At 45.7% G+C, this 143,109-nt stretch overlaps 2 protein-coding genes across 4 annotated transcripts; both read left to right on the top strand.

Moving 5' to 3' along the window:
• The first annotated feature begins 54,462 nt into the window (after window positions 1–54,462).
• On the top strand, window positions 54,463–135,843 carry SCMH1 (Scm polycomb group protein homolog 1). Of its 3 annotated transcripts, XM_062594082.1 has the most exons (15): window positions 54,463–54,543; window positions 76,414–76,498; window positions 79,839–79,907; window positions 86,003–86,073; window positions 86,858–87,092; window positions 90,737–90,825; window positions 91,812–92,055; window positions 111,891–112,123; window positions 112,680–112,806; window positions 113,893–114,093; window positions 114,795–114,980; window positions 121,329–121,460; window positions 129,749–129,952; window positions 131,187–131,329; window positions 133,433–135,843. In XM_062594082.1, exons 2-15 carry the CDS (start codon window positions 76,474–76,476, stop codon window positions 133,556–133,558), a joined length of 2,085 nt encoding a protein of 694 aa, XP_062450066.1. In that variant the 5' UTR covers window positions 54,463–54,543; window positions 76,414–76,473; the 3' UTR covers window positions 133,559–135,843. The 3 variants fall into 3 exon arrangements, 2 of the variants coding, with proteins under 2 accessions (XP_062450066.1, XP_062450067.1); XR_009960618.1 differs by lacking the exon at window positions 133,433–135,843 and having other exon boundaries at window positions 129,749–130,074; window positions 131,187–131,273; XM_062594083.1 differs by lacking the exon at window positions 121,329–121,460.
• A 2,669-nt stretch (window positions 135,844–138,512) lies between these two features.
• SLFNL1 (schlafen like 1) lies at window positions 138,513–142,185 on the top strand. Its single transcript, XM_062594351.1, has 3 exons — window positions 138,513–138,905; window positions 139,962–140,450; window positions 142,054–142,185. Exons 1-3 carry the CDS (start codon window positions 138,513–138,515, stop codon window positions 142,183–142,185), a joined length of 1,014 nt encoding a protein of 337 aa, XP_062450335.1.
• Window positions 142,186–143,109: the final 924 nt, after the last annotated feature.

Raw genomic sequence — 143,109 nt, 5'->3', positions numbered from 1 at the left:
ATGTTTGTGCCCACATGTTCAGTTGATCAAGTTAACTGGCTCATTTGCCTAGGAGTAGGATGCCAAGCGTTAATGGCTTTAGACAAGCAGCCTGCACAATGCTTTGCTCTCCAGCCCTTCCAGGAGTTGCCGCAGGTGCTACAGTGCCGGACCAGCCCAAAGCGGAGGAATCAGGGGCACTGCTGGTTGCCAATAAACACGCCAGTAAAAGTGACAGCAGGCAACAGCTTTTGTAGCCATTGACACAAGTGTGGTGAGGTCTCCACAGTGCAGTGAGATTAGCCTTGTTACACTGCCCAAAGGAACATGGGATGCACCTGGGCCACTGAGTCTTGTTCCCAACTGTGTCAAGGAACTAGAGAATAGAGGCTAGGTCCAGGACACTCACTCCCTTCCCACATAGCCATCATTGCCCTGAGGCATTCTCTAGAGCTCACCTCCTATATCTAGGGAATGTCTTGAGATTGCAGCATGCCCCAGGGCACAGATACCACATCATAGAATCACAGAATCATAGAATCATAGAATCAGTAAGGTTGGAAGGGACCTCTGGAGATCATCTAGTCCAACCCCTGCTCAAGTGGGGTCACCTAGAGCATGTTAGAGAGGGTTGTATCCAGGCAGGCTTTGAATATCTCCAGAGAAGGAGACTCCACAGCCTCTCTGGACAACCTGTTCCAGTGCTCTGTCACTCTCACAGTGAAGAAATTCCCCCTTCATCACCATGGACAAAGTTCTTGACGTTTAGAGGAAGGTGAAGTCCAGATATCTGTCCATTCACACCATCAGCACACCAGCATCTAGTATCCCCATAACTGATCTCAGGAGAAAATTTTCCTTCCAGGTGCCTTTTGGTGATCACAAAAATCTCTGAACTGGCTCAGAAGCCTGGCTACTCCTACACAATTTCATTTCAGGGCAGTGCATTTCCTACACTGGTTGGAATCCAAGGGGAAGGACTGAACACAGATTCAGAGTTTGAACAGGCAGCGTGACAGCTCAGCCTGAGTTTCTTGCTTGCCCGGAGAAACCACAGATCTCTTGCCTCTAGTTTTTCCTTACAAAGGAAAGTGTTTTCATCTACCTTTGACCATTACTATTTGCGTTCCACCTTTCCTGGCCTCAGCTCTCTGTCCTCTCCCATTCTTTCCATTTCCTGCAGGATCTCTGGTTGTGTCCCCGTTTAAGGCACACTCATCAGGGGAAACCTGGAGCACTTCTCTCCAGCTCTTTCCTGTTGCGGGGATGTAGACTCCAGACATGACTGGCCATTTGTCTGTATTCACTCCTTGAGCCTCACTAGTCAAGCAGTCTCATTATCTGATTTGTTTCTCAAAGCCTGCATGCCAACATCCAAACCTTGGATAGAGAACAATTCATACTCCCCCCAACCCATTTGAAAGATACCAAATCAGCTCATAGTAGTTCAATCTGAGGTTATTATCAGGACCAAATTCTCCCCTTGCTCATTAGCAAAATAAGTTCTAAACTATTCTCCCCTCTTTCTGGTAGGGCAATTGGTAGAGCAATTTGACTGATCAAGGAGATCTGTAGCAGTTGTTCTCTCATCTATGTCCTGGAAGATAAGTTCTCCCATATTCTCACAGTTCCCAGGATTACTCATTCCTCCTGGATGAGGCGTTCTAATTCTTCCATTTTATTGCTCATGTTCTTGGCATTAGTACAGAAATACTTGAACTGTTTCTGCCTGGCCTTATCTGAGTTCTCAGCCAAGGAGGTGCCGTCCGTTTGCTGGCTGGAAGGCCTGTCTGATGTCATCTTTTGGCAAGGTAAATGCTCTCCCATTCCTTGCTGCTCTCTGCTCTTCCTTTCTTGGTTGCCCTGTTTCTACTGACATGGTCATCCCTCCATTTATATATATTCCATGCATGGTACAACCAAGACCAAGGATGGAAACTCTCACTAAGACAGTCCCAAGAATGTTCCATGGGGAGTATCGCTAGTGATCTGTTTTTGTCTTGATAATCCCCTTTTAACATTATTCACTGCAGGCTCACCCTTAGCAAGTTATTTATCCACTTTAATTCTGTGATTCTGTCTTCTCTAGGTTAACTAATAATTTCCCACTAGTGATGTATCTGATTGTTACTTAAATTGAAACCAATGCAAAGCAATACATTTCCTTTGTGCAGAAAAAGCCATGGCTTGGTTAGTTTCTGCTCAGTTACCTTTGGAGAACATGTCTTACATTTTATTCCATTTTCCGTACATCTCAGTAACATTAACTGTTCTCCCATTTAGCATAACACCTTATAGATGACAAAGGCCAAATTATCTACTCTGCAACACTTTTTCTGCCATTTTTAGGTCAAGATATACTTACAATCTTCAGTAAGGCAGCAGTGCCTTGGATTGAATCCTTGCTACAAGCCCTCCTCTGTCATGTACCAGTTCTTTCAGGACTGTGGGACACAGGTGAGATGGTTCCCCAAATTTTGAGGGCATTAAACTTGGAGATTTCTTACCGCAAAGGCAGCAGCTGCTTGCATTTCCATATCGTTATTTCCATATTCAACGTCAACATCGTTACCAATGACAGTGTAGAGTGTTCATATGGTGTAAAGGCATGGCAGCAGCATCTTCCATTCCATTCTTATCCCAAACTTCTCTTGTCATAAGGCCCATTTAACAGCTGTGCTACCTTTAGTCCTAAAAGATTATTTCCCAAAGTCCCCAGGAAAAAGCCCATATTTAATAACAACCTTTTCTTTCAGAGAATTACAGAATAGTTGGGGCTAGAAGAGACCTCTGGAGATCATATGGCCAACCTTAAGCATGTTCAGAGCAGGCTTCCTGACCACAACCACGTCCAGTACAGTTTTGAATCTCCAAGGTCAGAGACTCCACAATCTCTCTGGGTAACCTGTTCCAGTGCTCTGTTACTCACAGTAAAGAAGTATTTTCTTGTTTTCAGATGGAATTTCTTGTGTTTCAGTTTGTGCCTACTGCCTCTCACCTTGTCTATTGAGTACCACTGAAAAGAATCTGGTTCCATTTGCTTTACACTCTCCCATCAGATATTTACAAACATTGATAGGATTTCCCCTGGGCCTTCTCTTCTCGAGGCTGAACAGTCCCAGCTCTTGCAGCCTTTCCTCATATGAGGGATATTCCAGACCCTTAATCATCTTTGTGGCCCTTTACTGGACTCACTCCAGTAGCTCCAAGTCTTTCTTGTACTGGAGAGCCCTGAATTAGACACAGGACTCCAGGTCCTGTGGTCACCAAGGCTGAGGAGAGGGCAAGTATCACCTCCCTCCACCTGCTGGTAACCCTCTTCCTAATATAGCCCAGGATACCATTGGCCTTCTTGGTCATAAGGGCACATTTGTGGCTCACAGTTAACATCTTGTCCACCAGGACTCTCATATCCTTTTATGCAAAGTTACTTTCCCACTGGTCAGCTCCTAGCCTGTACTGGTGCATGGGGTTATTTCTCTCCAGCTGCAGGACTTTGTATTCTGCTTTAATGAACTTTGTGAGGTTCGTCTCTACCAGTATCTCCAGCCTGTTGAAGTCCCTCTGAATGGCAGCATAGCCCTTAAGTGTATCAGCCACTCCTCCCAGTTTTGTATAAAATGCAAACTTGCTGAGGGTGTATTCAGTCCCACTTTTCCAGTGGGACTTTCCAATGGCCTAGTCTTTTTCAAGCTCAGATCACTTACTGATCTTCACTGTGTTCATCTCTTGCCATCCTCCAAAAGGGAACAACAGGACTCCTCAGAAGATCATCCAATTTTTCTTCTCTTTGCACATCTTCCCCACCTTGACCTAGATATCCTTGGCCTGTGAGAACAGAAACCTAGCAATCACCCTGCTGGAAGAGTCCACAACTCCTCCTCCACTCTGTCATCTCTCAGTTTTCTCTGTATGCCCTCATTCACCTGAAGCTCTGTTTCTTGCCTAACACTGTTATTCCCAGCTTCCTCCTTTTAGGAGCAGCTGTCTTCTTCTGTTTTGATGCGCTACCTTCTGTTTCTCTTCCACAACTTCTGATGCAACAAACCTAGTTCTCTGCTCCATTTTCTCCTTTACTACGTGCCTCCTTCTTCTACCTTGGGCTTCTAATCCTGTTTCTGAGGGTGTCAATCCTTATTCACACTGCCCCTCAGATCTTTTCACACAGCAGGCATCTGCAACTCTTCAGGTTTTTTTATGACTCTTCCTTTCTCTTCTATGTTTTAAAATTCTCATTTTGTTCCACCATAGTGTCCAGCTGTTTCTGTATCTCTAGGTCTTTCATGATGCATCATCTTATGCCTACTTAACTACCTATCTGAATGCAGCTCTGTTTCATTTGTAAGCACCAAGAGGACAAGGTGGTGGGAAGCACTGAGACCAGAATAAAAATATTCTCTTTCAGCTTATATCAGCCTCAGCCCTATAACTCACTTAAGTTCTTCCTTTTCTGCATGGCTGCAAGAGGAGAATCAGGCCATGTAATGTAACAGAGGCTATATCACTCTTATCCTTCACAATGAGCAGCCCACTTATAAAAGAAAGAGATTCTGCAGGACACATTCAGCTACAAAACAGCCAGGGTACCTAAGCATCAGGTCTCTAACACATTCAGACAGAAAGATAAAATTTCTCCTCTAGCAGCATTGTTGTTTTCAGGAACACCTTAAATAAACTTTGTTTTTTTCATTTCTTCTGCCCTTCTTATACAAAAGCAAAAGAACAGCTCTCTACATGAGCAGCATTAGCTCTTTACTACATTAGGGTCAGAAGGAATAAAAACAGTTTTTATTAAAAAGACAATCAAACATTAGGTTGGGACACTTGGGATGTGGTAATTTATGTATGTTACTTGGGCCCAGCATACCCAGCAACAGAGCGATATACTAAAATCCAAATGAATACCACTGTTGTAACCATTTTCACAGAAAGGACCATTGTGAGATGATCTTATCCATCATGTCTATCATGATCACTTCTGGATTTCATCCTTCTCTTGAGTGAAACAAATCACATGAAGAGCAAACTGAGCTCATTATAGTGATAGCTCAGCAAAGCTGTTCTCTTAAACCATCCAGACAAACAGCAGTGTAATTTGCGTTCTAGTATCGAAGATAATGAGAAGGAACCACATCCACAAGCCAGATTCCATCAAATGAAGAATTCGTTCACTTGAGCTCCTATAGACAAGCCAGTCAGACTCAGGACTAGCCATATCCAGATATCAGACACAAAAACAGAGTGCAAGCCGTTCACTGTTTCCCAGTAGTCATTCATGTTGCTGTTTCTCTGCTACTTGCCTCCTGGCCCCTGGGCTGCTTGGTGTAAAAGTTCCACAGTGAAACCAAACAAAGTCAAGAAATTCTAAGACACTTGAAAACAGCAGAATGCAAATTTTGTGAAGGCTTGAAATTTCAAGTGATTTACCAGTGTTGAACCCATAAAATCAATTTGGCAGGTGTTCACTGGTAAAAATTAGTTTTAACTGAAAGCTGGAGGCATTATTGTGGGTGTCTTTGAGCTTTATTTTGGATGCACAACACGTAAGCATGTCTGTGTGCATACAGCGCATATATGTACGTTGTAAAGTGTAATCCTTCTTGTGTGCATGTAAGGCTTTTTGTGGCTGCTTGGAGATCTCTGTGGACTCAAGCTGTGTGGTAGGTTACTGCAAAATAGTATTTGTAGAGATTCTCTGGCATTTAAATTCCCTTCTCCTTGATTTTGGCTATGTAAAACAGTCTGGGAGTGGTTAGTGTATGGCCAGCAGGGTGATGAGGAAAAGTCAATGGTGCAGAATCAGTGCCTGCAAGTGAGATTCCAGGATACAGCTGGAGTACATAGACAAACTGAGCCAGGAAGACTGCTGGGGGCAGGAGGCGAGTGACAGAGGACTGATGAACTCATGATATATAAAGGAAAATGGGTTTTGCTTGCCCTGCCCAAGGCAGCATCTCTCTATGCTGCTTCCTCCAGGCCATGGCAGAGCAGCCCTTCCAGCAGATAAGACTCACTGTGGAGTGCAGGGTGGAATTACAGCAGCTCTGTATTCCTGTTCCCCCAGGCACCCTTAGCTTCCCTTCTTGCTCCTGGCTTTCCCAGGCACTTTGGTTACTAAGTAATCTCCATTGAGCATCTGGGCTTCTCTGGAAAGATAGAAGAACACCATGAGAGGACAGAGAGCCATGCTCTGTGGATACAGCCACCTGTTGCACTCCCAACTCTTTGGAAAGGTTAAGTTCCATCCCAGACCTGGGCAGTCCAGGTCTAGCCCTTTCCAGTCTGGTGTTAGTGCCTTCCCCACAGAGCAGCTCCTAGAGTCCCTCTGGGGCCCACAGCAGGCCAGTAAATGTGTGGATCTGACTGGGACAGTGCAGGTTCTGGGATTTCCTCCAGATACCTAGGTGTGCAGGCAGACAGGGCCCAGCTCAGAGGGCCAGAACAGAGTTGCCCCAAGTGATAGTAGGTCTACCTGATTCAGCCTGGGCTCGGGACATGGGATTTCCTCTGCACAGCCCCACATGGACAATGGGACTAGGCTATGGGGCAGGCAGATGCCTGTAGGGACCAACACAAGTCTTTCCTGCCTCATCTCCTGATGTACATACAGCATTTGGAGGACAGCAAGCGCTGGGAGGGCTATGCCCAGTTCATCTCCATTAGCAATGGGAATAGACAGCTAATTCTGGTTCCTCCAGCTTCTCCTCCCCTACCCACATGGGAGCAGGGCTTTGCCTTCTCCTGATTCCTTACTCCTTGGCCCAGGGAGCCTGAGAGATACAGGAGTGAGATTGGCAACAGCTCCAGATGGAAGGTGGCTCTATCTTGCAGTGATGGAAGTAGGTGACTGCACAAAAAGGGTGGCTGCAGAGTGAGTCCTGAGCAGAGATGAGCAGGGGCCTGAGCGCACACCCCACACTCCATGGAGGGTGAGGCTGTGGGAAAAAGAGAGATAGAGAGACTCCCTCCCTTACCCAGACTGTTCAGGTAACATTGCTCCTCCTACTCCCCTAGTAGCTCAGCCCCTGGTACCCAGTAGCCTCCTCCCAGACACCCTTGGCCCTGAAAGTCCAGCAGTCCCCTCCCAAGACATGGTCCTGTATTTCCACAGCACTGAGATGGGAAGCCTAGAGCCAGCTCTGGTAGGACTTTGCTGGAGGAATGAGCATCCTGTAAAACTGGGCAAGAGGACCTCACTGTGTTCTTGCACAGCAAGCCCGGAAGGTGCCATTTCCCGGATCAAACCTACATGAACAGGAAACAGTCAAGTCTCGGCTGCCTGCCCTGCCCTTTCCTGAAGAGGAGATGGTATCACTGTTAGCAGTGAGTGGCTGCACACTGCTGCCTGCTCATCCTGCTGTCACTTGGAAAACCAAATGTCCCAATGTCTCCAATGTATCTCGCCTACCCACACAGTCTTACTGTGTCCCTTCTGAAATCATGGTGCTCTCCACCCCAAGGAGGAATTTCCTTGCCAGTTCCTACTCTCCAGGAGACTTCTCTCCATGAAGCCACAGAGTTCAGTGTACAGCTCCATGCACGCCAGTATCATAGTAAGTCCCACCAGTGACATGGTGGGAACCCAGTATACACAAAGCACCATGTTACAGTGAAGGACCCCACTAGGATTCCCTACACTTTAGGATTCCAGTCCTCCTCCCACACAGGATGTCACTATACCACTGTGCTGTGACATCCGATATGTACTTATGTCAGCAGATTCCTCTTCTTCCCTCTGCATTGTGGATTTGCATTTCTCACACCTAACTGGCTGTCCTGTTCCATCATTTTTTCATATCAGTGGGTCATCCAACAGGGATGTAGCCAGCTGCTGTCCATTTATAGAAATAAGCAGCCAGTGGCTGGAGTCCACGCCAGCAGAAAAGTATCTTTGAAGATGGTGCTGAGGACACAGGCAGCTCAGGTAGACTCCATCTGTTATTTTACAGTTGTAAAGGCCCTGATGTTGGGAGGAGCAGTCCTCAAAAGGCAGATGTTAACTCCTTCAGAACATTTATCTCCAGTTCTTGGCTAATCTCTGGCTACATCTCCATTGCTCTAGTGCCAACGAACTGCTGCCCAGGTTGATTGGGTCTTTCTTTGGTGCTCCAGCACTGGCTCTCCTGGCAGCCTTGCCCATTACTCCTGGAGAGGACAGCCTAGCTCAGTGTGCCCAGCAGAACCCCTCCCAGGCACCAGCTCCAGTGGCACCAGAACCCTTTGAGGGTGCAAATCCCTGGGACATCATCTAGCTCCCCAGCAGGATGTGTTCCCAAACTCTTCCTGGGGACTGGGAGCTGCTCTGGGGCCCCAGACCTATGGGAAGAAGCTAGCTGTGTGAAATCTGCCAAGGTCAAGGGGCTGTGGGCAAGTTCCTTCACTAATGGAAGTGGGGCTGGACCAGTACCATTCTTGACATTACTCCAAGGACAAGCAATGAGTGCAGAGGGCAAGAGAAGGAGCCCTTTATCTCCTCTTGTCAATTAAAAAAAATTGCAGAAAGGGTTTGGTTTTCATTAATATTTTTCTTCAAAAGTTTTCTGGCTCCCCTTCCCTTCCCTGTCTTCTGCCAATATTTCTTCGAGGGGGCGGGCAAGTGAGGAGCAGGGAACGTCTGGCAGGTTTTTGTTTTCAATTCGCACAAACTGATTTTTGTATGTGTTTTTTTTTCTTTCTGGAAATTCACTGCAGACAGGCACTTCCTGCAGAAATTGTCATTATCAGGGGAAAAATATCTTGGAACACTTTTTGTCCTTTTCGATCTGCCCTTAGTCTGTGAAACTCTGGCCCCCACTGCTTCATTTTCATAATCCTGCCTATGACCTCTTGCAACAAGGGTACTTCCACCAGCCAGCATCACTAGCCAGCCCTGCACTCCTATACTGGTCCTGCCTGTGCCATCTTCGCTCTCCCCTTTGCTGCCTGACACATGACCTCCCAACAGTGCTTCATTGCCCTCATGAGGCTCAGGCTGGGTTTGTCTGGTTCCTCATGAAGTCAAAGATACAGAGAGAAGATCTGAACCTTGGTAAATGGATGAGACTTTTGGGTTTGGTCAAGCGATGCAAGTGGGCTCCTGAGAGGGCTTGTGCTCAGAGAGCTCTCAGGCCCACCGCACCATGGCATCCTGTCCTGGTGGGACAGGGATGGCCCAGAGAGCCCTACCTTGGCAGGAAGGCATTTCCAGGTGTGTTTTTTCCCATCTGTTCACCTCTGATTTTCTCCCTCCTTGCAGTGGAAGATGCTGCCTTCCTGGGCACTGCTAGCCACCACGGTGCTCTCAAGAATGGGCAGGCTGTGCCTGCAGTGAGTAGAGCAGCCAGAGACAATTGGGAGGAGCAGAGACATCTGCCGCTCACAGATCCAGTGTCTGCTTTGGCCTCTTCCCACCTGGATCCCAAACAAGCTCCATGAAATGTGCCAAGCAGCACCGGAGGGACATTGCCCATCTGGACCTGAGCTTTCTTTCATGAAGTTCTCTGGTCCTGGAGGGTGTGCTGGCAGGCAGGCACGGGTGTAGTCAGGAGTGTGAGGTTAAATAATTCATTCCTCATAAATCTTTCCTAGAAACAATTTTTTCTTCCCAGGGAGACACATTACCACCTTGCACACGCAAACCTGACCAGGAATTATAAGAGCTGGTTTCTGCAACAGTGAATGGGGCAGGGAGAAGGGAGAGGAGGAAAGAATAAAATATAGATTCTTGAACTCAGACCTGGGAAGCAGCAAAGCATCAATCTTGTTAAAGAACTAGTGTGGACTCTCCAGCCAGCCCACTTCATTCTGACTCCTGACAGGCCCCAGTGATTTGTGCCTGCTCAGCAGAGGAGAAGTCCCATAACTCACATGCGGAGACGGCGTGGGATGGAAGCAGGGCCCGGCAAGTGGGGAATGACTCATCACATACCGCTTCCTGCAGCCGGCACAGGGGCTCTCTGCATGCTGCCAGGCCCCGCCAGCTGCAAATGCCCCAGCTTTCAGGACTAGGCATGTGTTTTGTCCTTACACTAGCCCCCCAGGGTGGGAAAAAAAGCTCCGTGGAGCACAACAGGCCTGGCTCAAATATTTACGGGCAGGGAGTAGAGGCATATTTAGCCATTGCATGGTCTGGGATAAGAGGAAACTGGAACTCCTGGGTTCTCCTGATTTATTGTGCAGTCAAATCCTGTATGACTGTAAAATGGATTCAGTGACAATCCCATCTTGCAGGTTAGGAGGATTTTTCTTTATATTCAGCCCTTGCTAAACCAGAGGAATTCTGCCATTGCTTCTGATGGTAGTGCGTTGGGCCCGCAGGGCTTTGCGGATATGAGCTGAGCATGGTTATCATGTCTTAGATGGACACTACCTCTGCTCTGAGCACTGCCCGCAGGCCCCAGGACTGAATTGTTTATTAGTACAGAATCCTGAGCAAGGAGAGGAAATTCTCCCTGGAGCCCTGCCAGGCCAAGTCTGCATCCAAAAATACATCCTGCTGTCCTGCTTGGAGCCCAAAGGTTTGGAAGTGAGATTGCAGCTGCTTCGCATGCGAAAAATAATAGTAGCCCTGAGATTTCCACATCCTTGTGAACAACGCTGGAGTCACTTTCAAATCATAGCATTTATTCCAAAAGAGAAATGAGGAGAAGAAAAAGAAAGACACGCATATACTACCACAGTTCTGGCAGGCAAGCACAGCTCCAGGGCTTCTGTTTGCCCATCACAGGAAGATTTACTAGGGGAAAAATATAGGCTGATTAATTATGCAGCTGGTTTGGTCCGTTATATCATAAAACTCAGCTGTGTAGGACAACCTTGGAGATGCTACCTCTCTAGCATTATCTCAGCCCGGAACCAGGCGCCTGGAGCCAGAAGAAGCCGTCTCGGCACTGAAGCCTCATCACCTTGCAGAGTGATAGGATCTTCTGAAACCCACCTTTTCCATTTGAGATTAGGAGTGCAGTGAACTTTGATATTGTACCACTGCTAATTTCAATTGGCAGGCCCCTTGCTGGTGTCACCAGAGGCCTTGGGTTCATTCAGAGAGCTGCAGCAGCTCGCAAGAGGAGGAGGGAAAACAGCCAAAGACTCCCCTTGAATATTAATGAAGCATCAAAGCTTTTAGCTGCATGGCCGTGTCTGAGCGCGACTGCTCTCCAGGGCTCTGCTATGCTTGGCACAATAAAGCCTTGGTAATTATTTCCAATAACTAATTTAGATTATCATTAGCCCCACATTGGAGGCACAGAGAATGCTGCCCTTTCAAACACTTGAACCACTGAGCCTCAAAAATAAAACGTTCGCTCTCTGCAAAGAGATCTTTGCCAGCTCTAATAAATTAGAATATATTTGTGTGCGTTAGCGCCTGTGGTGGCTCAGGATAATGAGAGCAGGTTGTATCTGGGAAGAGAAGACAGCACCTCCTCTACCCTCCTGCTTCCCTCTGCTCCACACTACACGCACTCCTTCAGGCCCCAATTTGTCCCCATTATCCTCCCTCACCCTCCCAACCCCAAATCACCCTTTCTCCGTGCCCCAGGCCTCATAGCCAACACTGTCACAGCCAGTAATAAGCCATAAATCATTTTAAGCCTTAAAAGAAATTTTCTGTGCAGTGTTAACAGGCTCCCATGCCCTAACTCTTGGCTGCCAGCCCTATACTGAACCAGGCTCTCTACCCCATAGCCCCAGGGCTGACCTCCTGGCTGGAGCTCTGCCCTAGATCCTGCTCTCCTCCACAGCTGAAGAGGTTTCAATAGCTCTGCCAAGATGCCCTCACAGTCCCTGTGGAAAGCTCCCCCATCTCCTCGGAGACCTCCAGGCCATCTACACTGCCATAACACTCAGCCTAAGGCACATCCAGCAAGGTTGCAGCATGAGCTCTGCTCATGAGATCCCCAACACTTGCTAGGAATGACTGTTTGGCCCTGCTGTATGACTCCCCCACTCTTTCAGCCACTGCTGGCCTTGAGGAGCAGGCAGTGCTCCCTGCCTCCCCCACACATGGGCTCACCCATTGCCACCTGCACCATGGAGCAATCCCTGCCAGCAGCGATGTCAAGAGGAGGAGGTGGAAATGGGGCACACCCCCAACCCACAGCAAGCAAGCAAATCTCTGACTTCCCCAAGACAAAGGCAAAGCTGTCTCTATCCCCATGAGCCAAAGGCCCACACTGCACACACCCTCCTCTTGTGCCAAGGAAATCCGGAAGTAACTCCTGGCTCTGCCACAGCATGGGCCTTGGGACCTTGGGTGAATCACTTCAGCTTTCATGGCCTCCATTTCATCAACCATGTCATTAGGCTAATGATAATTAATGCTTGCAAAGGGCTTTGTGCTCTTCAGCTGGAAGGTGATAGTGAAGGGTAAATTACTGTTATTACCATAAACACAGGGTACCTACCACTTACTGTGGGTGGGACTGGCTTTATAACTTGTTTCAGCTCTTCTTGGATTAGGCCCAGGGTCAGGTGCAAGGTTTGCTTCCTCAGATATTTCAGAGCAAACCTGGCATTTGAGACAGGCATAGTCAAGGTTTGAGCTGTTCTCATACAGAGACTCAAAAATAAAGGTCAAGCTCATTTTCTGGGGGCAGGACTCTTTCACTACTATTGGGGTAGGCCATGAGTGTTTCCTCCATCCATCTCCATGCCCTTTCTCCAAGGAGAAGGTCACCTTCCTCCTATCAGCTTTTGGATCCTCCTCATTAGTGGTGACACTATCTGGGCTCTCCCCTTTCTTCAGCATGCAAACACATATATGTTCATAGATTTGTGTATGAACGGACTTGCATGTATACTGTGAATATACGTGTGTAGGAAATGCCTCCCTGCATGCACTTTTCTGGCAGAGATGTGTGCACATGTGGCTGGCAGCATCATGCAAATGTGCATACGATCTTCATGCTGCAGAGCAGCTGCTGCCCTCTCACACCACACCACTGACTCTGCCTGCGCTGAAATGGCTGGGACCAAACACAGCCACTGTCCCTGGAACAGTGATCACACAGCACTCTGCTGTCCCCATGCACCTCTAACTGCCAGATGTGACAGTAGTTAGCAATCGGATATTAGCAGCTCCTCAATCCTTGAGGATGAACATCCCACATTACACAGAGAGGAAATATGGCAATTCTATATTTCACAAATCCTGCTGATTGCCACCTGTCCACCTCTTTTTCTTCTTTTTCTGTAGATCGTGGCATCAGGTCTGTGTGTCTCAATGCTCTTTTCATCACTGTACCACAGTTTCCTTCGCCTTTCTTGTTAAACCTATTTGATTGGACAGTTGATTGACTTCACTATTTTTTTTAAGCTTCACTACTTTTTTTAAGCTTCTGTTTCCCATGAACAATTCAAACTTTCATTAAAAATCTTTTGTCTAAAAGATCCAAAATTGTCAAAGTCTAATTTTGTTTTTTGATTAAAAGTTGATACGTGCAGTGGAAAAAAATTTTAAATATTTCCCTCCATCTCTTCCCTTCTCTCCTCTCTGTCTTTATTGAAATCCTCCCTGCAAAAGAATAACATTCCTCATCTGCCTTCAGCACGAATTTGGACAGAGGTTCATTTCTCCCCAGCATGGAAACTGAGAAGCCTTGTCTAGCCCTGCCAGCTGCTTGCAGACCCCACGAGCACTGCTGACAGATAACAGCAAGTTCACTTCAATGCCATTTGGGGGTCTATTATCCAAAGGGCAGTTATGCAGTAGGAGCTGGGCAGCAATCCCCAGGAAGTGCTACTTGCTGCCATCCTCAGCATCTGCGACCAAATGGTGTCACTGACTAGACTGCAAGGCCAGCAGGCGGGTGTGCTGTTAGCATCAGGTCCCCAAGGGGTGGGCTGACCTTGCACAAAGGCTCTAGCCAGGGGCTTTGTCTGGCTTCATGGCTTATCTGCCCAGTCTTTCTACATTATTCCCAGTGACTGGAGAGTCCCATGGTGGCAGGGACATCTAGAGGTCTCTAGTCTATCCCTCCACTAGGAGCAAGACTGCCAGCAGAACTTCATCAGGCTTTGTCTAGCTGAGTCTAATCAAAGAGATACCTATGTCTCTGTGACCTGTTCTAGGACTGCACCACCCTACTGGGAAAAAAAAGCCCACTCTTTTTCTGGGGACAACTTTTACCTCCCAAACTGCCATTCATGGATCTTGGCCCTTGCCATTGTGTCTGCCAAGAACAGCTTAGCTAATCTTTGTAGCTACCTTAGAAGCAGCTGCAAGCTGTTATCAGGGCATTTCTCTTCATCTGACTAACCCTGTCCAGTTCCCTTAGCCCCTGATGACCTTGGTAGCCCTTCAATTGAGTTTTCCCACATCCCTTTTGACCAGCACTGGTCCAAACGCAGCCTCAGCAGTAATGAGTAGACGGGATAATACTTGACTGCAATCTGCCAGCTGTGGTTCTCCTAGCATAGTGCAGTACATTTTCCTTATTTGCAAAGAAAGTGCACTCTTGGCTAACATTCAGTCCAGAGTCCACCTAAACCTCCTTCTCAGCCAATCAGTCCACAGCCGGGACCAATGCATGGGGTTATTCTGCCCCAGGTGCAAAATTCCACACTTTGCCCTCAAGAGACATCAAGTAACTCTGGTTCAACTGCTTTTCGCCCAGGAGCTGGAACAATCAGTTGCTTTGCACCACAGAGCTCACATTTCCTAGTTTCTTTCCACACTTGACCTAAAGCTGGCCTCCAAATTAACCTCTAGCCACACATGCCTTTCCCACCTTGTGTCACCAACATACACATGGCTCTATGGCTAGGCAGGCAGGTCGGAGTTAGAGGTAGTGTCTGTACCCTGTGTTGTATTACTCTGCTCTAGAGACATCTGCCTTTGGCCAGGGGACTCCTTCCTCAGCTACTAGGAGAGATGGAATAAGGGCCTTTGACCCACTCACTATGTCCAGCTTTTACTTTTTGGTGATTTCTCTTACTGCAAAGGGAAGATTTCAAAGACTCTCAAAGCCTAATCAGTTGCAGGCGGATCAGGACAAACTCAACAGTATACTGCTTAGGAGGCTACATGACAGCTTGCTGTCCATACACCCTGCTGTGGTGTGGTGCATTACTATGCTCTACGGCCCACCATGACCACAACGCCAGGGTTCATGATTCCAGCTCCTTCCATCCCAATAGTTATCTATGAAATGTCATTACCTCTCCCGCTTCCTCCTCCCTCTCCAGTTCCTCTCTCTCAATCTCAAAGCGATTTCTTCCAGCCCATGCTAATGTTCTTGGAGGAAATGGGTTATCTTTCCTATCTTTCCATATGTGCAATATCGCAGCTCCTATCCCCCGGCTCAGCACTGCATACTAATAGGGAGGAGGCTGAAATTGAAATGTATCAAAATTCAAGAACTCAGCTTTGCTTTTGCATCCTCAAAAGCCTTATTTTGCTTTTTGGGCCAAACATATTGTGCATTTTCTGTAACAATGAACTTATCACACTTACTATGATAAACTGAGAAGGCACTTTCCACAGTAGACTAAAATCCTGCAGATTGACTTCAACTCTCAAATATTTTTGGATTCGTGTACATTTTTCCATGGTTTTTCTGACAAGGGGAGTATCCTGTCTGCATCTAGGTTTTGCCCGAGCAAAGCAACTAAGCTCCAAGTTGTGGAACCTCTCACATTTCCTCTGTGTGCTGGGAGATTCACAAAAAAAGTAGGTGGCTGATGCTGTGCCCTTGTTTCTTGGGCAGTGGCAGGGCATTAGTTACTCTACATAGGACTCATCTGGAATTAGTGTGCTAACTCCTGGTATGATTTGGAATATGCTTATTATTCCAATTGATAGCACCCTCATGACCAGACAAGTTTGGTGAATGACACCCTTCATTCCTCCTCCATTTATCTAGGAGAAGCCCAGCCCTGACTCCATGACCACCTAAGGCATAGGGAACTCTTCAGTCCCCCGCCTGTCAGGACTCATCCCACTCAGCTTATGAAGCACTCACTGAACTGCAGAACTGCATCTTGATCACTGCCCTTCAGGTTCCCAATTAGTCAAAGGCACAGAAGATCCTCTAGAAAGCTAAGCCTGGCAAATATAACTCCCTATAGCTTTGCTCTCTTGCTAAGCAAGATCATATTTGTCTTTTTCTCCCCATCACATCTCAATCCCAATCCCCATCACAGCTAAACCACCACTGCAAAATCCCAAGCTAATCAAACATCTGGCAATTGGTGTGGGAGCATTTCTCTATGTGGCAATCAGGGACAAGCACAACCTCTTGTACTCCAAGCCAACCAGTTATGTCCCAAGCCCTCTGTGACTGTACTCTCTCAGTGCTGCCTCGACCTCTCCAGTCACCACTGACAGGCTCTTGTTTCTATCTATCTCCAGAAACCAGAGATCCTCCCTCAACTGTGTTCATTTGTATTCCCACCAAACAGTGTCAAACTTCTGGTCTCCAGGGACTGTGGGCAGAGATATACTTAAAGACACACCAAATATAGCAAAAAAAAGTGCTTTCCTTCTTGCCACAGACTGGTTGGAGCTTTGAGGATGCTGCATGCGGCTAATCCTTAGGAGCTGGCACTTCTCCATGTGCGGCAATCCACAGTCAGCTTGTTAGCCAGTCCCTTTAAGCACATTTTGTGGCACAGGGAAATAACCACAGTGCAAAACTCTCTGGAGTTAATTCCTGGGAAACGAGAGTGCCACGCCGTGGTGAGTGCATGGCAAGCGCAGACAGCTCTTCCCCACAGATTGCCCCCAGGCAGCAACTTCAGCCCCAAGCCTCTATCAAAGGCAAGAGCTGGGGCAGGCAGAAACCTATGTTTGAGCACATCACCTTCATCCTTCACCTTCAAAAGTGAAGCACACAGACAATACAAGCAGAAATGCCTTCACTGACAGGTTTGAATTAAGAGATTCCAGCTTTTTATAAACACTCTACAGATTTCCTGAAAGTTATAGTGCTGGGCGTCATTTGTATGCAGGATGTATTCTAGCTCAAAGGTACCAGAACTAATGCTGTCCTGTTAATGAACTGAGTGAGTAATAGCCATGGGTATAGAAAGCTTATGTCTGAAACTAATCCTAGTTAATGAATCTATTGTTACAGGTATTAAATGGTGACAGGGGGTTTCATCCATCAGCCCTCCATTAATCACAGCTTCCCCGCCTATACTTATTATTTAGAAGCCAGCAAAGGGATCTTAATGATATTAGTAATAGACCAGTTGTGGTACGTGACCTAAGACAAGCTGGGGATTTAAGGTGATAAGTGTCTGATCACATAAGGCATTTTAGAGGTGATCCAAGTGGCTTTGCTCCCCATGGCATGTTATCTTGTCTCTGCCAGCTTCCTCTGCTCAGAGTGCTTCTCTGAGAGCATCTCTGCACAGAGCCATGGTGGCCACACTGGGAACGTCACCTCATCTGCTGCTGCGTGCGGTGAAATCCAGCAGCTGCACACGAATCTGCCTATATTCTTTAGCAGTCCCCTGCAGATGCATCAGGTGCCAATGAATGCAGAGATGCAACACAGGGCCTCAGTATGCCCACAGAGTGCACACATGTGCATAGGATCAATTTCATTGCACAAGTAGCCAGGTGTAAGCCCACATGCACAAACACAAATACCCACACAGCCTTGGAGCAAATGACTCAAAGGTTTTTCTGGAAAGACATGAGGAGCATTCAATATTCCATGCTAATTCTCCATCTGGACACTCTCAGCCTGTATGCTGAGACAGGATTCTTCTCACCTGATCATGGTGCCCTAAAATTGCATTTCCAGTCAGAGATGTTACAGCTCAGTAAAGGGAGGACCACCTTCAGGGCAGGATGTGCTATCTCAGTGGGCAGGACAGTGTCTGAGGTGAAATGAGTCCCAACTATTGCAGACAGTCTTTTGCTGTCTATGCAAGACATAGCCTGAATAGTTGGCTTCAGCTGAACTCTCCACTTTGGGCTGCTGACATTGAGGATGAACCTCTGTGCAATGCAGCTTGCTTCAGATCCAAGGGAGTGAGCCCGCACTTCCTGAAAGCTCTCAGTAGGGGTATGGATGTGTGAGTTTGGAAGGGGGGTTTCTCTGGTAGGTTAAACTGTTCCTGTCTGTTCTTCCCCTGGAAATGAGTAAGCCTTCACAGAACAAACCCATGTGTACCTTTCAGCAGCTCCTATCTGGCATTCAGCCCCATCAGTCAAGTCTGCATGATAAGCTAACCCAAGTCAGCTTGCTCAGGCCTAGTCCTGCCATCCTGTAGATAGTTAGCATGCTGCTGGCACAGTGCTGATCCATGCCAAAGAGCACAAACTCAGGCCATGCCTCAGCATGTTCTGACCAACAGCATGGTCAACAGGCCACTCCCAGAGGCAAAGCCTCAACCTTCAGCCATCGCAAGTTACAGATTGCAGCTCATGACCTGCTCGTAATTTCCAGACAAGAAAGAAAGTGTGATTAGGTAGACACAATATCTGCAGCAATCCTAATGATCTGCTCCAGCTGATGAAAGTAGAGGGATGTCCAGATGCTATGCAGTCAGTGGTAACATTGGAATAGTGATGGTCCCAAAGCTTAATGCTGGGGTATCCACTGCCCCCCAAAGCAACCACAGCACACAGAGAGCTTCTTCCTGCCAGGGAAAAGCTCTCAAGGGCAAGCTGTTCTGATCTGATGACCAAGAGAAACAATTTCAGAGGTAGCCACCAAGCTGCCTACACTGAAGAGCACTCTAATAGAGACCACCTCTGAAAGGGAGTGGAAAGCTGAGGGTGAACCTATTCCTCACTCCCAAACTCCTGTATGTAGAGAATGAAGTCGGGGACTTAATGCATAGCCACATGTCTGGCCCTAACAGCAGGAGTGAGGCTACAGGATGTGTTGTCATTGTGCAAATTAAACAAACTAGCAAACTGAAAAGAAGACGTGAAATTTCACCACTTGTCACCATGAGATGATCTTGGTGAGATGTGCTGTCAGGGCATCTTGGGGCCACTTAAGTGGGAGGTCAAAATATGTGATCCAGAAGCCCTTAAAATCAGTGACCCTCCTTTCTCCTGTGGGAATCCCAGAGTTCAGGAGGGACTCTGAGACTGTTTTCAGGAGAAGAGAGGATGTTGAGGATTAGGCTTGACCATGGCTCCTCCTGTCTGCAGCAAGACAGTTGGCAGCTGGAGTGTAAGACCAGCATGATACTCACCTCTGTTCTGCTCTGGTAAAAGAGCTAGGCTATGATTAATGATGCATGTCCAAACATGGACTGCACATCCTCTGGGTTTCCTCCTATTCTCCAGGATCATCCCTTGGTTCACTGGCATAGAGAGGCTGTGCATGGAACAGCTCTCCAAAGACCTGCAGGGTTTATCAGTCTCTTTCTATTCTCTGCAAGGATTCAGACCCCTGAATTTCCATGAAAACCTGAAACAGGTAATCTGCCACTTGATTTTATTTTTAGGTTAATGACAGATGTGTAAATATATATCTCTCTCCTCTTCACAAGTATTCAGAGCCAGGAGCTCACCATTTGCCAGTGTTTAAAACAAATGCAGATCTAACCTGATAAGCTGAGTGTAAACCCAGATCTAACCTGAAAACTTGCCTTGCCAGCCACAAAACCATCACCTTGTTGTGTTGCCACTTGCACAATACAGCCCTGCATGGCTGAAGTCCAGCAATGAGACTTCAGAGCCTGCTGCTCCATGAAAGCCAGTGCCAGGCCCAGTCCAAGCCCTGAAAGCTCTCTGCAGCTCCATTCTCTTTCTCAGCTGCCTGGGATGAGGATGGAGAACTTCCCCCCAACAGCAAACAGGGAAATCTGCCTGCAGGCTAAAGGAGTGACCCTGCCAGCAAGGCCATGAGCTGGCTGAGCACTCACGCCCCAGCCCTCCTACCACAAAGCGAAGAGAAGGTGTCTTCTCCAGGCAGAGGGTACAGCTGGCTGTGCAAGGCATCTTGAGCCTTTTTTGGAAAAGTATGTCAGGGGATTCTTGCAATGCTAAGAAACTATCCCCACCATTCTGTCTGCTCCAGAAGGAGAAATTGAATGGTGGCTCCAAGTGATGCCTCACCATGATCTGGATTCCCAAAATCAGGAGATTGCCAGGGAATCTTTCTGTACAAGTGTAAAAACTGTTGGTACATTTCCATAGGCTCTCTGCATTTGGAGCTTTACAACCTCTTTAAAGAGCAAGGAAACTGTCCTTATCCAGCAAGGAAAGCTGACATCCTCCTCTCATCACCTGCTTCCAAGAGCCAGGGGTTCAGCAAAATCCCCAGGATTGCAGGTCCTGTCAAGCAAGGCAAAGCCTTGGCTAAACCTCACCAGAAGAGTGGGTAGGCACAATCTGCCTATGCTGCACAAGAGCTGGCACATAGAATCATAGAATGGTAAGGTTGGAAGGGACCTCTGGAGATCACTTAATCCAACCCTCAACATAGCCCCATACGGGGATTGAACCCACACTCTTGGCATTAGCAGCACCACACTCTAACCAACTGAGCTAAACTTGCCCCCACAGCAGGTGAATACCCAGTCTCCAATAGTGCCACACTACACTAGGATAGCAGCCAGCAGAGGAGGAAAAAGGAAGAGGAGAGATAATTATTAGTGATTGAAACTGATTGCATGAAAGAAGGACAGATGTTTCTTGTTGTGCTTGTGTGCCTGAGGCTACAGAGCCATGCAAGGGACCGGGGAAAACTCCTTCTCAGTCGGGGAATGCTGGAGCGCTGAGCTGCATTCAAACGAGGACTGAAATCCACACACACTTTCCCTCCGACTCTTGCAAACTCACGCAGGACCTGGCTAAAAAGCAAATTTCCTCATTCTCCCTATACAAATAGATGGTGTCCATATAGGCACTTTCTGGCCATGGACCACATGGTGCCACAGAAATCTTACAGGTTTCTCAGCTTCCTCCATACCCCTGAGACACATACCCATCCCAGCAGGACAGAAGCATTAGGAGATGATAGGACTGGAGACAGTGCAGCCAGCCCTGGCAAAGCAGGAAGTTGAGGGGGGAGAGAAATTCTGAGCACAGCATTGCCCTATGTGGGCATAGGCCTAAACCAGTGAAAGCCTCTGGCTTTCCTGCCATTAAAGCAAAACGGGTCTCTACCTTGTAGCACCCAAGATGGGGGATCCTGATGACTTTTTCCTTCAGAAAGGATGGGTCACCCAGGGGGAGAGCCAGCTGGTGTCCTCACCAGGCAGAGGAGTCCCTGCTCAGAGGACAGAAAGCCCTGTGGTGTGGTGCATAGGATGTAGTACATGTTTAATGCTATAAAATATTTAAATGGAGGACTTAGCGATATTACTAATGCTGGTGAGGTGTATTTGGCATCCTTTCAGATTACTTTAGCACCAAGATGGAACCGGAAATGCATTAAGGGACCTGAGAATGGGTTTTGCCCCACTTTAACATGCCATGGATCTCTAGGGACAGTCAGAGCTCGCACCTCCCCCTTGGAGAACACAAGCCAGTCCAGTCAGAGCATTGCCCTGGGTGGGACCATCCGGACTCAGATCTGCACCTGTTTCACCTGAAATAACCATTCAAGCCCTTTAGTTTAAGGAAAGCCTGTGGGAGGCAGTCTGGGCTCAGGCTGATGTGGGTCTTGCTTCAGAAGGGGTCAGTGGGAGATTCAATGAACAAACAGGATGTCTGACATGGAGGAGAATGATCGCTCAGCCCTGGAGATGCCAACATTATTTGGGCTGAAATGTAGGAACCCCAAAGAGGAGAGCGCAGCCTCCGTTTCAGTGAGCCTATGTCTCTGCATCTGGCAGCAGGTGTACCCATTGTCACGAAGCAGGGTGGCACTGGGTGCCCCTGGGGACATAGGGAGGACAAGCAGGATGCAGGCACCAGGCCAGCAGTGCAACCTGTTGTCCAGAGGGGACAAGCAGCCAGCTCCCAGAGCTCCATCCCCACCACTGGCTGTGAAGGATTGGGAAAGGGCCCCTGGAGCGGGGAGGTGAGGGCTTGGAACCCCCAGCCCAGGTAGAAGCCCTGCAGCCCTGCACCCCAGGCCAGGCTGGCAGCGCTGCCGCAGCACGTGTATCCACGAGTGCCCAGTGCCCTCTGGCGGGGATGCCTCCCACCCAAACCCTCCGCTAACAGAGATTCAGTTGCCAAGGAAACGGGATGTTCTGCTCTTTATCGCATTACGAACATTTCTGTCAGACACAGAGCTCTTCCTGAGACTCGCTGTGCACCGGTGGCCCAGGAGCAGGATGGAGGGATGGAGGAGAGAGCTGGGAACAGCAGGGAGGCAACGGGACTGTCAGCTCCTGGCCCAGGAGTGCAGCGCCAGAGCAGAACCCATGGCACAGCACAGACACTGGTCTCAACAAGCACTGATGCCAGGGATGGCATGAGGCCCAACAAGGGTACAGTGGCCTTTCCACAGGGAAATGCCAGCCTTCCTGCTGTGAATGTCCAGCCCTCTGGTTCTAAACCTTCAAGGAGTACAGTATGGTCCCTTTCCAGCACAAATCCTCAGTTTTGAACCTTGCGTCACACTATTACTCTCCGCAAATTCCTGGTGCAGATGGTCACCTGGCCTGGCTGGGTGCAGAGGGAGGTGTAAGCACTGCCCTCTTCAGGCTTGGGGGAAAAAGACCTAATCTTCAGCACTCAGTTCTTGGCCAGTGTTTCCTAGCTTTTCGTCTCTCAGTGAACACCAAAAATCAAGCTCTTTACTTCCAGTGAAGAAATGGCACTGACAAAAGCTTTGTTAGCTACAATCTTCAGATCTCCTCCTCGGTATCCCATGTGTGCATGGAGATGCAAATCAGCAAAGTCCTCATGCTAGTCCACAGCTCTCCCTGGCCCACCAGCCCACATAGCAGCTTTCCTCAGTCCTGCATGATGGGCCTGCTCAGCTCTCCTTTCCATCCCCTGGAGTTGCTGGGCTCTTGGGGATCAGCACGAGGCTGGGCCAACCCTCCAGAAGCCCCATTGCCCTGAACTGTTCTGAGCAGCTGGATCCTGTGAGTGCTTGGAAAAACTCCTAGGAGAGCCCTGGAGTAATGCTAGAGACTTGGAGAAAGAGAAGTGTTGTGCCCGTGATGTTCCCCATATCTAACTGGGAAGACATGCTAGTCTACAGAAGGCAGTTGCATGGTTGCACCTGCAGTGTATTTGGCAGTCTATTTGGATGTCACTTGGACTCACACAAGAGAGAGGTACAAAAGGCAAGGAGAGAGGTAAGAGAAGGAGAAAGGGAAAAATTGCTAATCCTGTACAGCCTTTCTTTTCCACCTGACCCCTCTCAGTGCCCACCAGTGTCTGTGAGTCTGGATTGGGATTGACAGCAGCAGCAGGGAGAAGGGCACAACCATCCTCAGCCAAGAGAAGCAAAGCAGGGTCCAGGAATGCTGGAGGCTAACAAACCTTCCCGTGCCCAATTCTCTCCTGGGTGCTGACAGCCATGAGCCAATCTAATCCCAGCACCCTGATCTCCCAAACAGCCCCAGTTCTGGCTAGCAGCAGGGGTAACAGCTCGTCTTTTCACTCCAATGCTCTTCCCTTCTTCCAAATAAAATACCATGTAAAACATACTCAAAGTGGAGGAACTGGGTCCCAAAATCTCCTTTCCCCATTTGACACTCCATTGGGAAGGGGCCTATGGGGTCCTCAGTGCACACATGTCTGAGCATATGCACATTTCCTCTCTGCTCTTTCTGGCCATCATGGGCAGAGCCATGGCAGGGCTCTGTGCATGGACCCCTCCTTGACCCAATACCAGGAGCAGGTAGGTCGCTGCCTCCTGCAGTCCCAGGAGGTTACCCACCATACTTGCCCAGCACCTGGCTGAGTCCGGCATATTTTGTGTTACCCAGGCCTGCCTTAGCACCTACGATGTAGGGCTTCATCCCTTTAGCTTTGACTTCACTCCAGCCCAAGTCTGTTCCTACTATCTACACATCTCTCTTACCGCACGTTGCCTCCAGTGAGGTACAACCTGCTGGAAGTGATCCTGCAGCCAGATCTGGCAGCCTTCAGTTACTGCTCCACTGGCCAAGAATGGACCCAGAGCAATGGTGTGGATAGATTAGCCTTGTGGGCTGACCCTTAAGCTCTGGCAATGTCTCTCTGAGCAGTGCTGTATCTTCCACTGCTTGGAGATATGTGGAGTGTGTGGCAGTTCCATGTGCCACCCTGGCCAACGCTAGTTAAAACCTTGGTAAGGAGCCCTCAGCACAGCAGGACATGGCTCTTTGGCATCAGCTGTATCCTGCCAGCACATTGGCTCTGTCAGCGTACGGATCATGTTAGAACAGGTAACACTGTCCAGTTCAGTCTAACCACCCCTACCAGCTGCTCAGCAAGTGCCAAGCACATCCCCAAGGGTGCCTTCAGGCCTCACTGCTGGTGCAGGGTTGCTGGAAGGGAACAGCCAATAGTAGACTGGAGAAGGTGATTCCAGCAAAGTCTTCCCCCTGGACTGTGGAGCATCACTGGTGGATTCACCTCCTCTGCTCTCATCACTTTGCCTGGGGGATGACTTGGCAGCCCTGTAATCAGGCATGGCCACAAGGCATCAAAGACTCACTTACTTGCCTCTCTCCATATGAAAAAACATCTTTTTCATCACTGGGGGCTGTGTTATCAGAACAGTGCCTGCAGTAAAGTCTGTCTTGCCAGCACTGTATGCAGCATCTGGACTGAGCTGATCCATTCTCTGTATCCAATACGCAGAAACCCCATCTGATCATAGATTGCAGGTCCACCACAGCAGCTAAGCCAGAACAAACCATTATCCAAAGTTCTGCACACCAACGAAACTGAGTACATCATTTTATGAGGTGCTAAGGAAGGTTCAGTGCTGGTGCCTTGCATGCTGGGCAGAGACAAGAGGCATTGCAGTCCAACCACCCACCACTCTCACTCCCACCTTCCCCACCCTCATAGCCCTGCAGGACCACTGGATTTGCACTGCCTGTAAAGCTCTACACCAGGACTGGGGATGCTACCCAGGACAGTTTTGGGGACTTGATCTGTTCAGAAGGTCAGACTGTCACACCACATCTCCACGTGGCCTGATATGATTTAACGCAGAGCCTGCAGTGAGCAGCAATGAGGTAGCATGAAGGGGTGCTTATAAGCTCCCATGCTGCCCCTGCATGTGTGTGTGAGTGTGTGCTTGTGTGAGGGAGTAGGTGTGTTTGTGTAGTAGTAGTTGGTGTAGGTGTGTTTGTCAGTGTTGCTGATTTCCCATGAATTTGTTGCAAAGATATTAAGAAAAAAAAAACATTCACAGAATCACAGAACAGCTGAGGTTGGAAGGGACCTCCGGAGATCCTCTAGTCCAACCCCTGCCCTGTTCCAAGCATCTGTGTGGATATGTGTGTGTGTGTGTTATGTGTATGCGTGTATCACCAAGTGCATGTGAGTGCACGTGTGTCTAGCTGTGGTGGGTGTGCGTGTGCGTGTGTGTGTGTGTCCATGTGAGTGCCTCTTTCCCTGCAGCTCTCTGGCTTGGATTACAGCTCTCAGCACAACACAGGCAGTCAGAGAAGTTCTGTAATTTGAAAGAGCTGCTTCTCCAGACATCAGTGCTGCCTTTGAAAGCACATTAAAGGCAGGCAGCTCGTGAGCAACCAAAGCCTAGCTCAGGGAGACAAACGTCCTTCCACACACCCCCAGTCTTTTCCTGTAACGCGTGTGATCTTCCCCGCTCTCCTGGGCACAAGGGTTTGAAAGGCTGCTATTGTACTTGGGGCTGTGAGCGTTTGAGAGGATTAGCGTGCCGAGGAAGGGGCCTGCCTTGTATCAAGGAGCTGTTGGAGACACGTGCCGCACACCCTGCTCCTCAGGGAGAGCAGGCCACATGCCAGTGCAGGCCCAAGGACCTCATGTGTGGGGACAAGGGGAGGAACAGCACCAAGTTTCAGCCCTCCGGAGCACTGCTGCTATGCCTTCTCCCCTTGCTCAGACTGTATGTTTGTCCAGGCTGTTTGCAGGAACCAGTAATTATAGCCCCAGTTCCTGCTGCAGCAGTCAAGGGCAGAGTCGTGCACCCTCCCTGGCTAGGACGGCTTGCCGTGTCCATCCGTCATGCCCTGCTGGCATAGAGAGCAATCAAACTCTGAGACTGACCAGGAGTAGTGCCAGGCCCCATCCCCAAGGGCCAGACATGTTCACTGGACCCTACCTCCCTGCTTTGCGAACCTGCTTTGGTTCCTCTTTCCAGGATACCTGTAGCATGGTGTAACCTACCTTTTCTGCTCCCTATCACAGTGCCCAAGCACAGATTTCCTCCTTGAATTTACAGCGAATGTGGCCATACATTGCCCCATAGTGACTCTCAGCAAGTGTGTGTGGTCCTGTTCATGGGATCCCCTAGCCCCTGCAAACTACCAAAAATTAACTATCTCTTGCTCCAACCTTGGTTAAGGTCCTTTGCAGCCTCCCAAGACCAGAAATCACATCCTGCACCAGAGAAAACCTCCTGACAATGGTATAATCACATCTGAAACATTTTTGCAGGAAGTTTGGGCTTGGGGAAATTGCTGCTCAACTTTTGTCCTGGTGTAACTGGGTGTTCCTGAGTTGTCTCAAAAAGCCTCTTGTTCTTTCATCACTTCTCCCCTCATACTGGAGAATAATATTTTCACTCATACACTGAAATTAGATCCTGATGTTTCTGCCAACAAGACTTTTCAATAACTTGCTTATGTTTCTGGATGTAATTGCCTGGCAGACTTTCGGCCCCTGTGCATTTGGGGGCGAGGGTGTGAGTGAAAAGAGATCCATTAGTCTGTTACAGTAACCCCACAGACCTGAGACTGTTATGGTCGTGTTTTCAGAGCCCAGAAGAATGAAAGATAAAGAGAAAGGAGCTCACTCAGCATTCAGTCAGAGAGAGAGAGCATGGAGACAGGGCTATACTCCCCATCTGGCACCATGCGGATGGACAAGCTCTGAAGGAGACAAGATCCCGTAGCTTAGAGACACACAGCTCCCTAAAACCCGTCAGCAGGTTGGTGCGGTGCCCAGACCCTCTTCAGAAGCTTGCTGTGAGATGATTGTCGGTCTCCATGCTCCCAATCTGGAGGGCTCCGGCAGTGGAAGATGGGTGCTTGAAAGCTGGGATATCAGACTCCCTGGCTTGGTGGCAGCCTGTGAGACAGGCAGCAGAGAAAGAGCCCAGGAGCCTGAGCACTGATGAACAGACCCACTGAGGTACTGCACTGTCAGAGAAGAGACTTAGGCTGTGGGGTTCCCAGGATACATTGCCTTCCCTCTCTGTGGCATCTTGCCAGGCAGGGACCTGGAAGGCCTGATGGTCCCAGCTGCTGAGCATCCTTCCAGGTTACTGCAGAGTTGGACCAAGGCATGCTGGGGAGCAGGCCAGCCCGGGGAGGCTGACAGTCTGCCAAACAGGCAGCTGAGGAGCAGACGGTTCCTGAGAGCCTGGTAGTCCATCTGGTGAGCTGCAGAGCAGTTTGGCAGTCCTTGCTCAGCAGCAACCCATGTGGCAAACTGCTGAGGACTCAGTGAGCCTGGAAGCCATGGGTACCCATCTGCCAACCTGGCAAGTTCTGGACAGTGAAGGAACCCAGGTTCCCCCGTGCCTGTGAGATGAAGCTGGGAGGCAGGCAGAGCATCCTGCAAGTCTCTGCCAGGAGTTTCAGCAAACTTGGCAGGGGCTGGTGAGCACCAAACACTGCCTGAACCACTCATATTTCAGGAAATCAGTCTAGAGAGGAACCTCTTTTGCTTCAAGATATGAGGAAGAAACAGGAGAAGAAGGTAAGGCAAGTATTTCCTCTGAAGGAAAAGGATTTGAAGAATTTTGCCTCTTTCTGTTTCTTAATTGCCCATCAGCAAATCATAGTTCTCCAGGCTGTAATTGCAAATTTATCCTTGAACCGCATCTCCAGGGAGGCATTACCTGGGTTGCAGCCCTGCAACCTTCTGGTTAATGCATCTTGTGGGCTCGTGACCATAGGCCATCTTCTGAGGCCTGACTTCCTAAAAACACTTGTTTCCAACACCCACCTCCCAGATTCAGCTCTGGAGAGTTCCTACTGCACCTTTCTTGCACTGTGCCTGGGTGCTGATCGCCCGCATTGCCTCCCTGGCCTGGGCACTCAAGACCACAGCTGCCCACAGATTTTAATTTCAAAACTTTGTCACCCATCCAAACTGTGAACTGAAATATCAGGGCTTTGTGCCAGAGTCATTGGGTAAATCTACTCCCTGCACATGCTCGTCAACACAAAACACCCTAACATCCAGAGATGCATCTCCATGACAGGGGCTACTTCTTTGCTTAACTCCAGCATCTCCCTGCAGGCTCTTCCAGCTGTAGAGCTGATATGCTGATTTTTTTAAAGCATAAGAACTTGTTTATAAACAAAGGGGAAATAATATCTCTTCCCTCATATACTCAGAAGTATCATGGTAATTTTCCTTCAGTTTTTCCAAAACAGCTCATCTTCTGGCACAAACAGCATGTGGGAATCTCAGCTGAATGTTTCAGACAATTAGAAACATCTGAAAAAAATGGATGTAAGTGGTCTCTGGCATTAGTTGCAGCAGTTTCTTGAACTACTGGTGGTTTGCTAACATGCATCAGTATGGTAGCAGTAATAGTCCAGATCCTGCAGACTTTCTGCACACGATTAAGTTGGAGTGAGCTCCCTGGGAATGGAAGCACTCAGGGCTAGTATGGTACAACATTACCCATGAGTAAATCCTTATAGATAAGGCTACAGCCCAAGTCAGTATGTCCAAGACACGCTGCTGTTCTCACTTCTGACCTAGCAAAACTCCCCACAGTGTGAGGCTTTCACATACACCTAACATCTGCACATGCAACCATGCCAGAGACAGGCCAAGTCACACCTGGAACCAGCAGTTAGCTTCCTAATCTAGTTTCAAATCAGGTCCAGTTCTGCTACTCTCAGTCAGTGAAAGCTTTTAATGATCTCAAATGACATTTGCAGATAACTTCTGGCTCAGGCTTTTCCCATTAACATACGACCCAGCTGCCCTGCACAGTCTGCATCTCCAGCCAAGTCACAAAACCCCAGTCTAGCAAGCAGTTAAAGCATCACAGGGTGCAAAGCAGGAGATGCATGTCCTGCCCAAATGCTGATGAAGAGTCAGGCCCTGCTAATCTGCCCAGCATCTGTCAGAGATGTCAGTCTTTTGCCTGCACTGTCCCCTTTACTCAAGACACTGCTCTCCACTGGGCCACAGGACTGGGAGGTGAAGCCTCACCAGTCCTTGGGGCTGGATGGAAGGAGAAGGATGAAGATATGCCAGAGCGGCATGAAAGATGCTATGCTCTCTGGTATGTAACAAAAAACAAAGCTGGCATGGCAGCTAGTTCTCCCATTGCTTGGTTCTGAAAGAGCAGACACTGCAATCTACTTTTTTATCAGCTCTTGGAAACTGCATCTCTTTCTATCTCCAACAGCCTGAATTCCTGCCCATGTTTCTTGTGGTTTCAGCTGGCTGTAAAAATGCCTGTACTGGGGAGCAGGAAGACTGTTCGCTCTCCTTGCATGAACCACACTTTCCAACAACAGTTCCTAATAATTTATGCCATGATCAAGTGTGTATAACTTGGAGATATTTCACCTTGCAAGTGCTCTGCCATATGGAGAGGAGGCTCTCATTCCCAGCTTGATGGCAGAAGCACTCACATCTCCTCTTACTCCAAGCAAGAGCCTCCTTGAAAGAAATTGGCAGGAATTATTCCAGACTGTCACTGCAGAGCAGTTCTCTCAGACCGTGGTAAAATAGGCTAATACATCCAGTAATCTGAAAATCCTTTGTGTAAATACCCAGAAGGGACAGCCTCCCCATAAAGGGTAGTAGGCTGATGCTAATATTATAGGATATATTTCTTTTCTAAGAAATCTGTAGGGTTTCCCCAAGGAGGCTGCTGCTCCCATCTCTTGCTAGAGCATGTTGTAGCAAAGAGAGGTTAGCCTGGACTCACACAGCTCCAGCCACAACCACCTCCCACAACAGGAGAGTCCCCATCTTCTTGGACACAGGGACCTGCTGTACAGAAACCATGTAGCACCATGGAGCTGCCTCAGGTGGAAACCCCCTGCAGCCTGGTAGGTCCTGGAGACAGGATGGATGGCTGTATCAAGTGCTCCTGTGTGTCCCTTAATGGCTGGCAATTGCTGTCCTCCCTGGGACCGTTCCTCCAAGAAGGCCAAGAAGAAATACTCTGGCACAGAGATTCTCATTGGGACTGCCCAAGCTGGTGTCCTCTGCCTCCTGCCCCAGACCTGCCAGTCCCTTTGGAGGGGCAGAAGCACATCAAAGAGGAACGCACTGGTCCCAGTGCTAAGACACAAGTAGAGCTGTGCTAACACACAAACACAGCTCAGCCTCAGACCCTTTCTCCAACTGTCTCATGGAGGAGTTTAATAAATGATCAAATCATACTTAAAGCAACACTGTCCGTGCCATATCTTAGGTTATTCCAGGTTTAGAACAAGCAACTCTATGCTTTTCTCAAGTTGAACAATAGCAACTGCAGGCTTTGCAATTGGCTTTTATGAGGAGGAGCATTACGGGTATCCAGTCTGGATATTCCCAGCAGGCCCTTAAAATGCATAAATCAAGAAGAAAATGACAGGGCTGTGCAGAGCCTGAAGTAGATCTGGAGATGCTGGTCACTAGATGTGATTCATGGTAGGTATAGTCAGGAACTACCCAAATCCTTGTGCTGCCTCAGATTCCCTCTCTTGGGCATTGCAAAAATTATCCAGCACCAAAGGCTTAAATAAATCACTTGCTCTCCTAAAGAGAATCCTCATCCTCATCTCAGAATAAGCTTTCCAGTTCCCTTTTCTATTTTCTTTTCCCTTGGCAGGATTTTAATAAGATTTGATCCTAAGCTCTTTACTTAGCCTTAGCTGAATCCACCACTTAAGGAGAGTGCAGATCTTTTCCAATGCCATTGCAGCTAGTGACTGGTGAAATCAATGGTCTTTGGCAATGGAAGAAAGGAGGGGAGATAGCTGTGAGCCATTTTGATCAGGGACTGGGTTCTCAGGATCTTAAATTCTGTTGAAGGCAGCATCGTACCTGTCCAGCTTCAGAGCATCACAGTCCCAAGGCCTGCGGAGAGTCCTTCACTTGCTGGCAGCACAGTAACCGCACACCTGGTTATCACTGCATGATTCAGTACACCTAGAAAGAGAGTACAGGCAATAAGGAGCTGAAGAGGCTAAAATGAAGTAGACCTGTGGGCTAAAGGAAAATGCAGTTGTTAAGGAAAGTTAACAAGCACATAAAAAGGCTGGAATACACCTTGAAAAATATAGGGAAATAGCAGTTTTCGTTTTCTTTTTTTCAAGATGGGAAGAAAGCATCTGCTGAGATGCTGCCATAAGTGTCAGTGAGCTTGACTTTCCTTTAAGTGAAAAAGCCTGTGTAGCTCATCAAAACGCAGTGATAACGCTGAAGCTTGCACTGAGCACAAGAGAACTTTGATCAAACACAGAACACGGTTTATACAACACGAGGCTCTGCCGAGGCACATACTGTACAAAAGCAACTCAAGGTTTCAGAGGGACTTGAGAAATCTGCAGCTGATGTCACTACTGTCATGAGCTCACTGTAAATCCGGCTGGGTCTAATTAATAATGGAGAGCTGGAGCTTCACAAAAATGTGCTCAAGCAATGATTCAGAGCAGCTAAGGAGTCTTTCCATTACCTAACCCACGTCCTTGGCCCTGAAAGTAAAGGAAGAGCCTGAGCCCAGAAGAAGTAAGAAGAAAGGCAGAGGATGGAGTCCCTCACTGCCTTGTCAGCAGTGTCCTGCCCCCCCCTGCAAAGGGGCTGTGCCACCAGCTTTGTATCAAAGTGGGAACTTGGGCAGTGAAACCTTTAAAGACAGGAAAGAAGTGAATTCACTGTTCAATTTTTAAAACTTTTGGCCCTACTGAGTCAGGATTAAACCAGAGTTTGGCCCTTTGGACTGGGTTAGTCCCAGGTCAACATGTTAGCACCCTCTCTGCTGGAGGTGGGGATGGCAGTGATGCTCACAAGACTTTTGCTGCTTTTGACAGAGCTTTGAAACTGCCATTCTCTGTGCTTAAGCTGAAAAATGCACTTGAATTGAGCCATGCTTCGACTTCTTGTTCCAGCTCCAAGAAGCAAAGATCTCTCTCTGCTCTTCCAGAAGAATCACCTTTCTGCTGCCCTGGAAGCCAGGTAAGTTTGTGAAGGAGCAGCCTCAGCTTCTACCTTATGAATTTGCTCAGTGCAGAGGAGCAGGACAGATCTATGAGGAGTATAAGCCACCCATGACCTCAATGTGGCAGTGTGAACAGAGCTATCTGGTTTCACAAAGGAGGCTTGTGGCTGACTACAGCATCCTGAAACCTTTCCTCCACTCTGTATGTCCATGCACAGGCCCAGTTGGTCCCACCATTGGGCGTGAGCCTGTCTGAGGAGAGCCAGTCCCCCAAGGGGCACAGCCTCATGGCCTCTCTCATCATAAGACCTGGGTGCCACCCATTGAAAGATGCTGCACCCAGTGCACTCCCCGCTACACAGCCCAGCGCATGGCTTATCCCATACACTGGGATAAAGCAAGTCAAGAGGTCTGCGTGCAAGGACTCTGCTGTTGTAAATATGAATGCAGGGGAGATCTTCAGTGTGGAAGAATCAATGCAGAAAAGGTATTTGTGTTACCTCCTTTTCCTCCAAAGATCATTTCCCCAATTATCTCAAGTGGACTCAAACTGGCGGTGATACCCCGTGCCAATAGACACAGGAGCACCCTCAGAAAACAAGACCACAGGACTTGTATTGCAACTTTCACTCTGCACCTGCTAGAACTGAATTTGCTTAAAGCTTTTAAAAAACTGACAGGCTTCAGTGGGGGGAAGGTTAACAAGGCCTATTCTCAAATCAAAGCCAGTCTCTTGCAGGACCCTCTCCTCTCCCACGCCATTCAGACTAGCTCCTGACCTGCTTTGGTTTAAATTGCACAAGATAATGTAACAGCACGTCTCAGAAGCCAGCTCTGCACAAAGACATCGTGGTTTTTTGGAGATGTAACGCTTCTGGAAATGGAGATGTAAAGCTTTCAAGGTGTGCCTGTGACATTGTGCGGGCAGTAAACCCAAGCGCAGGCTAGAATCTTCTCATAAATACCCCCGGCAGTCCCAGCACAACACAGAGGTCACGGCCGACTGTAAGGGGCTCTGCCCAAATCCAAGAATAGCGCTTCTTTTTTTACCATATACTGCCTCTCTGCCTTGCCTTTGAGTACTTTGCAGTCTATCTTTCACTGGTCTAACTTCATCTACTTTAGGCTTTATTTCCTTCTATGAGACTAAAAATAGTGTCAAGCCCAAAGAATTTGAAGAATGTCTTAAATGAAAGGGAAAATATTATTTTTTCTAAAAGCATTAAGATCAATAATTTCATAGGTTTCAAAAGTTAAATTTTTCCTATCTGGAATGTTTCAGACTTTGTTTCCCCTTTTTCTTCAAATCATATTCCCTCTGTTTTTCCCCATTCCATGTTTTTGCCATTGAAACACTGTAAACTAAACAGAAAGAAAATGAGACCCCCCAAAATGTTCCATTTTCATTTTTAATATTGTCAAAATGAATAAATAAAATTTTTTTTCCAGACTTCTTTTTATTTAACAAAAGGCACCTTTCTAAGGGAAACCTAATTTTGAGCAGCTGTGCTTCCAAGCTGCTCAACAACACCAGTGTGTCTCTCACCTACGAAAGCAGATGGAAAACCATGATACCTGTGAGGCTTTCATCTTGTATCTGTATTTCTATGCCTTTCTAATGAGTATCATGCATTTCTTTCATCTCTTAGACTCATATGTCCCACTGGAATTGTCCCATGCATTGCTGTATTCCAACTATTCTTCTTAAGTATTTTTCCCATATAAAATCAGTATCCTGGTATGAACTTTCACATCTGCAAATCACTTTATCTAGGATTTCTTTATGGGCTTGTTGCTCCTCCCTTGCTAAAATTCCTCCAGGTTTTTTCCCCCTCAGCACTAAGACACGGTCTTCTATCTCTTTCCATGCTTAATTTGCTGCTGTTCCTTACAGAAACAGTCTCTCCAAAAATGTTTGATCTTCTCCTCACTTCTCCTTGTGCTCTGTCTCGCGATGCCACACATTGTCCCTGCCACTCAGACACGTCACACTCTGCAGGCTCAGCAGCAGCAAATCAGCGAGGAGTCACGCTTGACTGCCCCAGGCAGAGCCGGGCAATGCCATGAGCAGCCGCTTAGTCCCCGCTGGCATCGCGAGTCTCTGGGGAGGTCGCTCCACCAGGCAGCTGGGGATGGACCTAGCAAGGCTGCAGCAGCACACTCAAACAACACAGGCAGGACCGTGGCACTGGGGCCAACCCCACAGGCAGCCCCCATAGCATCTCTGTCCAAACATCCCATCTGCGTTTCCACCTAGCCACAGCTTGCCAGGGGCCAGAGAGCAGATGTGAGCTGAGATAGGCACTCAGGGGTGTTGTGATAGCTCTGCCCCATAAAATAAGCAATGGCCCCTGAGGGGGAGGGAGCACTTTTCTAATTTCCAGCAATTGCATGGCTACTACAGTATCTTCTCCAGTATAAGACTTGGTTCAGGAAGGGGTCTACCCTTTCTACCCTAACCTGCTAAGGACTGATGGGTTTTTGCCTTCCTTCACATCAGGAGCACTCCCTACTTCCTAGTCATTTGGCTCATTTCACCTAATAATTTGAAAGCAAGGACGGGAACTCAAGGCACTAGCAATGCCCATCCTTTTTTTCCTGTAGGCCATCATAGACCTGGAGGTTTGTATGTAATATCCTCTAGATCTCACGCTTTTTGGATAATTGGTGACATGATGACCAGTAAAACTAATAGCAGGTATTTATGATCCATCTGTTCTCTACAAAATGTTAATAAAGCAAAAATCTGCAGGGCAATGCCAGGAAACCTTTTTTTATCTGATTTCCAGAATACTCTAATATCAGTTTATATCTGCAATTCAATTAACATTCTGTGAGAGACAAATTAGCATGCCCAGGTTCCTCTGTTCCCAGTGAAGTCAGTTCCACTAAGCCAGAAAATATTCCACCAGCTCTCTCACAGAGCTGCTCAGAGAAGCTAAAGGTAAGACCATACGCACAAAGAAATGACCTAATTAAGTATAGAACCAAAGGAAGGCTTCAGACATCCCTTAAAATGCTCTTTGCATTGTAGGACACTTAGTTCTCTCTGAAACTGGTCTTGAGGTGCAGCTTGACACTTTCTTCGTAAATCTGTTTGCTATTAAATGCATCATGTTTAGGCACTATGGATTTTAGAGTACAAATCAAATTAGATGATGTTACTCGGTTGTGCATGTGACCTTCGGATTTTGTGCTCATAGAAGTAGTAAGGTACTATAATTAAACAAAACAAGGGAGCTGATCTTAAAAAACAACCAGGGCCCAATGGCAGAGCAGATGCCTTTGCTCCCTTTTTGCTTAGCTGAAGCTTGCCAGCACCAGAATGCTCTTGTTTGTCAGTGCTCAGGAAACATCCAGCCTTGTAATGAGTGCAGGGAGAAAGGAAGGAGTCTATTGTGAATTTTAGAGCAGCAATTCCCTCACTGGAGTCCTTGTCTCCCCCAGTCTGCAAACCAGGGAGCACAGCCAGAGCTTTGTGCTCTCATCCAGGCAGAAGCAGCCCTGGCGGGATGCTGAGCTGACCTGGAGCGGTGGCCCATTGTCTCCAGAGCCTTGCAGAGCATCACATGAACAGGACCCACCTTCGCTGACACGGTTGGAGGGACTCTGGGAAACAGCCCACATAGAACCTGTCTGCTGTACCATTCCTGCCTTCAGGTAGCATGAACAAAGCATCTACCTGTTTGATAAATTCTGCAATTCATGTGTGACCTCTGGTTTGCAAGAACCAAGTAGTTTATTCACTTGTAACTTTATCTGGCTAGAACCGGGATTTCCAGGTAAAGCTGGCTCACTCCAGGGCAGCAAACAGCTGTTTGGCAGAGGGCTTACTTTGAAATTACCTGCCAGCCTAGGATGAGACAGGGCTCACTAAAGTCAAAGTACCTGTTACCATTGCTCAAGCAAGCGGTGCTGCAGCAAAACAGCTTATAACTCCTCAGATCATCCGTATCTTGACACACCCCATCAACAATCAAAATCCTCCGGGTGTAAATAGGAGAGGGAACCTAACAAAAGCATCATGCTCTGAACACGGGGCCCTATGCCAAGTGAGATAATTTGCTTTCCCATCCAGTTACAGCACTGAGCATCTCTGTGCAGGTCCAACAGGCCCAGACGCCACACGGGATGGGGTGGGAACCATGCAGGGCCAGAGGAGGGAGACGGCAGCTTCTCGATAGCCAGCTGCGAGGTTGGCTCAGCCCTGGAAGTGCAGTCCCCAAGTGCGACTGACGTCAGCCACAGCCAACCTGACACATTATTCTTACGTTTTTTCCAAACTGCATCCAATTTTGTAATCAAGAATTTAACCCATTGCTTTATTAGCCTAAAACTTATTTTCTTTTTAACCACACTGCTGCTTACAATAAAACCTCATCTGGGAATGTATTTTTATTCTTATCTGCAACTGGAGTTTATCTGAAAATAATTTGGAAATAGTCTCAGTTGGATATTACCTAAATCCAAGCTATTCCACATAAAAGCTGTGAAGTACTCGATTAGATTGAATGCAACCTTTGCTGCAGGGCATCTCTTGATGGAAGAGTGAAACTGAATCAAAAAGGCTCGGCCCAGCCGATCTGCTTCCTTTTGCCTGCGGCTGGGTGAATCTCACCTTACAAGGACTGTAGTCTTACTCACAGGGGAGGATATGGCTCTATACAGGCAAAGAGGCCATCACGTGGTGCTCAGGAAGAAGGAAATGCTCAGCAATGAGAGCAACTCTGCATGCAGGGTGTAGTTTTTGCAAAAGGCTTCTGTTAAGACCATGCAAGGGAGGCAACATGCAGCTCCTTGCCTATGAAAAGGCAAGAAGTTTTTACCCAAATAGGTTTGGTGCTTATTTAAATGGAAAAGAGCTTTTCAGGTGTCCACATACGGGCCTGATGATGATGAGAGGGACTCAGGCAACAGAAAGACTGCTGGACCTAATGGGGAAGGAAAGGGAAAGCAGTGCTCTGATAAATCCCTGCTGTGTACCACCAAGGTCTGTGGGCTGGGACAGGGGTATAAACTCCCAAATCTATCCATGATTGCCCAGATAGCCCTGTAGTGAGTCAGGTTTTGGAGCTCCATGTCGTCAGGCCCAGAGGAAGAGGGAAACACAGTCAGCGGATAGCATTTTCTTCAGCTCAGAGTAGTACCACCCAGCTCAGGCACTTAGCCAGGCCAGCCACAAAGCCTAGTCCTGCTACCTCTCTTGCATCCACGTTCCAGCATCCTCACCTACCCAGCCACAAGGAAACACACTTCCACAAAATTAGTTTTGTTGATGGAACATCTTTCTCTCCTTACTCCCCAAATGGATTTGGCTCCCTGAGGCCTACTCCTAAGGTCTCTTTTATGAACCCCCAGTTTTAGATATCTGAATTAAAAACAGTCACTTAACACAATGGCTCCAAGCTGAGCCCAGGTCATTACCAACACTTACTCCAGTGTGGAGTATACTAGGAAAAGACTGTGCTGTCAAACACTTCCTTTGGCTTTGTGAAATACAGATACCAGCAGTTCAAGAGAAAGTCAAATCTCTTCACTTCTAATGTGTGAAAATAGCATTAAAAAAATCAAGAAAGAAACCTTTTTCTATTTAGAAATGTCTATGCTGATTCTAAAATGCCCATGTAGGAAAAGGGCTGAGGTCTCTCCCAAAGGCATGGTCAAGTCAGTATGGTAATTTGGAAGTCCATTTCCATGAGATACAACGCATTGCAATGGAAAGAGTTTCCCAGTTATAGTAGAGGAAATTCTACTTTTGTTTCAGCAAATTGTAAGCAAAAAATGGGCTTTTCAAATTTGCAGTCGGGTTCCGACAGCACTGTGACAGCGGTCAGTCTTCACTTGCACAACGTGATTGACTGCAAACAGCTCCAGTGGGCCAAGTCCAGGCTGCCCAACCTGCCATCATTCAGCAGAGCAAAAATAGCAGTGCAGTGTGTGAAGCAATTTTTTCCAGCAGTGCTAAAGAGCAACTTGGACCCAGCTTAAACTTCTTCAGTATTTTCAACAGCCCCCTCTATAATCTGTGCTGGCTGGCATCATGGCATCATGCCAGTGATATCTTTCATATACTGTTTTTCTGTTGAGACTTTTGCATTGTATCCTATTCCTCTGATGTTTTGGGTTGACTAAGGTAGTCATGTCTTACATCATGCCTCTCCCTACCATACAGCACTGCAGAAGGTGACTTCCCCACACACAGGATTTCACTTGGGTTTCCAAGACCTGCCTTCTTGACACGCCAGCCAGCAAATCTCTCACTACTGAAGTTTTCATTTTCTCTCCTTTGAGGCAGCTCATTGATAATCTTCAGTATATGCAATTTGGCTGAAGGTCAAAGATGTCAAATGTTAAGGTGAGCTGGGATCTGTTCTTGAGTATTGATTCACTCAGGTGGAAAACAGCAGAGAAGTGGTTCAGCAGCAGCTCTCATTTGTGATGTATTCAGGCATTTACTGCCAAAAACAACCCAAGTGATAATTTAGTGACAATTAAGCTGGCCACAGTTGAATGGACCCCCTGTGTCAGTCACAAGCACATCCCTCAGGGAGCAAAATCACACGAAGGAGCTCCATGTCACTGCTGTCATGTTACGCAGCCAGCAATGGGATGAGATCTCAGAGCAGCTTCAGCTTGAGCATCTAGCCATGCTCCATGACTGCCTATGCACGTTGCATTGCTCCAACAGTCCTCTGGTGCACATCAATGAGAGAGCACTGTGTGTTTTCCCAGGACCTCATCTACCTTCTGCCTTGCTGGGCTCCCCACAACCAAGACTCCCCGCACTCCTCTGAGATGGAGCCACTTGGCTATCTGAGATGCCAAAGGGCTTAAAGCTGGAAAAGTCAGAATTTGCAGCTCCAATAACCTTTGCTGCAGCCTGTTTGCAACCCATCATTTCCTTCTCCACAGCAAATAACTCCTCCTCACTTCCCAAAGCATTGCAGCCTGAATCAGTGGGGCTCTTTTGAGATTGTACTTACGAGTCTGACTGCATCCAGCCCTAAAGTCACAGCTAGCTAACTGGATTTGCAAACCAGTTGTGCAGTCTCTGTCCACAGCACTCTTGCATGAAGTGGTGCTCTCAGTATGAGCAATGCGGTCTGTGCAGCACGGTGGCAGGAATTCACTGCTTTCAGTTTTAGCTGACATGGATTTGTAACTGCAACTCTACTACGTAGATCAGGCCTCACTCAGCCTGTTGGAGGAATGACATGATTCAGAAAAGACAACTGTCAGTCAGAAGCAGCACTGTGCAAAATTCATTTTGGTCCTATAAAGCTGTCAGGCTGTGATATTGCCCATACACTTTTTTCATGTTCTCCAGAAGCATTTCCAAATATAGTCACATCTTCAGGTGACAAAGGGATCACAGCTTCCCACGAAGAATCAACAGCACTGTTGAGAAGCCTGGGTACGTTGGCACAAATTCAAGTGAAACACGTTGCAAACACTCATTGCTCCATGCAGTGCTGCAGGCTACAACACACAATGCAGTTATAAATCAGTTATAAGCTATCACAGCTCCAAGACACTCTGTCCATGTTGTGGGTGGACATGGATGGACAAATGCTCCATAATGCACAGTGCAATACCAATTAGCTCTCTCCGAACAGTTCTTTGCCCATTCTCCTAAACTTGCACACTGCTCCTAGCCTACTGCACAAGGCAGCGCTCTGCTCGCACGCTTTCGCTCCACCTTGCTGCAACTCCCTGCGCACAGCTACAGAGCTGGAGATTGAGCTGTGCAAACCTGGGTAACGTGGCAGCTCAATGATCAGCCCCCCCACGGCCTGCAGCTCCAGTGGAGCAGAGCAACGGGGACCAGTCTGTGGGTTCTGAAAGCAGTGCACAGTGCTTGGGCATGGCGCTGCACAGTGAAGCACAGCGCACCACTCAGGCTGAGCGTGCGGTGCTGCAGGCAGCACCTGCCGCAAATCAGAGCACGGCACTTGGTGTTGCCGGCGGTGCAGGACGCTGCAGGGCAGCGCGCAGTGCCGCCGACGGCAGTGCAGGACGCGGCAGGGCAGCGCACAGTGCCGCCGTTGGCACAGGGCGTTGCAGGGCAGCGCGCAGTGCCGCTGGCAGTGAAGGACGCCGCAGGGCAGCACGCAGTGCCGCCGGCAGTGAAGGACGCTGCAGGGCAGCACGCAGTGCCGCCGTCGGCGCAGGGCGTTGCAGGGCAGCGCGCAGTGCCGCTGGCAGTGAAGGACGCTGCAGGGCAGCACGCAGTGCCGCCGTCGGCGCAGGGCGTTGCAGGGCAGCGCGCAGTGCCGCCGGCACTGAAGGACGCCGCAGGGCAGCACGCAGTGCCGCCGTCGGCGCAGGGCGTTGCAGGGCAGCACGCAGTGCCGCCGGCAGTGAAGGACGCCGCAGGGCAGCACGCAGTGCCGCCGTCGGCGCAGGGCGCTGCAGGGCAGCACGCAGTGCCGCCGGCAGTGAAGGACGCTGCAGGGCAGCACGCAGTGCTGCCGTCGGCGCAGGACGCTGCAGGGCAGCACGCAGTGCCGCTGGCAGTGAAGGACGCTGCAGGGCAGCACGCAGTGCCGCCGTCGGCGCAGGACGCTGCAGGGCAGCACGCAGTGCCGCCGGCAGTGAAGGACGCTGCAGGACAGCACGCAGTGCCGCTGTCGGCGCAGGGCGTTGCAGGGCAGCACGCAGTGCCGCCGGCAGTGAAGGACGCTGCAGGGCAGCACGCAGTGCCGCCGTCGGCGCAGGGCGTTGCAGGGCAGCACGCAGTGCAGCCGTCGGCGCAGGGCGCTGCAGGGCAGCACGCAGTGCCGCCGGCAGTGAAGGACGCTGCAGGGCAGCACGCAGTGCCGCCGTCGGCGCAGGGCGTTGCAGGGCAGCACGCAGTGCCGCCGGCAGTGAAGGACGCCGCAGGGCAGCACGCAGTGCCGCCGTCGGCACAGGGCGTTGCAGGGCAGCACGCAGTGCCGCCGGCAGTGAAGGACGCCGTAGGGCAGCACGCAGTGCCGCCGTCGGCGCAGGATGCTGCAGGGCAGCACGCAGTGCTGCTGTCGGCGCAGGGCGTTGCAGGGCAGCGCGCAGTGCCGCCGGCAGTGAAGGACGCTGCAGGGCAGCATGCAGTGCCGCCGTCGGCGCAGGGCGTTGCAGGGCAGCACGCAGTGCTGCTGTCGGCGCAGGGCGCTGCAGGGCAGCACGCAGTGCCGCCGTCGGCGCAGGGCGTTGCAGGGCAGCACGCAGTGCCGCCGGCAGTGAAGGACGCTGCAGGGCAGCACGCAGTGCCGCCGTCGGCGCAGGGCGTTGCAGGGCAGCACGCAGTGCTGCTGTCGGCGCAGGGCGCTGCAGGGCAGCACGCAGTGCCGCCGTCGGCGCAGGGCGCTGCAGGGCAGCACGCAGTGCCGCCGGCAGTGAAGGACGCTGCAGGGCAGCACGCAGTGCCGCCGTCGGCGCAGGGCGTTGCAGGGCAGCACGCAGTGCCGCCGGCAGTGAAGGACGCTGCAGGGCAGCACGCAGTGCCGCCGTCGGCGCAGGGCGTTGCAGGGCAGCACGCAGTGCCGCCGTCGGCGCAGGGCGTTGCAGGGCAGCACGCAGTGCCGCCGGCACTGAAGGACGCCGCAGGGCAGCACGCAGTGCCGCCGTCGGCGCAGGGCGTTGCAGGGCAGCACGCAGTGCCGCCGGCAGTGAAGGACGCTGCAGGGCAGCACGCAGTGCCGCCGTCGGCGCAGGGCGTTGCAGGGCAGCACGCAGTGCTGCTGTCGGCGCAGGGCGCTGCAGGGCAGCACGCAGTGCCGCCGTCGGCGCAGGGCGCTGCAGGGCAGCACGCAGTGCCGCCGGCAGTGAAGGACGCTGCAGGGCAGCACGCAGTGCCGCCGTCGGCGCAGGGCGTTGCAGGGCAGCACGCAGTGCCGCCGGCAGTGAAGGACGCTGCAGGGCAGCACGCAGTGCCGCCGTCGGCGCAGGGCGTTGCAGGGCAGCACGCAGTGCCGCCGTCGGCGCAGGGCGTTGCAGGGCAGCACGCAGTGCCGCCGGCAGTGAAGGACGCCGCAGGGCAGCACGCAGTGCCGCCGTCGGCGCAGGGCGTTGCAGGGCAGCGCGCAGTGCCGCTGTCGGCGCAGGGCGTTGCAGGGCAGCGCGCAGTGCCGCCGGCAGTGAAGGACGCTGCAGGGCAGTACGCAGTGCCGCCGTCGGCGCAGGGCGTTGCAGGGCAGCACGCAGTGCCGCCGGCAGTGAAGGACGCTGCAGGGCAGCACGCAGTGCCGCCGTCGGCGCAGGGCGCTGCAGGGCAGCACGCAGTGCCGCCGTCGGCGCAGGGCGTTGCAGGGCAGCACGCAGTGCCGCCGTCGGCGCAGGGCGTTGCAGGGCAGCACGCAGTGCCGCCGGCAGTGAAGGACGCCGCAGGGCAGCGCGCAGTGCCGCCGTCGGCGCAGGGCGTTGCAGGGCAGCACGCAGTGCCGCCGTCGGTGCAGGGCGCTGCAGGGCAGCGCGCAGTGCCGCCGGCAGTGAAGGACGCCGCAGGGCAGCGCGCAGTGCCGCCCGCCGTGCCCGGCGCTGCAGGCCGCGTCCAACGCGGGCCGCGCGCGGCTCCGGCGGCCGCGCACTAAGCGGGTGGGCGCGGCGCGGCGGCGCCCCCTGCCGTCCGCGCGCGGCGCCCCGGCGGGGAGCAGCGTCGCGGGGCGCGGGGCAGCGCGCATGCAAGCGATGCAAGCGGCGCTTCCTTTATATTTTATTTTATTTCCCCGCCGGCGAGAAGCGGAGGAAGCCCATCTTCCCACACCCTTCCTCTTCTCTCCAGCCGAATCAGGCTGGCGTTTGTCTCTTGGCTTCACCGAAACCCGACGGTTTTGTGCAGGACTCCTTTCTGCATGCCGAGACAGTGCTGCCCCGACACGATCTCTGCACGCACAGGGGAGCCGACGGCAAAGTTGATCTGGACGACGAGGAAACCTCGACAAAGAGGGAGAGATGAGGAAGGCCACCTGCCCCTGGCTGCATTGCCCCCACTGCCCCCTGCGCCTCACCATGCTCCTGCAAAAGCACTGAGAAGGTACTAGGGAAGACAGCAGGCCTTTAGGTGCTCCCCAAATGGGAAAATTCACCCTGCATGCACCTTTCACCTTGCATGCACCTTGCACACTGCTTCACAGACATAATTCCCTGTTGTTCTGCAGCCAAGCACCTGCCTAGGACAGTGCAGCATAAAAGCAATGTAACAAAAAACTCATTACATGGGCCCAACATTATTGGGCCAGATTGTCCCCTGTCACGTCTGTTGCCCATGTATAAATGGCCACGTATTTAATACGTGGTGTCTGGTTTAGGAATTTGCAGTGTGTACTTAGCACAAATCTGAATCCTGCACGAACCCTGGAAAATAAAGACTATGATGTACAAATCTCATATACATTTAGCATAGGTTGAAAGCAACGTCCAGAAGAGAGTTCGGACTTTACATAGGAAAAATATTTTTGAATACAAGAAGACAGCTACCTTTCCATATTAAACAGCCAAATTTCAAAGTGTGTTAAGTTCACACCCAAAATATTCCCATAAACCGTTTGCAGGCAGGAATGCAGACAGGAACACCATACTTTCTTTAACTTAAGCTCTGTATTCTAATAAATATATAAGTGCAATAAATAAGCAAGTAGAATGTTTACAGAAAAACAAAGTGATGTCCAGGAAAATGCTATTAGAAAACTGGCTCCAGGAATTCCCTGCACCCTTGAGTAATGAGCAACTTGAGAGCTGTGTCCCCGCAGAGCCCACCCATCCATCAATAATCGGAATCAGAACAATCCACACAAATTAATTCACAGAAATGATTTTTCCAACCAGCTATGAGCAGAGCACACGTCTGAGAAAATACTGCAAATGGTGATGAGAAAAAAGGCAAATCTGGCCTAGAAATGGATGTGATTATTGATCCAGCTGACCCCTTCCCAGCAGCTTGGCAGGGTCCTATTTGCTGTCATGGCTCTCATTTCCTGAGATGTACTGTTGTATTTAATGTCTGGTAAAACGCATCGACACCAAGTCAGAAACACTGTAAATCATCATCGAAATGTCACATTGATGAGTTTTGAAGGATTACTGGACAGTATTTCACCATTAATAACTCAGTGTCTTTATTTCCGCTCTAGATTACGATGGGGTAGACAGAGGACCCTTGAGCGGCAATACTCAGCACTCAGCATCCTTAAAGGACTTTTCCTAGATCTGACAACGGCTCTCCACCCGCGAGCAGGCGAGCTCAGCAGGGCATATCGCCTCCAGCAACCACGTCAAGTGGCTGCGCAGCAAAGCAGTTAATGCTGCGCTGACGCTGGCGGGAGACAAGCCTCTGCTTGCAGCAGAGGGTTTTCCCAAAGCACAGGAACTCCAAGTGCTGCCATCCCAGGGACAGGCCTGAAGGCCAATCCCTGGTTTCCCATGGTCACTAATTACAGGGCTTACCAGGTTCACAGGGAAGAATTTGGCCCTGAAGCTGCCTGCTGAAGTACTGCAGTAGAAGACCTGTTCAGCAAAAGAATAGGCACACGGAGCAAAACCCCAAGACCCCGGGTGCCAGGGAAACTGTAGGGTCTGTCTTCAGTGAGGACAACAGAGCCAGAGGAAAGCCTTTTTAGTCCAAGTAAATTCCAGTCGGACAGGCTAGAGTGCTGTCCACAGGACAGTTCACCTGTCAGGCCAGCCTCCTGCTGGACCACAGCATGGGGCAGCTGAACATGGGATGAGCAGAGCACAGTGGCTGGGATTTATTGGCCTGGGGAAGGTTCTTCACAAGCAAACCACAAATCATTTTATTTACTTTTGAGGAGAAGATATGAATGCACAGAGCAGCTATTTCTGCTCACAGAGTGGTTGCAAAAATCAATTTTACAAAAATTAAAGGCAGAAGTAACCATTAGAGACCACCTATTACAAGTTTTATCTATTACGGGTCACAATCTCACTTGAGTACTCTCTCTTGAGCCCAAAGACTGTAGCAAAGCAAATATTTCAAACCTATAAAACCCAGCTGCCAGGAGAAAGGGAAATACCAGCAGGACCAAAGGATTATGTGGGATCCACTGAGATAATGCCTCAGATGAACATGGTAAACCACATACTTAGGATGAGACAGAAAACTCTCTGACTTCAACCAACCTGGGAAGAAAATTGCTCCCTGAGATCATATTTGACTAAAAGACATCATTCAGGACCAACAGAGACTCTCTGTCAGAGCACAAGGCAGGGTCCACCACACTCTGACTCCAGGTGTGACTAGCCTGCAATAATTTAGAGAACGAAAAAAAAACTAACAATGCATGACGATTCTTTTTTCAGATAAAAACAGAAGCTCGGAGAGAGATACTTAAATGCAGTCAGTGTTTTAGTGCAGGGCAGCAAGTGCTATGAAGCACTGAGGCCAAAGCAAATTCCCCTGTTTTGCCAGAGACAGCCAAGGAAGGGGTAAACATAGGGAACAGAGGGCAAAATGTCCTCCAAAAAATGTGAATGGCCTTTAGGGAGATGTCCAGTTTCCCCTCAGCTGTGGCGAGGGCAAGACTTCCACCTCTAGAAACAAGAAACATTTCCAGATCTGCATCACCCCAGTTTCCATTTCTGGACCCTGCATTTCATCGCATCACCACCGACAAAGCAGATACTCTCCACCCCAGTGAGCCGCTTCCCCACGAGAGGTGAACATCATGATGAAGATCTTTCAGCTTTCTGCACTGAGCATGAAGAGCTCCTTGACATCAAGTCATAAGGATGTTTCCTAGCCCCCAGAACACTTTTGTAGCCTTTCTTCTTCTTTTGTACTCCTACATTCTTCATCAGAGGCTGACAGCAGAGCTACTGCAGTATTCCTGTAATAGCTTTTTCAATGCTGTGTGAAGGATCTAGGTCACTCCTGACTTCTCGCTATTCCTCTTTTATACATCCAACATCACATGAATAGACAGAATGACTCTCAAGCCGCTGTGAATGATGCTTAGTGAGACAGAATCTCTTGCCTTGAAGAACTTGTTTTTCTGGCTCTTAGCTATAGTCTTATAGATGGCTGTCTTAAAACACAAGCCAGCTGGACTGTAACTATTGAAACTAATGATCCTGATCATTTTGCAGCAGTAACCTGTCATGGTCAGTCTTTGTGTCGTTTGCAAATGTTGCCACAGATTTTATGACTGTCATCTAGATCTTTAATAAAATCATTCTGTAGCTCTGTATTTCTAATTCAGGTCTAATTTCTAGTCCCACTGGGAATAGTCTGTCTCCCAGGGAGCTAGAGATAGCTAATGTGTCCTGCTAACCTCCTGCTCAGCGAACATTTTGATGAAGATGACACATGGCAGCAAGTCTGGTGCTTTGGAAGAAAAAAACAAGTGCACTGCAGTTGCATCCACATCGTCATACTGTGTTTTGTGTCATGATCCTGGTTGTTAGATGATCCCTGTGGTAGAATGGCCCCAGGCTCCACCAAGCCTCTCTCCAGGGACACTGGACACTATGGGCTCTGGCAGCACTGGGCTGCTGAACAAAGCCTGGTGAGGAGGATGAGGAGGAGCTCAAGGGGACTGAGCTCAAGTCAGTTTGGAGAGCTGTGGCAGCATCTGCCCTGGCGGTAGCATCCGTGGCCTGATGAGACATTTCCCTCTTGGAGGAGTGTTGAAGAAAAATGGATGGACTGACAGGCCATGAGAGAGTTGTCTGAGCACAGGCCCCATGCTCCAGCCCAGACAGATGCACCTACAGCCCGGACCCTGTGGGAGAAAGGGAGCTGAGCCATAAAACGCTAAGAGATCAGACCCCTTAGCCCTAATTTACATTGCATTTATTGATTCCCACCTTGACCTCTCTCCTCAATATGCACATTTGCACAGTGCTGCCTGAGTGCCTGCCTGAAACTGCACATACCAATGTGGATGCTTTTACCAGCCTGAGTCTCTCACAGCAAAGACAGTACGTTTGTCTAGCAAGACCTAATTTCCATGCCAAAAGCCATTAATTACATTGTTTAGCCAACTCTCAGCTGAAGAAACTCAAATTGTCCTTCCCATCATTTGATCTGGGTTCATGGATTCCTTTTTTAAAACCAGCACAATTTTGCAATCCTCCAGTCCCTTGAGATTTTCCAAGTTTTCAAGACTTGCTAAATCTCCCCATTCATGACTCACATAGCTTACCAGTTAATCCCCCTGCAAGTGCTCGGTTTAAGCTTTCCAGAGTGTCGATTTGAAAGCACTCAATGTTATCAGAAACTGCGCTTGCACCCTACTCGGTTCAAAATGCCACATTTTCCAAGGACGACGGCTGGAGCAACACTTAGATGAACTCATACCAGATTTACAAAGAAAAGATTTCCAGAAAGGCAAACAGAGCCTACAGTCACTGAGGACTCTGCTTGCTGCTTTGTTGTTTACGTATTCATTAAATTAATGTAACATAATTAATAAACTTTTCTATTCTAAAGAGAATAGAGAACCAATAAAAATGACATACTATTTCACTCAGAACAGGAAGGAACTGTCATTTAATCAACTCAAATGTTCCTCATTAATTCACCTGGGAGTTAAAGACACTGAGGAAAGCTTCCCTTGATCCTGCATTTGAGCAGACAACACAGTCAGAGCAGAAAACACAGAATTATCCTGTGCAGTCCCTGCAGCTGCTTTTGGAAGTGTGGAGGGAAAACAGGAGGAAAAGAATCAGTAAATTAATTATTTTAAATAGACATGTATATGTCAAATTGTAGTAGGAAGGAACAAATAGCAGGAAATATGAACAACATAATTTATGAATCCAAGTTAAATGTATCCAAACTGAGTCTGAATCTAAGTTATACCATAGATGTTAGGGGTGGTTTAAGAAAAATGAATCAAATTGAATCAACAATTTGAGCAGTTTTCTTATTTGTTTAGTTTATTGTGATTCTGAAATCTTTTGCTGGAAATTTTCTACAAAAATCTGTAAAGCAAGCATTTTTGGGGGAAAACGGCAAAAAGAAGCAAGGGACAAAGTGCAACAGGATGAAAAATGAGGCCTTTCCCCACTATATTAAATAATTCAATTGTTTTTCAAGTTTGGGGAGAAAAAAAGAACAAAGATCCTTAAACATAAAAAAGCCTTGATTTTTTTTTCATGCAAGAGAAAACCGATGAAAATTTTCAGCCAGCTCTAATCTGTTTCGGATTACTCATGTGCTTTGCTTTGGAGGACGGAACCTACAGACTTGATTTATTTTCTGTCTCATGATGAGATCCATCTGCAAGCATCAGTAGGATCCCTTTACTCTCTTGGCAAGGGTGAAAGTGTGGACACAGGCCACTGAGCAGCAAGCAACCGTGCCTTAGCTCTTTTATGGTAGCTGCCTATACATGCTGTTCACATCCCCTCTGTGCGAGGTAGCTTACCCCCTGCCCCTTTCACTGCCGACTAAGTGATTGACTCACCCTACATTACTTGGCATTAAAGTGTGCAAGCCAGCAGTTGCCGCACTAATGACTGATACACGGTAGCTTGTTATGTCCTGGGGAACTGCTTTTTTTTTTTTTCTTCTTTTTTTTTTTCCAGTTGGTGGATCAAAGACAGCTCCTGGATTTTGAATCCCAATGAGAGGGTAAGGAGTTGTCTTGGATTAAGATATACAGCAATTTGTGAAGGGTACAAATAAAAATGAAACAAAGAAACAAGTTACTAAGGAAAATATTCATGGCTGGCAGCATTTAAGAGCAACAGTAAGAAATGTTTAAAATATGCTAGGAATGAAGGAAATTCAAAGTCATGTGAATCTATTTGTAGATATAGGAAATTTATTAACAGTGATAAATGGGAAGTGTTCGATAACTTTTTAAGTTCTGGGTTTTCTGGCAAAGAACTTGGATCCTTTTTCTTGTAACATGTGAGGGTGATGAGGCACCTGCAAATCTGCTATTAGCTAAGAAACATAAACAAATACAGTCAAGACAGACTTTTAATAACTAGTCCTGGATCACTCAAATAGAAGAGTCCTGAAAGAGTTGGTGGAGGTATCGAGCTGGCTTTTGAAATGCTAGGCACTTGCTGAAGACTGTATGTCTAGTATTGATTTGGTATCTATGTTTCTTAAGGGAACGGGACAAGAGAAATGCTTCACAGTGAGAAAATCTGCTACAGTCCCTTTTGTCTAACAAGGCGATTAAAAGGAGACCAGTTTGCAATGCATAGCTTTCGTTTGTAGAGAAGGCTCTTCCTTATCTAGTCACTCTGAAACCTAGCAGAGGAACACTGAGCTGCTGTAGAGGTTTGAGAGATGAAGCCAGAGCATTTCACACTACCAGAGAAACATATTTGTAATCACAAAGATGATTCTCCACCTTGTGAATCCTTCAGAAGAAAATTGGACCCTTTGGGGAAGACATATCCCAGTTAAACCAATGAGTGGTCTCAATATGGGACTCTGGGAAAAGTAACAGGAGGTCTTTCAAGGTGATCTGGTGTTCTTTGGGGCTTTAAACTCTATAAATAACTTCTCCTACTGCCCTTTTGAAGCATTTTCCCCAAGGGAAATGTCAGGTCCAACAACAAATTGATGAGAGAGCCAGGATTATTCTGTACATGAGTTCATTTAGATGACTCTTCTCTGTATCCATCCCTGTGCCCTATTACTCATTTTTTATTAAATATCACAGTCAGAATCAGAAGAAACATTAGGTTTTTCTATGATATATAGTCTATATATATATAGACTATGGTCTATATTTACATCTCACTCATGCCAGACTCAGGATCAATTTTTGGCGGAAGGCAAAACCAGTTATAAAATGGGAATATTGCAAATAGTGGGAACCAGCCTAAGTAGGAAATTTGGTCCCAGAGATCTGAGGAGCACTAATGACAGAAGAAGAGAGCCAGGACAAGAACAGATAGCAGTAGGATTTCTTCCCAATCACACTGCATTATACTAACATACATCCTGCCTTTCCGAAGGTCCTGCCATCAGTGTGTCCAACAGCACTCACATCAGGATATTGGTGCTCTTTTGCATTTACTAACCTTCAGTCATTTCTTGGGCTGGTGCTCTCCAAGAGCTGACCCAAATCAGACTGCAAATGTGCTTCAGTGTTTTTGGCAACACATCATAACAAATGTGGAACCATTTCTGTGGGCCATTTCTATTACAATATTAATCAAACTGAATTCCTGTGGTGCTCATATGGATGACATATGTAAATCCTTCAGAACTCCACTGCGTCTAACTGCAAGTTAAAGTCAATGGGAAATTTCTCTCCTGTCTCTTTCTTGCAGCTCTTAACTACTGCACATTTATTCCATTCATGAAACCCTGATTATTGTGAAAAGGAGAAAATACTAGTTGATGAAACCCATGAGGAACACTAATATAGATATCAGATACCATGTGGATAGGTAGCACCATGAAACTCTGACACAGACTTGAACATATGTATGTTTTATAACATCATAACTATGCACTCCACACATTGACTAAAACAAACACACCCAGCAGCATTTCCAAGTGTCCATCCCCTCAACGGGAATATTTGAGGAACAACACGTTTTCCAGACCACTGTTTGTCTTCAGCAGTGGCTAGTTCCACTCAGTTTAGAAAAAAGCATGAGAAATCTCCTAAGAAGAGTTCTGGAACAATTTCCCCTTGAAGAGTTTTCTCCCCAGTCTCATAAATTATACTTGAGTTTGCAGAATTGCATGTCTTTATCATTTTTATTGTGGAGAGAGACAGTGACAAATATAGCTTGCATTTTGCTCTGAGAGTACTAATGCCCTTTTTCTTTTTTTTTCTGAGAAAGGGGGTCACGAGTGGTGGACTACTTGACTCAAGCCATTGGCCCAGTGGCGATTCTTCAAAATTTGGGCGTGGTAGTGGTCCAGAAGACCATCACCGACCTGGCTGTGACCCATCTGGGGAAACAGGTCATCCAAACCTTACCGGACATGACATGGCATGCCCCTACTTCAAGCGGGGCCGGCTTTGCTTGTCTTTACCCCGTCGGCTAGTCGAGCAAGTGATGGCTAGGGGAGACTTACCCAGTGGTTCCCCCACCCACCCCGAGCCAGCGTCTGTGCTCTCCTGGGTATTGTAGCAGGGCATGGGGCCCTGTGAGGTCCCCTGGCCTCGCTTGAGACAGCAGGGACCAAGTGGTAGGCAGCCTACCGCCTGACCTAGCTCAGTAGCTCAGGCATGTCGCTTACCCTTTAGCTTAAAGGCAGAGTAAAACTCTTCACATGGACGGTGAGTCTGCTCCGTCTTCCAGAACTGCTGGTACCCTGTCTATGCCTTACCTGACTGTGAGCTGGAGGAACTTTGCTGGGAGTAGCACATCTGTGAAGCTTAAGATCAGGCAGCCCAAATACCATCAGCTGCACCACGCCCCTAGATCCAGACCTCCATCTAGACTCAGATGGTGATTTCGTTCTCAAATGATGCTTCACCTGACTTGACTTGGGCGGCCAGGCTGCCTACCAAATTCAACCCGGAAAAGGTTCCCTGTATCGTACAGGGTTTGAAAATAGCTACTGGCCAGCCAGAAGCTCATTTGGCTTTAGGCAGGATCTTAAACCTTGAAGAGGCTGGACTGAGCCTAGGATCTGAAACAGGAACAGGATTAGTACCTCTATTGTATTATCTCTTGCATTTAGTAGATGGAGGTCAGCCATCCACTTCTGCTCTATGGGTATCTGCCTACAGCCTTCAAAACAAAGCAGGAGATGACACTGCCCTCCCCAAAGGGAAAAAGAACACATAAATGGGTTGACATGGTTTCAGTCCTTCCTGAATGGCTGCCCTCCAGATGCAGCAGTGGGAAGCTCACCTTTCTCATTATGCCAGCAGAGTCCTTGAGGTATATGTCTCTGCCTAGTATCAGTGTGAGTCCCTGGGGAGGACTGGGAAGTATCTCAGATTTGACAGCTGGCAATGCATGGATGAATCATAGTTTTGCCTTTCCTTCTTGCACATGATAAACCTACTATCAAGAAACCCTTCGGTTCTGTGCACGGGACAGAAGCGGCCTGCCGAGATGGAACCAAACGAGCGTAGAGGATACGTTGCATGGCTGAAAGAAGTTCTGATTGAACTCTTTAGCTGAAAACACACGCTGACAACTGGAGCAGATTCCCATGAACACTAGCATCCCTACAGCCAAGATGACTGCATCTCACCCCAGCAGGCTGCAGAGCACTTTGTTGTGGCTCTAGCTTTGGTGAACATACTATCATGCCCTCTATTCTGCATTTCCATGTTATCCCCTAGCATAACAAAGGAAGGGTTCAGGAAGAAACCCAGATATTAGTCCTGTCAGTGTGCACTTTGGAAAGCATTCAGGTGCTTTCTCACTGAGAATGCTTGTCAGGTATGTCCATGAGCGTCACTCCAAAGTGATGTCTCCACTGTCCAAGTGAAATACCTCTCTTATTAAAGGTCACAATTATCCAGCAGCAGTCCTTTAGATTCACTAACCATTTGCATGAGTGGCCTTGCAGATGAGAACTGAATCTCCAGAACTTAATAAATCTTTTTTTTTTTTTTTTTCTGGAAAGCCAACAAGCAGCAGAGGACACAATCTTGTGGTCTGTATTTAGCTGCAGCATGACCTAATTGCTATTTTAGATGAATGGCTTTCTTCTTTGGCTGCCGTGTTTTGCAATGGAAGTATTATCTATCTTCAGCATGGCAAATCCAGCAGCCAGAATATTTGAATTGAGCAGGTGGGCAGTTGCATATACAAACAGGAAATCTACTTCCATGAACACTCTGCGCCCCTAAATTCAGCTCCCTGCTCTTCCTCTCAGGAAGGGTTGCAGAAAGTTGTACCAAGAGTTAGGGATAAGATGCAGAGTGGGCTCGGTGCTACGGCAAGACATGTTGACCACTGGTGGGGGATTTCATGCTAAGGTGTTATGCTGTGAGGACAGACTAAGACTTTGTAGGGATATTCCCTGTAAAGAATTGACTGTAGCCAGGGGAAGCCTAGTCAGGAGCAGGGGAGCTTCTTAGCTGGCAGAGGTGCCTCAGTGTTGCGGACAGTCTGTGACTGGCACCTTTGTTGGGGAAAGGGGTTTTGAACTAAGAGACGCAGCTGCAGATGCGCTTCAGCAAGAGAAAGACTGGGTGCAAAGCAAAAGGGGGAGGACAACGCTGATGGGGGTAGAGGTAGCCCTAAAGCAGCCAGGTGTCAGAGAGGGGTTTTCTCTAGCCGGGGAGGTTGTTACGTGAATTTTCTGGGACACTGTGTGTAGGCTCTGGCCACTCTGCAGGACAGGGGAGATCCCCATGGGGGTCCTTCTCTGGTCAGGGGAGATCACCAAGGTGCATGGGGTTGCCATGTTGGAATGGCTTGCACAGGGATTGCTTTCAATGCAAGCTGGGAATGGTACCAGTGAAAGTCATGAGATAAATCCATGGCATGAGGCCTCCTTCTAGCTAGGATTCAAAGGGGATCTCAGTCTCTGGCTGGGGGGAGGATTTGGGGTGCACTGGGACATATCTGTGTTGTCTTTAGCTGGGTGGTTGCCACAAGGCTGCATGCAAGGCAAGGTCCTGCTCTAGGGGTGTGTGTGGGGGGGGGCAGACGGGGAGCAGGAAGAAATCTGGGGGCTGCTCAGGTCTCCAGTTAGCCTGATGGGGGGACTTTTGGGGCAGGTGGAGGAGCAAGTTGCCCTTTCAATGAGGAGCATCGCTAGCCAGGGTTGAGGTCTATTTCTAAATTGCGTGGGGCCGTCACCAGATCTGCGTGGCACAAGACTCTCCCAAGCATCACGAGAAAGCTGCTGGGATCAACGTGGAAGAGGGGATCCTTTTGGCTGACTGCACCTCTGGCCGGGGATGCCGGCTGGGGGGCTGTGTACAGGGATAACTCCCACACTGGGTCCTAGCCCCACAGCACCAAACTTGCACCCTGCCTGCCCAAGGCCTCCTTGAGGGCCCAGCCTGAGCAAATCCAGGCCGGAAACCTTGGCATGTGCCTTCCTCGGCTAGAAGCCTCTGTCACCCTCTGCTCGGGTAGGTGGGATGCCCGCTCGGCGCAGGCAGAGCTGCAAAAAACGCAGCCCGGCCGAGGGCGAGGGCAGACGATGCTCCTGGGGAGGCACCTCCTGCTGCATCCGCGGCGGAGGCCCTGCGGGGCACCAGGACACGGGGTGCAGTGCCTGGGGGACGGCGCCCGGCCCCGCGGCCTGGGGGGCGGCCCGGGGCCGGCCGTGCTGCGGGGCAGGGCGGCGCTGCGGGACGGGGCCTGGCCCTTGCGGGAGGCCGCGGCCGGGAGCGCGGCGCCGCGGCGGAGCGGGGCGGGGAGGCGGCGCGGCCCGCGGGCGGCAGGGGGCGGCGCTGGGCCGGGCGCGGCGCGGCGCGGCGCGGCGCGCTCCCTCCTTCCCTCCCTCCCGCCGTGGCTCCCCCGCCTTCACTGCGCATCGGAAACATGGCGGCGGCGAGGGACTGAGCAGCCCCAGCGCTCGGCGGCCGCGCAGGTGAGGGGGCGGCGGGGCGAGGCCCGGCCCTGACCGCGGCGCGGCGCGGCGCTGCCGCGGGGGGCCGGACGGGGAGGCGGGCGCACGGGCTCCGCGGCGGCGGCAGGCCCGGCGCGGCGCGGAGCCCGCCTGTCAGCCCGGCCGCGCCCGCAGCCCGCCGCCGCGCCAGGCCCCGCCGCCGCTCGGCCGGGCGCCGGCAGCGCAGCTCGCCGCGGCGAGCCCGGGCGGCGGCGGCGCGGGCACCTGTTGGCGCCCGTGTGGCGCGGCCTCTGCGCCGCGACCTGGCGGCCGCCGCCGGCCGTGCGGGGCCGCCGCTTGCCCTGGGCGGCTTTTGCGCGCTGCTCGCCAGGAGGCTCCGTGCCGGGTGAACGCGCCGCGGGGAGAAGTTTGCAGAGGGTCTTTGTTCTTGCAGCTGCTTCTGGACGGTGCTTGACCCAAGCTGGGATGAGACCCCCAAAAGCACAGGAGGGCGCAGGTATGGAAGCTGCTCCCACAGCGCTTCGCCACGCTCAGGGTTTCCATCCAAAGGCCTCGACGCTCTTTACACAGAGTACGGGAACCTTTTTTTACCCCAGCGCGGTTGCTTCATTTCCTTTTGGACGTCCCTCGCGTAGAAAGGGAGCGGACGCCGAGGCGGGAGGCCGCTGGCCCCAGCCGGTGCGCCAAGGTGATTCCCGGGCAGCTCGGTTCCCTCCTTCCTGCGCGAGCTGTTTGGGCTGGCGCTGAAGTGACATAACCGCGGCGTATCAGGAAGGCAGACGCCGACCGAGCTCCGAGCTGGAGTAGCTGTCGCTTAGTAAATGGTCCCTCGGTCCTGAGGAACTGCTGCGGGGATGTAAAGGGTAATCCTGGTGACTGGACAGAGAAATCCCTTAATTACTGTCCCCAAGGACTAGCGGGAAACATCCGATTTTTCTTTACAGCCCCTCTGAATCAAGCACTTGGATAGAACTGAAAGTAAAGTAAGATTTGCGCTTTTTATGCATAGTAAGTTGTTTAAAAATAAACACGGTGTCAAACGGGCTTCTGCTGTGTGACGTTCGGGTTTCACCTGCACACGCTTTGAAGCTGCTTTGTACAATCATGACGGTGTTTTCTAGTCTCGATGATTAAAAGTAGGATAAATCTCAAGAAGTGGCCCAAGTTTTGGATGTGCCAAATAAATTGGATCCCTCTGGCTTTCAGACATCTTTGGTTCAGCAGCGCTAAATACCAAACTGATTATTTATGTGAGTAAAATAAGGACATAAAGACCCAGCTCTGTGGTACTCGGCTTTGATTTCTGGCGTCGTTTCTGTTTACTGTTGTTGTTTATAGTAAATACCATGCTTCTGAGTGGCTGAGAACAGCCATGTGGTAGTTTCTCTTCAGCAGCCAGTGGGAAGCCACTGGGAAAAATATTCTTCCGTATCAATTCAGTTGCCACAATAACTGCACACTGATTCAGCTGAGGTAGCTCGTAGCAGGACCGCTAACCTTTTCTCATCATCTATAGCTTCCTCTTCCCTCCTTTGAATATTAGTTTTATATTTTTGCTGGCCAGGATGAGATGTGTGGATGTGCTTCCTGGAAATATTTGGAATATAAGATTATCATTTCACACATCTCTGACACTTTAGAGTTGTCATCAGCACCATTACGTGACTTGACACTAGCGCAAGGAATAAAACTCAGCTCGTTGTCCTAAGCACAGGTACTTGCTTGCTGATACCCAAGACAAACTACCATGGGCTGCAGGCTTACGGGGTCTCTGATGCGCAGTCGGATAGTTCAGAATTTGCCCAGCACGTGGTATGAAAATGCAGATGGAGGTAGGGGAGTCTGTTACAACAGGTAAGATGTAAATATACATATTTCTGTGCTATATAAAAATTTCCTTTTAGCAAAGGTTAAAACACACTTTTATTTGAGGGGGAGAGATTAACCTGAGGTGCTCCTCGTTCAGTATTTACATCATAGGAAATTATAAATCGACATCTTGATAATCAACTTTCTGGTCAAATGTTTGGTATTAAATAAATCAGCTCATTATTTAAAAGAAAATTAATCTAGACTTTAGAATAAGACTGTGAATTTCCCTTTCGAGTCACTTCAGATCATCTACCTTGTTTTCCTCTATATAAAATTTTATTTATCTTTATTTCCCAGTTACTTGCCTGGAAACTTGATGAATTTTGTATTCATCAGCTGATATTTTTTAAGTGAAAGGTGCTCTTAGGGTATAAAATGTGAGTGTTAGGCTTTGTCCTTGCCTTAAATGTAATTTAAAGGAATCTGTGAAACTTTGTTTCATAGCCTCAGATAAAATATGTCTAGAAAGGACCTCAAGTGGGCTGTTTCCCTTCCCAGGGTAAGATTGGGTGCATATCTAAACCATCCCTGCGTAATGTTTGTTCTTTTAAGGCTTTTCCTGGTAGCAATTGTGTATCCTGCTTGTATAGGTATACATATATATATATAGAAATACTCTAACTCATAGGTATCCTTACCATTAGAAAGATTTTCATGACATTTGAGCTAAATCTGTTTTGCAATTTAAACCTATTTCATTTTCCCTTATCTTTCAGAAACATGGAAAACGCTATTACACATCTGTAGCTACATTTACATATTTTAAGAGTTAGTTTTTTCTTTCCTAAACTGAACAAGCTCTGGTTTTATGCTCTTCTGCCTTGTTTTCTGTACCACAAATTATTCTCTCTGCCCTTATGTAGACTTCCTGCTTGATCTACGCTTTTTTTAAAGTTGGGCTAAGGCTACTAAGGTAGGATGGTGTTAGTTGAGCTTTTTGGAGCAGTAATAAGGAATGGGCCAAAATTACCTCATTTTAGGTATGTTTAAGTACTGTTATGTAAAAAAAAAAATACGGTTCTGGCTTTTGCATATTTGTATGTTGAACTGTGTGCCTGTGTCAGAGGACTCAGCTTGCTACATAAACTGATCTTACATGCTGAATCTGGAGCTGTGTGCTAGCACTGTTGGCTTCGGTGCTGTCATTAGTTAAAACTTGGCCTGTTTGGTTCCCTGAAAGCATTAATGTTTGCAAATAGCTCCCTCTTTTTTTCTCTTTTGGCTGCAAATGAAATTCAGTTTGGGATGAGACTAGTAGGTTTTGAGTTGGAAACTTGTCCATTTATATTTTAAAAGTTTCCTAATAAGAGGGCTGGAAGGGCTATATGAGAAATAAAGCAAGATACTTTGAGGACAGAGAAGTAGCTCCAACTCCTAGTTTCTTTTGCTAAGTTGTTAATCTCCTGTGTATATTTACATTTGATACATGTCAGATGTATATCAAGGTAAAAAAAGCATCCCCACGATAAAAACCCCCACAATAAAGCTCCACAATTAGGAGGGCTCCTAATCTCCCTCCTTTCCCCAGAAGCATGCCTTGGTGTAGCGTGTGTATTCCAAGCCATGTGACATGACTAACGTTTCGTTCCCACTTTGCAGAATGACTGGATTCTGTCCTAAAGGCAAATACTTTCTTACAGTGGTAAAGAAATTCTTTTTAACCAAGCTTAAATTATATCTAACAGTGAATACTTTCATCCAGCCTTGCTGTATGTTTAAAGTGATAACACAAGTGTTAAAGTAGCAGCCCATGAAATCTTCTATCTCTGTGTCACCAGTTCTAGCTCAGATTGTTCTTGGAGTAGGTAAGGCTCGTTTGTATCTAATAGCTGAGCTGATAGTGTCAAGTAAGTATCTGGTGTGGGTTTCTGGGCACCAGAATTAGTGGATTGCCTCTTGTTTGTGGAAATGATGCTCTTATTGATTGTCTGTGTAGACAGTAGTACTTTAGTAGTAAATTTTTGAAGTAGCTTCAATCATGATCTGTCACTGAGTTGAAAGGCAGTTTAGTACAGAGGCATTGCTGTAGATTGGCTGACACTGAAAACTTTAACTCCTGGAGAACTCAGTTATATTTTCTCAGGAGTACAGAATAATACTTGCCTTTTCTACAAAGGTTTCTGATAGACAGAATCACAGAATGGGTAAGGTTGGAGGGGACCTCTGGAAACAACCTTTGTTAGGTTGAAGCACCATAATATCTGGTATTACTGTCATCAGGGTTTGTTCACAGAATCACAGAATCGTTAGGGTTGGAAGGGACCTCTGGAGATCATAAAGTCCAACCCCTCTGCTCAAACAGGGTCACCTAGAGCATGTTAGGCAGAGTTGCATCCAGGCGGGCCTTGAAGATCTCCAGAAAAGGAGACTCCACAACGTCTCTGGGCAACCTCTTCCAGTGCTCCGTCACTCTCACAGTGGAGAAATTGCCCCTCACGTTCAGGCAGAACTTCCTGTGGTTCAGTTTGTGCCCATTGCCTCTTGTCCTATCACATGGAACAACTGAAAAGAGTTTGTCCCCATCCCCTTGACACCCTCCCTTCAGGTGCTTATACACACTGATAAGATCCCCGCTTAGTCTTCTCTTCCCCAGGCTAAAGAGGCCCAGCTCTTGCAGCCGTTCCTCATAGGGCAGATGCTCCAGCCCTCTGATCATCCTCTTAGCCCTATACTGGACTCTCTCCAGAAGCTCCATATCTCTCGTATACTGGGGAGCCCAGAACCTGGCGCAGGACTCGAGATGAGGCCTCCCCAGGGCTGAGGAGAGGGGCAGGATCACCTTCCTCCACCTGCTGCCAACATTCTTCCTAATGCACCCCAGGAGACCATTGGCCTTCTTGGCCACAAGGGCACATTGCTGGCTCATAGTCAACTTGTCATCCTCCAGCACTCCCAGGTCCTTCTCTGCAGAGCTGCTCTCCAGAAGGTCAGCCCCCAGCTTGTACTGGTGCCTAGGATTATTTTTCCCTAGGTGCAGGACTCTGCATGTGCCCTTGTTGAACCTCAGGAGATTCCTCTCTGCCCAGCTCTCCACTCTGTCCAGGTCTCTCTGAATGGCAGCATAGCCCTAAGGTGGATCAGCCACTCCTCCCAGCTTGGTAATTTCAGCAAACTTGCTGAGGAGGCACTCTGTCCCTTCATCCAGGTCATTGATAAAGAAGTTGAGCAGGATGGGACCCAATACTGAGCCCTGGTGGATGCCACTAGCCACAGGCCTCCAACTAGATTCCGCACCACTGATGACAACGCTCTGAGCTCTGCCTTTCAGCCAGTTCTCAATCTACCTCACTGATCACTCATCTAACGCACACTTCCTGAGCTTCTCTAGGAGGATGTTATGGGAGACAGTGTCAAAAGCCTTGCTGAAGTCAAGGTACACAAGGTCCACAGCTCTCCCCTCATCTACCCAGCCAGTCATTCCATCATGGAAGGCTATCAGGTTGGTTAAGCAGGATTTCTCCTTGGTCAAAGGGGTGAAAGGTGTTCAGGCACCTACCAAGTAGTATTTTGGCCACTATATAAGGCATTTAAAAAGAATTTGAGGTAGTACCTCAGCTCTCCTAGTTTAGTGTATTAGTTCTATGCAGACTCATCCTGAGCAAAAGTTTAAGCTAAGCTATTGGACTGAGAGTTGAAGGAGAAGGTGAGTGTCCTGGTTAGCTCTTTTGTTTTCCGGGCTAATATAATGTGAACAGTCCTGAAATCTTCTAGTAGCTTGGTTTTGTTTTTAACAATGGAAGCTGTAGGTGTAAGTGCCGGTGGAAATTTGTGAAACTTCAATTTTTGCCCATTGAGGAAAAACACAGTTTTGCTCCTCCTTTTGGCTCTTGTGTCATCGTGTGAGAATCTGCATAGAGTTCCCTCTTCCTGATGCAGTGTCAAGAGAGCTGTTTTGATTCATGCATTGCTGGAGCCACGCTTTCAGCTGTTCGGTTGGATACACTGAGGGCAGATGCAGAGCAGTGCTGTGTCAGCAGTGTGCTTCTGAATTCCCCCAATATACTGCTGATATTTGGCTCCGGAAGAGATCCTACTAGGAAAAGCAGCATTGTTTTGACCCAAAGCTGTTTTGACAGTGGAAGTGACAGCCTTTTAGGGTGCAATTTGCAATCATCTTAAGCATGCCCTGCCTGAAAAAAGGCAGTCCTGCAGTGCTTCCTACAAGACAGAACACTGCTTTGGCTTTTGTCCCCCTCCCGGACCTCTCCTTGTACGACAGCCGCACCTTATCCCTTGTGTTTACGGGCCTCTCTTTTCCTTTCCTGGTTCAAGTAAGCCTCTGCCTCCTCCCACCACGCTAAGCCCTCTCAGCTTGTGTTTGAAACAGTGGGATGCGCATCCAGCTGCCTCTCTAGCAGGCAGGGGGCCTTATGTTCTCCATCCGCTACCTCCTGGCTGTTGGCAGTCGCCTTAGCGGAGAGCCTCCCTGGGCTGTCTGCCAGAGATTCCCTGCCCTCCCTGTGTCCCCTGCTGCTTCTCAGCCCGAGGGGGGAGGCCAAGAGCCAGCAAGCAGAGGGAGAGGGAGTCCTTTGGAGGCTTGGCTGGGATGCATGTGCACTGCAGGAAGACAGGGACTAGCAGGAACTTCTAGGCAGGAATCCTGGCATGACTCTGTCTCCTGTTGGTATGAAACATATTCTTCGCTCTGCGGCATCCCGTCTCTACCATATTGCTTTGTATCAATTAATTGAAACCTTCTAAAACTGGCCAGTCCTCCAAGAAAAATGTGTCGGAGTAAAGTTGCATCAGAGAATGTGCCTCAAACTGAACGCACTGAGTGGCTAATTCAGATTATTCTGAAAAACAACTTCCTCGCATACACACCGCTCTTCCCTGTCACTGCTATAAAGAGGTCCTCACCTCTGTGGTCCCTTCTTTCAGTGTAACGTGACCTTTCTTGCCCAAATCACTTTTGTAAGGTGTGAGAAGTTTCCTCTTTACACACAAGGAGTGTTATTTAAGTAAATGCGTAGTGAACAGGCAGAAAAGATGATGAAGTCTGATGTGGGAAAATGAGGAAGTTAAACCATTTCTGTTTTCTAAAAATAAATAGACTGAATGTTCCAGCTGCCTGGTGGCTGCTGCTCATTATAAACTGAGTATTTTTTGTCTTGCTCTGGCGAATTTAAAAAAGATGTTACAGTCCATCAAAATACTGCAGTACTTGTGCGATCAAATTTACATGCTTATGAAGAAAGTCTTGGTTATTTCCCTATTTCTAGAAGTGACCTTGAAGGATTAGCTACACCTAATGTTTCCTGATAGAGGTTTGTCTAAGCTGTTCTTAAAGATTTTCAATGATGATGATTCATGCTTTCCTTGGCAGTCTATTCCAGTGCTTGACTATTCATATGATTAAGAAGCTTTGCTTAATATGTGACTGGTATTGCTGTATTTTAACCCCATCATTTTGACAGTCAATCTTCTCTTTGTGAAGGCACAAAATAGAAGAAAATATCCATAAATATGAAAGCGATCATTTGTGTAGGATTTGACCTTCCTTGCTACCTTTGCTTCAGTGTTTAGAGAGCATCCTGATGGCTCTTGTGCACGGCCATTTACTTAATTACATGTATGACTATCTGGAAGCCCTAGCCGTGACTTCTAGTTGTGTTGTATTGGTCATGAGTACAGTTCTTAATCTGTGTTGATGTCAGTGAGAATGTGGTGCTTGAGGTGAAATGTGTTTTATTAAAATTGTAGATCATGAATTCCCCAGTTGCCTGTTATATTTATACTAAAATGCATGTCTCTAGCATCTTAGAAAGCTTTTTGTTAGTAATGCATTTCATAAAAATCAAGATGATGCCATTAAAAGTTATGTTACTTTAAAACATGATATAGAGAGGCTGTGGATTTTTTAAAAAAACAATACTTAGTAGGAAAGAGCAGTATATTGTTCTCTGTCACAGGATAGGGTTTTTGTTTGCTTTGGCTGTAGTTAAACATTTTGAGATAGGCCTTTGCTATGGAACTTCAGGATTTGCAGCTAATTTCCTATCCTTTCCTATGATAAGAATTGCTGTGATGCGTTTCAGTGAGAGATCTAAAACTGAAGTAGGCTGTGATTTATCCTGAAAGGGAAGGGAAGTGGCAATGCCCTCTCAAACTGTTTCCTCAGATGAGAACTCTTGACTTAAAAGTCAAAATGGGATGGGAGTGAAATCTGAACCACTTGATATCAACAGACATGCACTCCCTGTGTAAAGTAGTGAAGATACTGAAAGCTTTCAGAGGTCCTTGAAGGTTTCTGTAGTGTGGTTATCCTGCTTCCTTTCTGTGTTTTCTGTGCTTTAGGATCTGCTAATTGTTACCTCTGGAGCTCACATTTTTTCCTGGATTGCATTTTTAAACGGAAAGTGTGTGAACATGACTACAGCTTTTTAAGGAGAGGTTGGAGAATAAACATGACTTTCCTTTACAGTGCTCCTGCCCTCCTATCTGGCCAGCTCTTGGAAATTGTAGCCACTGTAGCTTTATTCTTACATGTACCTAAATTCAAATTTTACTTCCATTTTGCTCCTGGGGAATTTCTTGAGAAATAATGTGTACCTAGAACATATTCATGTTGTCACACTGCTGCACCTAATGCTGTTTGTGTTTGGGTGTCTCTGGAGTCTGGTAAGAAATGCCCTTGTATTTGAGCATACATTAGCTCTCCAGACATGAAAGACTGGTAGGAGATGTGTGCATGTGGTCTTTCCCTGGAAAAGAATACTCTCTATTTTTTCTGGTAGCAAGCCAGATGAGAACCAGCTCTGGACCGTAAGCCATGTAGCTCTGTGATGCTGATGCTACACTTAAACTAGGAAGTAGTGTACTAATTGGAATTTTACAGTTTCAATTCTGAATTTCTTGTGTCTGGTGAGATTGAAATATAACTAAATTTGTGTCTACCTGCAAAAAGACCATGCAGGCATGCTTGTCATCAGCCTGCTTTCCGAATTGCTAATCAAACTCAAGGAAAAGATAACTCTCAAGGTAGGATAGCCTCATTTCAGAGTATCGTCTGGTGGGTGTCTCTAGTACAGTATCAGCTGCTGATGGAAAATTGAAAACTCTGCTAATGCTGTAGTATGCTATCTATTTGTTAAAACCATTGTGAATTTATTTCTGCCGTAGTTGTTTTTAACAGTTCAGTAATAATGTCATGCATGGTTCCTGCTTTGTACCACAGGTGACTGAAGTTCACAATATTTGTCAGGTTCAGTGCACCTGTTGCTATAATCTGTGTATCTGTCATTGCATGCAGACTGGTCCCTAAAATGCTTCTGCAGCAAAATATCTTATGTATGTGACTTAATGGTTGATTACATGACATCACGCAGAAGGTAACCATGACCAGCAGTTGGTCTCAACTTTAATTGGACAAGTCACCTCTTCCATGCACGTGTGGAACCATTGATTCTTCTCATAATGGATATAAAACTTGGCAGATGACTGATTCGCCTGATTGGTCAAGTGTCTCCGGCAGTGAGTTTCACTTTCTCATTTCAGCAGTGCCAGAATGAAGGTCGTAGGGTGCTGCATACGTCCCCCAAGCATGGCAAGAAGGTCATCAGTCAAGCAAGGGTCATAGCTCCCGGACCTCAACAGTTGACGGTGCCTCAGACAGTGTATAAAGGGGTTTACTCTGTGCTGGCATTGTAAATCTGGGCAGTCCCACTGTTGTTCCCGGATTACAGTAAGGCTGAGGGACAACTTTGGTATCTTGACTCATTTTCCGTCACTGGGAGGTCTGCTCTCATCTATGTGTTGCTGAGACAATTTCTATTTGTGTATGTGGCAATAAATAGTCATTGCTATTCACTCACTATGCTTGACTAGAGGACCTGTTTCGTTATGAGTCTCCTCAGTTAGTTTGTATTGATGTCAGCTGGGAAATCTGTAAATGCTCTGTGATATTTTACAGCTTTATAAGCTGTACAAAATGTCCAGCAAGTAGTTTAATGTCTAGCAGATACACTCTGTAACGATGTATTTTTTTCATTAGTAGTTTGGCAGACTGTGAACATACTTTCATAGCTGCAGAATGGACTTTCAGTGACTTGTGGTCATATATTTTTTTTCCCCTACTGGCATCCACTGTGCCTACATGTTATTACCAAAATAAGAGATTCCATAGTGACAGTTGATAGTCTCACTCTTTCTTTTTTTTTTTTTCCTCCCTTTTTCTTTTTTAAATTTGGTTTCCAAACTCTTGATTCTTCAAGAATGTAAAAAAAGCCTAGCAACTTTTTCTTTGTTACCAAAACTAGCCTGTTGAGACTTCCTTGTAGGAATTGGCTAGTGATTTTACTCTCTAGTAGTAGTTCTCCTGAGATAACATTTCTGTGTACTGCTAGATTGCTGTTTCTTTTCTTATTAAAATTTACAGAAGTTTTGATGGGAACTTGTTAGAATTTCTTTATATTCAGACTTCACAGTTTGTAGAGAATATTTCACCTTTTTCAGTAGATTTACAGTTTCGACTTTTGAGACTCTAGCTCCTTAAATCACAGATGAGACCAAAGTTATATGCAGGATAAATGTAGAAAGTGGTAATTAATACATGTCCTCAGTGTGTCTGGCTCTTCTAGTCTCTCTAGACATGTTGCCCTGTTGCAATTTCCTTTCCTTTTTCTAAGGAATAGATGAGTTAATATAGCTTGACATGAGTGAGAAAATGAAACAAAGATACTTGCTTCCTGCCTTGGCATGCTGTTCTCTTTGGATTACAGGGAGTTTCTCTGAACTCTTTTTCCTCCAGTGAGGCCCTGCTGCCTTGGCAGGATGCTGCTCGGGGATGATCAAGCTCTAGTGCTCTTATGCAGGCTGTCAGGCGGGAGAAATAATGGCATAGCTTCTCCCTTTGCCCTCCTGGGAGTCACTCTCGTTTTCAGGGATTGGGTTATCCGGGTCTCCATTCTAAAAGTAGCAGCAGGGACTGACTCATCATCTTCAGCTCTAGCAGTGGTAAATCTGTTTTTGTGTGGCTCTGCTCCATACACTGAGGATTCTAATTATTATTATTACTATTTTTAATGTTCTTCCTTTACAGACGTGGCAGATGAGGTGGAGCTTTTTCACTAATATCCCTCATTTAAACAAGAAGAATCTACTACTGGAATTGTTAGAAGCAAGAACTTGACTCTGGATCTCAGTCTGCTGCTTGCCAAGGGAGACTTGAGCTTTTTCACTCTAAGGATATGTATATAAAAGGGATTGCTTTGCTTTGGCTTTTCTGAGAGAAAAACTTCAATCAGACTCAGGAGGACAGAGATATTAGGATAGATATCTATTAGGTCTGGGAAGGTTGGTTGTGTGGATGTTGAGTCAGTGACAGCTTTTTTGTATATAAATCTAGAAAGAACTCACCTTTAAGTGAGGTGTGACTTTTGAGTCACAGGCCATTTCATTCCCCCTAATGCTGCTTGCCAGCTGGAGACTGAAAATGGATTTCTGAGGATGTGACTGTATCAGTACTGAACCCCAGACTCACTGCTGCAGCAGGATATAAAGCACATTTCTTAACTCTGGAGAACTTTATTACTTTGTGCTGGATGAAAGAAGCATTGAGATTTTGCTGTAGGAATGGAGCACGTCATGCAGGTTAAGTAATATACTTAGGGATTGCTTTGCTACTAAATGAGGCTTAAGGATAAAAGTTTTCATCTTGTTAATTTTCCAAGGGTTGTTACTAAACATTAAATTTAAACTATTAGAATCACTTACAGAACTGAAGCATAAGACTGAAAAATGCAGTTCGAGATACATGCGATCATCATCTTCCTCTCCTTCTCTAGTATGGAAGTTTGTATGGATGGAGCTGTGTATCTAGCTTCTCCCTAGCTCATTAGGGAGGGAGGTGCTTTTGCCCATTACCTTTTCCTCAGGGCCGGTTTGCCCTTGAGTACCCCTCAGCTCTCATTTCCCTTTCTGTGTTTTCAGTGGAAAGACCTTGACCTGTACATTTGTCCTTGGGGAGCTTCCTCCTTCTCTGTGTTAAGATACTTGGAAGTTGCCTGGCAGTGTAGCACATTGGATCATTTCCTTCCCCTCTTTCTCCAAGGTTTTCCTCATTTATGTTTCTCTTGTTTCTCTTAATTACTTCTCTTTTTGTTTTCTTTTTTTTACCCCTTCTTGAAGTTGCCTATTCCTGCTTGCTGTCTCCTGAGTATTTATGTATATAAAACTTTATAAAGCTTACGAGAAATAGTTAATGCAAAATCTTCCTAGAATTTTGGTATTCAGTTTGCAGTGTCATTGCACAGTCTGTTGCTCAGTAGAGAGACACAGCAGGAATTCAAACATTTCTTTCAGGATTATCTCGTTTCCCCTTGCTAGGGACAGGGTATATATTACTTTCCTGCAGTTACAATACTTTCATTTTATTAGTACTACAAGTCATGTATATATTTATCTACATGATACTTCCATAGCTCCCATTTCATAAAGAGCTTAGTTTTTAAGTAAGGAAGAGCCTGATTGAGAGTAAGTTTAGGGTTAGTTCTACTGTTTTTTGGGGGGTTTTTTGGTTTTTTTGGGTAGGAATCACATACTTGGTGATAAACAGAGTCCTGTGATGAGTTTACACTGTGGGGTACATTTCTGGTGCCATGTATATAGTGCACGAAACAGCCATCCAGAGAAGCAACCACAGCTTACTATGGGAGGGATGTTTTGTTTGCCAGTCATGTAGTAGGAAGAGATAGGTTGTAACCTCTCTATTACAGCCTGATGATGATATGGAAAACCACTTTTTTTTATGTACTCTTGTTTAAATTCTTATTTAAGCATGTTGTTCGAGCATCCTACTCTATGCTTTTGTAAGGGGCGACTCTGTAATGGTCATGGGCAGAATCCCATTTAAAGGTCTCCTGTAGGCCATCTGCTTTCATGAATAGGTTTTAGATTTGGCACATGGCTTAGTACAGATGAAAATAACCACAGTGCTGCGAAACTTCCTTTACTGCTTGTACGAATTTGGCCTCCTCATTAAGTCTCCATGGATTGAGTGAATCTTACAGAAGAGGAGAGGTTCTGCTCAATTCTTTGGTTTCAGCTTGCACACGCCAGCTATGCATGGATGATGGGGAGGGTGTGCTGCATGCCTGACCTAGTGCAGAGATTTGTTAGGGTGCATTGTATCTCTGCACCTACCTGTCCTCCTGGGACCCCTTTGAAGGGAAATCCAGATATGTACAAAATTGGCGTGTAGCCTGGCTTCCTTCCAGTAAGAAGGCAGGTTATGGTTAGAACATGCCCAGAATCCAGGACTGCTGAGCACCTTCTGCCACATACGTAATAGATTTCTTCATCTGGTTAGAGGTAGCCCCTGTGGATTAGGTGCTGAGTGTTCTGGCATGCCATGCTGAATTGCTTTAACTGCTGTAGTGCAAGCCATTCCTCTTCTAAAGACAGAAAATTGTGTGAGTCGTACTGACACCAAATAATTATAACACAGATGGTTCAGTGGCAGGAACATCAGCATAAAGCATACAGATTCAGTTCCTTGCTTTGGCATATTCTTCCTATACAGCACTTAGTGTATCTTGTAGTCCTTCAGTCCTGTAAAAGGACTTGCTACATGTAAAAGACCATCTTCTGAGGAATGCTGTGGAGATGAATATATTACTGAAATATTTGACTATTCTTTTAATTTTTGCTAATTAAGTGCCTCACCTGTCCAAAAAAATCTACCCTGCATGTTGGTTTCTCTTATAATGTATTTGAACAGGCAAAGCTACGCTACAGTTATGGTGAAATAGGTCAGAAATGCTTCTGCTTAACTCTAAGAAATGGAGACCAGCTGCTTATGAAGACTTGCAGTGAGCTACAGTCTTGATGAGCTTGTTCACATCTGGATGCAGCACATGAGCATTCTTCACCCAAGGAAAAGAAGTAGCTATGTAAAGGATAAAAGTCAGTTCAACAGCAAGACCAACAGTAAAGGAATCTGCCTAGAATAATTCAGAAACATAATGAATCTTATTAACCCTAACTATAATGACAGGGGAATTTGTTTTCTCTGATTAGCTTAAGTCTGCTCAGTGTCAGACTGTCTTTACAGTGGGATGTTCCCTGCATCCTTGGCAATTGGAGGCAGCTCAGATCTTTACTCCAAACTTTGGTCACAGTCCTGCTCCTGAGAAGAACAATTCAGAATTCTGTGTTTCCCTTTGGACTGCATGATGGGCTTTAGATTTTGCATAGTTTTTAAGAAGCAAAGCAAAGCTGGTCTGAAAACCAAGGAACATCTGGTTTTTCATTGATTTCATGTGTGTACTTCTTGCAGTGGTCAAACTTGCTCTTTCTAAGTAGGTTTTGAAGAGCCAGAGTTTTAATTCCTGTCTCTATAGAAATGATAGATATGGAGCAGGCAAGTTTTAACTACTGGCTCAGCAGCAGCAGTCTCAAGCTAGAATATCTAACCTGGCTTTTTCTTTCTTCTATTCTTTCTTTCCTCTATTCTGTCTCTATTTCTCTCAGCCAGAGGACCCTATTCCTGGAGCACGCTGAACATGTATTTTTTTATTGAAATCTTCTGTATCTTCAAGGTGAACAAGGACTGTTCAGTGATATATAGGAAGATGTTTCTATTTTTGAGTCTAACTCCAGTCTGAGGCTTTTTGAGAGAGAAACAAAATTTTATTGCAGTCCCACAAGGTTTTATTTCATTTCCGCAGCAGTCATGGAAAGTGGTAAGTCCTGCAAAATCCCTCATGGTAGTGAGTGATTCCTTCCAGTGGTATCTGATTCTTCCCCTCATTCTGAGCATTGGCTTTTCCTTGAACTCAACTGAGCAGTGTGCCTGATGATTAGCTGTCATTTTCTAGCAGATTGATCCGTCTCCTCTCTCCCTGAACTTGAAGGTGTTCAAATTAAGTCATAAAGTTGATGTTTTCATTACAGACATGGTCTAGCCAAGTTTTTTCCATGTTTTTCTTTTCTCCCTTTAAAATATAGTCTCCCCTGAGATTTGGCCCAGGGGTTAGAGAAATGTATTGTTCATGATCAGATCTTAAAGATACAGAAGTATCTTAACATCTTTCACAAGAATGTGTTTTTGAAGAGCCAGACATAAAGTCTGGAGTTTATCAGTCTGCTTCTTACATGGTAGAAAGATAAAATTCATTCCAGAGAAAGTGATGTTGGAAAGGATGCAAAATCTTTCTGCTACAAAGAGAAGTAATTGTTTACAGCCATTAAAGATTTCAGGTCACACAAGCTTACGAAGGGATAACTACTGCAAATGAAATACTGTAACAATGATTGTCAGTATTTCCCTTGAAAAATCTCCTAGTATGAATATGAGGACCTTCAAAACCTAATGAAGGTGTGGTAAGAGAGGTATTTCCAGAATAGGTATTTCCAGGTAGCTTCATCTACCTTTGTTCAGAGCTGCCAAAAGATGGCTTTGCACAAACAAGAAGAAACTAAACTCCAGTCTTGTTCAGGAGTTCAACAGCAAAGAGGTAAAAGGAAATAAATTCTGACTCGCTTTTAAATTTGTAGCAACTTATTCCAGATCCAGTACAAGATTTGTCTGTCATTTAATTTTAATACTACTTATTGATTGTAACTGGCTCTAAAGATGTTGGTATTCCAGATGCATGCTGGAAGCTCTGTCCTGTTTTTTGGGGTCCTGACCAGAGGAGAAAGGTCAGTCAGTTGGTTAAGGAAAGCACACTTAGTGGAAAAAGAACATGATTTTAGACCATCCAGACTTTTGGTGTCTACAGTCAGGCAAGAATCTGAGGAGCTAAGTCCAGTGGGAAAATCAAAAGATAAAAGTGCTCCAAATCACATGCTGTCAATCCTCTAATTTCACAAGTAGGCTGAAAGTTCTTTTTATGCTCCACTGCTGAAAGTAAAAGTGGCAAGAAAGATAGTAAAGGAGGAGGATGGCGTAGTGGTATGCATCATCTCATCAGGTCTCGGCCTGGTTTAGATGTTAGTAGACCCTTCTTTGCAATTTCCCATGTACACACAGGCATACAAAACACTGCGGCTGGGGTCTGTGCTGCAACAGTATCCAGAACTGCCTAACCCACCAGTTGGAGTGACTACAGTCACCCTTTCCAAGAAGGTAACAGATAATACTATCCTAGCATTTCCTGAGGGAATTTATAAGTGATAGCTCTTCATGATTTGAAAAGTTGATATTGTTTAATGGAAAGATACCCATGAGGAAAAACTCATTCAAAGAAAAGGCTGTACAGAAGAGATTTTTACCAGCAGATCTGAGCAGGGTACTCGAGAACCCATGTCTTTGAGGGGGAAAAAAAATGAATGACTGCAGGCATTTTGTGTTATGAAAAGCCATCAGAATTCTCTTGTCGCTGTCCCATGAGATTTCTACGAAGCATCCTTCTCACAGTTCCCTGGCAATATTCCGAGTTTTCTTTCTTTTCATGATCTTAAACTGTGGGATATGTATCCAACCCAATAAAACCATTTTTCAGCTTCACTGTTGGTAGTTTTCTGCCTCTTCTTTCTGAAAACATTTTGCCTGCTGGCAACCGTATTGTCCCAAGAGGTTTGAAGCTTGGCATGCTGTCAATAAAACTTCAGCTACTCATTCAATCGAACATGGTAGCTCTGTGAACTAACTTGGCCTCCATCCCAAGGTTCACCATAATCTTCCTCATATAATAGGAAGTCCAAACAACCCCAGGAAATAATTCAGATGTGAGTGGTGCGTTTAGTAGAATAAAGAAGGGTGTAGAAGAGACGTTCAGAATCTCAGTTCTAACTCTTTTCATGGTTATGCACTCTGAAAAAAGCAGTTGCTTTGTAGATAAAGAGATTACATGCATCTTATGAGGTCTGTATAGCTATGACAGTGCCTTCCATCCACATTTTTTCACTTTTTGTTGCACTGGCATTACAGCCGAACTGTTGCAGTGTTCAGTGCAAGAATATTACGGAACGGGCTACGTGTAACCCTTAAGGTTCCTTCCAGTCTGGCACAGGTAAATTGAATCATTCTCCCTGCAGGGGTGAAAAGGATGAGCTTTTGGAACAGCTTGGTGGTAAGATCGATGGGGGTGAAAACAGAATTAGATTAAGATGCAATTTGACAATATTTATGCTGAGGATTATTAGCATGCTTGCCTGAGAGAGTGAGAGTCTGAACTGGAGGCCCTAAAACATTCCTTCCAGCTCTAGCGTCCTGTGTGCTACCTTTATTTTAAACATCTTTCTACAAAGTTGGCATAGGTAGAACAAGAAAAAACAAAAATATATCCAATGGGTAGCTATTAATTCTACAGTTTTCTCTGTCCAGTGGTCTGGCCCTCTTTGGAGGATTGTATTAAATCCAAGAATTCTTGTAGCTATTGATTTTTTTTTAATGGAATTCCTTGTGTTTCCTATCAAGACTTTGCTGCAGCTGGCTTGAATTGAGTAGCATTTTTAAATTGATGCAACAAGTACTTCTCAGCTTTGCAAGATGTTGCTTTGGAGAGCTGTTCCCGAGGCAGTAGGTAGCTCAGGCTCGCTGTATTAGGGAGATCGGGAATGCCCTCTGTGAAGGCTGTCTGGCATAAAGAGGATTAAGAATAAGACATCGTGGGCAAGATGGCATTTGAATTCTAGAGATGACTGAGGAGCTAACCAAATTGTGTCTTAAACCGGTGTCCTGCCTCTGGCAGAGACCAGATATCAGCAGCTTGGCTGGAAGGTAAGTGTTCAACTCTCCTTGCCAAAATGCAGCAGCTAATGTAACAATATCCTGACCGGTAGGGAAGATTTTGCTGTTCACCTCACCTTTCAGCCAGCCTTTTGCATGAAATGAGAAAGCTGGGGGCCTGTGAGATTCATGCTTCATTTGATATCGTTATAAATGAAGTTTTCATTTGAGTATGTTCATCCTTTTTTAGTATTATTGATTCATTTGTCTTTTAATAGTCTCCGTGAGGAAGTTGTATGTTTGTTAGTTTTGCATGTACAAAATTTCCTTCCCTGTCATATATATTTGAGGGGTTTTGTTTGTTTGTTTGTTTATTTTTAGTATTAGAGATTTGCCCTAGTGCACTTTGGAAAGGATAATTTGGAGTCCCCAACTCGCTCCTTTCATCCTATTCATTATTTTATATTCCTCTCCTGTGGTCTTTCTCCTTTTCATGCTAATCAGTCTAGTCTTGTAAATCCTTCTTTGTGTGATAGTTTCATTTTAAAAAAGCTGAACTAGTTGATTATAAACTCAGTTGATGTGATTTTATTCATATTGAAAGTGCTTGACATCTACGGTCCCATGTACACATTGGCAAGCTGAGCTTAAATTGTGTGAAGTTCTGTGCTGCTTTGCTGTGGAAAGGGGGACTGTTTATTACTGCTGTCTTTAAATTTAAATTTGGATGTTTTAAATGAATTAAATATGAACATGAATAATGTAACTAGTAAGCTAGCCTTTCTGCAGTTAAATGCAAACTTTTTCATTTTGTCTCTGTTTTTTAGGTTTTGATATGCCACAGCATTTGTAGTGACTTTTCTGCCTTGTAGAAATGATGAGGAATTAGAACTTGTGACAGTTCAGTGGAGCCTTTGGCACTTTTTATATCTAGGGTGAGTGGAAGTTAGTTTGGAACTGTGGGAAAGGCACTTACTCTCTTAAAAAAAGAGGCAGCAAGACGGTTGGCCTTTTTAGGTTCAAAGCTAACATGCCATTGAAATGAATTTGCACATTGATTTGTCCTTTCATGATGTAAATTGAGGAAACCAACACCACAGGAGACTGTTTCTGTGTTCCATACTTTCAAGAGTAAATTGATAGCCATAAGCATGAGAAATATATCTTTAGAAAAAAATGAGAGTTTTAATTATGGCACCTGCTTTTTGTACAAGTGGCAGGTTCTGCATAGAGAGTTACAGAATGCACTGGCCTGTGTTCTGCAAATCTCAGCTGCTTTACTCGATGCAAAAGTAAAATTACTTCCTAGATATATAATTGACTCAGCCAGGAAGTTCTTCTTTGGGACATGTTATGTCTAATGTTTTTAAGCAAATTCTTAACCGTGTGAATAGTTTATCCCCCCCCCTTAAATATCAAGCTGTAACTTCTGCTATTTCTTCTTTTAAGATTTTCTTAGTGTTCAATCCCTGAACAGTGTAACAGAGCAAATACATCTGTACAGCATTATTTCCTATCCTGCCTTGCCTAATCACTTATCTCCTTGCCATTTACTTTCTTCTGTCTAGACTCAAGTTCATCTTCCCTAGAGTATTTCAAGTTTATTAAAGCCTATAGAGTGATTACATTTCTCTTCCGAATAGCTATTAGTGAAATAAAACGACAGAGTAGTTTATGTTGGAAGGAACTTCTACAGGTCATCTGGACCAACACACACCACTGAAAGCAGGGCTAACTTTGAAGTCAAATTCAACTTTGAAGTTAGATGACATTGCTGAGGGTCATAGCTGCTTGTGTTTGGACTATCTCCAAGGATGGAGATTGTACAACTTCTGTGGGCAACCATAGACAAAACTCAGCCTTTCAGTTTTGTTGTCATTTTTTGAGGGGGGAGGGAGGGACAGACACACTAGATTTTTTTTGCCATGTTATCAGAGCTTGGTTAAACTGCTGGTATTCTGTATCTGCAGCTTTCATTTATAGTGTTTACTAATGAAATTATAACCCCTGGGAATTACAATCTCCAAAGCCTTTATATTTGTTAAACCTACCTTATACCTGTTTAAGAAGAGCTGAGGCTGTACTTTTATGGATAAATAAGAGAGTACAGAGACTGATTCCTGTCTCTGAAGCCTAGTAGTGATGCTGACTGGCTCGCATCCATTCTGCTTGGAGTTAGCTGCCTCTACTGCAGACAGGCTGAAGGCACACTGTAGCATTCGGTCCTGGCTCTTGGTGTCATGTGGCCCTAAAACATGCTGATTATTTTGCGTATTTGTTTCATTTTCAAGTGTCTGAGCTGATCTTTCAGGGTGAAACTGTGCATTGCTGTCCTGTGATGTGGGGTGAGAACACATGGGGGAGTTCGATGATGCAAAACCATGGATGATGTTGGAGGACTGCAAAGGACAGAAGCAGCCAATCTGATGCAATTCTGTTTATACTGTTTTTCAGAAGAGGATTTGGGAGTGAGCTACCCCAAGCTCATACCCATATAGCACTTAGCAGAGTGGCAGTCCTCATGAGAACCATCCAAGTCTTCTCATGTGGGGAAGAGCCTCTATCTTTTCTTAGAAAACATCTATAATGTCTTATTCTCTTCCATGAAAGACCACATGTTGTATAGGCTGTGGGGATTTAGCAGTCATCCATGTGCTTTGAAGTTAGTTAGGATTATTCTACTTGCTCTGTGGGCAAGGACTGAGAGTAGAGTTATTTCACTTTTTCTACTGAACTGTAGTCTTCCAAGCATCTCTTTCACATTCATGAACTTTCCCTCCCACAATCTCTGCAGAGAAGAGTTACATATGCTTCCCATGCGTAGCTCTGAAGTGCTTGGACTGAAGCAGCTTTTCAAAAGCCGTCTGAGTGGCACAGGACCATAAATTGCATGCCAAGGGAGTGAGATTTATGATTAGCAGTCACTTAGGTACTTTAGAAAAATCTCATGTCCAGGCATTTTACACAGGGGGAGTCAAGCAGACAGCAGAGATCAGTGCCAGAGATTGTGAATACTAGTCTGGTGCTTTTATATAACACCTTTCACCCTGAGTTTTATGGCTGGAGGACTTTTCCTACCATGACTGTTAGCTTTTATAAAAATGACTAAAGAAAATTATGAAAAGAAGCATTAAAAGTTGTAAATAACCTTTCACGTGTAGATTACCTGAAGTTGTTAAAAGGAAAAGAAACTCTACTCTTTTCACAAGTATGCATGGACAAACACGTACTGTTTATGAGAGGCAGTAAGAGACTACTTTGTACCTTTTAGCTTGGACTAAAAAAAACAACTTTTTTCTTCCTTTAGTCTTATTTCCGATATTGCTTAATATTAGAAAGCACAGCATAGAAAAGCTTTATTTTTTAACATTTTCCCAGAAGATTGAATTCTTCATTTTTCTTAGCTCTGGAAAAAGGCTGCTTTTCAAAATCAAAACTTCTAGCCAAGTTGGATCTGTAAGTATCCCTCTAAGCAGAAATTCAGTGCTATATTCTGGTATGGCTTCCTTTTACAGAAATATTCCAGCTTGACTGCCCCACTGTGAACAAAATGGAGTTGTATTGACACAATTAATCTTTCATTACTTAGTGTAGTGTCAAAACATGCTTTTCCTAGCTTTCGTAAGAGCTTTTTTTGTGACTTAGCCATTCATTTAGGTATTTTCTGTCAGGGTTTGGCAACATTCAGCATATCGTTTGCTGCATGTTGAAGGAGCCATCGCCTTGTCCTGCGAGACTGGTGGTAGAGGGAGCGGTGGTCTCTGGCATAGATATCTAGAGCATTATCTCTCAAGAGTTTTGATTTTCTGTAATGTTTGCTTATAACAAAAATGCAAATCCTCCTTCTTTTGGAGGCACGATCCAGCCTGTTTTTGTCCGACCAGCAGAAAATATAACGCAACTTGGACACTCGTTGCAGTAGTAATAGCAAAAACATTTCCTGCGTCATTGTCCAATTTCTCATCCTTATTATCCAGGACTGCTGTGAACTGCTTGAATCACAAGTGCCAGGCTGGGGACTGTGGTGCTGCTTTACCAGAGTTAATGTTGTGTTTCCATGTGTTTCCTTGCAAAAATTTCAGCTCTGCCTCTTTTTGTTAGTGAGCAAGCACAGCATCCCCTTCTACACAGGCACACAGGCCTGATGCATAGTTAGCACAGAGATTGGCATATGCTTTTCTTGCTTATTTATGCTGCTCCCACTGCCATAAATTTGAAGTTGTCCACGTAGTGGAGAAAGACGTGTAGTTTCAAGGGATTTGAAATGAATTGTCTGTGTTTAATAGGAAGTTTTCTACCTACCCTGTGATTTTGTATTTTCTCCCCACTGTGTAATTAATGTTGCAGCTGATTGTATGTTTCAGAATTGGGGAATTTTCTCATGTTTCTTTCTTTTGTCCTAGACATCTTCAGCTATCTAAAATCAGGCCAGTTCCAGGATAAGGACAGCGGCAGGTGATATAATGCGGAAACCAGGCCCTCAAAAAGGTAAGTGGTAATGCTTGGTATAGACAAGGCCCTTTAGTTAGGTGGTCTAGACTAAAGAGCATGAGGAGGCCAAGGCAGAGGGAGGGAAGTCATACTGGGGGGGATCCTGGTTGTATCCCAGTTTGAAACAGAGCCCCAAAACGGGAGTTGTTTCTCTGGCAGATGACCAAAGAGTCCTTCATAATGCTGCCACTAAAATCAACAGAAAAAAAATCGCCACCAGTCATCTAGCCCGTTCCCGTGCCAGAGCAGACCGCTGATGAGAGAGAGTAAGCGAGCTTGCCTGCGACACGCTGCACGCTCCCGGGGACACCAGGGCTGGATCACTGGAATGGTTTCTCTGCAGCTGCTGGTACTATACCTAGTTCCCCAATGCTGGGGAAGTCCTTTTTACCTTCTGTGTACACCCAACTGCCTCACGTGCTTTTGTTTTTTTCTTACGTTTTGAAGGGAGCACTTAGCCAGAAGTGCTCCTTCTGGTGTGGAAGGCTGGTAGGAGCTTGTACAAGCCTTGTGGCACCCCTACAGCTCTTGGGGCATGATGTCAGGTGGTGATACTGCTCTGTGGAGCCCGCTGCATGCACCATCTGCTAGTGCTCTCAGCATGAGGCATCCTGGTTCTCTGCTGGCACAAGCTTCCCCCTTCTAATGAGGCGTGAAACCAAAGACCAGCCTACCTTGTGGAGAGGAAACATATTACAGACACTTATCTCTCGTGGCCTGAATCTTTCATCTCATTACGTGCAGTTGCAACGGCAGCGTGCAGAGTGCCCAGGATAGCTACAAGCACGTTCCCTGTGTCCTGTTTTGCCTAAACAAAAGGGTAAACTCAAACAGGCTGTCTGCAGCTGAGCTGCTTGGACATTTTGTTCTTAAAAATATACATATATATATATATATATAGAGAGAGAGATTTCCTGTAGTGTTGTTCCATACATGTGCATTTGACTGGAGTGATCTCATCACATTCGGTTCAGAGGAGGGGGGAAGGGAGAAGAGCAGAGGATGAAGCATCCTCTGCAGTTCTTTGTTCACATCTGCTACATGCACACAGGGTTTATTGCGGGAGCTTTCTATGCTCAATTTCTCCCTCCCTCTCCTTCCTTCCTTTATTTATTTATTTTCTAAATGTCCCCTTTGCTTCTCTGGTGGTTCATCTTACAGAAGCATTATCCTCTTTCTAACATGGCTTGTCCTTTAATGAAGTGAAAATAAATGAAGGAAAACAGGGAACGGGGAGAGCATGCTGTGAGGCAGCTGGAGGGCTTGGTAATAAAAGAGGCAGGTTGATTAGTCAGCAGCGCAGCCTCGGACCTGGCTGCCTGGATCTAGCCTCACGCACAGCTTGTCATCTTTTTGCCTCATGGAGCAGGGTGCCTCCAGCCAGCATTGCTGTTGTGACCTGCGTGTTGTGAATGCTGTGCCATATGTTCCAGAATCAACACCTGTATTGTATGCAGATGGGTTTCTATCCTACTTACCTGCCTCTTTTTTTTTTTTAATAGTGCATTTGACTTTTGCTTTTTTTTTTGTTGGGTGATGTAATTTGCCTCTAGGAATTCTTGCGTTTCTTCAGTGTCTCTCCCTCTTTGCTGCTCTTTGCAGCCTGTTTAATGAGGATTTTCACATCTGTAGGATTAACAATAAAATGTAACTTAAGCTGCAGAATATGGTGATGGGTTACTTAAGTAAATGTCTGTTTGAATGCGCGAACACTGTATTACAGAGCAACATTGAGAAGAGCATTACACATCCTAGGAGTCTTTTTGTTTGTTTGTTTGTTTCTGACTTTGATACTTTGTGTCTTTTATTCTTGCTTTTCTGAAGGAGATGGCTGAGTACCATCCTTCTTGGGAATATAGTTATAGTAAGGATATCCTTCCAGCTTTTTCATTCTTTTGTGCCTCTCTGAGGAGGCTTTTTACATTGTCTGCTTTTAATGATGCCGTGGCTGTATTCTGTATATCCTTCTACGTTTAAGAGATAAAACATACGTGCAGTCCTCTTGTCCATTGTGTTGAAGGAGAGGTGTCAGGAAATGAAGATTGCAACAATAATGGTTCAGAAGCCATTTCAAATAGCTCACGATTATCCACCAGGCCACTTAATAGCAGCTTACGACATGCCTTTTTCAGCTGCTTGTCAAGAGAACTTAAAACTTCTCTTGCAATCTTTTTATTTCTGTTCCTTTTATAAGGAGCTACTTTTCATGGTAGCAAGGTACGTTTCGTAGAGCATTACGAAATTGCTTTTTATAATAGCCTTAAAAATGCCGTGTAAAATAAATGAGCCTAAACTGTAATAGCTAAAGGGTATTCCTAGGTGTACATTAGTCAGCTATCAGTGCATGGAATAGCCCCTTTGATGAGCAACTCACTCAAGGAAGGCAATTCTAGCTGAGTAATGCAAGCTCTGTTGTGGCATACTACTCTATTATATTCCTGTTTGGCTGAAGGCTAGTAGAGATGGGGATGGGAGCTCCTGTTCCTTGCCATATCAGTCTTTGGAGGACAGACTTGAGGAGTTTCGTTTGTTTTGTTTTGTTTTTTGCCACTTCTTATCCTCTGAGGTCCAAAACAGTTGTCACCACAGACAGTTTTGATGAGATGTTCTCTAGAACCAGTTGGCACCTCCCATTGTCCCATTGCATGACTTGTGAAATGCTAGTTAGATTTCTTTTAAGTTGCATAGAACACACAGTTATCAGCCCATTTCTAATTCTAAAACCCTAGTATTGTACGTGGAGTGGGCTTGGCATTTGTGTGGACTTTGGAAGGAAAACTGATTAGCTAGATCACCAGAGAATGTCTAGATTCTGTGTGTGGTTTTATTTTTCTGTGTAGAAAATGCAAGGTAACTTTTTAGCTAACAAAAGAGATGTAATTCAGGTTCCCCTTCTAGGTATACAACGTACACCTGAGTAGTTCTTAGTGGCTTCAGCATTTGCTCCTACTGAGCCTTGCCAGCTATTAACATTGTTAAATGGATGAAAATTTATCAGTTTACTGTTTTTCACATTATTGCATGCCATTGTGGGAGAATATTGGTTGATGAGAATCAGGTAGAGACTAAGAGGTGCAGGCCTGTTGAGGCTGGGTATCAAGTCTTCTTTAGACCTATACAGAAGAATGGAATGTGCCCCATAGATTAAAAAAAAAAAAGCGTGGAATTTGCTGTAGATATCCGTGTTACCTGAGTCTGTGATAGGGAGGACAGGGAGGTCATTTCTCTCGTGTGAGGTAGCACACACATATAAAGTGGGTGACATGAGGCAGTTGATGTTGGAGAGAGCATCATCTGGCTTCTTTCACTGACTGAGATGCTTTATTTCTTGTCTTAGCCATAGACTGGAAGGATGGTAAAAAGCACAAGTACAGCCGCCCATCAGAGTCTCCTTCCCAGTACCAAGGTAAGAAGGCATGTTTCACCTTTCTTCCTTTCTGTTCCTTTTTTTTTTTTTCCTCAGAGCTTGCTGAGTTTCTCGGAACTTACAAATTGCTGCGTGCCAAGTTAGTTTACAGATACAAACTGCTTTAAAGAGTCCGCACATATTTAACTCGGACCACAGTAAAAAATTGCACATCAGGGGTAAACATTCAGCTAAAGCTAACTCATTTTTCATCTTTAGCAAGGTAGAGTGTATCTATTTCTTACTGTCCAATCTTGAGTGCCAAATGAGTGATTCTGCCCGTAGTTTTTGTGCCCTAGGTGTAAGGGACTTCGTAACTGCTGCATGAACTGTTCTTGCACATTTGCGGAAGTGGTTAATGCAGCTCCAGTTCTGTAGGGTGGATGTGGTGCAACTGTAGCAGACCACTGAATACTACACATTGCGTTTTTCCCAGCAGCAAGAAGTTGGCTCCTACCCTGGCAGACAGGAGCCCCTGGTGAGTCAGTCCAGCTGGCAGTCTCTTCAGAGCTAAGGGCAAGTGATGGGGGTAGTAGCACGAGAGTTAATCACTTCCCTCTCCCTTTGGAGATCATGGTTCATCCAGTTCATTGACGTGGCACGTTTTGGTCCTGTACGGAGTGTCTACAGATTAAGTGTACAGAACTGATGATTCCTGCTATTTCTCATGGGGGATATGCAGGCAACTTTCAGCTGTATGGAGTTTACATAAGGCTTGTGTAATTTAGTAAAAGATTTTAGGGCCCATGTTTTGGTAAAAACATAGATTAAAAAGTTGATGTCCAGATTTTCCACATTGCAGAGCTATAAGAAACTAAAGTATTGTCAGAGATAAATCCTTTCTAACAGGAAATGTATTTGTCTTCATGAAAGACACTTTTGTGTTTCTTAGAGCCCCTGTGAGAGCTGAAGTGGCTGTTGTGCCATGGAGGCTCAGTAAGTATGGGCCCTGTGGACTGTGGGATTCACATGTGGTTTTCAAACATTTTGGACTGTGGCCTCCATCAGTGTTCAGCATTCTCTTCTGTGGCTTATCAGCCGTCCTTGTCTACCTTTGAATTTCTGCAGATCACAGTTTGGGAAGCACCTCCTCCAAAGGGAGGAAGCTCTTTAGCATCTCAGAGAAAGCCCTGGATCCTCTGTCACCACATACTGAGCTCTGGATGCTGTTATAGGGCACCATCACAGTTCAGCACTCTGTGTATAGTCTGCTTTCAGGGCTTTGAGGGTTCTACTACAGTTTCTTCTTTGCTGCACGCACTGTTGTTTCCATGTGTCGGAGAACTGGCTTTTGTTCAGTGACAAGGCTGATTTAAAACGGAGCTCTCTGTGAAATTCGTATGGAGGCATGCCTCATCATTATCATTGAAGATAACCCTGTGCACCAATCTGAGCACCTCAGTAAATCTCAGAGCCTATAGACCTAGGAGTGGGATGCTGTAGACATGCTGTTTTATGTGTTAATTGTGTGCACAGTGAGTGCGTGTTGTAGCAGTGGGGATCGCCTCCCTGTGTAGCGACTAAACAACACGTCACAGCCCGTCAAGCTTGGTTACATAGCAATGAGTGTGCAACTACAGCAGTTTTCTGGCAAATAACACTCCATAGTACAGCATGAAAGGATTTTCTTTTTTCTCCATGTTAAAATTGAATTGGAACACCTTTGAAAAGAAGAAAAACCAACATCATATTGTATCTAAAATCTATTAATTTTGGTTCACACATTCTTGCCCTTTTTTTTTTTTTTTTTTTTTTTGAGCAAGACAGTGGGGTAAGCAGTGTTATGTTATCAGTTCTAGCTGTTATCGATGGAGAATGCACAACTAGATTGATAGCTTAACAAAGTGCCTCAAAACTAAAACAAAACAAGAAGTGCAGGAAGTGCAGTTCTGTGAACTGTGCCATCACAGTGAGAGCTTGGCTCTTTGGAAGGTTGTGCTGTGCTGTCAGGGAAGGCCACTGTTGCGTTTGGATCTGTGAGCAGAGATGATGTACTGCTGATTTTTGTACCAAGTTTGATCATACTGTGCTGCTTTCATGTGCTGCCTTGATAGCAGTTAGTAGACACACATATGGGATGCAGACTTTAATGGGATGCCTTGATCTGGGTAGGACACGTTCTCCTTCACAGATGTGACCTGAAACGCTCATGTATCATTTCAATTGGATTGATGACCCCTTGGGGGTTGAAATGCTAATGGAACCCAAACCAGACTTCAGTTAAAGACAGAAACTCCATTTAAATTCTGTGCAGAAGATAAACAGTAAATGCAGCATTATAAGAATACAAGCACAAAGGTGTAGAGTTGTATTATTCACAGCTACTGTAGTTTGACTGCTTGGATATGTGGAGTGTTTTGTCTGTAGTAAATATTTCTGAAGGTTAAGAGATGAGAGCCCAATTCTGACACTCTGCCTGCAAGTAGTATCTTCAGTTGGATTAAGCATACAGTAAGGTGCTTTCCAGGCAAGCAAAAGTGACAAGCAGTCACCTTTAATAGGCATTTTCACAGCTGAGTTATGGGGAGTCATACGGGTTTACAGTCCTTGGCTTTTGTTTAGATCGCAGTTGCAATTACAGCAACATAGTGTTTCTCATTAAATGTCTTCTCTCATTTCTTACTGTGAAGAAGAATTGATGTACATGAAACTGAGGAACAAGGTCCAGTTGAATGATCGTTTTGGTTCACGAGAGTATGGTGTACTCTGCAAGAGGAGCTGGAGGAGCAAAAGAGAAGTTGGAGACCAGGGAAAATAGAGGGTGAATTTAGGACTAACAGGACATTTTGTATACAGTACTGGAAGCCAAAAATAGCTGCAGGCCAAGCATTCCCCTTTATTTTTCATAGTGAGAGAAGATTTCAGCCTCTAAAGGCAGTTCTGTCCTTGGCATTCCTGCTCCATCACCAGTAAAAGAGATATTTTAGCACTGGCTGAAGTGCTAGTTCTGCATGAAGCAGAGTACTTCTCTAGAAATTGGACTAAAGCCACCAGCCTTTTTTGATAGACACTCAGAAAACATTCTCCAGTGGCTATCTACCTTGGCCAAACATGAAACAAGCATCTCAAAGACGAAAAATATCATGTCTCACTGCAGTAAGACATGTGATTTATTAATGTGAATAAGAATATTGAGAGAGTATAAAATACAAGATAGATAGCCTTTGATAAGCAGAAGGCCAAACAAGATATTCCCAATGTTTCCTTTTGGCCTTATAATCTCTGTATGTGTCATGCCTGTAAAATGGCATCAGCAGGCACCCAGCAGCTTAGGCATTCAGTATCCCAGCCCCTTATTAGATAGCACATCTGGTGCGTTAGGCTTTAAAACAGATATATTTGGAATTGAACATTGTTTGGAATTGAGTTTGGATCAATATAGCAAGCAGGATTTGGATACAGTCCAGAGGACCTAAGGTTAAGGCAACCAAGCCTGATATATCTGTCTTCAACATTATGCTGTTTTTCAGGTACAGAGCTCTGGACTTGTTCTTTGCTCCTCGTTAAAGGAGTCTTAAGTATCTCTTTCCCCCCCCCCCCTATTTTATTGGCTGCTTTCCCTTTGTTGTAAAAAGCCAAACTTTTGTGTTATGTCATTTTCTTTTTATTCTTTCTGTGCTGTAGTTTTGCAGCTTTTAGGTTGAAGTTGATCCTATTTTTTATGTTTAAGAGTAGCTTGAAATTCCTGGATAAAAAAACATTATGTTGTGAGCTAAATTATTACTGCTTTCATTTAAAACTGTTCCCACATTCTGTACTGAGCTCCCTCTCATGTTAAGGCAAAGGTGAGAGCCTCAAAGTTCAGTATGCATTTTCTGTCTTATTTTGTGAGTAATTCTGAAAAAGAATCAGTTTTTTGTTGTGCTTGTCATTCTGTAATTATGTAAAGAAACTACCAATGCCAAAAGGAGAAGGAAGGAAGACTTAATACTGCTATATTGTTTCTATTTTTTGTTTCTATTTTTTGTTAGAATTTAGAGAAGTCTTTCTGCTGCTCCTGCTTTTCTTTGCAAAATAAGTCATCAAAAGTGTGAGTCATAAGTAGCTGCAGTTTTATTGTTGTGTGTGTGTCTTTGTATGATGGTTAAATCCCAACAGACTTTAGAATTAATTTCAAATAAGTTCCATGTCCAAACACTATTTTTAGAGATGCACAGCTGTCTCAGAAATTTACTGCTTCTGCTGGAATTTTATAGTGTTGATCTCTACTACAATGTGAATTGCTATAGAAAAGCAGAATGGCTTTGGTTAGTTCAGGGAAGTGAAAAGTGGAAGGATTAAAATCATAAATAGTTTTAATATTGAGGGATTGAAACCAGCTGTGGGGAGGCTGAATTTTTTTAAAATAAAATTGTCCAAAGTGGCTGATCGATTTTTTTTTTTTTTTTTAAGTTTGTTCAGGCCTGCACTCCTTTCCCTGGATATTGTCACCATAGGCATCCTCTGTGCTCCAGGGAAAAGTGCCTCTAAAGGGCTATGGACCTCCTAACTGTGAGTCCAGTCTTGGATGAGGCCAAAACTGGAACCAAAACTAATGGGTGGGATGTATCCAGGTATTTTCATGTCAAGAGTGCAAGGCTTTGTATAGAACGCTGTGTTCAATCTGGGTTGTACTTTGACTGTATATTTATTACAAAGTATTCATACAAAGAGTTTCATTGACGTATATGAGCGTAAAATTGTGTGTTCAATTAACCTAGAATGTGTGTGTATATGTGTATATATATTTTTGGTGAGAACATTGTTGCAATGAAATACTTCATTTCTTCATTCAATCCAGTGCACTCTGAAGAAAGGAGAGCTGCTGTCAGCATCTGTAAACAGAAATATATTAAGCCAGTATGGCAGTGAAACTAGTTTATTTTTTCTGCTCTTTTCCACTGTAGTTAAAGTGTGCTAGTGATCTGCATGGGAGGTGGCAGGAAAGCTGTGTTTGTTATTTATTTGAAGCTCATAGATCATCAAGCCCTTAAGGGTTGATAGGAGACAGAACAAAAATAATGTGTGTTGATCTTGATGTCTGAATTTTTAAGAGGTGTGGTGGGCACTGCAGTAGCTAAAATGGCTCTTAACATAGCTTTTGTTTTGAAAATAAACTGATTAAAAGCTTGACATGAAAAGTGGTAACTGACTCTTTAATTGTGCTGCCTCCAATGCTCTTGAAATGACTTGAAAGCAATGGTCTCTTGGGAGCTATTCAGATGAATTCAAGCTAATGTCATGCTGGAAGGATCCCTTCCCAGCTGCTCAGTCTAAATGGCAAAAGTCATGATTTGCTTGGATCATGGGAGCTTTTAATTCCTCGGTTAATAACAGATTCCCCTTGATGGCATAGTGCTTTTACTGTTCTGTATATACATGGAAGAGCAGTGCAGTCAGCAATAAAATATACTTCACCTAACAGCGCTACTCAACTGAAGGGACTTTGGTGGTGAATGCAACCTGCTCTGTTCAGTAGATTGCTACCTAGAGGATCCTTGCCTTCAGTCCTGCCTAAGCTGTGGACTTTGTGTCTGCTTCAGGAAATTAATTACTGGCCTGTTCACTAATCAGCTACTGGAGACTGGGTGATACCTGCCTACAACTGCTGGTTTCTTAAGGCAGGCTGTGTGTATGTTGGACGGGGCGGGGGGGGGGGGGTTCAGTGTTAAGGTGTGAACACAGAATGTAAAGTTTTCTGTTGATTTTTTTACTACTTTTAGCTCTTATTCCTCAGTGACTGTCTGTAATCCCCAGACTGAGCAAGCTTTTAGTGTATGATTTTTAAGGGACAGTTGTCTAGAAGACACCATGGATTCCAGTCTTTGCTAGATATTCTATATTAAGATACAACCTGTGATCCTTGCTTTTTGCAGACCTACATTAGCAGCATAAACAGTGACATGCTGCAGGCAACATCATGCTTTGTTCTGCTTGTCAGCGACAGCTGTAAATCTTTTGTAATCACAAACATTGGAGGATCTTGTTGAAAACATGTTGCCTGTGAGCACCTCCTCTGTGAGAAGTGGAGAACTGCTAGCCTTTGGAGTCCTGCTGTCCCTTTTCTGAGCTTTTTGCTTGTAAGTGCCTATTTGAATCCCTTTTTCTCTTCTCAGGTCACTTCACCTGGGAGAAATACCTGAAGGAGACATGTGCCATCCCAGCTCCTGCCCATTGCTTCAAGCAGGTAAGAGGGTGAATGGAAACAAGAAAGGCCAGGAAGAATGATCTGCTTGTGACCCAGACAGTTACTTAGGATAGGCTCCCTTTTTTTTGGCAAGGAAATGCTTAAGGATATTAGAGACTTCAAAGAAATCCAGATGTGTTGGGACAAAGATAAAACAGGTATGTTTAAACACTGCAAATGTTACAGAACAGCATAGAAGATTTAACTCTCAGATGTACGTGGATGGGAATGTTAGGATGCTTTTCATTCTCTGCTAAACACAGGCTCTTGAAGTTTTGAGTAGGCTATGATACAAGTTCTGCTGCGTCCTGTCCAGAACAGATTTTCTACACAATTCATTAGATCTTTGTGAGTGGAATAGTGACCTGTTGGGCATCAGATACCTGACTATGCAGATTACTGGGTTGACAGGGGATCCAGGACTGAATTGGCGTGTCATATTTGGGTCAGAATGGAGGGCAGCAGCACGATGTAAATCTGTTTGGATCTTGGGGCTTTATGCCAGGTGGGTGATTCTCCTGAAAAGAGGCCCAAGAGGAAAAGATAGGTCTAGTTATCTCAGTGATGCTGTGCCACATTATAGTAGTCTGAGTGGCAGATCTGCCAGGGCTCACTGAACTTTTTTTGCTGCTCTGTGGCACCTACCTACATGCTGTTCTTGAAGGAGCCTGTCAATCTTTAGTAGAACCAGTTTTGATGCACCCAGGGCTTAAGCTCTATGACTGGGATGCTGCATTTATTAGAAATCCTGAGTCTTACTGGGTCCTTGTTCTGTTCTTTGTAGTCATACACTCCACCTACAAATGAATTCAAGATCAGTATGAAACTAGAAGCCCAGGACCCCAGGAATACCACCTCCACTTGTATTGCTACCGTGGTGGGTCTGACAGGTGCACGCCTCCGCCTGCGTCTCGATGGCAGTGATAACAAGAATGACTTCTGGCGGCTGGTGGACTCGGCCGAAATCCAGCCTATCGGAAACTGTGAGAAGAATGGAGGGATGCTGCAGCCTCCACTGGGTGAGCAGAAGGTGTTCTGTCTGGCTAGTGTCAAGCACCTGTGTAATCTGTGAGGAAAACTGTGGTCAGCTTATCTTTCTGTACTTGGGACAGGCATGTGGACTGCCCCTGCGTGCTGCTGTGATGTACCAGCCCGTTTAGCTTGGGCTGTTAATCAAATGAACAGGAGATGTTTTGGAGTGTAGCTAAAAGCTCTTTACACTAAGATTAGTTCCTTGCATTCTTTGCAGCTCAAGCACAGGCTTAACATATACTGACAATGTTCTCAGGCCTTCTGAAATTCTCTTTGAGTACTTTAAAGGAAAAACACATTTTCCAGTCATTAATATAGAGAAAATCCCAGTTTGTTAAGAGTACAAAGAAGCAAAGGAAGAACAACCAGAAGTCCTACTGACCCATGGGTATGGGCAGTAAAATTGAAAGTGGAATGATTGTGGTAATTTTCACAGAATCACAGAATGATTGAGGTTGAAAGGGATCTCTGGAGATCATCTAGTCCAGCCCCTCTACACAGGTAGGGTCACCTAGAGCATGTTGCCCAGGTCCCTGTCCAGACAGCTTTGAGTATCTGCAAGGATGGAGACCCCACAACGTCTCTGGGTAACCTGTTCCAGTATTCTGTTACTCTCACAGTGAAGAAGTTTTTCCTTATGTTCAGACAGAATTCCTGTGTTTCAGTTAGTGCCCATAGCCTCTTATCCTGTCACTGGGCACTGCTCTGAAAAGCATCTGGCCCATCCTCTTTACATCCTCCCTTTGGATATTTATACACATTGATAAGGTCCATGCGCAGTCTTCTCCTCTGCAGGCGGAAGAGTCCCAGCTCTCAACCTTTCCTCATATGAAAGTGACTGCCTATATATCAATACATATATATTTAAATACAATGAATCCAAATTTTTTCTAGGAGGAGACGCAGTCACAGAGGCAGTGTGGGCCTGTAAAACTAGCAGTGGCCTGATCACAGGCCATTGCCCATTGCTTTAGTCTTTTGGTCCTGTGTACAATTTTATCATTCTCAGAGGTGTATTTAACACAAAACCATTGTCATCCATCAGCTCTTTCCCCTTGCAGGCATTATATTTGGAGCACAGTACTGATATCTAGGCAGAGGTTCTTTGCTGGAGATCTCTAAATCTTGATGTAGAGAATAACCCAAGAGAGCAATTAGGACTGAGACATCTACTATATCACTACTAATTCTGGTACTGTGAGCATTTATATTTTCATTCTTGCTCTCCAGGTGTATTTGTGCCCAAGTGTCTTTGGAGCAATAGAAGGTTCATTTGAGACTATTTAATGGGGAAATATCATGTCTGAAAAAGCTCCAAGTGATTTAAGCTCTGTCTTGAATGAAGAGACACTTCTGGCAGTTCATCTGATTGTTTAACTTTGCTTGGCTACAGCTTTATAAATAACTTGGCTAGCTGAACATGCCTTCCACTCCTGTCTCCAGGTAATCACACATCTTTTCTTGACGCTAACCAAATGATGAGCTGATTTGCTGACTCTTTCCTGACTGAGCAGCAGGATTAACTTTATTTTGCATTCTACTGTCCATTATTTTTGCAGTGTCCTCATAATTCACTCTCTGAATTAGCACATCCCCAAATAATATTCAACTGATCTATAGCAATGGAAGCAACTTTGCGTTAGAAATACTTTTATTTACAATTTTTCCTGGAAAACCATTTGTGACCTGTGGTGGAAGTACAGGCTAAATTACAATGGGGCTTTTGGGACTGACCTTTCTGAAGAAGGAAGAAACATATACACAAGTATGTGTTGTGGCACGTCACACTGCACAAAGCAGTGTGTATGTGAAGCTGATTATATAGCCTTTTTCTTCTTATTTATTACAAACAGAACCTGCCGCAGATACTAACATTAGATATGCATTTTTTGTGTCATGTTAATGCATGCTGCTGCCCGTTTTCAGACGTTTCTTTGGAACTCTGGTGCAGGGGTACAACTTGCATCTCTTGCGCAGCCTGCCCAGGAAGCATAAGTTGTCTTTCTCAGTCTTAACAGTGAAGAAGTTCCTCCTGTGCCTTGTCTGAGTTTTGCCAGCAGATGGCAATAAATGTAATTGAGTTGCAGAGCAAAACTCACTTGTGACTGTGTCAAAAGAGTAGGTTAGTACTCTGTGGAAGAAGTCTGCATGCCCAGCTCTGATGAGGCTAACTTTATCACCTACTTAACTTAGACCTAAACAAGAGCAAGTCTGTTGTGCCCGGCATAAATTTGGGTAACAAATGGCTTGTGCAGTCTCTATCTTTGTCCTTTCTCCATGCAGAATGCAAGAGCCCAGAAGGGCTATGTGGTGAGGTTGTCAGTGGTCCTTATACCATTTTCCATGTGTACACATCTTACGCTTCTTCTCTTTTGCTCTTCTGGGGACTTAGTTATCTCCTCCCCTGAGTTATGTGACCAGCCGATTCAGTTTCCAGGCTGATTTGACAGAGACACAAGGCCGGCAAATTAGTCTTTACTGAATTGGTTGTGTCCTGTCATTTAGGCCCTGGCAAAACTTTCCAATATTAATCACGACTGCAGTTCCATAGGATACTCTCCATGTAGATCCAGTTCCAGAGTTAACTTCAAAATACAGCACATAGAGGAAGTGCAATGCCACGTTCAGCTGAGCAACAAAATTGACCTATTTTAGGCTAAGTTCTACACAGCAAGATGCGCTTCTAGCAAAGAAGATGTTTTGTGATATCTGGATCGTTTTGTGGTCATGCTTTCCAGATCTGCATTTTCTTCAATGCCTTTCCTCCATGCCTTCCATGCCATATTCTGCTGTAGTTTTCACTATTTGTTGTTTTCTCTTTCTGCTTTCTCTTTGATCTTGCTTTTTTTTTTTTTTTTTCCTTATTTGTTGTACTCTTTCAAGCATAATAGGGAGTGCTGGGCTCTGGTACCAGTTGGGTTAATAACACAAGCCTTTCTGGAGAACAGCCCTATAGCTACAAAGAGTGTGGAAGGAACAGGGCTGATCAGTGGACACAGATCTGTTATGTCATCATATTCAGTGCTATGGACTCAAAGCCTGGGGATTTGCTTTTTCCTTCCTATAAACCCCTTCTTGTTACTTCTCTACAGTTCTTCACAGAAGGTGTCCAGACAAAAACATCCATCCTTCTCTGTGATCATTAAATCTGCTTCCCAGCCTCTTTTATTTTTTCAGGTAAGCTGCCTGCAGCTGACTTCTGAAAGGTGGAAGAGGTCACCCAGATGCTGAGGTTCCCTAATGGAGAAGAAATTCCATAGTCTGAATGTGTACTTACTCATTCATGACTGTCTCATAGTAGTGTCACTGAGTTTACCAGTATTAGTTCTACATAAAGTGTTCTGCCTGTATTGTCAACATACAGATTTTTGTTAAGATAAGCAAAAATTGCTATCACACATCCATTTTTAGGTGTTTCTTTTCTTCCTGATACTCTGAACACAAAACATGATGTTGCTGAAGTCAAACTTGACTCTTCAGTGTTCAGAGGGAGTATGGTGTGGAATCATAGTGCATGCCCACTGTAAACAGGGAGGCCACAAAGTCCACATTGGAACTGGTGTGTTCTACCTGATCCAGTGATCAGGTAGATCCAGCCTTGAAGTCTCCATTTCTTCTTCCTTTTCTACAGGCTTTCGGCTGAATGCCTCTTCTTGGCCCATGTTTCTTCTGAAGACTCTGAATGGAGCAGAGATGGCTCCCATCCGGATTTTTCACAAGGTATGTTAATTACTGTTTGTGAAGACATCCATATGGCATGTCCCCTGTATTGCAGAACATGCAAATCACAGCTGATTTCTTGTGTGGAAACTTCTGATCCCCAAGAAATGAGAGGTATTGCCCAGCTTTGTCACAGTGCTACTTTTCTAGGACAGAGTTGTATCTTCTGCAGCTGGGTTGTATAGCAGGTGGCAGGGTGCAGACTGTGGTGTACAGAGAAAGGGTTTCAAAGCTTGCACTTGATAAATTTGCATGTTTTTCACCTAGGCTATAAGTGCTACTCGAAGTCAGGAGAAGCGATATGTAAAAGTCAGCAACTCTCTCTGAAATATTTTATTGTACCAGAGACTGCAAGGAGTGCAAACACCTTCTATTGCTTATGAGATAGCATAAGTATGGCTTCTTAGTTTGTATTCTTATCACTTAGTGAACTCGGAGAGAGAGAGAGAGAGAGAGAGAGGCCAGTCTAGAGTCATATGCTGTGGTACAGTATGCTTGGGGTGGCATCACTATATCTGAACCTAAAAGAGTAGGAAGAGCATCCTAGATAAGGATGGCTGGTGGATTTCTAACAAGTCTAGCAAAGCTAAAGGTGGGGGGGCGGAAATGAGGAAGAAAAATTGTCACATCTCAAATTTTCTTGCCCTATCAGGATACATAAGGTGAGAGTATCTCATAAGGACTACTTGGAGCTTTATTCTGTGTTGTGTGACAGTGTTGTCACAGGATGGCAATGTTGAATTGCCATTGTCTGGATTTGATCCAGCAGCCTGGGGATCCCAGAGCAGCCAGCTGTGGGCTTTGCTATCTCTTGACTTAAAAGACACGTGGTTGCATAGCTGGCCTAACTTGTGCACTTCTAAATTGTGAATCAAATCTAGCCCAGTAGCTCCCTTCATCCACTCATGGAGGTGAGTTTGCTGATGGAGGGGGCAGCCCTGGCCTGCCCTGGAAGCACTTAGCATCTTTTCAACTTCTCTTTGTAGGAACCACCATCTCCATCCCAAAACTTCTTCAAAACAGGTATGAAGCTGGAGGCAGTGGACAGGAAGAACCCTCACTTCATATGCCCGGCCACCATTGGGGAGGTGAGAGGTTCTGAGGTCCTCATAACATTTGATGGCTGGAGAGGTGCCTTCGATTACTGGTGCCGATATGATTCCCGGGACATCTTTCCCGTAGGCTGGTGCTCGCTGACTGGAGATAATCTGCAGCCACCCGGAACAAAGGGTAAGATCCACATTATTGCTTAGTTCTCTTTCTCCTCCTCTCAAACTACCAAGGACAGCAGTGCAGACAGAGACCAGCAGGAAGCACATCTGGGTGCTCTTTCTTGTTTTGTTATTGCTACTTCACATGTAGAAGGGTACTCCTTTCCCCCTCCCTGTACCCTCCCTGTAAGTTGTCAACTTTCTAAAAACCTTCCAAAAAGGTACAGATCATTGTATCATTAGCAGTGAAACAGAAAGCCTGGAAGCAAAAGCATTAATTAACAGCTATTCTTAAAGGGCAGGGGGATGGCTTCTTTTCTGAAATGATGATAATACTGTGTAAAAAGGATGATAATACTGTGTAACGTTGCTAAGCTGTGTTCCTTTTAGGAATTTCCTCAATCTTTTCTGTGTCTCCAGGACACACACGTTCCTAAGGACATTCTACCCAGTGGGGCTGGGCTATTTGGGGATATAATAAGGGAATAATTAGAACTGTCTGTCTTTAAAGTAGCTCTGTTTCTTGTGAAAAAAAGAAACAAGAAAAAAGGGAAAAAAAAGTGAGAGTGATGGGGCTGAGGTCAGTGCTAGAACAGCAAGACCTCAGCTGTTTGTACTTCTGACAGTTACCTTGCTCTACCTTATACTGTAATCTCTGCTGGAAACTTGGAAAAAGAAGGTCTGAGCTAGGTAATATCTACCTCATTTGTGGAACAATGACTATTGCTTGGGAATGGTACTGGGAAGCTTCTTGTCCTATGAATATATGAGCACTGGCTGTTGAGGATTTCAGATGTCTATACCTTGCTATGATTGCAGTTGTGTTTAAGGACATGGGAACTGTCGTTGTCTCCATTCACTGCCTTCTGACATGAATGTGCAGGCTGCCAAGTCCAGTGCATACTTGTAAATGAAGTGAGAAGCAAGAGATCAATCTATGCATGTGACCTGAGAGATTACTTGGGAAAGGCATTTCTCTGATTGGACTGTCCTCCTTTAAAAAACTAGGGTCAGTTTGTGTTAACCGATCAGACTAGTACTTTCCTGCTGTCCTTTGAATGTGAGCCAGTTCTGTTCTCAGTGTTGCAAAGCTTGTGTCAGGGTGGATTGCCTGAGGTAATCTTGCATGGTCTATGTACCACACCAAGCTGTGAGCTGTCCTTGGGTTGAGATGATTTGTGTTATGATTGGGAATTGAAAGGCACTGTCTCTGTTTATCTTGGACTTCTGCGTTCACCCTTGATCTTCCCAGCCTCTCCTTCACTTCCTGCTGTTTGTTTGCATCTTGCCTGCCGCCACCCTGTAGGCTCCACAGAGCTGCTGTATAATCTTCACAGCCAGTGTTTGAACTCTCCGGCAGCAGTACTCTGGAGTCAAGGGTTGTTGCCCAGCTTCTTTGAGGCACTTCTCAGGTACTGCACAAATGGCTAAGACGTGTTTGTGTTAGGTAGGAGCATTTGTCCAAGCAAACTAGGGGAGTTCTGGGGATGGAAAATTTCAAGTGCAATGTACAAGTCAAGTTTGCAAGAGAAATAAAAATCTCCCTTCCATTCTGCAATGCATCTGCCTTGTGTATGCAGCTCTGTATTCCCTTCAGACCTTTCTCTGGTTTGGACTGAAACTATAAGCAGGCCGAGCATCCAGAAATAATGCCTGTTCATGGGAACAACACTATGATAACTTGGACCCTTCTTAAGAAGCATTTGCTCCCCTTAGTTGGCAGGTAGCAGTGACCGACTTTCCCTCTTGCATTAACTAAGCCAGCAATGACTGCACAATTCCTAAGTGCATAAAATAATAGTAAGCTTCTAAACTAGCATCTCCCCACTCCCACCCAGAGGCAGCAGCAGCCTTTGCTTTCAGAGAGGTTTCTGCTCTCTTTGGTATATTTTTCAACTGGTGGGGCTGGAGCAGGGATTTGAAGAGGTTATGCAAGTCACTCAAAAGTGCCACAGAGTCAGGATCAGAGTTGTCTTTGTGTTATTTTACTTTCCTCTCTGTGGCAAGATTTTTCCTTTACTCCCTCCCTTTCCTGTCCTAGACTTTCCAGTTTCCACTTTGTGGGATTAAACCAAAAGAAGGGAGTGCTGAGAATTTTTCCCTTCTGTAATTAAATTCCTACCGTGTTCCTTTACTCCTCAACATTGCTTTGTGAGAAAGCTGAACACACTTCTAGAGCCAGTGAGTGCTGCTTCTCGGGAGGCTTGAGAAGTCTTTACCAGAAAGGGATCTCTATTCCCTGTAGTTCCAGGAACTTTTTCAATAAAGCTTTCTTCTGTGCCAGCTCAGAAACTAGAGGACCACAGTGAGATTTGGGAGATTCCCTTTCCCAAAGGGAATGGCCCTTAAAGTGGTCCTTTCCCAGAGGAGAGCAAGGGAAAATTGCTGTGCAGAACTATTTGTACTAACTGCAGTTACACTGAGCTCTACTAATGTTACACCAAATTAACCACAAGGTACAAGGAGAGTGAGATGCAGCACTCGGGAGAGCTGAAAAGTGCTATAAAGAGTTAACTCTTTGAAACTGATGGCCTCACAGGGCTGAATGAAAAGAGGCCTCAAGAAATGAGCTCATGTAAGGGGGAAACAGAACTTCAAAGAGGCCAGGCATGTTTATTTAATACTGGTAACTTAATTCAACTATAATCTGTCCCTTCTGGTTGTTGCCAGTAGAGATGGAGGAGAGCAGGGTTTCTCTTAGGCACATCCCCTCATTGGCTCCAGCAAGCTTCAGGGCCTCCCACCCTGAGCAGTGTTTGCTTAGCTGGAGCTACTGGATGAGGTGGTGGTGGAGCTGGGAACTGGCCAGTCATCCTGAGGCAAGCTTTCTGGAGGGCACACATGTGTGAAGGGAGGAAAGGGAGGTCAAACAGCAAGGAGGAACGGCTCTCAGCTCGCCAGGTTGGTAATTGTGTTGCTGTCAGGATGTGCTGTCTGAGCGATGACTTGCTGGGAAAGCCCAGCCAGATGGCTGTGGGTTCATGGTCTTCTGAAGCTCCTGTCTGGGTTTAGCATAGGTTGGAGCTGGGGAGGATTTCAGATAAATACGTGCTGCAAGTGAAATGTAGCTTTAGGAGAATTTTACATACAAGAGCTTGAGCTACAGAGGAAGTCAGGAGTGATCTTGATCCTCTTTGCTCCATGCCCTCTCTGTATATGTCTGTGGGACAGGGAGTTTGGAGATTGACTCTTCTGAAATTATGGGACCAGTAGAAATGAGGCAAACCCTGTCTTTTACCTTCCTCAGCTTCTGCACACTATCTTAGCAGCAAAAAAGCCAGGCCACTATGAGTTTCCCAAAGCAAGGAGAGCTGTTTTATGGATGTTCATCAAGCTCCTACTTCCCATTCAAACCAGTGATACAGAAGCAATGGGGCACTCCTAGTTTTGTCTCTTAACAAGCAATCTCCCAATGTCTACCCCTAGCACTCCACTCTTCACGCATAGTGTATTCATCTTGCATGAATTTTCATGCTTCTCGCCCCTACGCTGATATAAACGTGGGCTCTGAGGAATCTAGGGAGGAAGTGGACTACTTCTTAAACAAAGTGCCTAAGTTGGATCACAGTTTTGACCTCTGCTCTAAGAGTAGACTATATTAATGATAGTTTCTGAAGTTATGTTGCATAGGAGGCACTAGTGACTTGTAGGTTCACTTCAGAATTTTAGAAATTAGCTTTTTTGATTGTTTCTGGAAGAGCTGCTTGCACTTGGGTTCTAACTGAATCAAGCAGTCATCTTAGAGAAAGTCTACTACAGTGCATGTATGTAAAATAGATGAATTAAGGTTGCACGAGGAATCTAAAGCATGTCGGAAGGGGTTTTAGACTTCCTGTTGCATGATGTAGTCGGAGCTTCAGTTGTAGGGCAAAACAGAGGCGAATGGTCTTTTCCTGTCTTCTTTAGATATTGCAGCACTTTAAAGCATGGCTGAAGTGCACTGTATGCACATTACTAGGGATCTCCAATTTTTTCAGTAGAAGATGCTGAAGATACATTGAGTTGGGAAGGAATTATTCCCCTTTGCCAGGCCTAGGTGGTTTTCCATTTGATTTGTATAGTTGAGTCAGTATGTGACTCAACAAATATTATAGGAGAGAGAAAGGAGAAGATACTATGTTTTTAAGCTGTGAGCTTCAAGGTTTAGATGAAGCTGTGACACACATGATCATTGTACTAGTCTGTTAGTTAGAAATGTAAATTAGGGAGAAGGTAAAAATTAAAGGAGTAAAATACATAGGTCACATAATACTTTTTGAAACTTGTTTTCCATGCTTAATTTTTCTAGACTTCATACTCCTTGGGGAATCCATGAGTAACTTAAACTTTCATTACTCTTAAACAGGAAAAAGTAACAATAGTGTTTTCAGCTCACCGAATAAGCAGAACAGAGGTTTGGAAAGCTGTTTTGGAGAATCCTTTACCATTATGAGCAGTAGAGAAAGTTCACTGCTGCCAGAATATTAATAGAATAGACCTAAAGGTGAGGATTGTGACTTAGATACTTTAAATCACATCTGGGGAGAAAGTAAGTAAGACACACACTGAAGTGCAGCTGTTAAGGTTCAGGGCAAAACAGATGGAAGAGGGAAATATGAGACTCTTGATAAAAATCACTGAGAAGAAAGAAAGAGATAAGAGACTGGTTAACGATTATAGTTTCCGGGGGCACCTACCCTCAGCGGGGGGCAGGGGTCTAAGGCATGGTCTTCCAGACAAGAGATGTGTCTGGTTCTTTTATCCATGGGAAAATAGAAATTTCACAGACTGGAGTAAAGTTCAGTCCTTTTTAGTCCATGAAATACACATTGGAAGAGGATTGATGAGAAATTAGCGGCAAATAAAGCTGTGAACCCCCTGGGGGAAAAGAAACCAAGCAGAGGGCATGTCCAGTACCTCTGCAAGGTATCTTCTGGCCCTAAGCTCTTCCACTCAGTTTGTTGATGGCTAGCTCTGGAGAAGCAGACATCAAGCACAGTTTCTGACGGTAGAATGTGACCTGCAGTTGAGGAGTCTTTACACCTTGTGTCTGAGGGGGATGACTACGTAAAGGAATGTAGGCTGGCAAGAAGAAACTGAACAAAGAGAAGATCAGGACTTTCTTTTTAAAACTGTTGATTGTGGAAGCAGACACCTATGAGATTTTCTGCAAGATTGGAATGTTTGCACAAAACGTGCAGAACTATTTCTAGTAAACGCTAATTTTAAATTTCAAAGACATGTATAGTTTCTCCAGGTTTTATGCTACAGTGTCAGGAACTTTAACTCTGGCTGACTTTACACAATATGAGGAGCTTACAGGAACCCTGCAGGGATCCCATTTGTAGGTGAGCATTGGGCGGCTTTGTGCATTATTCCAAATACTGCAGTGTGGAGGATGCTGTGGCAGGGATAGTCTTTCCTTGCCTCTCAAAAAACAGCTCAATTTCCAGGTCCTGAAAAATCCACCACAGTAGATCTACTCTATACCTGGGTTAGGACTTCCCACTTCATGCACAAACACACGTGCACAGGCACATCTACTCCACTGTAATAGCATCACTTAAGTCTATTCATCCACATTCAGTGCTTCCCTGATGAAGGGCAGGGAAATATAACTCCCTTTAAAAACAAGGGATTGTTGACACAAATAGACTGCCGCAACTTGCCCAGTCACAAGTACTTCTGTCAAAATCTACAATATGGAAGCTCCTGGCCTACTTTTTACACTCCTCTGGAGTTTTCTTGACCATGTTTTGTAGAGGTGGATTCTTTACACCTTGTTAGACCGTTCTGAAGCGTAAATAATAGAGGGCCTAGTAGTTTTGGGCTGGGTTAGCAGGATGTCTTAGAGAAACAGCAGTGAAAGCGTTAATGTTGGGCAGGCTGGGGCTGGAAGCAGTTCTGGGCTGTATCGAGTGAGCTGGAATTCGGAGGAGTGAAGTTTCTGTCTTGGCATAAGCCCAGCTGGCAGAGAGGCTCTGAGCCTAGCCAGGTCAGAGAGAGCTAATAAAGAACACATCCTCTTGGTTGTTGTGCCAAGGCCAGTGAAAAGTTACAGTGAACACACTGAAGACCCTGGTACTCAGCACAGTGAAACAGCAGGCATTTGCCTTGACTCCCTTCTTTCTATGCCTGCTGTTAGCTGTCAGTGTGCTGCTCCCTCTCCGAAGGGTTGGCTGGCTTAAGGGAGTTTCCCTCTGCTTGCAAATCAAGCAGAAGTTAACAGTTTTGAATAGTTAACATGGGAATATTTTGAAGCGGAGCTCACATCCACTCCTGGACTTACCATCTCTTGCATGCTTTATACAATCAGCCTGAATTACCAAAGAAACTGAGCCCTGCCTGCAGGACCTGGCCTGCTGCTGTGTGGGTGTTACATTGGGAGGCAATGACTCCAGGAGGTAACAAAGTCAAAAAATGCTGACCCTGAATGGAAAGTTTATGAAGTTCTTCATCTCCTTCATCTCTTGCAACTGTTGCAGCCATGTGATTTATTTATTAACTACTTGGTGTTTTCATATGAAGATGATGATCAGGTGCTAGATATTCCTCCCAGAGGCAAAGGTAACATGTATTTTATGACTTTATTCTTAACATTGCGTGGTTTCTCTTACTTCTCCGAGGTTAGAACACATAGGTGGGTGGAGGTGCCTCCTCAGAAGTAGCTGGTAGGGTAACGTTCAGATAAGCTCCTGTGTTTTAGTGTTTAGAGGACATGGGAAAAGTATTCATTACTGTCAGTTTAGGACTCTGGATTAAAAAAAAAAAATTAAGTGATTCAGAGTTCATACAGCAGAACGAAGTCAGGTTTGGGAAGCTAGTGAGAAGAGTGACACAGTTGGGTGATGTCTTTTTGTATTGGGATGGTTGGTTGCTCTATGGGTTTAGGACTACAGAGGTAGAGCTTGCACATCAACAACAAGAGAAGCCAGAAAGCTGCAGAGAAAATTTCTTCATTTTCTCTTTTATCTTTGAGGTCTAGTGTGTCCACAGTTACAGTACCTGAGCATCACTGCCTTTGAGATTACTGTTGGAAGCTTTCAAGCCATACACTTAAGCCATTTGAAGCACAGAATCATGGTATTTAGCATTAATCTCTACTTAACTCTTCCGAGTTAAGAGAGTGAAATAATTTTAAACTCTTAGTTCTAAGTGCCTTCTCAAGGATAAAGTGTTCACTAGTGGATTGTTGGGGGTGGCAGGAGCTCTGGGACAACAAAAAATCAAAAGCAAAGAAATTAAATTGGCGAGGGACCAAGGAGAGGGGATGACTTTGAAGACTGCAAGTCTGGAAGACCACAAGAATCAGGAGGGTGTTGCAGCTCGTTTCTGAACTCACTAGCATAGGCACGAAAGCATGACTGGGTGAGAAAACTGTGAATTTTCTTTGGTGCGTGTCATGGAATAGTACATTGATTTTGGAGATCTAGGTGCTTGTGGAGCTTGAAAAAGCATTCCAGACCTTACAGGAGGGCGCGCTGCTCTCCTTCATCCCTGTTCAGGTGCTGACAGTGTATACAGCTCACATTGAGAACAGCATATCTGGCATGTCAGAGGCCTGATAGTATTGTGTGATATCTTGCGGACTAGCAAGACTCTCTGAAGAGAGAGGAACCGACTTTGGAAAAGCACAGTGGAGTAGTTCTATATGGCTTAAGGTTGTGGCTATTGCCACCACACTCCAGTCTGTCCTTAATACCAGTGTCACAGTCATCCTCCCAACTTGAATTTTCCTCATGCATTTTATTTGAAAGTTTTTCATGACCTAGATAATCTAGATTTTATTCAGGATGTTTGTTTCCCTTTTCCATTCTGCATCCTGCCTTTCCTACAACTTTCTGAAATCTCAGAGCGTTACTGAGTCATCATAGGACGTTTCTGTAGGAGCATCCTACGGTGTTGGAAAGCTTCCAGACTTCTCTTTGAATGAATAAAATTAGGATTGTTGTTCTTTTACTGCAGAGACTTTGACTAGTAAAAACACTCCTCTGTTCTTGGTTCTCCTGCTGTTGAGCTCGCAGCTGACAGTCTGCTTGCTCAATGCTTAGCCATGCGTGTATATGTTGGTTCTTGGTATGTGATGTTTAATGCCTAAGTCAGGCCTGTGCTGGTGGGATGTGATGCAGGATTGTTTTCTCCTGGTGCTCAGTAGTTGACCATTTACGTGGGAGAGGGAAGATTGTTACAAGAAGTTGTGATACCGATGGTATAAATACATTTAAGAGGGAATTAGACAAAGGTAAGGAAGGAAAGTAACCCATCGCTTTTATGTCTGATGGTATAAATGCAGTATATGCAGTATCTCTCTCTCTCTCTCTCTCTCTCTTTTTTTTTTTTTTTTTCTTTTTGAATCAAGGAGCTTGATATTGAATGCACAGCCCAACTTGTTATAAAGATAGCATAGCTATCCTCTTGATCTTAGGTATTTTTATAACTTTTGAACAGCTTTAAAAAAGAACAAAAGCTGGAATAAGCCGCACCCACTACCAGTCTCCTTGTTCTTTGTGCACTGATGTATTAAAGGTGTTCTGCTAATATTTAACCAGGAAGTCAAAGCTAAAAAAAGAGCTTCAGAGATGATCAGAACAAGCAGAAACCCTAAGAACAGTACTGAATAGCTGGAATGCTGCGAGAGCGTAGAAACATTTTGATTCTCAAAGGGAGTTTTGAAAACCAGCTGATAATCAGCTCCCTAAGATAGAGGAAGAAAAGAAGGGCGGAAGACATGATCAGTCAGTAGGTTGACTATGATGGCCTATCAGGTCACATATATTAAGTTATGTCCTTAAGCTAGTTGGTTGTTGATAGCCGTATAGCCATGGCATTGCAAACTTTCTGCAGGCTATAAATCTGTGAAGAAGCTAGTGAACCTGGTATTGCCACAGCTATAGTTCAGGTTAGCTCGGTTGTGCTTACACAAGCTGAAGTCGTACCTAGTCTGCATGTTAGTTACATCCTGAGACCGTGGCACTGTGATTTTCTTGAGGACTACCATGTGGAACTGACATGTGCCTCTCATACTTTATGCTTTTGGCAGGTCTTTCTGGATATAAACTCAGAAAGCTGCTGGCTTCTCCCAGAGTATAAAGGTTGGAAATAAGGGGAGTACTATTATTTTCCTGAATTATGGAAAAGAGCTTATTTGGGTTGTGGCTCTCTGTGACAGGACCAAAGGTTCCAGCTCTGCTCATATAGCACCCACTGATTAACTCTGGGGATCTCTGCTGAGCTCTTAAACTTACTACTGGAGTATTCACAGCATGCCCATGGGCACTTTAAATGCAGGAAAAGGTCTCAGCCTGCCTGAACCCTCTTTGTAGGAGCAGCACAGTAATCAAATCCAGCTTGAGTACTGAAGTTCACAGATTTTGCCTTGATTTTGTTCTGATGTAGCTAATGAATATTGGCCTTGCCAGTTCTCTTGGAGCTCCCCGATTGCCTGCGTGTGTCTTCCATCACCCACTAGTGCATCCCTTCAGTCAGAAGCTTGAGTTTCAATTCTGTTGAGCCTTTTCTTACAATAGAAATGGCTGGGCTTTTGCATAGTTCAATTTTTCTGATTTTATTCCATAGTTTTGCTTGCCAGCTAATTAAGAAAAAACCACTGTTACAAGAACTTTATTTTTATGGAAGGCTGGAGAAGGTATGACTAATAAGGGAATTATAACAAGCAAGAGTTTAGGTTGTGACAGAGCCGTTTATATATGACATAAGGGGTACTGGGGTGAACCCTGGAGGTAAATTGCTGATTTGAAACAGGAAGAGGGTGATTGTAGGCAAATCTGGCATTTTCTTGTCCTTTGCATTTGAACTGTATGCCGGTTGGTTAGAGCAGGTGCTAATAATGCCAAGGTCATGGGTTCAAACTCCATATGGGCCACTTCCTTGAGGGTTGGACTAGATGATCTCCAGAGGTCCCTTCCAACCTTACCAATTCTATGATTCTGTCCAAATCTATGATTCAGTAGGCTCACTGCAGCTTCTTGTTCACTGACCTGGTGGTTGGACTAAGAAGAGGAATTGTGTTGCAGACAAGCTGAGAGGAGCTGATAGCCACTATGCTTTGAGCTATGCCTGCAAAAGAGCATCTAAATTATTTTGCAGAACTGAACCCAAAATTAAGTTGTCTGAGCACTGGAGAAAGAAAGGAAAAAAAAAAAAAAAGCAGCAAGAACAGCAGCCAGAAGCGTGCAAGTCCAGGCTGCCAGCTTTGTAGAGAATGGGCTGCAAAGATTTCAGGATACTGGCTTGCACATATGAGTATTTCTCAAAGGAAGGTGAGAGTACTATCTATAAAATAAATAACAAGGCTCTCCCATGGTGGACTATCATTCCACTGACGGCTTGCCATGCAGTTCAAATATACAAGCTAGAATCCCTTGAGCCATAGGCAAATTTAGCACCACTATCCAGAACTGCTATTTTTCTCTGCAGTGTAAATCCATGTTCCATTCCCAACTTATATTCTATTTGTTCTTTTGCTTTGCCTTCTGTGAGTGGGAAGAGGGAATAGCAGGGAGAAAAGGGGCTGAAGAAGCAATGTGCTGCTCCTTCAAGCTCCATGCAATAGCCGATAGGAGACGTTTATGGTTGATTGTACGAATGTTCCACAGCAAGTGTGCTGAAAGCTGAAGAGTTTATAACCTGCTACCTGGGGAGAAGTTTCCTTGACTGCTTGCGTGGTTACAGTCATGATGCCACTTTCCCTTATCCAAATGCTAATGTTTGCAGTATTTTTATTAAAAAGATACATGACTCAATTTACATGCTGATTTCATAATGCTACCAGTGGATATAAAGCAGTTAATTTCTTCCCTGTGCTGGAGAGAGAAATTAAGATGCGATTTTTGAGGCGTAAGTAAATCTGTATGTTCAGCATTAAACTGAAAATGACTTTTGCTGAGGACGTTGATTTGGACATCCTTGTTCTTCACAGTGCTGTCACTGTCTTTGTCTCTGATCATGAGCCTGTCACTTATCTTTGTTTATTTTGCCATCAGCAGAATGGGGATTAGGCTGACCTCCAGGGCATTTTAATGAGTAACTCCTTTATGTTGTGCATCCATAACACTTGTTATGCATGGTCTCAATGTAGTTTCCTCCCTTAAGGAATATCTGCACATAAATGTTTAGATTCTAAAAAACATCAAGAACCACTGAATAACTCGCTACTACCAAGGGATCAAGGAAAACCATAAAATAGGAGAGCATCTCCAGCTAGTGTCCCTGCCTGAGACAGTCTGTCTGTGGCTTTTTTGTCTAAAGCAAGGCAACAGTCCTGGAGCACATATCTCTACCCACAGAATAAATAATGGAAAGCTATGGCTGGCAGTGCAGACAGTGCTATATAAACTGCTCCCGCCTGGCTTTGCCACAGTTGGTTTGTACATCACGCTCTTGTCCGGGAGCTCTTAATCCACAAACTTCTTCTGATTTCCAGTGTTGCATGTCTCCCTTCTCCTGTTGAAACTGTTACATCTCTGACAGCTTCCTTCAACTTAGAGAAGAGCTTTCTTTGTGGATTGAAATATGCAGTATTCCAGGGAGACCTCTGTTAGGGAAGAGACTTCAGAAGGGAATTTTGTTTTACTCAGAGCTCATCTAAAGGTAGATGTAAGGTATAAGTCACCTTTCATTGCTCTGGTTTTTTACAGATCAAGGTCCTAGGTAGAATATATATAAAAATAATGGAATTGAGTAAATGCATTGTCGAAAAGGAAATGAATTGTGTATTAAGGGTTATAGCGAATCCAGTTGTGCCTGAACTAATGCTGGAAACTGGTTAAACCCATTAAAAGATATTTTACATTTTATGCTAAGTAGAAGAGCCAAAGTGGTGTGAAGAGACTCTTAAAAATACTCAATTGGATCAAAGAGTTTTCTTAACAGGATCAGTGAGGGTAGCTCCTCTGGCACAGGCCAGATAGCTCAGAGTACAGCAGGGGCAAGACGTTACTTAGCTTTGCCTGAGATCACTGAAGAAACTGTAACTTGGTGGAAATGAGAATCCAGGATTCCTTTGCAAGTCTAGGATGAGGGATATGTTTGTCAGTTTGTTTTAACCAGTGTGATAAGAACTTACATTCAGTTGGTTGCTACTATGACATCCAATTTTCTCATCTCTCATTTTCCAAAGTTGAATCTCTTATCCTAGGTTTTTTTGGCTACTGCTATACTTTGAGCTGGTGTTTTTGTGGAAGGAGTATTACAAACCCAAGTTTTTACTCCTGAGTTGGGTGTCAGTCAGCTCAGAGCCCATCATTTTATATCTGAAGTTAGGAGTGGTTTTCTCTGTACTCAGTGCTTTGTATTTATCGACACTATTTTCATTTGTTTCAAATGAGCAGTGTACGCTTATCTACCATTTTATTGTCCTGTCACTCAGTCTTATAAGTAAGTCCTCTGTTGGGTTCCTAACAAGTTGCCATTATCCTGTCCACCATGGAAAGCTTTGATCATCAGAAAAATTTCTCACCTCACTGATCTTTTCAGATCACTCATGAGTCTGTTGAACAGTGCATATCTCAGGGCAGATCCCTGTGATTCCATGGGTGACCTCTCTCCTTTGCAAGAATTGACCATTTGCCCCTACCAGTTCTAACCAGTCATTAATCCGTGTAGAAATCCTCTCTCTCATCCCATGGCTGTTTAGTTTATTTAAATGTCTTTGGTAAGGAACTTGAAAGCTTTCTGGAAAGGGAAGTAGGCTGTGCCACATTTGTCCATGTGTTCATTGACCCTTTCAGACTATTCCATGTTTTTAAGGCTGGATTTCCAATACGGAAGTCGTACTGACTCTTGCCAAGCAGATCACATTCATCGTGGGGGCCATGTTGTTGGATAAAGCTTCAGTTGTCTTTTGGAAAATATTTTAGCCAAATATATGTTGTGCTTCAGTAAAATCAGCTACTTAGCTTTGTAAATGAGTGAGTGAATGCAATAGACTATGATACCCAGAAGGGCAGTTTTGGTAATATAGTGGTCTCTTTGGATATAAGTTCTGGGAATTTGATTTCAACCCCTTTGTAAGCAGACCCTGCAGTTCCAGAGTGTTTTTTTTCTAGTGCTTAACTCTAGTAGAACTCACAGCTATTGTCAGTTATTATTGTTCATATATCTCTGTATATGCCGTCTAGTGGTTATAATTAGAGGTAGGACACTTGAGACATTTTGCAATACTATTATTGGTCTAGCACTTCTGGCAAGTCACTAAACCTCTAGCTTTCCGTATGTTGCCCAGCATCTTTCAGAGATGTACTGCAAGGTGTAATGAATGCCTGGAAAGATTTTTAAGATCCCTGGCTGAACAGTCTTCCAAAAGTGCTGAGTATAATTACTGATATGGTTTGGGGCACACAGGAATGCTACCTTGAGAGCTGTAAATGTAAGACTTGTATGAAAAGCAAATAACAGTTGCTGGTATGGCTGTGACTCTTGAGGCTTTTCTTTTTTAGTTGTTTTATTTTCATAAATAAAAAGTCACAGGTTTCACCAGTGTGTTGTACACTGGCATCTGCAGTGCACAGAGCTCATCCAAACATATATGAAGAATTAAAGTAAGAAAACAGCTATTATTGCAAGGTCTGCTAGATTATAAAACTTAGAGAAATTGGACATTATCTTGATAAATATTCATAAGGTCTTGCTTTTGTTCTTGTTTACTAAGTTAATAATAACTATTTACTAAGTTAGTACTATAAATCTATACTGTATCTGTATACATAGTATATGGATGTTCTGCCCCAAAATAGGCGTTAAAATGCAACACTGATCTTCAAAGCAGGAGCTGACGAGTAGGATGGAGGAAGCTTTAGAAACCATGGTTTTGCATTTTTGTGAGTGCTGCTATGTAATCACTGGCCAGTGAGATCCGAGAGGGGAACATTCAACAAAGCATCTCATGGCTTCCAGTAAAGGCAATAGCAAGTTTCCATAGTTGAAATTAGACAAAGTTTGAATAAAAAGAAAATGCATCTTTGGGAGTTAAGGTAACTGCTCATGATGAGAACATCTAGAACATGAATCATTCAGCACTTGGGTCGTCTTGCTGTATTATCGTATTAGGTATATCTTCTGATCTCTACGTCTTAGCTTGATGACAAGAGAGGTAATTGGAGCAAAATAGAACCACTGCCTGGGTTGTCTACAGGCAGTTCTTCAAAGCTGTTTTAAAACAAAAATTAGTGGAGTTTGCAGTCCTCTCAGAAATCAGCTCTTTTGTTTTGGGACACTACAGTGAGCATTATTGCTATACTTAGAGGAGGAGAATGTTGTGAGCTATAGCTGCATCAGAGAATATAGCAATGCTTAGCACTTAAAAAAGAGATTTCAGGCTTTGTGGTACAGTAGCCATTCATAAATGCAAACTGTTAAATAGCAGGTGTATCTGAAGGAAATACAGAAACCTTTCTCCATCTTTAATTATTCTGCTCTCTATTTTCTTACATGTGTTGACTTTTGTATTCTGATTCCAAAAGCTTAAAATTATCATCTTCAGGTTCAGACAAGCCCAAGAGAAGCATATGAATGACAGATACTACTTTCTAGTATTGGCTAAAGCTCAAAGTGTGGACAACAACTTAGAAATTCTCATACAAATAATAGTTTGACTTACAGTGCTGTGTGCAGCTTCAGGGACTACTTGTGCCGTAAGTCAACTGACAAAGGTTATTATATTGGCGTTAGGAGATGTCCAAGTCTTGAATTCTTTGTCAAGTCATTTTGTTTCTGCAGGAATTTCATGACTTTCTTTTTTAAACTGATCCTTCAGCGATTAATAACCCAGTCAGTGATGTCCATCTTTTCTTTGTAAATTTAGCAGGTTGCATCTTTGGGGTGATGTCTCTCACTGCACCTAAACTGATCTAATACCAACAAGTGAAAAGAAGAGCAGTCTCATTCTTTCGTACTCTGTTGTATGTCCTCACCCGTTTCCATGTCCTGACCCTGATGTCTTTCTGACCCAAAGTGAGACAGTTCAGCAAGCTGAATCAGCAGATAACTTCCTTTGATTAGTCTTCTGTTTCATTATTTCATTCAGCACTGGAACAGGTTGCCCAGAGAGGTTGTGAAGTCTACTTCTCTGGAGATATTCAAAGCCTGCCTGGATGCAACGCTGTCTAACATGCTCTAGGTGACTCTGCTTGAGCAGGGAAGTTGGACTAGATGATCTCCAGAGGTCCCTTTCAACCTTACCCATTCTGTGATTAATGAGCTGAAATAATTAATCATTGGTTCAGATCATAGACTGTCAGAATAATTTAAGTTGGAAGGTCATAACAGCCCAAATCCTCTCCTTCAGCAAGGCCAAATTTGGAACTGCATTAGATTGCTCAAAGCTCATATGAGCACTGAGCAAGGATTTTTTGCAGTGGCAGCAAACTATTGACTTCTGAAAGTGAGGTGGCCCGACTTAATTTTCTGAAAATTTGGCTCCTCTTTGTGGCTCTGTGTGTGATCAAGACAAGCAGCAGTAGTGCTACACGGGAGAAGCAAGGAGGATGCTCCCCAGCAGCTGTGTATTGTTAGGCTGGCTTAGCTGTAACGGTTGCTGAGCAAAACTAGTGCTGTAAACAGCTGAAAAAGACCCAATAAATTGAAGCTTTGAGCAGTTAACAATATGTGGGAAATGGTTTACAGCTGTGAGATGGGCACAGTTGCTGGGCATCATGAGCAAAGTTTCAGCGCAGTAGTGAATATTGCTGCTGCTTGGCGGATGTCAGTGCTGGTGTGTGCTCTGGTAAGGTGAGCAGGACCGAACGCTCTGCATCGCTTCCTCCTCGGATTTGATTTGGAGTGTTTCCTTTGCTGCTGGTGTCAACTGCATTGTTTCGGGGAACTTTTCTGCTTTTCCTTAGGAGTTTTGCAACCCAGGAATTTACCACTGGTAAGCTGTGGAGCAGAGATGGTCTTGCGTTACACTGAAGTTGGTAGCACGTCTTGTGTGGTTCTTGACCAGATGGGGAGATACCTATAACATCAGGCGCTGAGCTCCTGAGAGAAAATTAACAGACATCTGAAGAAAACTTCAAGATCCTTTAGGAAGAATCCGGTCACTGGAAGTGGTTATAAATACCTCAGTAACAAGACAACAGTTTGATCAGTCAGAAACTCTGTGTTTTTGTGGCTGCATAGTTGCAGTTCAGATGCAGCTGGCAAGCTTGCTCCATTTTGAAGTGACTGATGTTTTCTTCTTGTAAAATTGATTGCATGCAGCTCAGTATATCTGGTAGGAACAAGAGAAATGTATTGGCACAGGGTAGTGTTTTCTCAGGTTCTAGTTAAAATAAAACAGAAAGCCAGACAAGGCTGCTGAATAATGTCAGATCATGGGATTGTAAGACCCTGTTTCATTAAATCACTCCAAGTCACAAAAATGAGTGTGTGCATTATGCAAGCCTCATTGAAGCAGTCAAAGAGAGAATATTTGTGTATACTCAGCAGAGCTCTTTAGTATGTTGAACAATACTATTGGGTACAAAACAGCAGTCTTTTTTTTTTAAGTTTATTTATGCTCTGAATTGACTTAGATCATTTAATTTAACAGTCTTCTCACCTATAACAGCACTTCGATCCCTGAGGGAGCCGCAACCAAATGTGCTAATGTGAAAATACAGAAAATTATTCACTGCTTCCTGTGTTGGGGCCTCAAACTGCTTGTTCCTTCAGAGAGGGTTTGGGTAGTGTTTGCCTGTAGAGGCTGGCTGTTTTGTAGAAACAGTCTCCAAACTGACCCAGGGAACTTCATGGGAAAGTCCTCTGAAATTTCTGAATGAAAAGAGTTTTCTTAATTTATTGCCTGCTTGGTACATTGTGATTGCTTTTATTTCTCTACAAGCAAAGCAGCGATTCCTTGAGCTTGGCAAATTAACATTGCCCCAAATAACTTTACCACTGAAGTGGAAAATAGATTTTTCTAGCATTTATTCTAACAGAAGAAATGATTCTTACTACAAAATTATATAAGAGAAACGTAATGAAAGCTCACAAATTTTGAGTGCACTGTGATGTCAGTCATATCTTGACTGGCACTAGGATTTCTCTGAAACGTTCTTTTAAGCCTGGAAGCCAAGGATGCAATTCAGCACCTCTCTGTCTACTGCCTCCTAACTTGGCCATTTCTTTATTTTTTGCCAGTAACACTCTTAAATTCTCTAGTTGCTTCACAGCTTGTCTACAGAATCCTTGATTTCCCTTCTTAGAGAAACCCCATTGTCCTACACCTTTGTTTAGAAAACTTAGTGTTTGTAAGAATTGCAAATGAAATGCCACCAGCTTTGTTTTGCACATCCCTTAGATGTTTAAAAGTTTCTTTGAAAGATTGACTCTTCTACCTTGTTCTATCAACTCATAGGAATTTTGAAAATCCTTTATTATAAATATTTCTCCACTGAAGTCACTCATGCTCATGTATAGCCCAGTGATTCAACTATCAGTAGCTATCCCATCCTTGTTGTTCCCCTGTACCAGTACAGCGCTGTGTCAGAGATCGTGTGTTACACTGTCAGCTATACTAGATGACACTGTGTCCTGGAAAATACTCAATTATAAGAAGCACTAAACTTATATCATATTGGTGCTATTGTATTTCTTTCTTTGCCAGCAAAGTTAATGTTTCCGATAATATTATAATTTCAAATGTATAATAATAAAACCTTATGACTCTACTTCTCTGTATCTCCCTGGCACAAAAAGACTTTAGAAGCTGAGTAACATTACTGAATGACAATGTACTTACCTCTTGCATCCTTTACAGAACTCTGCACAAAAGCAAGAAAATTAAGTTATAGATACCTGCACATATAAAAAATATAATGGAGCTAGTTCATGGATGCACTGTGGATCGTGTTATTTACATCATTGGAAAGTGAGTGTAAACCACCTACAAGACAACCACAGATCATTTTGCACTTTAGTTTTTGTACAAGTTATTTGTGCAAGTACCCAAGTGCTCACTCAGCGTAGGGTAGTGACAGCAAGTTTCATCACTTCATAGCAGTGAGCTAAAATACACACAAGATTAGTAAAGATAGTAGGACATTTGGCAGGGGGAGGATTGGAGGCTGGACCTTTTCTGCTGTAGCTCTTAACCTGCATATCCTAAACATACCTCTGCTAGAAGACCTTGCTGTGGCACTTAGTTCCTAGTCTGGGAGTTAGACTCCCTTCGCCCTCCTGTACTCACTGGCCTCTCTGAACATCCCCTCCGGCAGTGGAACAGTTGCCTGGCACTGCATACGGAACAGAAATGCTGAAGTGGCTGAAAGCTGAGTTTCCCAGAGAGAAACCTGGACCTGGAGGAATGGCTCATCTGAGTTTCCGTATTCTTGAAGTGTTTTAGTCCTGCATTGCAATATACGAATTTGTCCTATTTTAGAGTTTAGAGTGAACTAGTTTCTCAAGCTTTCTTGGACCTGAAAGCCATGTTCTTTCTAATCTCAATGGAGATGGCGCAGTGAGACTCCAGAGTCAAATCAGAAGGACAAAGTTGGGTCCCCCCTCTCCAGTGGCTTGTTCATGTAAGGCCAAAATGAGATGCCACTGATGGAACGTTGTACAGATTTTCACATAACCATGCCATTTGCTTAGTCTGTGTTTTGGTCAGCAGTGAAGTAGTTAACAGTGCCGTCAGCTAACTGCCTTATGTCTGGAATATCTCCTGACTTGTGTCTTGCTGCTGTCACCTCACAGCCCACTGATCTTCTCCAGACCTCTAAAAGGTTGGACTCGGCTCAGCTTGTTTCTTCTGAGCTATAGGCAGGAAACAGCTTTTCTGTGCCAAGGGAATGAGTCCTTGCTCAGAATAACTACTCATAAAACTCTTTAGAAAAACTTCAAAACATTGCTCGTATATCCACAGTTGTGCCACCATCAATGTGTTGCATCCTATCCTGGTATCATTCTTTCATTCCATTCTATTTCCTTTGCAGAGATTTTCTTCTTAACTATAGCATGCTTCACTTCAGAGAACTTCTTTCTAATTCAGAGCTCCATTTTGAAATGCACATTGAGGTCTCAAGGTTTGTCAAATAGGACATCCTGAAGGTCACTCTGTATGTTTTTCAAAATCTAGGAGAGTTTTGGTTTTTTCTTTTTAACAGAAGTTTAGATCTGAAGGAAACATTCATCTGATGAGCTGAGCTAGCTCATCTTTACCCTGAGGCAGAACTTGGCAAAATAACCAAAATTAGTGGGATTGCAGGTTAATAACATCAGAGACCTGGTTTTGTCATGGAAGGCTTGAGAAGAGAAGAAGGAACAGACCGTGTGCTATCTGCCAGCAGATGTTATCACTTCCCTTACCTATGGCAGTACCTGAGAGGAGCAGATCAACTTATGTAACTAAGATGAGCTATTACATTAGACCATTAGTAGTGGTCTTTGCAGACATCAAGGATGGAGCCAGTGACTTCCACTGCAGTTCACTGGTAATTTAGAGACAGAGCAAATTTGACATCTGCCTTGAGGGAGGGGATTTCCAACACAGCGCTGACTCTATGACTGTCAGGCAGGTCTTGACTGATCCTTCTCTTAGGAATGCTTTCAGTGCATTTTACATGATCTCTGACAGGTCACCACTCGCATAAGTAAAAGATGTAGGTGCCAGTTATTTTCAGGAAGAAGATATGGCTGGAAGCATGATCCTTCTGGAGCTCAGTCCATCCAGGCTAAGCCACAGTATCCCATGGTTCAAATGCTGGACCAGGAATCAGTGCATTTGTTTTTTATTCTGGCATTGAGAGCAACAGCCTGTGTATGCAGAGGATTGTGAATACTGCAGGGTTTTCCATGACACTGTTTAAAGATGGAGGCTGCTCTTGTTTTGATTCTCGCCTGATTTAATTATATTTGCTTTTTCTCTTTTTATTTCAGTTGTGATTCCAAAGAGCCCTTTACCTGCCTCCGAAGTAAACTCGGAGAAACCTAGCATGCACAGTAGCACAAAGACTGTTTTGGGGCATCAACAAGGGCAAAGGCGTCGCAAAACAGGGAAGAAGCGTGGTCGAACGACCAAAGCACTAATCCATCATCCCATGCCTACACCCTCCAAGTCAGTGGAGCCTTTGAAATTCCCCAGAAAGAGAGGCCCAAAGCCTGGCAGTAAGGTAAAAGCTGATGCTGATACAGGCGGGTGAAAAGCAAGTGCTGCAAGTTCTGCCATGGGATGGTGCATGCGTGTGTTTGTGCACGTTTGTCTCAGCCTTTGGCTCCCTGACTGCAGCAACTAGGAGCCCAAAGGGATATATGAGGCTGGGAATATCCCTTAGAGTCCAGCCTCAAAGTCTTAGAAAAAGTCTGTGTCTAAAAGATCGTTTCCATCAAGAAGCTTTGTCTTTGGAGCTGCATTAGCTGTGGAGTAGCATGGCAGATGCTGTGGTCATGATAGGATGGCCAAACAGTGGAATAACCTTCTCTATCCATCATATGTACCCCAGTCTAACTCAAGCAGAAGTGCAGGTTTCAGCCTTGTTATTTTTTCAGGATTATGGTTTATAAAATATACTGATTATATAGGTTCCCAAGACTCCCCATCATCACCATCAGAAATGTATTATGTTCCACAGTGCTTTGTCTGTTGGATGCAGAGAAGAGAGTGTAGTGATCGTGGGTGGTAAAGGAGAACAGGGGTAAAAGGAGAAATTTCCTCATCTTTTTCTACAGAGGAAACCTAGGACATTGCTGAATCCAGCACCCACATCTCCAACAACCAGTACCCCAGAACCAGATACAAGCACTGTGCCCCAAGACGCTGCTACAATCCCCAGCTCTGCTATGCAGGCTCCCACAGGTAAGGGTCTTGAATCACATTCTTGAAAAGAGGATACAGTTAGAAGCTACAGCATTCAGAAAGTGACACATCAAGATACTCCCTTTTCTTCATAAACCAGCAAGCATTACAACTCCAGAAACAAAAGAGTGCCTTAATACAGAGTGTGGCTAGAGTGAAAGAGATATACAAGTTCTGATCGCCTGTTCTTTTATCTCTTTTTCTGTATCAGAAATACAGAGTCATAGGAAGGTAGCAAGTCCATTTGGTCAGTACAGAGACTCCTTTTCCTGAGTTACCCCGCACATATTAGCGACCTGAAAGCTTTGGAAGGGGAATTCTTGTGACCCATCGTACCTAGAGACCGTGTTGTGTGCAGCACCTCTCTTGTGAGATCGGAGTACCAGATCTCTCAAATCATTCCAGAAACAGTTGCTGAAGCTACAGCAAGATTCAGAGTAACTCCTGCTACGTGACAATGGCAAGTGGTATGTTCAACTTTAGCCAGGATATCAAGGCAACCAGAATAACTGAGCAAGAGGGAACAGGAAAAGTTTAGGAGCAGCCAGTGCAGAATATATGCTCTGCTACAGCTTTGAAATATAGCTGCAGATGAACCTGGATGGAAAGTCTAATGCAAACCAGCATTTCATATGTTCTGTCAAGCAATGAATATGGACTGAGCTCTCTGTTTCCTCAGAATATAATTGGCCAATTTGCAGAGGAACCCAAAGAACCCAGTTTTCCCAAAATCTAGGAGAGTCTCTGAAAAGTGAGGGCTGCTTAAACACTTTGAACATCTCAGCCACACTTTCTGGCTGGCGTGGGACCCACATTGCATCCTGCCTTTGGGAGCTTGAACACTAGAGAAAAAAACAGGAAAAATAGTAGCAGCTTGGAATGTGAGTGTGAGCCAGGCAGTTTTTGGAGATAATTCCCTTCTAAATGGGACTCTGCTATTAGGTTGCAGACAGGCAGCTGTGATGAATCCCCTGTGTGAGTGGTCTGACAGTCTTAAAACCTGGACATCTCTCAGGCTGGCTTTTAGGCATCCATTTCTTGCTTTCTTGAGTGGGTTAATGGCAAACATATCTCTCATCTTGGCAGTTTGCATTTACTTGAACAAGAACGGCAGCACTGGGCCCCATCTAGACAAGAAGAAAATTCAGCAGCTGCCTGACCATTTTGGACCAGCTCGGGCTTCTGTTGTCCTGCAGCAGGCAGTGCAGGCCTGCATTGATTGCGCTTATCATCAGAAAACCGTCTTTTCCTTCTTAAAACAAGGCCACGGGGGAGAGGTCATCTCAGGTGAGAATTGGCCTACAGTACTTTGCCTTCAGAGGTATCATAGCAAGAAATTTCTCACTGGAAGCTGTGTCTTCTGAAGCTTTATATAGTCATGGGCTATGAGCAGACAGAAGATTTCTGTCTTCTCTTTCTTGCCGAACATTTGTGTCAGTGAAGCAACAACTAGCAGGTGACTCAGAGCAAAGTGTTCCCAGTAGTATGTCCTCCAGGCACAGCTGCTGGAGAAAGCAATATGCAACCTTTGTCTTAGCCTGGGGAGCATTATACTTCACCTGTTATGCCCTTAGGATTGCCTGAACCCCCAGGAGGAAACAGAAAGGGTGGGATTTTCAAAACTTCTAATGAAAAGAAATACCCTAAAGCTTCTTCTCCCCTTTCCTTGAGGTTTAATTGTATTTTTAAGCCCATGCTTACCCAGATGTTGGGAGTACAGGCCCCTCTTTGAATGCCTTTCCATTGCCTTTAACACAACTTTTCAAACACTGCAAAATCATACGTAATATTGGGTGCAGCAGACTGGTTTTAGCCTGTCCCAGGGAGGTGAGCTCGCCAGCGTTCAGCCAGTGGAAGGCAGTGGCTTTTGTTTGCTCTAGTCTAGACCAGTGATGCTGAGATACAGAAGCTGGCTGTGCAGCCCTGGGCGTAGTCTCCTGCCTTTGCTGGGGGTTTACGTGTTGGGCTCTGTTTATTTCTGTCTCCAGCTGTGTTTGATCGGGAACAGCACACTCTGAACCTGCCAGCAGTAAACAGTATCACCTACGTCCTCCGCTTCCTGGAGAAACTCTGCCACAATCTTCGCAGTGACAACCTCTTTGGGAACCAGCCTTTCACTCAGAACAGCCACATGCAGCGCTCACACGAGTACGACCACGACAGGTATCTACCAGGTAGGAGCTGGGGCGGGGGTGGTATTGTAGGGACTCCAGATGCTCCATGTCTTAACCCAGGTTTTATCCTTTATCTCAGGGGACAGGAGTGTGTTTTCCAGAGCCCTCTCTGCACAGTTCATTACACAACACCTAGTGTCATGCACAAGCCCTCAGGGATCTTTCTGCTCAGAATTCAATTTGCTGTATTTTTTGCCTGTCAGTCTGATTTTCATCTGTGACTGTAGGTTTCCGCTCATCCGTGCTGTCTCACTGTCTTTCCTTCTCTCCTTGTCCCTGAGTCCTTCCCACTTCCTGTAACCTGATTATAGTGACTTCATCCAGTTAGAAATTAAGGTGAAAGTCTCTGCATAAGAAATAGAAGAGTGATAACTTGCAGCAGGTAAAATGTAATTAGAAATTTAATTAACTCCTACCAGAGAGATTTCCATCATGGCCATGAATGTGATGCCAGCTGACAGCACACCTAGTCCTCAATGAAAGCAAGGAATCTCAGTCTTTTTAGGGATGAAAACACGCTGCAGGTATGTAAGGCATAGGTGGCTTTGTTTTTCTTGGCATGGCTGACGCTCCACAGTGTTGAAGCAACACGATCCTGGCAAGATAGCTCATGCCACGATGCAAATCATCAGTTGCAAAATCTCTGGTAAGCAAAAGCACTAGAAACCAAGAAGACAAACACTTTCTACTCAGGACTAGCTAGCTGCAACAAACCCTTGGACAATACTTACCTACCTGGAGCTGGCTGTGTGGCTATGGGGGATACTGCTGCTACAGGACTTCCAGTCATGGAAGGGACAAAAATCTGCACCCTCTTTACGTAGTTGACTTGCTGATCTGCTGTCCTGTCTTAACTTCCTTCACTACCTTTCTGCACTTTAGAGTCAGAAAATAGCTCTGTTGTGCTGTTTGAGGTCATTCCAAAGTTAATCCTCTGGATAATTGTAGCTCTTACCTGCAAAGCAAGAATTTCTAGTGTGAAGGATCAGCCCTTAGAAAGAACCATTTAAGGAAAAGTTGCTAAGCCTGAGGCTTGGTGGCAACAGTCTAATGCCACCTTGCCTCACTTGCATCTTGCGGTGCTCTACTTCTCAGTTTCTTTGCTCTCCCTTTTCACCCTCTCATCCTCACACTTCTCAAGAACCATGAGGAAGGATATTGATGACAACAGTGTGTGAGGGCCAGGCTAGAGTTCAAAGCAACCCTGTTCAGGGGAAGGGTTTAGGAACAATGTAAAGAGTATGCGAATCTCTGACACTGTGTGCTTCCTTCGTGGCTGATCAGCTGCCTGCAAACTGAGAGTAAGCAGAGCCATGCCAGAACCAGCATGTGGCTCAACTGGGAGTGAGCAATGCCAGGAGCAGGAAGCCTTGCTTTGGGGTAAGAAGAGTGGCTGTTGGAAGCTGTTTGGCTGCTGTGGCAGGTACAAGAGTGGCATGACTAGAATTTGCTGACACTAGAGATTACTGCTCTAGGTAATCCTCAGATAGAAGGAATCCCCATGTTCCTGTGTAGAACTGTCATAGTGAGAAGGAGCAAAACTGGTATGTGTGAAAGAGGACCTGAGATCAGGGTATAGTAGCAGTCTTGGATGGAGAGGGGCCTGTAGCCCACAGGCAGAGTCACTAGCTGCCGTGGAGTGCTTTCTGTGTCTGCTCCAAGGGCTGGGCTGCCTGGCAGAGTGGAGGACTAGAAAGAGCACGGCCAGAGTTACAGGGAAACCAGGGCACTAAATAAGACATGATGCTAAGATCTTCCTAACCTGAATTCCTTGTTTGAGTATATACAGGAGTTAAAGAAAGATTAACCACAGTCCAGGGAAGTGGTAACCCATAGTCCTGCAGCTCACAGTGATGCCTCAGTGATTATTGGGGATCCACTCATTTTAACATCTTTCTCAAGCACCTGAAAGATGATAAACATTGCTCTCCACATTACAGTGACATCTGATGAGAGCAGAGAAACAGTACCAGTAAGTTTGAGGGGTTAGAGCTGGTCGTGGAAGAATGAGGATGCACTTTTACCTTGGCTTAAATCAAACCAAGTCAGGGTTGCCATGGTCTCACCTTCAATGCTGTGTTTCCTGCTTTGTCTGCTGTATGGTGCAGGTGCTGGCGTGCTTGAATAGGGCTGACTGTTTCCAGAAAGTATTCGTTTATTAATTAGAATTGGGATCTGGTCTCAGTTCCCAGAACAAGCTCACTAAACTGTTACAGAAACACCACTGTAGATGCAATGGAGAAGTCATAGGTAAGTGTGAGGCAGGAGAAGGTAGGTCTGCAGCAGCTCTTACACCAGATAACACTGCCATAGAAATACATCATGATACTCTTGATAAAGCATATTCATGTCAATAAGGGGTTAGAAACCAAATTATACATCAGGAAACAGTAGATTTTTTTTTTTTTTTTTTTTTTTTTTTTTTTTTTTTTTTGCAAGAGAGAGGTAATTGCTGTGAATAGGGAAGGAGCTCGGCTACAGAGTGTTTTGAAAGGGTAGATCCAGTCTGGATCCATAAGAAAACATAGGAATGGAAGGACCTTCTGAGTCACTGAGTCCAGCATCCTGTTATTACAGGCACCACAGTATGCAATGTTACTTTAATAAACTCTGAGTCCTGTGTCGAATCAGTTGGATTTTTTGCTCTTCCACCAGAGGCTGTTCCAAGGCTTTTTGTTCTGATGGAAGGGGCTATTTTGCAATTTCTGTCCCACATTTACTGTTGGGCAACTTGCTATTCATTTCTCCCTGTCTTAACACATTGTCTTTTAGCTTAATATAGTTCTCTGTCTTCTGGAAGTAGTTAGATATCCTTCAGGGGAGCTGCCTTCTCATCTCTTCTGGTAAGAAAGGCTCTCTGTTCTCCTGATGATCTCAGTTGTTCTTCCTGCAACAAGCTATTTTGAATTAAACTTGGATGAGGTAAGCAGAGTGCTGCACAGCACTCTGAGGAAGAGCTCATGAGGACCTTGTGCCACAGCGCTTGCATCTCTGTCTTCAAAATAAATCTCTCCTGCAAGACCCTTTTTATAGCTGCATCATGGTAGCAGCTGATAATTGTCCTGTCTTGGTAACGTACCCTGTTCTTCTCATCTGTTATTTTCAACTGCAAGTTCTTAGCTCATAGGACAATACCATTTCAAGTGCAAATCTGCATTTTGCATTGCTGAATTTACCTCCTTTCTGGTACTCCATTCTTTGTGTTCTTTCCCTGTTTTGTCAAATCCTACAGCATCTGGCTGAACTTTGGAAGACATCAGCAGATTTCGCCAGTGAATCTCTAAAATTTGTACCAAAGTATAAATAAAAATATTAAATGACATAAGGCTCAAGAATGATCCTCAGAAAAATTTGTTGATGATCGGTCTCCCGCCTCATATTCTTCCTCAGAGCTCTGTCACTTGCCTTTCCTCTCAAACCAGATGTTTGTTCACATAACAGTTCTGCTAATCCTCATGCTCTTTATCTCAGCTGGTGGTTTTTCATATCAAATGCTTTGCTGAATTCCAGGTGAATAAGATCACCACACTTCCTTTGTCTGGTAAATCAGTTATTTTTCTTTGATAAGGAAGCCATTGGATTAGTCACCTTTGAACACATACTGCAGTATATGCTATGTGCTCCTAACTGCCATATTTTATTTATTCTTTCATTCAAAATCTCTTCTAAACCTCACATACTGCTGATCTCAGACTTGGACATTTAGTTGCGTAGATCACTTTTTTTCCCCCTTTCCTTTTTAAACATTAACCCTGTGTTTCCAAACATACTGAGCAGTATTTCACTTAATTTGTTAGGATTTTGATTTTGTGTGTGCTTTCTAAGTTGTGTGTCTGTTTCCTGTGCCTGTACACTTAGGTCCTGAGTTTGAATATGTTCAATTTATTTGATTTTTATTTCTTACTCAAAAATGTCTATTTTTGTTCTTTTTCTCCTGTTCCCATTATTCTTTGAGCCTTCTCCCTGTATTCAGCATCACTGCAACTGAAAACAAAGCAAAGGGTGGGATATGTTTGGATATAGAGGGATGTCACAGAGGCATCTGCGTCTGAGCTAGTCGCCCTAGCCTGCCTCTGCGGTCGAGGAGATGGTACCAGTGTGGTTAGTGCAAGCTATAACATCCTAAAGTAGGTATCGTTATTTGATGAGATGAGCAAACTCTCATAAACCCAGACATGGGCAGATGTACTCCTCCTTCTGCTAACCTCCTGAGTTCAGTGACGTGAAATATACCCCAAAGTTGTCTCATAATTTGCAGACAAGATTTTTTTTTTTTTTACTACTTCTATTATTATTATTATTTATTCTTTTTACCGTGTCCTTAATGCACAGTATCCTCTACTTCTTTTCTCATTCACTAGTTACTTCTGTAGCTGAGGATACAGCACTGTCAAAAGAAAAACTAAGTTAAACGTTCACTTTATTGCTCTCTTTGCGCTCTGAAGTATAAGTCTCCTTTCTGTGCAGTCCTTTTCATTTGCAGTAAATGATCCGCTTGCTCTTCATATCCGTCTTGAAGTGAATATTTTTCCAATCAGATTTGGAGTCCTTTCCTCTTAAGTCTTCCCCTCATGAGGATACAAATTCATGATTTTTATGATATGAATATATAAAAATTCATGATTTTTATGAACTGAAGATACTTTTTTTTTTTTTTTTTTTTTTTTTTTTTTTTTTTTAATTCTGCATCCTAACCACAGAGTTCAGCTGTGGCTGTTCATCCATTTCTTAGGCCTTTAAAATCAGAAACCTTCCTTACAAACCCACTTTTGCTTTAAAATTTCATTAATTTGCAGTGACGTAACTTACAGTTCCCTGCTTTATTTTCTACAACCTGATCTTCTGTATTTGCATGACTTACAAAAGCAAATAATTTAAAAAAAAACAACACAGAACAAAACCACAAAGAACCTTGAAAACCACAACCTTTTGTTGTGGTTCAGTGACTGTCTGATGAAGGAATTCATTCCCTTTTACCTGTAGGGATATCAAGAGACATTTCTAACAGCATTTGTTTCTGATCTCTATCAGAGCAATAAATATTTCTTACATTGAGTTGTCCTGAGGACAATATTTACTTTTTTAATAATATCACAGTGATTTCTGTTCATAGCTATATGGAGTCATGGGGCCTGTAGACAAGTCCCGGCTTTCTCTCAGTAAAAGCAGCTTTTCTTTCCTTTCCCAAAATCAATTTTGATCAAAATAGATACTGCTTTTTTCCCTTTTATTTCTCTTCGGTCAACTAAATTGTGACTATCTGATGCTTCCCAACCATCTTTACCTTTGTTTCTTTGTTCAATGTAATGTGTCTCCTTCGGTGTCCGGTTGCAATTGCCCTTCACCATATTTCTGTTATCCCTCCAGTACCCATTCCTGCCCTGCACCAGTAGTTCAGCTTCCTGCCGTGTTGCTGTCAGGCTCCTGGTATTTGTCTATAAGCATTTCAGTTCTTTCTCCAAGCAGTGTCCCCACACACGTTCACACTGTGGCTTTGCATGTTCTTCTTGCACTTGGGACCGTGAAAAGGACCAGCCAAGAGTGCTTGTGGCCCGTGTGTACCTGCAGCCTGCCTGTGGGCTGCAAGGCTCAGGAAACACTGGTTACTGATAAGTAACGTCTTCATTGCTTCTTATTGACCATACTTTATACTGTGTCCAGATAGGACATGGTCCTACTGCCAACTGTATCACTTTGCTGGCTTCCATTCACATCTGTGTTAGCACTTTCATTCTCTGTGTTCATCCATCCACTGATAATTTGTGTTTGGTGTTTATCCATCTGTAAAGAGGCATGATACTGCCTAGCCTGATGCATACAATGCTGGAATAACTGTGCCTCGACTGTTGTATACAATACAGAGAACCTCATCATTGGAAAGCATTTGGAAAAGAGCAGCAGTGACATCTGGGAAGCTTGAGGGATCTATTTAGGGGAAAGTTAAAAATTCAAGTACAGTTTAACCAAGCACTGTGTATGTCATAGAGTATTTGCAAACTGTCTAAAGGTTACGAATATTTGAAAGGCGAAGAGAGTGGGGAGAAGCAGGAATTGTGTGGGATGAGCCAAGGAGTAGAACTAGGAGAAATAGGATTAAATTCATCAGTAGAGATGCTTGAGGGGAAGTTTGGCAAACAGTGCCTAAGAATCTTTGTTAGGTTTATTCCCACTCTTTCATATCTAATAAAAATTGAAAAAAAAATGTTAAGCCCTGACAGATGTAGCTGGGTTGTAGTTTTAACAGGCTGTTAACAGGCTGGGGGTGGATGCGAGTCTGAAATGACTCTAGCAGGACTGAATTTCCCAGAAAGTCTCCACTCCTAAATAGGGCTTGTTCTCTTTTCCTAGACAGAAGCAGTTCGTTAGACGGCACTCTGCAGGGACCAGGCCGGGGTACAAAGCGATATTCCCAAGATTCCCCTCCATACAGTGCTCCTCTCTCCCCCAAGTTACCAAAGAATGACCGTCACCCTTTGGAAGGTGAGCACAGCATCTCTTCCCAAAGCTGGCTGTTTATGGTGGCTTGTAATGGATATAGCAGAATTAGATTTGCCATGCTAACTTAAGCCATGGGTTTAGGAAGTCTGCTTTTCTTTGTCTCTGACGTGGATCGATGCTTGATGTTTCGGAATGAATTGGAGAAAAATATTATACACCAAGGCAGGTACACAAACAGGTTGTGTAAGGCATATGGAATGCAGGGAGAATTCTTTCTAATCCTGATAGTGATCATCTAATACCATAAAACATAATACATAAATCTGTATTTTAGCTTCCATTGATTTACAGAATCACAGAATGGCTGAGGTTGGAAGGGACCTCTGGAGATCATCTAGTCCAACTCGTCCCTGCTCAGGCAGGGTCACCTAGAGCATGTTGCACAGGATCGTGTCCAGGCAGGTTTTGAATATCTCCAGAGAAGGAGACTCCACAACCTCTCTGAGCTACGTGTTCCAGTTCTCTGTCACCCTCACGTTTTCTTCATAGTTTCCTCATATTCAGGTGGAATTTCCTGTGGTTCGGTTTTTGCCCATTGCCTCTTGTCTTGTCGCTGGGCACCACCGAAGAGTCTGGCCCCATCCTCTTGACACCCTCCCTTAAGAAATTTGTAGACATCGATAAGATCCCCCCTCAGTCTTCTCTTCTCCAGGCTAAACAGGCCCAGCTCTCACAGCCGTTCCTCATAGGACAGATGCTTCAGCCCTCTGATCATCCTCATAGCCCTACGCTGGACTCTCTCCAGTAGCTCCATGTCTCACTGGTACTGGGGAGCCCAGAGCTGGACACAGTACTCCGGATGTGGCCTCATCAGGGCTGAGTAGAGGGGCAGGATCACCTCGACCTGCTGACAACACTCTTCCTAACGTACCCCAAGATACCATCAGCCTTCTTGGCTACAAGGGCACATTGCTGGCTCATGGTCAACTTGTTCACCAGGACTCCCAGGTCTTTCTCTGCAGATATTAATGGTCATAAAAGTATCCAACTGCTTCAGTCGGTCTCCACCTGAATTTTCGGATGATCAGTTGCTGCAGTGTGTTCTACAGATGTTAATCTGAAGAGAACCTGCTGCCCTTTCCCAGATCCCTTCTTGTTCTTTGCAGTCACTGCTGAATAGCACAGCTTTATATTAGTATAGGCTTCATTAGCTAAACCAAACTACATCTTGGCTCCTAGAGCAGTACTGCTTTCTGCAGTGCCAGGCAAGTAACGCTGGGGCAGATATGTTGTGCAATGTTCTCAAAAGTGATTGCAGTAATGTACTCTTTGTTTTGTGGTCCATAGGTTTTGCATGCATGTGTATAAGCAAGTGGGAGCTTTCCAGGGAGTTCAGGTAGTTAAAGGACTTTCTGAGCCTGAGGAGGAGCCTTCAGTAAATACTCCTCCACCTCTCCTTTTGTTTCAAATTGTAAACACTCTGTAATGTGAGGATGGAGTTTCAACCTTACTAAAATCCTTTTCATGGATTGTGAAGTCTGCCAAGTGTGATTCTTTGTAATAAGTTGCTGAAAAAAATTGCTGGAAACTGTTAGTTGATGAGTGTTCAGTGGTTTTGTGGTCTCTTAGTGTACTGTTAGATCCATGGTTTTCCTGGTTCTTAATGAGTTTGCTGGGCTTGGTTTGTTGATCCCAGATTTGAGATACAGCCTCCCATGTGCTGAGACGTCATTTTAGTCTCCATCACTTACCATTGCCCTGTGTTCTCCAGTAATATTTAGCCAGTATCTTGTCATAGAGAGACAGTGAATTTGCACCCTATGATGGACAGAACCCTTTGGCCTTATAATCTAAACTGACTGAAGTTGTAAGTTTGACACATAGCTGATGTAAAGAACAAGGTGAACTGCCGAAATGTCTCACCTATTCCAGTGTATTGACAACTCAAGCGTTGTTTCTTAATGCCCACTCCATTTCTAATCTCTAGATACACTTCCTTTCTGATCTCCATGACATCCTCCTTTAAAAGGTCAACCACTGTACTTAGGTAACCACTAGGAAAAAAAAGTCTGCTCCTTCTCCTTAAGCAGGTAGATGTGCAGTATTTTGCCTGTTCTTGAAGTTCACTGGTATGGTCTAAAGACTTAGGCATTGGTTAGGTGGCAGGTGTGTTGGCCTCTTTGTATTATCAGTGAAAAGTGAAAGGCTCCTGTAATAAGTAATTCTGAGTGGGAATCTCTGTTAGCTTGTCCACAGGATTGATTCTTGGTCTACTTTAAAGTCTGTTCATTTATCTTTTGCCCTTTAAATAAAACATGCCATCCAGATGCCCAGGTTACTCCAGCCTTTTTTGTGGAAGTAGAGACAAGTGGGCAGAAGGTGAGCCTTCGTATGGCAGTGAAGATCGTTTTGCATTCTAAATGTCCTCCAGCACTTTGGTCTTGATCCTGATCTGTTCTTGGACCTGGCAGGAAGTGTACAGGGAAGAAAGAAATGAGGTGCAGTTCCAAAGAGCTTCTAAAAATTGATTTTTATCCCACAAGCCATCAGCTAAAAACCTGTTCTTCCTCCTTCACTGTGAAATTTAAGTTCAGGCAGAAACATTTATATTTTAGTGGATGTATTTTAACCCTATGAGTTGGAAATACTTAGATATTCAATATTTCTTGAGGAAGGAAGTATGACTTCTCATGATGTCATGATGACATCATGAGACAGCAGAGCATATGTTGGTTTCAGAGGTGTGACAGACTACAGTACCTAAACAGTTTCCAGTGTGCCAAATGGAAGCCAGTGAGTAATCATAGGTGCCCTTGGTAAGAAGTCAGAAAGACGAGGAGGGGATTTCATTTCTTGCATTGTTTTTCCTCTTACAGCTATTGTCATTTATGTAGCTTTTTGCTAAAAAGCTGCACTTGCAGCACAGTGGGGACCTGCTTTTCAGAGACTATAATTTGTTGGAAACAGTAAGTGTTTAGTAGTTGTGTAGATCAGATTTGTGCTTGTGGCCAAACTCCGTATTTTAACAGTAAAGCTGCACTCTTGAGTCTATAGGCCTATTTGTTTAATTAAACTTTGTTTAATTCTCTTAATTGATTAACTCTTCTTGCCTCTCCACCACTAATCTTGGCATGTTTTCCTGCAATGCTCCTGTATTTAAAACACCCATCTGTATAGAAAAATACACATAAGAACTAACGATGTTCTCCTCACTCCAAAGCTGGCTATCAGGAGTGAGAGAATTCTGAAGAAAGCCCTGAAACAGTCTGCGCTACTGCTGCCAGAAGCATGATGTCTTTTGACAGAGATCATTCACAGACCTAGTCATCATTCTCCTCCTGCCTTGTTTTTCTCTCTCCTTTCTGTGAGGGTCATTCACTCAAGCCGTTCTCTGTGCGTTTGTATTTTTAAGAAAATCCTAGAGCTCTCTTGCACTGACTTTGCTGAAAAGCCTACAGCTTTACTGTGATGTTTACTGCAGAGCCAAGCACTTACCAGTCCAGAAACAGGTAACCTGAGGATGAACATGCAGCTTTAATTTTGTCCCTTAAGAAAAAAAAAAAAAAAAAGAGAAGAAGAAAGAAAGAAAAAAGCAGTCTGTAGATGCATGGCCTCATACTGTTTTTTGGATGTACAGATATAAGCGCATGTAAGAACACGATCACACGATCACATTTTTAAGGAATGCATCATGGTGCATTCAAATCAGAAAAATGACAGTGTGATGATTGTTGAGTTAGAATCATAGAATCATAGAATCAGTAAGGTTGGAAGGGACCTCTGGAGATCATCTAGACCAACTTCCCTGCTCAGCAGGATCACCTAGAGCATGTTAGACAGGGTTGCATCCAGGCGGGCTTTGAAGATCTCCAGAGAAGGAGACTCCACAACGTCTCTGGGCAACCTCTTCCAGTGCTCCGTCACTCTCACAGTGAAGAAATTCCCCCTCACGTTCAGGCGGAACTTCCTGTGGTTCAGTTTTTGCCCAGTGCCTCTTGTCTTGTCACATGAGACGACTGAAAAGAGTTTGTCCCCATCCCCTTGACACCCTCCCTCCAGGTGCTTATAGACATTGATAAGATCCCCGCTTAGTCTTCTCTTCCTCAGGCTAAAGAGGCCCAGCTCTCACAGCCGTTCCTCATAGGGCAGATGCTCCAGCCCTCTGATCACCTTCGTAGTCCTAGTTAAATATGTTCTGAGGGTGATTTCTGGCTCCTTAGTGTTGTACTAACATGAACCTATGCATTGCTTTCCCTGGGGTCTTCCCAGTTTCCCAAGCTGTAGTCTTTGCTAGTTCTGCTCAGAAATGCACAGAATCACAAAATAGTTGGGGTTGTGAGTGGCAGGTAGTAGGTGCCCTTGGCGGTAGGTGCCCTTGGCAGGAAGTCAGAAAGATGATGAGAGGATTTCACTTCTTGCATGCTAATGTTACTTATGTAGCTTTTCGCTAAAAAGCTGCACTTCCAGCACAGTGGCGACCTGCTTTTTAAAGACTGTAATCTGTTGGAAACAGTGGGTGTTCAGCAGTTGTGCAAATGTATGTGTGGCCAAACTCTGTATTTTAGCAGTAAAACTGCACTCTTGAATCCCTTACCAGTTTTGGTTCTAGGTGGGCCTTAGCTCTCCTGACCCCATGCATGTTCAGACTGTGTGTCTATATTCTTTGTGGGTCACTTGTCCCTACTTTCGCTTTTTGTACACTTCCTTTTTGTACCTGAGTTTAGTCAGGAGCTCCTTGTTCATCCATGTGAGTCTCCTGTCACGTTTACTTGATTTCTTACTTGTTGGGATGGACCATTCTTGAGCTTGGAGGAGGAGATCTTTGAATATCAACCAGCTCTCTTGAACCCCTATTCCCTCCAGGGCCATAGTCCATGGGATTTTTCCAAGCTGCTCCCAGAACAGACCTAAGTCTGTTCTCCTGCAGTTTGGGGTTGTTATCCAGCTTTTAGCCCTGCCCTGTCTTCTGAGGATCCTAAATTCTACCATCTCATGTTTGTCTCAGCCAAGGCTGCCCTGGCCTTTACATGTCTGACCAGTTCTTCCTTGTTTGTAAGTATAAGGACCAGAAGAACACCTTTACTCATCAGCTCCTCAGTCACCCATTTCAGCTAATTGTCACCAGTGCACTCTAGAAGCCTCCTGGATTGCTTGTGCCCTGCTGTGTTGTCCTTCTAGCAGATATCAGGCTTCTTGAAGTCCCCCATAAGGACCAGGACCTGCAAACATGGAGCTTCTTTCAATTGTCTGAAGAAGGCCTCATCTAGTTCTCCTTCCTGATCGGATGGTCTATGGCAGACACCTACCACAATGTCACCCATGCTGGTCTGCCACTCTGCCACCTAATTGCTAACCCATAAGCTCTCAGCTGGGCCCTCACCCTTCCCCAGGCAGAGCTCCATGCAATCTTACTGCTCTCTCCTATAAAGGGCTAATCTCCCTCCTTGCCTTCCTGACCTGTCCTTCCCTAAAAGCCTGTTTCTACCCATCACATTACTCCAGTTCTGTAAGCAATGCCACTATGCATCCATGATTCCTTTTGCTGACAATCATCCCTTTATGAAGCTCTGGTGTATTTTCACTATCAGTTGGGCATGCATATTTGCCTGACCCAGCAAATCTTGGTCAGGTGTCCTGGATCTTCTTGGTGAATTGGGATGGTTTTACCTCACAGAGGGTGCTTGAATCCTTTGGAGGATGGAGCCCTACAGCACAGACCTGTTTGCATACCCACATTTCCACTGTGGCAGCCATAGTTTCCTTTTCCTTTCATAAATATGTCCAGATTAATGTACCTGCTAATCATTCTCATGCCACTGCACTTTCCTACAAATCGGACATCACCCTTTTGCCTGGATATTCCAAAAAGCTTATGTTTAATGGGAAGTAATTTGTGTTTAACAAACTGCTGCTGTTGGAGAGGAAAGCAAATGTAGTTCCTACAGAGAAGCTCCTAGTGCAGGTCTGTCTGGACTCGAACAAGAAAGTACTGTCTCAGCCTGGGCCAGAGCAGCCCAGCTGAATTGTGGGCTTTTTTGCCTAGTCATATGCTGAGAGTGGATGGTGGCGAGAGTGCCAAGCGGACATCACAGTCTGAGGTCTAAAAGCTGTTGAGTTCTTCCCAAACTTTCTTGTTAAGTTGATGCTGCTGTGCAGTTAAGGAAGATGCAGCTTGCCAGCGTCCAAAGTAATATCTGAATACTGCAGAGGCTGAGCTCTTTGTGGGCTATTTCCCTTGAAAGCATGTTGTTTTCTGCCTTTTTCATCTTCCAGTTTCAATGCTGTTGCACTCTACATTTGAGTAGAGATCCTGGGGGCAAGTTCACTCTGAGGCAATCAGACCATAGCTTCCCACACTTTACTTCATAAGGCTATAAAATGGTAATGCTCCTCTTTTCCGGCTTTCTGGCAATTCAGTTAAGCAAATGCAAGGCTATCATCTCCATCATTGCAACCCTCCTTCCTTTGGGTTTTGTTATCCTGGCTGCATCTGAGGCATTTCTGCCTTTCTTGGCTTTTCAGGTCTCTGCCACTTTAAGAAACCAGCTGGACATGCTTAAAAGGCTTGTCTAAAAACAATGCTGATCTAACAAGTCTGTTACTTGGCCACCTGTGCTGTAGCCTGGCACACGTGTCAGTAGTTTCCCATGTGAGTAGATGTTTTTATTTGCTCTGTATGTATCACACAAGGATTTATGATTCAAGACTATTGCAGAATAACTTCCAAAGCTTCCTTCACTCCTATCCTGCACTATTTTCCCTGCAATACTGTTTTTTTTCCTGCTTTTCCTGTGGTCTGTGAAGTCCAGGGAAGAAGTCAAGGCCTGGCAGATGCAGTTTCTCTGATTTAATTTCTCCATCCATGTAGCCTGCTGCAGTGTTTGAATGGCAGCAGCTCAAAACTATGAACTGTTCTAAGAGTCTTTTTGCAGGCGCTAGTAAACGTACTCCACATCCCTACCAGATGTAGTAGCATAGTCCAGACTGTAGTACATGGGCAAAACACCTTATTCTAGGAACTGTTTTCCTATTTCACTGTACAATTTGCCAGATTTTTCATAATGAAGAACCCAGGTATTCGAGTATGACTCCTGAAGCATCAGGTCCATCTGGACTGAGACTAAGTTGTGCTGTGCTATAGTAAAATCTACTAACATGTGCTCCTAGGATGAAGTTTTCATGGTATAACAGTATGGGAAAGTCTTTCATAGATACAAGATTCACTTGCTAATCTACAGACCAGGCTCAGCCAGTACAATATAATATCCAGGATAGTTTCCTCAGTCTCTCTGTCCTAACATTGTCATTCATAGCTGTAAATTAAACGTATCTCTGGAAGAGAAGGTGAGAAAGTCAGTCTCACAGTGAGACCTCTGCATGGATAGAGCTTTCTGCTCTGTCCCTCCTGTATACATCACAGCAGTGGGGTCTTCTTGCAGCTGGAATAAACAGCTGAACAGTTGTAGTAGGACTTGCAGCAGCTTGTGTCCAGGCTGAGGTCTCATCTTTCCTTACCTCTGTGTGTACCATACTCAAAGGAGAACAGTAGCCTGGAAACAGAGGATGTTGGTCGCCAGTTTTGTTAGGCAATTAAAAAGAGCCCAGCAGGGAGTTGGAAGAGATCAGTATCTGATTACTAGTACCCTACTTTTGAGGCCAGAGGATCAGCCTGTGTGAGAGCGTTGGCTGATTGTGACAGTGTGGCTGAGGTTCAGAGGAGGCTCTCCAGCTTACCCTGTCTGTATACTGTTATCCAGTCTAAGGCATGAGGTGCTTAGTAAAAATATTCCACAGTCCCAACGAGCTGGGCCATTTCCTTGGATGTTAGCAAATAAAAATGTGTGAGATTTGACTGGATCTTTGGGAATCTCCTTGCCCAGCTCAGAGCTGATGAGTTCTGTATCTGTTGACATCAAGAAATGTTGTCATTACTCAGAACAGGCAGCTCTCCACCCTGCCTGCCAGTGGCCTGCTGTAGTATCAAAGGAAGGTCCTGTGAAATCAGTAAGAGGATGTGGGAATGCAAGCAGAAGCTGGTGCTGGCAATAACAGAGTAGCCATTGCTCAAATCTAGGTATCAAACATTATCACTGCTAACTGGTTGGACTGTAACTTGTCAAGAAAACACCAGGCTGCAGCACTTCAGCAGTGCATCTTTCTGATTTTTGTGCTTTTAGAGACCACTAGTCCAGTTGTTTGAAGCCTGTTATCATTGCTGCATGCAAGCGCTATGCACTCAGTGGCCTTTGCTGTAGTTCTGTTCTGCTTTCTGCTGTTGGATCGTAATTTTGGACAGCGTGTGTACTAATTGCGGCTTGGTGCCATTCCAGGTGAAACCTTTGTCCTGGGAGATGGCCTCCCAGGTCCCCTGGAACCTCGCCTGGACCCCATGGACTCTGCCTTGAACTCTGTCAATTCATCAAGCCACAGCAGAAGCTCCAGAGACTATCGCCTGCAGGGATACAGGCACCTGCACCAACCCTCTAGCCTCACTCAGGGCAGTACCTCTGCCTTGCGTAGGCTTAGCTCTGGGGGTAAGAGAGTTAAGAAGCCAGCCCTCCGATTGTAAATTTGGCAATAAAGGGCTTTTCTAACTCCAGTTACATCTTTCTAACTTCAGCAAGTACCAGAGACTGGCCTCTACACTGTTAAACAGGTAGTCTGTTAGGTTTAACAGTAGTTCTAGAGACATGACAGATGGGTGGGTGGAAATATGGACAGATGACGCTTGCAGGGTCAGTTACTTGCTTTACTGACTAGATGGGGATTGGAGGTCAGTAGATAGGAATGAGTAGGTAAGAGCTGAATTTGCAAGTATGGGTTGGAGGATGTATCCACCGGGACTGACAAAGTGATAAATTGGTGTCTGAATCAGAGAGGATGGATTGGGAGTGGCCAGGGAGTTGAGAACTGTCTGATTAGAGTGGGAGATGGGATGGGTGTCCAGGAGGATGAATGGATGCGTGAATGATACTCACCTATAGAAGAGTGTATGGAGGAATAGGGCAGGAGAGCTGATAATTGCAGTGTATCAGCACCCGTAAAAGCTAAGTGTTTGCAAAGCAACAGTATAATTTTATGTACGTGGCATCAGTAAAGGCTTCTTACAAAACCAGGTAACTAATAGCTTGGTTTTTCTGCTTCTCCCCACATCTGTGTGTACAAGTAATGCTGCACAGAGGAGCTGAAGCAACAGGCTGTGCTGATTCCAAATTGAGAAAGGGATTTTCATTAACTCCTGAAGTGTTTAAAACATCAGGATTTTGTACGTAGGATTTCTGTCCAACAGAAAATGCAACCTATGAAAACATGAAATGACTTTGCCATGTTAAAGTTGCTAAAGATGGTATTCTGAGTGGAGAAGTGATGGGAAGGGAGAGATGGTATTTGGGGAAACAAGTGGGAACAGAGGATTGCTTTCAATAAAGGTGGAAAATGTTAGCAGATGGGCAAGGAAGGCAGAGAGTAGGAATGTTGGGGCAAACCTGAGCTGAAAGAGGGTGAGGGAAAATTGAGTTTTAGCGGAAATAAAGGGGTTGGCTGTAGAAGGCTGCTGTGAAAGTAAGGCCTGAAGAGAGGCAATAAGGCTTGGGAGCTAGACCTGTGCAACAGGATTCTCTTGGATGTGGTTTGGATGTGCCCTCACATTGTCTCTGCCACTGCTTCAAAAAAGGAGTCTGAATGGTAGATTAAATGTGAATAACTGCTGGAATGATGCTGTAGTCATGCTTTCAATAACTGCTGCTGTCTTACAACAACACCCTCCAGGTTCAGACAGATATCTTGGATCTCGAGATGTCTCACGGCTGAACAGCCGAGACCCCTCGTCTTGGACAGTGGAGGAAGTGATGCAGTTCATACGAGAAGCTGATCCACAGCTGGGACCCCATGCCGACCTCTTTCGAAAACATGTAAATATGTCTGTATAAATGTGTATGAATGCAAAACAGATTATCATGTGAGGAAAATCTAGGGAATTCTGAAGAGCAGTAGAACCCTGTACACCAGTCAAAGTTTTGTCCTATGAAAAACATCCTCAAAAATCCTGCTAGTATCATGTTCAGGCTTGGGATTCCTCTTTCTCAAGTCTCAGAGAAGACATGGTAGCCCGTTTAAACCTTCTACTTCTGCTGTCTCTGTGCATATAAACAGTTCAGCCCTTAGCTGGATTTAAATCTAGTATTCTTAGCACCAAAAATACACAAAAATGTTTACCCTAGAATCTTTAAATTCACCTTCTAGTGAGAAAACATCTCTACTGTTTTGGTCTGTGTGCATTTCCTTATGTGTAAAATAGCTGCAGACACAGCATAGAAATTGTACTGTTAAAGTTACAAAAATACTGGCAGCTCTGCATCCCAGTTCTTACCAGGCAGTTCATCTTTCCTCTGCCTTTTGATTCATTCCATATTATACCTGGTAGTACTTCTGCTGATGAAGCTGAGACAACACTGTCTCTTTTTTTAACTAGTTTCCATTTTAGAACCACCAGTAATTGAAAAATATTTGGTTTAATTACGCAAGAGAGCATTCAGCCCTCTGCTAAGAGATTAAAGTCCTCTCTGTTGGCTATTCTGAGAAAAATTTACCTTTCATTTTAAGAAGAGAAAAACAGAACAAACTTGGTAGTGGCAACACTACTGGACAGGGTTTTCTGTTTTGCAAAAGGTTGGGAGGGGGTCTTGATTCTCATTGATAAATCAGTTAATATTTTCTTCATGGAAGCTGGGCTATCAGCAACAACTTGTCCACTCCAAAACTCAGGGTGAGCCAGAACAAGATAATGAGCAGGAATGCTGCAAGGGATGTAAGGTGAAAATCATCTGTTGGCAAATGCTAAGTACAAAGCTGTTCTGCAATTAATTCAAGCTTCGTATCCCTCCTTTGTTGAGCCTCAGTGAGGAGCACGTTTGTCTCAGCTGTAAAGCATCAGACACTTGGAATCATCCCTACTGAAGATGAGATGTTGTGTTTCCATGTTCCTTTGCTAGTTGTAGGGACTTCTAGAAGCTCCAGAAATCCATTTTACACATAGTGGCCTTCTCTTTGGGTTAAATTTTTTATTTCATTTTTTGCCTCTATCTATGACCTTGATTTTCAGCGTGGTTATTTTTCTCCTTCTCCTGTGATAAAGTCTAGTGTGCAGAGTGCTCTATGTATCACACTAGGACTGTTCTGAGAGTCAGTGTTATCTTCTTCCAGAATGCTTCCCCTGTAGTGCCTTGGGTGGCGATGCCAGACTGTTCCTGTGCACTGCCATTGCCTCAAGAAGGGTTGAGTGCAAGCGTGCAAGGTCAGAAAGGTTCATGATTGGAGATCTGTGAGTGCCAAAGTCCTGTGCAGCCCTGATGTACAGCTAACGCAGTTTGCTCCATTTATTAGCACCCAGGAGATTCTTCTACTTTGGAGCAGCTTGTTCTCCTCATCCCTTTCTTTTCCTTGTTCCCTGTGTCCATTCAGGGCGTACTAATCCCCAGCTTGACATAGCACCTATTTTTTTTAATTACTGGATCATCCAACAGAACGATTTCAGCAGATACCCTGGCACCAAACAGTTGTCAAAGGCCTGAAACCCCAGTGCTGCAGACAGGGCAGGATGCAGAGGACTGCTTGCACTGGCGATTCTGTGGTTACATGGAACCCATTTCCTTTGCTTCTGAATTGTGCTCTTGTGCCCAGCGATGCTGCTTTAGCCATCACCTCTTTGGGCATGATCTGACTAAGCAGAGAGGATTTGGGCTTACAAGTGTGAATGGCAGGGACCTGTCCTGTAGGCACTGTTTGATGGGCTGCCTTAAGCAGCATTTCGTGCTGGGCAAATAAAAACTAGAATGAGCTGTGAGGACAAAATCCTGTCTTGACCCCAAGGTGGCAGCAGGCAGCCAGAGCCAAAAGGCACTCATTTGCCTGGCAGTTCTCTTGACAGCTTGGTGTCACCCTGGACAGTTTTGGCAATGACAGGCTGGAGAGCAGAGACGGTCTCACACTGGTGATGTTGTTTCTCCTTCTTGCAGGAGATTGATGGGAAAGCCCTACTCTTGCTGCGGAGTGACATGATGATGAAGTACATGGGGCTGAAGCTGGGGCCAGCCCTGAAGCTAACCTATCATATCGACAAGCTAAAGCAAGGCAAGTTCTGAGAGGACATTTGGCAGGACGGATCCTGAAAACACTGCTCCTGGCCATACATATGCGCACTCGCCTGCAGACTGGTACGCATGCACACACACCCATTTATGCCGCAGATGGACATCTCTCAGAAATACCCTGGACTGGTGCAGGGATCCAGTCAGCCAACTGCCCACTCCTTCTCCTGGCAGCCAGGCCTCTGAGGCCTTTCGGAAGGAGATCAACAACGTGTTGGCCATGGGGCTTCACACCAAACTCAAGTAGTGGATGTCCTGTTGGAAGCAGAGAGACTGTCTGTGCTCCTGAGCTGGTGTTTCTCTGTGATTTCCTGGTTCCTCTGCCTTGGGACTGGAGGCAGAGCTGCTCTGGATGGGAGTTTTGGCGGAGCCTTTCAGGGACTGGGCTGTTACGCTGGATCCTCTCCCTTTTGCTCTGCTGCAGAAGTGCATTGCTATCATGTTTCCTACCAGCCCTGCTCTCCTGGCCTTGCCCGCTCCAGGTGATCCTCAATTCCTGTTTCCTCAGCTCACGTCAGATGGACAGTGGACCCTTGGATGCTGGACACTTTGCACTTCCCTGTGCCATTCTGGACAGCCAGGCTGAGAGGGAGATGGCGCCTGGGATTCACCCTCAACTCTCGTCGTACTATGGCTAGCTTAGATCAACAACCATCCTACAGCCAGTCTTCCACAAACAGGTGGGAGCTGCAGCACATGCTGAAGTCCCACCAGCCTGCTTGCCCATCCTTGGGCACGCTCACCTCCCTTTGGAGAAAGAGCTGTGTCTGCCCTTAACTTTGGACCTTCCTTGTGCTGATGACACTGGGCTGTGGATGGAGGCCTTCATATTTATTTCTGACTGGGGAGGCCAGGGAGGAAGCATGACTGAGATGATGCCATGTGGCCAGCACACAACACTGCTGGGGAGCGTGGAGCGAGCTGTGGGGAAAGTCGATCAGGTGCTTGGCTGGGCTTCGGTGTATACCTGTGGCCAGGACAGGCCCTCCGTGCTAGCATTTGGGTTGGCAGTGGAGGCTGGCTGGATGCTGCAGGACTCAATTGATCCTTCTCTCCTTTTTGTTTTTGTTTTTTTGGGGGAGGGGTGATTTTTTTTTTGTTTTTTTTTATAGGAGTTGTCTGTTTAAAATGATGAAATGTTTTTTGTACCTATTGTTGAACTCTCAACCCTTGGAGATTTTTAACCAGAAATGTAAAAGTTAGTCTTTCCAGTGGGCCCTCCTGGTCCTCTGGTGGTTATAGTCTGTCCCAGCTCAGCATGTGCAAGAGAATGTTGGGTCTGGGAGTCAGAGGAACCCAGTCTGGTGACCAGTCCTTGCACTGCTTTTCCTACAAGGTCCTAACCAGGAGCACCTGTTCGTTTCAGACAGTCTAATGTATTTATTTTTGATGGCACTTGAGCAGTAATCTGCTCTTCCAATTGCGTTGCTGCAGCTGCAATAAAAGTACCTAAGTGGATGCCACACGGTCCTTCCCAAATGCGGGCCTCTGGCTCATAGCAGCCTGGAGCTTACTAACCCTGGCTCGCTCTGAGTCCAGCCAGGGATTCTGATGGCAATGGACTTCCTGTCCCACTCTGCAACCTTTCTGTAGAAACAAGGGCTGCACAAGGCCCTGGAGCATCTTGTGCCCCAGCGTGGGACAAGCCAGGGAAGAGCTGACTTTGTCTTTACTGTTGGGAGAGTCATGGTGAAGGTCTGGAACTGTGAGCTGTCTCGTGACATGTGCACGCTCATGCACATACAGCACACTTATGTGTGCACACATGCTTCCTTTCTTTATTGACCAAAGGGTTGGAATAGGGGGAAGCTACATTGCAAGCACTTCTTTCTTTTCTTGCCCTTAGCTCACCCCCCTTCTACGTACAGAGAAACATCTTATACCCTCTTCTCTTCAAGCCTCAAGGGCCCAAGCCAGCAGCAGAAAGGGCTCCTGTGCTGAACAGGCCCACCAGTCTCTTGCACTGGGTCAGGTTTACCCCTAAGGGGAAAATTAAAAAAAAAAAAAAACCCAAAGTAATAAAAAGGCTTTTTGTTGTACAGCAAAGTCTCAGCTGCAATCCATACTGCACCAGTGTGGTCTGAGGGAGAGGGTTCTCTGGCCACCTCGCCGAGCCCTGCTGCTCACAGCACTGGCCCGGAGACACCCTCTCATTTTTACCCCCTGCTGATCTTGCTGGCCCATTGCAGACAGGTCCCTGTGTGGGGTCAGCCAGTGCTTTCCTCTGCACTTATTTTATGTTGATTTGTTTATAAATAAAAGAATAGCTAAGTTCCTCATTGCTGGTTTTGTGTGCACTGATTGGAGCACTTGGCTGGGCTTGCGCGTGTCCCCACAAGCATCCGCTGCAGGTAGCTCTGCTAGGCTGGGCAACCAGAGGATCAACCAAGGATAGAGCATGAGGCCTTGCATGAGGACAGGCAAGTGACCCCCACAGTGAACTGTCCCTGCTCTTCTGGCACTGATTGTAGTAGAGCTTAGGGCACTTCTTAGCTTGAGAAAAAATCAGCATAAGTCATCTGATGATCGGATGAATATGGGCTTTTTAGCTAAAAAGTAGCCAACAGAGGCTTCCCAGGGTCTCACTGAGTCAGGCCCCAAGTTCCTGCGCCCAGCTCTGAGAGGTTGTGTATGGGAGCACGTGGCAGTGGACGCAGAGCTTCATATTGCGTCTTGCAGCATTTTCCCGGTTCGCAGGGTGGCCTCTGTCTGCGGCATGTGGGGCTGCTTGCAGGACACGTCCCCAGGAGTCCTAGCACCCCGGGCAGTCTATGGCTTCTTCTCTCCTCCCAGTCCTCCCCAGCGTTGCTGCTCCTGCAGGGCTCCAGCTCTCCACCCTCACTCTCCTTTCTTGCACTCACTGTCTTTTCCATGGTTGTCCCCAATTCCTGCACGCTGCACTGCTGGCTTCTTGCTGCCAGCCTCCAAGCAGGAGCAGACGTTCTCCACGCGGCAATGATTCTCCCTGCTGTTCCGGGCCTGTGACCTGTGCGGGGACTGTGTTGGTGCTGGGATCCATTCCTAACTGGGTACATGCCCCTGGCATGGAACCAGTCTGATGCCTCTGGTGACACCGCTGACTTCACAATGTGGCACCCTGCTGACCCAGGAGACCATCTCCAGAAGAACAGCACACTTGGCCCGGGAGCTGCCAGCTCTTTGTGGTAAACAGGGCTGGGGGTCTCCAGCTGTCTGAGGCGCTTGACATGAGGAAGTGACTGGGGTCTATCCTGAGAGGGGCCAAATGGCCGGGGCCATGGGCTGATCCCGCTAACCCCCAGCAGTGCTGCAATGTGCTTTGTGTGCAGCTCAGACCAGGCATGGACCTGGGCTCCTGCACCTGTTGCAACTCTGGCTCTGCAGAGGGTGAAGAGGGCGAGGGAGGTCTCGGTGGGAGTAGTGCAGATGGGCAAACACAGAGGAGGAAGCAGGCTGCAGCCTGGTATTTGCCAGGACATTTAGGAGCCCCACCTCCAGCATGGTCTCTGCTCCCTGCATGTCCAGGAAAGGCTTTGGGAGCACATCTGTACTTGTGTCCCACACACCTTGCTGTCCTGCTGGCTTGTTCCAGGGTGTCAAAAGAAACCTAGCTCCATTCTGCAGGATCCTAGCCTCCTTCACACCAGAGCAGGGCTGAGGCCAAGGTGCCTGGGCCGCTGGCAAGTGATACCTGCTATGTAGGGACTACAGTGCCTATCCAGGCCCTGTGATGCAGCACCACATCCTATGTCCTTGATGACAGCCCTCCAAGGGGAATTCTGTAAAAGAAAAGCATCCTGGTGGGAACATGGCTTCTGTGGGGCTGCTGGCAGGCAGAGAGCTGGTGGTAGCCAGCACACACCATGAAGGCCACAGGGATGGTGGCACAGAGCCTGACTTGGCAGAGCAGGGAGAGGACAGCTCCAGGCTCATCCTGTGTTGAGAGCACTGGAGTGATGATGGGGGAGAGCACAGAGCAGCCCCTGTCTCGTGCTTCCTCACAAGCATAGTCCAGAACCAGGCCCAACCCAGACAACATTTGCCAGATAGTTTTGTGTCCCTGTGTGAAGGACAGAGAGAGATGCCTGCTCAGGGCTGTATGGCTGCTGGCAGGGTGTGACTCTCGTGTTGCCTGCCCTGAGGTGGGACAAAACCCAAGGAGGGGGTATGGCAGGGCATTGGCTGGTCAGCACCACTCGGGAGCTTGGGCCTTCCTCACACACCTACATTTCTCTTCATGCTTGGAAAGCAGTTTGTCCCCAAGCCAGGTATCCTGTGATAAACGCTGGGGAAGGCTGAGCTCTGTGCTCAGGCTGTGACAAGGGACAAGGGCCAGCACAGAGCGGCCTCGTTGTTTGTGTCCAGGATCTCAAGTCGTCCCTGGAAGATGGCTGAGGACTTTGTGGTTTACCTGTGGGAGATGTGATGAGGGCACTTGCTAGGGCAGCGGTGGGGGCAGAGAGAGCAGCGAATGACCAGCTGCTGGGAACATCTCTGGCCTCCAGGCTGGGTCTGGTCTCTGATGGGCTCCTGCTTTGCAGGTTGGAGCCTGCCCTGCCACAGGAGCCTGCAGCAAGGATGTGAGGTTCCTGCTCCCCTGGGCAGTGTGGCGGGCAAAGTGCCACCCCCAGCGGAAGCCCCTGAGCTCGTCGCTGCGCAGATCTGTACGGCTGCCCCACCGTCTCCGTATGCAGTCCTGTGGCACGTAACAGCAGATGGGGCAAATGCCAATGTCAGCCAGACTGTGAGCACGGGGGGGGGGGGGGACGTCCGAGCCCCGAGCGCCCATCCTCCAGTTTCTCCTCAACACAGACCAGTGCTATGACAACGGGTACCCCCGTGTGCCCTGTATCCAGGCAGCTGTGGGATGGAAGCGAGCTCCTGTGAGCCGGCAGCCAGCAGCATGGCAGGGGCAGATACATCCCTCCCGGCCCCAGGTGAAGAGGGGCCTGGAGGCACGGACAGCTCAATGGCATCACCAGAGGAGGGACCCTCTGTGCCAGCACCCTCAGACGGACTGGTGATGGAAACCAATGGGGTCCCTGGCCAGCCCCACACACTGTACTTGGGGAACCTGAACCCACGGTACTCACCAGAGGTACTCTGTAGCATGCTCAAGGACATCCTGGGCACAGCAGGCCTGGTCCTCCAGCGGCACCACATTGAGGTGGTGAAGAAGCCAAGGCAGGCCTTTGCCTTCGTGCAACTGGGCGGTGAGATGCGCCTCGAGCACATTGCAAAGCAGCTCCTGATTGCTGCAGACATGGAGCAGAGCCTCATCAGGGAGCTGGTGGTCAAGGGGAAGACACTGGTGGTCGCAGAAGGCAAGCAAAGGGCAGCCAGCTCTCAGGAGGACAGGGAGGTGGGTGCTGCTGGGGTAAAGGAGATCTGGGTTGGCCTGGAGGGCCCAGCACAGCTGGAGTGGAAGCACAGGCTGTCTCAGCCACCCCATGTCCCTCCTGCAGACTTGGCCTTGCCACTTCGGCTGCCTTTGGCTGGCACCCTTCGGGCTTGTTGAGCACCACTGAGACCTTAGTTCAGATATCACCATGTCTCCAGGGCTAAATGCTTCTTGCTCTGAGCACTTGCTAGTGTGCACAGTGCTCCCTGCCACCTCTCTGATTTTCCCCTGTGGCCAGGACCCCAAAACTTTCCTGGAGCATTAAGGATATGGGGTTCCAACATGCCAACACAGAGCTGTACTGCCCTCCCCACCAATCTCCTCCTGCCCAGGGCTGTTGTTTTGCATAAGTAAGTCCAGCCCAGCAGTCCCCATGCTAAAGCCAACATGGCTCCATCACCCTCAGCAAAGTGAAGTGAATCTCTTGGCATAGCAGATATACAGTTTGGTGGTGGGAATTCTGCAGGAGGGGTTGTGTTTGGCACTGGAGGGCTTGGTTGCAGCTTGAGTCTCACACTGCTGCCCAAGAGATCTGGCTGGTAGCCCGACGGTTTGTGCCTCCTGGGATAGCATCAGGAGCAAGGCCATGTTCTCCAGTCCCAGCCTCAGTGCTTGGCACAATGGTCTCTGCAGCCTGCTCCAGTGGGGAGCCCTCAAATCTGTTCCTTGGGTCTATAAAGGTGCTTGATAATTTCAAAGCAGAGAGGGTTATGCAGAGGTTTAGCTCCCAACTCTAATGTGTGGCCCCAGATGGGTACAGAAGCTGGGGCTGTTGTCCTGAGCCCCCACCCCTGTCCCCTTGACCATGTCATTTTTCCTGAATTGGCACAGAGCTACTTGGAGGTGACTGTGAGCAGCCCCTCAGCACGTCGAAACCCAAGACCTCACAAGCTTGGCAAGAGCGGTGCACAAGGCTTTGAGGTCACCCAGCTCAACCCCAAGCCTTGGGGCTCCCCAATGGCTCAGCCGTCAACATTTCGGCGAGGGACTCGCTCTGACAGTGCAATAGTGCAGCAGGAGATCGTGGGCCAAGAGCGTCTCTTCTATGGGGCCTTCATGGGCAGCGAGACCAGGAACGTGGAGTTCAAGCGAGGCAGTGGGGAGTACCTGATGGGCACCCTCAAACACCATATCCGCAAGTATGTGTGTGCCTTCCTCAACAGTGAAGGCGGCAGCCTCTTCGTGGGAGTGGAGGACACAGGCTTTGTGCACGGCGTTCACTGTGGGCACAGGGAGGAAGATCGCATCCGCTTGCTTGTTGACTCCATTCTCAAAGGCTTTAAGCCCCAGGTGTTCCCTGACACATATGCCCTGACTTTCATCCCTGTGGTAAAGGCAGGAGACCCAGGGACATGTCTCAAGGTGATTCGGCTGAGTGTGCAGGCACCGGGGCCGCAGAGCGAGCTGCTGCTCTATGAGACGGACCAGGGTGAAGTATACCTGCGCCGGGACGGCAGCATCCAGGGCCCACTCTCTGGAAGCGCCATTCAGGAGTGGTGCCGGCAGGTAACTGTCCAAGCTCCACAGCACATGCATAGCCTCAGTGGGGGAAGATGGAGGTGACGGTGCTGGCCTGGCAGTCCCCAAGGCAGGTCTGTGGTGACGACTGGATGCACATGCACGGAGTAAAAGTGCTCTTATCCTTATCCCTAGTGACAGTCTGACTGAGGGCACTGATGGATGGTGTGCCCAGGACTGGCACCAGGTCACTTCTTAGCACTGTCCCACTGCTGTGTCCTCGAACAGGGAAGGCTGAAGGACTCTATAGAGAGAGTGAAAGCACCACGCAGCAGGACTGGCTCATTTTATCTGTAAATTTAACTGTATCATCCAATCTTTACCTCTAAATAGTCATTACTGTTTTATCCTGAGCAAGTAAGATATAACAAACTTTCTAAGGAACATTTTAGGATAGGCAACAAAGAAAGAAACACATGACTGGTACAGAGCAAGTGGGACAGAGTACTGTAAACACCCATGGCCCAAGCCATGCAGCAAGGGCTGTGCTGGGTATGAAGGCTCTCGGCTGAGAGCCTGTGTTTGATGGAGAACCAGGTCAGCACATCCATGCATTGCCCTGCAGTCTGGGCAGCCTGTACCAAACTGACTCAGAAACACCAGCTATGAGTTGTCTCTTGCCTGTCCCACAGTGATGGGAGGCCAGTTCAGCCCAGGTGATTTCAGGGAAAATGTTTTGGGGAAGAGTTTTATCTGACATGCACATGAGAGGCTACAGCAGATGGGCTAATGTGGTGAAATGGGTTGAGTGGTGCCAGGATCTGGACCTGGCCAGTCCTGGGCCATTCCCAAATGCTGTGAACTCATAGCAGAAGAGACAGGTTCCACCTTCAAGAAGGGGGAGTGGGGGAGATAGATGATAGTCTGCAGGGTTTGTGTCCTGGTGGGGGGCTGAGCCATCCTACACACATACCAGACCCCAGCTCTCCTCTTCAGGGAGCAGCCTCAGCTCAGGGCACTCACCTCTCCATAACTATTTAAGTAACAGCTACCAAAGAAAACACAGAGTCATTTTGCAAGGCTGAAATCAGCTGTTCCTCTAGCAGCTAGTTCCCAGCAGGCTCCTCTCAGCCACCTTGGCCCCCTTCTCTGTACCAGTCCTGCCACAACCCTGGCCACAGTCTAGACCCTGCATAGAGAGGGAGGAAGAAAGGAGCCTGGCTGAGGCTCTTCAGGATATAAAGCCCAACCTCATCACCATCAGGAAGCTCCTGGCACTTGTTCCTTCCTCATGACACTTGTAATTGCTGGTACTGCTATAGCACCACTGCTCTTGGCTGGCTCTGCTCAAAAGAAGGCAGTACCTAGCTCAAATTTTCTATGGCTGTTTAACAACCTTTCAGCAAACAAAACAGAAACTGAGCTGGGCCCAGAAACACACTCCTTAAGTCAATGCAAGAAAAGCAATGTTTTATTAAGCCATGAAGCCCATTTTAGACTGTTGTTCTGGTTCCTACCTTACTTGCATGTAGATAGAGCTAAGCCAGCTTGGGTACCCCTGGACACATGCTCTCACAGCTCATGGAGGGAGGAAGTACTGGGCCAGTATGTTTCTGCAAGGATCTTTTACCAGGCTGTTCTGCGTCCACAGAAATGGTTGGGAGAATTGAAGAAACTGGAGGAGAAGATAGAGGTACTGCTGAAGGAGAAGGAAAACCTGCTGCAACAACTCAACCAGCTACAGAGCCCACAGCCCAGGTCCAAAGTCTGCACCATTGTATGAGCAGGGCTGGAGATGGAGAAGCAAGGAGACCAGGAGTGTAAGGAAGAATGCACTTCCCTGTGCATCACTGGATCCCAACTTTGCTCTAGTAAGGGCAGTAGCTGGCTATGTCAGGATGACCTGGGCCTCAGTCATAGGCGACCACTGCCCTGGGACGCTTGTCCATAGAGCAGCGTTGCGCACCTGGGAGCTGGTTATTAATCCAATAGCTCAGGCAATTCTTGTGCTGCTCCTGCTAGGAGTACAGTGAGCAACCACAGCTTGCAGTAGATGCTGAAAGCAGCAGTGACGCTGCTTTCTGCCCTACAGAAACACACATTCCAAAAAGATTGTTTTGAGTATCTGGGTAGACCTACCACCTCTTGATGACACCAGGAAAGCAACTCTCCAAGAGGTAGAGGAACACGAAGGCACTTGGGCTTTGCAAGCAGTCCACCAGCAAGAGTCCAAGGCAGCTCATGGTGTAATTTAATACAAAACTATCATTTTTCCCCCCATACCAATCTATTTTCTCAGTAAGCTGTAGGCTTAAGCCAGCTTCACCTAACTGGCAGAAATCTAGCACCTATGACTTTCTTCCTTTCTGCTGAGACAGTAGAGGCAGATCAGACATGCTGCCCCAGGAGTACCTTAAACATTCATCTTAGACTGAGGGAAGAGGTTTTTTGACACATCCCAAGCTCCTTCCCAGAACTGTTTTTCTCCATTGGACTAAGAACATGGAGACAAATAAGGTAAAAAACAAAGGTTACTGATACCTTTCCTTCTTGTACATCCTTGACTAACAGGTTTCCTCAGGGCTTGGATGCTGAAGCCCAGTAATTTCAGCAGGACTTCAGAAACACATGTCTAAACATCACTGCAAACATAACTAATTAACATCTTCTAGCTTATACTGGATTAATTAAAAATGAGACTGTAGTA

This window comes from Rhea pennata, chromosome 23 (assembly GCF_028389875.1).
Source record: "Rhea pennata isolate bPtePen1 chromosome 23, bPtePen1.pri, whole genome shotgun sequence".
Classification (NCBI taxonomy): Eukaryota; Metazoa; Chordata; class Aves; order Rheiformes; family Rheidae; genus Rhea; species Rhea pennata.
This window is presented reverse-complemented; position numbering and strand designations above follow the sequence as displayed.

What these genes read in the sequence shown, in the direction of transcription:
- SCMH1 (XM_062594082.1), top strand. Translation starts at nt 76,474, where the DNA reads ATGCGGAAACCAGGCCCTCAAAAAG. An exon ending in GATGCTGCAGCCTCCACTGG is followed by an intron (nt 87,093 to 90,736) that starts GTGAGCAGAAGG and finishes CCTTTTCTACAG; the next exon opens with GCTTTCGGCTGAATGCCTCT. An exon ending in GCGTAGGCTTAGCTCTGGGG is followed by an intron (nt 129,953 to 131,186) that starts GTAAGAGAGTTA and finishes AACACCCTCCAG; the next exon opens with GTTCAGACAGATATCTTGGA.
- SLFNL1 (XM_062594351.1), top strand. Translation starts at nt 138,513, where the DNA reads ATGGCATCACCAGAGGAGGGACCCTCTGTGCCAGCACCCTCAGACGGA. An exon ending in GCTCTCAGGAGGACAGGGAG is followed by an intron (nt 138,906 to 139,961) that starts GTGGGTGCTGCT and finishes ATAGTGCAGCAG; the next exon opens with GAGATCGTGGGCCAAGAGCG. An exon ending in TTCAGGAGTGGTGCCGGCAG is followed by an intron (nt 140,451 to 142,053) that starts GTAACTGTCCAA and finishes CTGCGTCCACAG; the next exon opens with AAATGGTTGGGAGAATTGAA.